We start from the raw sequence: 113,654 nt of genomic DNA, 5'->3' as shown, positions 1-113,654 counted from the left end.
CATATTTCATAACATTCTCTACACTCATGAACCTCAAAGCCATTAAGCAGTTGTTTGTAGCCACCAGCCTCTCATAATTGTGTGTATGGATTAAGCATAATTATATTTGTTCCTGTGAGTGGTAGCACTGGTATGACAGATGCAGAGGCAGGAAAAAAGATTCCTAACTTTAAAGGAGCAGGAGATCAGTCATTTGCAGTCTTCTGTGTATCCCATAAAATAAATAAAGGGAAACAACTTCACTTGCCTGGAAGTCTGAACCTAGTGGACTTTCCACTCCTGAAATAGCTCTTTCAAAGAAGGATTTCACTTGCCCTTTGGCAACTATCAAAATGAAATTTAAAACCAAAGGAATTCAAGTTGAAGGTACTGACTGTGGGATCCACTCAATGTTTATGCAGTTTAATCCAATAATACCGCAAACCTGTTTTTCTCTGTGTTTTGTCTCTAAAATCCCTTGTGAAGTGGCACATGTGACTGAAGAGCAAGCATGAATAAACTTGATACTAAATGTTGCTGTTCTTATAGAATCACTACAATAACTTCCTGGAAATTCCAGTGGCAGTAGGTCCTCTCCCTGTGCAAACATGATGTGTGTGATCTCAAATGTGGTATTCAGGAAGAAGCTGGGTGTTACTCTGGTCTCTGAGGAGCATATTAGGGAACTGTATTAGAAACACTACTGGATGACTGAACATCACCTGTATACTCTGAAACTTAAGAGCTTCCTACCTTATAATACCATGTATATGAAAACTTTGCAAGGAAATATTAGATAAATATGTGCTGTACTGTGGTGGGTTAGGAACTTCCCCCCCCCCCAGCTATTAAAAATTGCCAGACTAGCTCAGACAGCTTGAAAGTAAGAAAGCTGTATTTACAGCAAAGCAAAATTTACAAGCTTATCTGTGAAATACATTTACAAGTATTTACAATTATATGCAAACAACAAATAATACATAAATCCAAACTCTCTCCCAGACAAAGAAACTGCCCAGAAGGGGCTCAAAGCCTCTCTTCCTCTCTCTCTTCCTTCCCAAACAGAAACCAAAACAACCAGCAAAGCTTACTTGTTGCTTGGTTAGCCAATGTTAATGGAAGATATTAGAGTGGAGTGAAGGAGAAGCAAAGAGAAGCAGCATCCCAGAACAAAGTGGGCAAAATTATTTACATTTTGTCTTTTTATCTCTTTCACCAAATCAATGACTTATGTAGACTTCATCATGATTTTCTTCTCACGACCAGTGATGTAATTTATCTCATTAAAATGTTCCAATTAGCCTCAAAGCAGCACATATATAAAGCAACCGAGGATTGCCAAATGCTTAAAACTGGTTCCCTGTCTCAGGAAGTCTCCAAGATGCAAGTATTTACAAAGTGGGAAATACTACTCTATGCTTAATCTATACTTAAACATCCCATTTTGGCTTGAAGCAATATATCAACATTTAAAGTGCGAATAACTTGCAAAGAACACTGAATAAGAACTTTAAGGGTCTTCAGCATCTGAACATCTATAAGCAATTCTGGCTCCAGAACTACAGAACATTTTTGCCAAAATGAAGCACATACTTCTTTATGAAGGCATCTTAATAGGCAAGCATGTCTTATTAAATGCATAACTGGAAAAGTCTATTTCCCCTTAGAAGTCATGCAACAAACCTTGAGTTATCATGCTATGCACAAAGATGTAGGATCTGGCTGAGGGAAACATTTCTGCATTTTTCTTTATTCTTCATGAACATTAAATTCAGAGTGGGCATGTTGTACAAAATGCAGGAGGACAAAAAAAAAAAAAGATAACATGGCACAGGAAGCAGTTTTGTTTTAAGAGGGAAAATGTGAGCTAAAGGTAGCTAAAGATGTACTGGACTTAAATGTATTTTCCCTGTGTGCAGCTGAGAAGGATGAGGTTTAAGAGAATCCATGCCACTAGAAGCTATCCAATACAAAGCAGCAGGCACTTTAGCCCTGTGATTTACTCTTCTAGGGTGCATGAACTCAGGAGGATCTAAAATACTGCAGCAAGACGGAGGAAAGAAGCCATCAGGGCTTTATAGGGATCACAAGCAAAACCATTGCCTCACTCAAACTTTGATTAACATGTGGTACTGGACCATTTGCATGGCAGCCAGACAGTTTAACCAGTTGCACAAAGTCTCAGAAAAGGTTCTGAAAATCTTAAAATAGAGCCACAAGAGGGAGGAATGCCTTGTGGTTGAAGTCTGTACAGTGGAATCTGGTTTTCATTCCCACAGTTTCTGGGTGACTTGACCAAGTTGTTTGATCGATTGTCAAATGCAGCTAATACTTTCAAAGGCCATGATTTTTGTGTGGTTGCAAACATTAATACTTATATTAGTGCCCAGATACTACAATAGAGAAACTAGATCAAGCTGTAATCATGTCTTGATATTGCAGTGTTCAAGTAGTGTAGTTGTAATTTGTTTTGAAGCAATGAAGCAAAGAAAAGAGGATGCATTGCTCGAGCTAAATGAGCCTGCTTGGGCAGATTAATACTGCTGTTATTGCACTCTGCATGGACATGCCTGAGCAAAGGATTATGATCTCTGCCACAACACAGACAGAAGAAATCCTGCCACTTAATAGGTAGTATCCAAAACAGGCTTGGTAAGATCTACTTCCTGACACTACCCAACACCCTTCACCTTCATGAGGCAAACTCTTCCTCAGGAGGAGTATAAATCAAGCCCTATTGCTCACAAGGCTTAAACAAACAGTCTTTTTCCTGACCACAAATAATCTTTCATGTCATGGCTTAGAATTCAGCCTCAAGTCTCCTCTAGTGATCACAGCAGTACATGCAACTCCATAATGAATTACTATTTCAGTTGCATGCTCAGTTAGTGAGGTAGTTACCTCCCAGAAGCCCTACAGATTTTAAAGCATTGCAGCTACAAATGGCAGAGAATTGCTGGAATGCTCGAACAGAGAAAAAAGCATAGATGTTGCAGTGGGTGCACGTGTTGATTCTGACATCACGCTCTGTTTTCTTTTTCACTTGCAAGTGAAATTTTACTATGAGCATATAAAGGGGGGGGTTGGGGGGGGCGAGGAAGAAAAATGCTAACCTGCACAAAGCACCCAGCATCTGTTTGTGCTCATAGCTATTGGGTAGTGGTAACTAGAGAGGCTTTAGTGTCTTCACTTTCTCCTTGTGCCCTCAAGACTAGACTTCTAAAAGAAAGAAGGAAAAACCTTTTGGGATATTGCCCTTTTTGTTGTGCTTGGCACACACAAGATCCCTCAAAAGAATGCAAAGCCAAGTGTGGAAGCATTAGCATTCTGCCTACCATCCCACTGCCTCCTACCTTAAGCTTTCCCGTTGGCAACTGGAATGGATGTCCTAGGAGACATGAGTTTCAATTAGGAAAGCCACAGTGCAATTGTCTGTGCTTGGTGTGTGCATCAGCAAGATGAAACAGCTCTGCCAGTTTTATCATTCCCCTTAACATGAAATCTGCCAGCAAGAACATGCAGGCAAAAGTGCAGCCTGCAGAAAGTGCGCTTTCTGTGGCATTGAGGTTACTCATGAAAGTTTATTGGAAACTAATTAAAATTAATTATATAAAGCTTGTCTGACTGACTGCATTTTAGAGTGCCATGTAAACTTGTGAAATCTGGCACTTTCATTTTACGGCAAGGCAAATGAATTTAGTACATTTGCTGCACATCACAGAGCAATTTTGTGGTAGAGTCACGAAAAGACTGTTGTTACACTGAATCCTAGTTTTCTGCTCCCCTGTAACTCCCCAAATAACTGTTTCACTCTCTCTTAGAGGTGGGGTGTCCTCCCTGTGAACTCGTTGACAGCATAGGTTTCCCTACAAGACAAAAACTTTTTCCATGTTCGGTCAAAAAAACATGACTTGTTAGAGAGGATTTTGTTTGGGTTGCCAGCATAAGCATGGTACTTTGCCTTAGATTTGGACTCATGGGGAAAAAAGTCTACTTTTACCAAAGCCTGACACTGGGACAGGATGACCAACGATCTGAACCAAAAACTATTCATCAACTAAATGGAAAAAAAAAAAAAAAAAAGGCAGCAAAATAGATCTTAAGAAAATTGAGAACAAGTTAACTAATCTTCTCATTGTTTTATTAGAATAAAGATAGAAATATGCAAATAAATTAGAATTTATGCTGAAACTTCCTTCACACAAATGTCCTCATACACAGCCAGGGAATGGGGACTTGCTATGCTGGTCACACTCAGATACCTTCTGGTCTTCATCTAACATTCAGATGGCTCTGCTGATGCTCTCATTATGCCACAGCTTCAAATACAATAAACCTGTGCTAGTTAATGTTCTTCAGACAAAAATTCAAGAGGACCTCTTAATAATATTTTCTGCCTTCATTAATATAATTTTAGTAAGAACCAGTCTAATGAGTATGATCCACAGAACAACTTATTGAAAGAGTGTATCAGGATGGAAAAGAGGCTGAATGCCCTGAGCATAAAGTAACAAAAATAAAGTACAGTATGAAGAAATTACCTGATATGGGATATGAAGCTCTTCCTTCACCTTCCAGTTGTATATAAGTTCTTGAGGTGTGTCACAAACCGCCAGGTCATCTTACTCATTTTCCTGTGTATGCATAGCTTATCTGAACAATCAGCCAGTCTCCTCAGGAAGTGTAAGCTGTTGGATTTTATACAAATCCCTTCCTCCCCTCCCCAAAAGTCATTTGACTCCACCTACACTCAGAAAACAAAATTCTGTTCTAACTAGGGGTCAGAGAAAGTAAAATCACAGATGGGTGGAGGGAAAGACAGAAGGAAGGCAAATCTAGTAATATACTTACAGTGTACTTGTACTAAGTGACTTGGACTGCTGTCCAGAGTTTCTATTGACAGCAGCTACTGGGGTAACAAGAAGGTTCGGATATGTCAGCTATCCTCAAACTCCCCAGTGTTCTGGAACAGTTACTGCCAATGTTTATTCAAATATGAAACTAATATGTGGCTTCTCTACAGCTGAGCACCACATAGCCTGAAGCTACTATAGAAATAATGAGAAGCTTGAGTATACTCTCCAAGCCTTGAGCCTGCACATGGACAGAGTCAGAACCTTTGACCATACAAAAGCAGCCTCTTTGTTGTGTCATTTGTATTTTTTAAGGGGCCTTGACTCCTTATATACAGGTGGATCTTGTAAAGCTCTTCTCTTCCAGGTTTCACTGCTAGTTTACAGTAACCGATTCTTTGTTTCCTAACAGTGTCTCTTCTGCTAAGCTGGTGGTGGCTCTAACTTGCTATTGTGACAGTTGGGAGGAGAAGAGTTTTGTTGGTGTTTTTTTTTTCAGTAGCCTGTGGCTCTTTGTCCTCTCATATTTATGTATTTGCGTGCTTACTTTACAGTTTGATCCGTAACCTGTAGGGTTTGTGTGTGGTAAGAGGAAGTATGAATGTATGAACTGATCAGCTCACTTGCAGAACTAAGAAACAGGTGTATTTCACTTTTGTTGGAATTTTTGAAGTAGGAAGTCAGCAAGTTTGTGTGGTGACATTTCAATTTTATTTCACTTGGAAGATTCTCTAAGACTGTTTTGCAGGACTGGAGAAGTCAAAAGCACAGAAAAAAAAATATGGGATAGGTTTTGAAATTTAAATTGCATTGCTGACAGAAAGGTTGCTGCCATTCCTTCTCCACTTTCATCTACCATGTGGATTTTCATGCTGCAAACCAGACTGATGCACTGACCCAGATGGACCAACATTGTGCCAGGGCAATTAATCGCTTTGGAGAAGTTTATTTAATGCCTTCACAATGCAGAAAATGCTCAGAAGAACAAAACCTGGCAGATGGTGCTGCTTAATCCAGAGGGAAAATTCACCTGGCAGTTGTAGTACAGTTAGTATATTCACATACTCCATGAAGATGTAAGCCTAGAAACTCTGCTTTTCAAACGAGGAAAGATAGGTAGCTCCAGTGATTCTGCTGACAATAGCTGAATCATAGACTTAGTTTAACACAAAAATTTGTACTAACTTGTCAGCAGTGACACTGTTCACATCTCCCTTCTTCCCTCTTCTCCATGCTGGAGGGAGTTATGGAATAGGTAGTTGCACAGCTTCTGCCTAAGAACCCAGGAGGTCATGAACAGGAAGATACCACCTTGAGTACTGTGTCCAGTTCTGGGCCCCTCAATTAAAGAAAGATGTTGAGGTGCTGGTACATGTCCAGAGAAGGGCAACGAAGCTGGTGAGGGGCCTGGAGCACAAATCCTATGAGGAGAGGTTGAGGGAGCTGGGGTTGTTTAGCCTGGAGAAGAGGAGGCTCAGGGGTGATCTTATTACTGTCTACAACTACCTGAAGGGGCACTGTAGCCAGGTGGGGGGTGGCCTCTTCTCCCAGGTAACCAGCAATAGAACAAGGGGACACAGTCTCAAGTTGTGCCAGGGTAGGTCTAGGCTGGATGTTAGGAAGAAGTTCTTCCCAGAGAGAGTGATTTCCCATTGGAATGGGCTGCCCAGGGAGGTGGTGGAGGCACCGTCCCTGGGGGTCTTCAAGAGAAGACTGGATGAGGCACTTAGTGCCATGGTCTAGTTGATTGGTTAGGGCTGGGTGCTAGATTGGACTGGATGATCTTGGAGGTCTCTTCCAACCTGGTTGATTCTATGATTCAGCTAGAACTTAGGCTGGTATCATTCATTGGTTTGCCAAGAGGGATAAAAAGCAAAAATATTAACAATCTTGCTCAGTCTGGCCTGTGTTGCTGGATCTAATCACTTCTCTTAACTCCACTTTAATATCTTTCCATTAATCTTGGCTATCAGAAAACAGCATAAGCTTTGCTGCTTGATTTGTCTGTCTGTCTGGGAGACTGAGGGAGAAAGAGGCTTTGAGCCCTTCTGGGCAGTTTCTTTGGTAAGGAGTTTGGATTTCTCTATGATATCTCATTTGTATATAACTGTAAATACTTGTAAATATATTGTGTATATATGCTTGTAAATTGTGCTGTGCTGTAAATAGAGCTTCATCTTACTTCCAAGGCATCTGAGCTAGTCTGGTAAATTTCAATAATGTCTGTGGAGAAAGTTCCTAATTCACCACAGAAGAAGAAAAGATTAACAACCTCAAACATTTTTCTTCTATCTGGTAAAATACAGAATTGTAGATTGATAGAATCATTAAGGTTGGAAAAGACCAAGGTCATTGCATCCAGCCACTAACCTGACACTGCCAAGTCTAAGATTAGAGCAGGAGTCTTTGTAGTAAAATGTTCTGGAAATATTTCTGTATTGAGTTTGTGATTCATAATAAAATTTCCATTATTTTGATACTGAGTTATTTTTTAGTAATGGAGATTTAAATCTATGGACAAAATTATCATCTCTGAAGTAGGTAATCAGGAAATACTTTAACATTGTATTGACTGTAATTATTTGAGATTGTGTGCAAAGAAATATTGTCATGGCCTGTCATGACTACATATAGGTGAAATGACTACCAAAGCAGATGATGCAGGATGCTAAACCAAACTGCAAAAAAAATTATGTGATTGTGGAGAGACCTCAGGTCTTGAAGGATAAAAAGAGATCACTATTGATGTGCTTAAGGAGAACCAGGAAGGTGATTTAGTTGCATAATTTTGTTATGCTGAAGGAGGTGATTTCTCTGCTTTCATTTTGTGGAGATAGGAAAGCTGGCAATGCTAGCTAGCAGGTATTGGAGGGGCTAAAGAACAGAAGGAGATAGCAGTAGAGTGATTGAGAGATTAAGGTTTGGCAGAAGTTGTCAGGCTATCTAAGGTGAGATATTTAATAGATAAAGGAATGGCTTATATTTGGACAGGGTTCAAGATACCCTATTATCAGCTTAACAAGTTATTAATAAGATTGACGGAACCTTTCCAGGCTGGGAGCCAAGTAAGAAAAAGCCTTGTCCTGAAATCACAGCAAGGGGTGCTGACCACCTCTTCCCCCAGCTCTACAGTAAAGTCCTGGCCTCTCCTTAATAACACAGGCAAAGATGAGCTTGTATGGAAAAGGGGGGGAAGTATCCACAGGGAAGAGGGTGACACAGAGCCTGAAATAGCTGTGAAGAGACAGTGTGTCTATCTGTCAAAAGATTGTTTGTTTTGGTTTTCAACAAGCAATAATAATTTCATTTTCTTTATGTAATTATCAGTTGTGATTACAGGTCCCGCTAAAAATAACAGGTTAAGAAAGAGAGGGAGCACAGAAAATTAAGAAGGATAAGCACTGCTTAAGCTTATCAAAATAATATAATTAAGTACAGTGCTGATGCAAACAACAGCCCTATCTGTGCCTCTTTCGGGTTTTCTTGACGTTGAGTTTTGAAATGAGTGACTAAGTATTTAATTACAGGATGATAGCGTAAATGCTCCATTCTTGGGTATGTCTGGAGGATTGATGAGGCATCTTCTGTCCTTGTATTCTGGGAGAGAGATGGTTCTGTTTGATTAAATGAGCCCCAAGTGGACTTCTGATTGGTATCTAGGACAGAGTTGTGCAAGTACTCAGCTGAGATTTGAGGGATATAAGCTCCCTGTGGATATATGAGGGATGAGACTCCCTGTGCCATTTTCTAAAACTAAACTACTGTATGCAATGCCCTATGTGGCTAGATGCTGTATTGTGGAGTTATGTGATAAAGTGAGGCAATAAAGACCAAGAAGAAATGCAAACTTCCTTGACAGCATAAAGTGTGCCTGCATAGAAGAGTTATCAATTTGAATATCCACTTGTATCTGAATACATGCTGCACAAGGGTGGATTCTTGCACTGAGCCCTTTGCAAAATTCTCCCTGAATTTGTGTTTAGAACACTAGGATATCTACAGATAATGAATGCCTGTTGATTCAGAGCAATACTTACTGCTTACCAAGTTTTCAAGGCAAACAATTTTAAGTCTGCAGTACATAGACCCAGAAGCAGGCCATAGTTAAAAAGAGACAGGGACTGAACTGTGGGTACTAACAATGACAAAAACACTCTGAGCACAGGACAGAAAACTGATTCAATATGAGCGTCCATTTACAACACTGTTGCTATGGGAGTGAGGTGACTGATAGATAAGATCAAAGAAAGGATAGAGTGCTTCATTGCAGCAGCAGGACTCAGATGCAAAGTGGCCCAACACTGGCTTCAATGCAGAGAAGTGAGACTTTTTGCAAAGCCAGAGATGTCTCTAGGAAAGGCTGAAAAAACAGGAGCTGGAAACTCAAGTTGTAAAATCTGGTTTATCTTCCTCATAAGTGCTCCTTTCAGTTTCCTGAAAGTGTCACTGCCTATGGTAGGACAATTGGAAGTGGATGGTCTTTAAGGTCCCTTCCAACCCAGACCATTCTATGGAACTAGTATCACAAGTAAGTCACATCTGAATGAGAGACATGCCTATTATTTAATGCATGTTTCATTGTTCTCTTACCCCAAATAGTCGACGGAGACCTTAACTTAGAAAACATTCATATTTGTATTCATTTGTTAAGAAATAATGTTGTCCTGCTATCACTTAACTTAGTTTTGCAACTAAGTTAGAAAAGGTTGGCCAATACTCCTTGTGATTGGATTTTCATTTTTTTTCTGCTTAAAACATAGTTTACAGGTATATCCTGCTCAATGAATGTGGGATTTTCCCGTTGTGAGCTGAAGCAGCATGCATTGCAAGATACCTAATTAAGTATTGGCCTTCTTGACATAAACTCAAAATGAATATATGCTGAATCATTTGCTTGGAAATTAGAACAAATTATGTTAAATCAGCCATTACAGACTAACAGAGCAATAAAAGGAATGACGTTCCAGTCATGTCAAAACGTGTATGCACTGTACTTCCAGCTTAATTCACATTGCTGTCCCAAGTGCTGTGCTAAGAATGGATGATAAAAGGGCTGTCAGTATTCCAAAGATAAGAAGTCTTTCTGATCTGAGGCACATATTTACTTCTGAATTTTGACTGGCAGAGTATTAAAAATTGTTTTGACTAGTCAAGTATGACTGACACCAAAAATCAGTATAGTCAGGCCTTTTCCTTAACTTAGGGGTTTTGAAGTGTTGCTCCAAGAATAAAAGGAAAGAGACCATTAAAAAGAGGATGAAAACTCTTGCACAGTTCTAACCCTCAAGTAAGCACAGAGCTAACACAAATGATGTGAAGCTCCTGTTCTCTCAAACTGCCTTACCCCCCTATCAATAATGTAGGGCCCGTTCTGTCACAGTCAAATTAACATGCCGCAGAATGTGTTGTGGGAGAGGAACTTCGCCTGCATAAAGCTGCTTGTTTAGCCTGGAGAAGAGGAGGCTCAGGGGTGATCTTATTGCTGTCTACAACTACCTGAGGGGTGGTTGTGGCCAGGAGGAGGTTGCTCTCTTCTCTCAGGTGGCCAGTGCCAGAACGAGAGGACACAGCCTCAGCCTGCACCAGGGGAGATTTAGGCTGGAGGTGAGGAGAAAGTTCTTCACTGAGAGAGTCATTGGACACTGGAATGGGCTGCCTGGGGAGGTGGTGGAGTCGCCGTCCCTGGGGCTGCTCAAGGCAAGGTTGGACGTGGCACTTGGTGCCATGGTCTAGCCTTGAGCTCTGTGGTAAAGGGTTGGACTTGATGATCTGTGAGGTCTCTTCCAACCCTGATGATACTGTGATACTGTGATTATCAGGAGGGGTGGTCCTCAGCACTTCAGCACTGATAGTATACACGAAATCAAAATAAAAGTCTGTATGTGACTTCTTTCTGCAACTTTAAGAATTACTTAGGAACTTCAAAAGAGAAATGCAGATCTGCATTGAATATCTGGCTGCATCTTTCTTTAAAACCATGTTATAAAATGTTTATTACTAATACTACCTTATCACCACACAGGTTATTAACCCAACATTTTCAAAGAGCATCTTCAGTTCTATTACATGTTCAGGTATTTGGCTGTTTGTGTTGCAAGCATTTCACCACACTATTTATGCATCTGTATTTTTAAGAAAATATTTACATTGGAATTTTTCATAGTAGAACTGCCTCTAATGTAAAAATCTCTGGTTTAGAACTTAATATCAGGGTATGTTGTGCATTTGTAAAGAGGGAGGTAACACAGGTTAAGTGAAGCAAAAATAGGAAGAAAAATTGAACGTAACCAAATAAGGCAAGCATCTCAGCCTGTAACTATGTTATTGAGCCTTAAATGTAGCTGCATAATATGGAATTATAATTCATACATTGTAAGCAGTAATCTTGTCGGTGCAGACAGTGCAGTCAAGCAAATAATTACAGTCTAAGGCACGTGGAGAGCAGGCCGAAGCCTCTGCTCTGGAGAGAACCAAGCGCAGCACGGCAGGGATGGTGGTTCCTGACACAGATTAGGCCCCACGATCCTCGCTGGTGCTCTTCCTGGCACGACTTCATTGGAAGGAGCTACTCACTAGCACCTCCAAGAGTTACTGCACTTCACCAGGGCTAGGCTCCAGTGAGGCCAATGCTAGCTGGGAAATGCCGAAAATGTAACACAGCCAGGGAAAAGAGACTGCAGCGTCGCTAGTCCGTGAAGCTTCACCACCTGTTCCCGGTGTGACCTTCGTGGCACCCTTCACTGCTCCCCTGCTGACACCAGTATTACTTCTGTACACATTCACTGTAGCGTAACAACAACGAAAGCAAAAATGCCGTGACCCGTGCGCTGTTGTGACTGAGGCGAGGCTGCCCACACATAACGGTGCGATTCTCGGCCACATGCTGGCTCAAGCCATTGCTCTCCCAGGCGCTGTGTCGGGACAACGGGCGCCACCACTAGCAGGCCAGCAGCCGCCACTTACAACTGCCGCCGGGGTCTCGTATCTGGACGCAGGCCTGGCTCGGCAGAGCCACAAACGCCCACCAGGCGCAGACCCCGGAGCCCCGCCGCCGGGCGCAGACCCGCTGCGGAGTCTCGCCGCCGGGCGCAGACCGGATCCGGAGCCCCGCCGCCGGGCGCAGACCCGCCCCGGAGCCCCGCCGCCGGGCGCAGACCGGATCCGGAGCCTCGCCGCCCGGCGCAAACCCGCCCCGGAGCCCCGCCGCCCGGCGCAGACCGGATCCTGAGCTCCGCCGCCGGGCGCAGACCCACCCCGGAGCCCCGCCGCCGGGCGCAGACCCGCTGCGGAGTCTCGCCGCCGGGCGCAGACCGGATCCGGAGCCTCGCCGCCGGGCGCAGACCCGCCCCGGAGCCTCGCCGCCCGGCGCAGACCGGATCCGGAGCCTCGCCGCCGGGCGCAGACCCGCCCCGGAGCCTCGCCGCCCGGCGCAGACCGGATCTGGAGCCTCGCCGCCGGGCGCAGACCCGCCCCGGAGCCCCGCCGCCGCGCGGGGCGGGCGCCCGCGCCATTCGGCCGCTCCCACGTGACTCGCCGTAGCCCCGCCCCCGTCCTGTGGCCTCGCCGCGCCTAACAGTGCCGGGGGCCGAGACGCTTTTTGACCTTCCTCCGTTACCGTAGTGCTGTGCCGGTGGCTGGCTCTGAGCGCGCGGGCCATGGAGCGGAGCGCGGCGACAGCGGTGTGGCGGCTCCGCGCTGCCGGCGGCCACCGGGACCGCGACCGCCGCCACCTGTCGCCACGGGAGGACGGCAACTGCGACGTGGGCGAGAAAAAGCAGGGCGGGCCGCGGCGGCAGCTTCTGCCGCTGCCCGAGGAGTGGGGGGCGCCGCTGCTGTTGCTGTACCTGCTGGGGCTGCGGGCGCTGGTGCACGTCTCACACCGGCAGCTGCTGAGGCAGCCGTCCGTAGCCGGGCCCTACGACTTTAGCGCCCTTCGCGCCAGGTACAGCAGGCAGGGCAGGGCGGATCGGGGCCGGCTCTGCCCGTTCTGCCCGGAGGCGCGCCCGCCAGTCGTTGCGGGTGTGCCGAGGAGCCATGAGACCTTCCCGTCTCACTCCAGTCTCGGGGCGTAATCCACTCAAGGTTGCCCCGAGGGCGACAGCAGCTGCACTTGCTGTTTGCTTTACGCCTGGGTCTCCGGCGGGAGGCCGGCTCTAGCAGCCCAGTTGTTCCTCCCAGCGGACGCTCGGACTGGGCCGACTCGTCAGCGCCCAGCTGGTGGTGCGGCGAGTGTGCGGTGGGGAGTCTTGCTGGCCCACTGAGCCAGCGAAGGACTTCTGCCATCAGCTGCGCTTTTAGGGTCCTCGCGAAGTGCTTACGTCTTTCGCAGCCTTACCTAACAGGAGCTCAGATTTCGCATGGACTCGTAGAAAATAAGTTAAAGCATCGTTAGGGTTTCAGCCATCGTATTGGCTGCCTCGTAAATATGCTGTTTTGAGCTGATCAAACGATGTACCCTCCATACATACCTCCTTGTGGTATTATAAACTACTTAATGTCTGGAAAAGTTTCTTTCCAGACTTTTAGTTGGTGTAAATCTGGTCAAGAGTTTGCTTATTCTGATGTTCAGAAAGGAGCATGTATGCATATATGGAACCTTGCTAAAGATAAAATCATTTGCTTCTCTGTACCCCCTTTTGTTTCTTTTTGAATTGACATGTTCAAACCAAAAACCTAGTGGTTTAATTTAACTTTGTAACAGGTAGGACGAGGAGATCTTAAGTAAAATTCAATGCTATCTGTCCATTGTCATAATGGTCTTTGAAAGTTTTACTAAAATTACTGCTGAATTGGCTTTAATCTTTTACGCTTGCTGTGAATCTTTAATGTTGTTGTAGATAACTTGCATACTAAATGTTGAACATGTTCATGCTGAATTTGTAATTTGTCTCTTGCAGGGGATATCTTGACAACATAACAGCAATTTGGCCCAGAACAGTTGGAAGTCCAGAAAATGAAGTTCTTGCAGTTAACTACCTCTTAGAGCAAATTGAGGCAATAGAAAGAGAAACCTCACATGCTCACAAGATATCTGTAGATATACAGAGGCCCACAGGCTCCTTCAGCATTGACTTTTTAGGAGGCTTTACTAGTTACTATGCAAACATAACCAATGTTGTAGTGAAGCTGGAACCTCGAAATGGAGCTCAGCATGCAGTATTATCCAACTGTCACTTTGATTCCGTACCAAATACCCCGGGTAGGTCCACATCTTAATTCTGATTTTCTCTGTATTATGTGAGCCACAGAGCTTGGCTTGCTGTCTTCTCCCATCAGGTAGCCTTAAAAGCCGTGTGCCAGAATGATACATGTGTCGACTAGTCTGCCTGATTTCAATGAGATTCAGTATTTAGAGAGACTAGATGATCCTGTCAGGAGTCAAGATCTTGCTTTCAATTTCTGCAATGCAGAAAATTACAAATACTACGTTTAGGTTTCTAGAAAGATTGCTTAGAGCTGCTATTTTTTGTAATTTGCTGGTTACGTGTATAGTTCATGTGCTACTTCCACCAGCCATTCAGGTCTTTGCATTCTTGTAATGTAAGCTTGGCTTTCCTTTCTCATTATGCTTCATACCAGAAACTGTTCCTACCCACCCTTTGCTGGTGTTGCATTTTGTCTCAAATTTTTCATGTAATATCCTTAAACTATGACAGATTTCATTTTCTTTATACATTTAGAACATCCCTTAGAAAACTTGGGGTCAAAGATTAAGGTGGTCTTGCCTTCATAGTGCATACATTTCTCTTGCTGCTACTTTCACTGCTGTGTACTCTTTGTTCTTGTTCCACTGCACTTTTATAATTTTAATCATGTTAAATAATTGCAGCAAGAATATAATCTGTTTTGTCAATAGGTGGTTTTAGCATATTTAACAGTGCCAGGAAGGGAGTGGACTGAAAATCATGTGAATATGTCTGTTGTAACAGACGCAGGTCTGTGCCTGTTACTGCAGTTGAAAAGTACCTATAGATTTCAAGTCTCCAACAGCACAGCTTTTGCTGAAGTCTGTTTATTCACACCTTACACAGTACCCATTTTTTTTTGGGAGGGGAGCAGCTGAACCTTCTGTTTTTCAGCACATGCAATCAGTCTTTCATTATCAAGAAATCAATTGAGTGTTAAATAAAGAAACAAAGTGCTTGCCATACTCTTTTTTTTTTTAATGTCAACAAATAGCATATAGAAGTTCTCTTTCTCATCAATAGTATCTAGACAAGATTATTTTCCAGTTTAATTTTGATAACTGTATGATGGATATATGTACTCTGTGATTTAGGAATTGCAGAGATGCCAGTTACTGTGTTTATATTTTAAACGTGGCTGCCTAATCTTACAAGGAACACTTTACAAGTATAATACAGTGATTTTTGGGAAGTTTTTAAATTGGTGCCATGTGTGTCCACTTTCATGGTTTGTAACATAGGGTTGTATTACTCTGAAGTCTTTATAGTCACTCAAACGAATAGATGTTTTACCAGCCTTGCACATAAATGGCAAAAAATAGTAGATTTTTGGAGAAGCTAGAAATGAGTCTGCGTGCTTGCCTGTGATCACAAAGCAGTCTAGCTCTCTGTGCCAGGAGTGAAGAACTGCTCTGTCTTCCGTTGTCTTAGTGTGAAACTTGCTCATAACTTAAGCAAGAATCTTTTGGTTTATATTCTCCTGTATTTCTGCAAGTTACATGCTTGCAGATAATTTTTTTTTAATTTTTAAAAATGGATTGAACAGAATCAGCATTCATGAATAAGTTCTAACGGTGTTGATTTTCAGTTTATCTGGCATATTTGATTAATTTCTAATTAACTTTAGAGCAGAAGCATTCATGAAATTACTGTTGCAGGTGTAGCTGATGACGTGGTTTTCTCAAGTTACTGATGCATTCCATAAATCTGTTTTAACCCCCTATCAGTTTTGCTCTGTGTGAAGTACCTGAGGATGGTGCTGAATCTGTAAGCTTGTGCTGTAGTCTGTGGCTGTGCCTGTTTTAATCAGATGTGAATCTGTATGTATGTTGAAATTGGTAATTGACTTTCTTTTAAGCTTCCCAGCAAGGCAGATAAATGATGAATCTTGATGAAAACTGTAATTGCTTCTGTGCTGTGGTTTTTCAACACAACATGAATTGGATAAAAGAACTCTAGTGTGGCTAAGAGTAGACTACTCTTTAAAGCAGGAAACTATGTAACCAGGGCTTTAAATGCTATTTTGAGTGGCTTTTTGGAAAGGTTTTGGCCGAACAACACATTAGTTTCCAAGAAACAGATGAAGAGCAGTATATCAGAAAGAGTTTGGCTTTATTTGTTTATTCTGAAATACTTCCATACAATAATTAGGGCTACAATTTAGGCTGAGGTTTGTGTTTATATCAGGAATATGCAGATATATCTGAATTTTGCCATGTTAGGAGCTTTGGAAGTGCTGTTTTTTTAATGTGTATGAGTAACAGTTAACAACTAATGATGTCTGCCCTAAATAGCGTTCCAGGGCCTAACCATGCTCGTTGTCATCTCAGCGCACATTGACATCGTGTATGCAAACCTGGTCTAGAGGAATTAAGTTAAATTTCTCTGTTTCTTCCCAAATCTCACTGATTAGAATGGGGTAGAGAGATGCTACTTTGCAACAAAGTGAGGGAAACGGTGTGCCAGGAGACCTTGGGTAAAAGATGTATGTTTAATCAAGATTTTTAAAGTGGCAGTGCATAGAAGCATGTGTGAGCAGGTGAGGGTGAGTGTAGAGTAGTGTTGTATGAGGAACTCAAAGAGAGCAGACTACTGAGCTCAGCGAGAAAGGGGTTTTATGCAAAGAAAGAAAGGTGTGGAAAGCATCTGATCATAGCAGAGTATTTTAAAGATGTGGGGGTTTGTGTTTTATTTGTTTTATTTTGCAATTTTATGTTATCTGAGGTTCTGTCCACTTGCTTGAGCGAACTCTTATCAGTGTAGAATGCTTTAGGGTGACTTGAATGGAAATAAATTGAAATTTATGTATGCTGTAAGTAAAAATTATGTCCTTGTCTATTAATGCTGTTCTTAAAATAGCTAATGATTACTTTGCTTGCCTGGAAACCCAGTTAGTTTACTGTTCTTTAACAGCAGTACTTCACTTTGTACTTTGCTTTTTATTTCACTTGCTCAGCTTCTGAATATTATTTCTGCTGTTGCTTTTAACTGGCATAAACAAAGAGTGCAAAGCAGTAGCAGAAGATACACCAAAGCTTGGTATAACTGTACCTCAGTTAGATTGAATGACTGAGACAGCATAAAACTTTTTTATCCTTTGCTTATTTCTTGCAATGTTGTGTGTTTGTTGTAAATGATATTATTCTGATGATTATTTTAAGGTGCTAGTGATGATGCTGTTAGCTGCGCAGTGATGCTTGAAATACTTAATACACTTTCCAAATCGCCAGAGCCCTTGCAGCATGCTGTCATATTCTTATTTAATGGTGCAGAAGAAAATATATTACAGGTGAGAATATACCAGAATATATAAAATGTACATCAAAGCTCTGTGTTAAGATTCTGGCAGAGGAAGAAGTAACTGCAGATATGGATTGTATTCAGTCTGTTGAAATATTAGTTAAATGCTAGTCTTAATATTTTGAGGAAAACATATTTGATTTTGAAGGGAAAAATAGGTTAAGAATATTGTCCATATTAATTAGAAGCCTGGGATTTTCTGCATTTGTGTTGTTTGTGTTAAGTGATCTGTCTGCCATGTCCAGTCTTGAATTATGATAATATGTGGTGGAAAAGAACATTTAGACTGGTCTGGAGGATATTTATTTGACCTATGTTTGTTGTTGTTTTCCCATCAAGGCTAGTCATGGCTTCATTACACAACATGAGTGGGCAAAGTCAATTAGAGCTTTTATTAACCTGGAGGCAGCAGGTGTAGGAGGAAAAGAACTTGTTTTCCAAACAGGTATGAGCTTGCATTGTGTCCATTTTCTACTCTAGGATAATCTGATAATAAACAATGTAGACTTGAAGGAGTATCGAAAGTGACTTGTAAGCAAAAGACAGGAGAAACTCGATGCCTCTTTCCCAACCCTGTACAGCAAGTTGCTCTCTCCATTTTAGTTTTGTGTAGGCTGAAACACTGTTACAGAGGTTGCCTTCTAGATGGGAAGCCTGCGGCAGAACTGCCGAAGTTTCCCTTTTACATCCATACAATAAGGAGAAATACAGATTTGGATATCTCTGTATGTCTTGCATACTCATACTTTCCCATGCTTTTTAGACTTTCACAGCAGTTCTTAGGAAACCTTTGCAGGGAGATACTGGCATCTCAGGAAACAGGCTGTAGTTGAACTTCTGCTCACTTCTAGCTAGACTGCAGGCTTCCTTCTACTGCTGGAACTGCCTAATTGTTTGGTTGCAGTAGGTGCTTTAGTGGAGAGACTTTGCTCTAAAAAAAAACCAGTTTTGATACATAGTGATGAATTGGAAACTGCTGAAGTTATGACTTATTAGTGCTGTTTTTTTGGGAGAGTCCTTATCCACTCTGCCACTGAATACTCAAGACATTGTTTTTTTTTTCTATGAACGTTAACTACTTCTCTCAAGTGTGCGTTGTGCCAGCACAAATGCACTAAGTATATATCCTCTGCGACAACAGTATTAAAATTAGGGAATTCTTTTGCTTTGTATATTGGTGGCTGTGAAGGTGGTCAAAAGGTGTTTTTTACGAACTTTCTGCACATATTTTGTTAGGACCTGAGAATCCTTGGTTGGTGCAAGCATATGTAGTTGCAGCCAAACATCCCTTTGCCTCTGTGGTGGCGCAAGAAATATTCCAGAGTGGCATCATCCCAGCAGATACAGACTTTCGGATCTACAGGGATTTTGGCAATGTTCCAGGTGTGTTATCAGAAGATATGGAGTTAAGTCGTCCACAAGGTTTTCAAATTTGTTCTGTCTTCCAGTTTGGCAGCAAATGTTACTGTTTTTTTACCAGAGCAAGAGCTTTTGGATTTGGGTTATCCTGTAGGTTGTTAAGAGTGGATTTTTTTGGAGACTGCTACATTCCAGAACAAAACTATGAGGTATAAAGGTTTTCTGAAAAATCAGAAAGCCCCTCCAGGAATTAATAGTACATTCACTGGTAGGATAGAGGTTTGTTTATGTATTAAACCTCTGCAAAATTGTGAGGGTTGTTACTGGACAGCAGCAGTTTACTCCTGCAGCCGAGGGAGGGGTAGGAGTGTGATACACTGAACTCATTTTGCAGAAACCCTTTTTATATTTGGTAAATATTTTTTGTTTATTTAAACAAATGATTTGGACTCTAGCAGTTTTCAGACTGGCTATTTGGAAAGCTGTTTACAAATCAGAAGTAAAAACAAGGTACCTGTTACTTTGAGAAGAAGTTTCTGTAGTTCCAAAATACAACCTTTTATTACTTCTTGGCATGGGTCTCTGTGGATGATTTACTAGTGAAAGTTTGGAAAGCATCTTAAGCATCTTTTCTGAAGCTTACATGATTAAGAACTCTCATGTTCTTTAATTTTTAAGAGTGTCCTTTTTTAAATGCACATGCAATCCCAGTTAGCAGGCTGTTTATCTTCAGGGATGTGAGTTGGCTACAAAGTACATCAGAAAATGCGTTGTACGAAAAATACCTGAGGCAATCATGTGTTTATTTTGAGACGTTAGATTTACACAATCTTAAACATACTTTTTCTCTCTCTGTAGGAATAGATTTGGCTTTTATTGAAAATGGTTACATTTATCATACAAAATATGACACATCAGACAGAATTTTAACAGATTCCATCCAGAGAGCAGGTAAGTATTTTAAGAATTGGGTAATTTTTTCTCGAGTAGTGCTTTTTGCTTTGCTGTAAGGACTACCATTGCAAGAAAGTAATAGTTTTACTATTTTGAACATGCTAAACACGTTCTAAAGAACATAGAATGAACTGTGTGCGTGTCTTTAAAGTACAAATGAAATATATTTGGTCAACTTGGGAAGATAAACTTTATCAACATCTAGTGATGTTGGTTTGAAATGAACTGTGGAGTCTAATTAATGTTGTAACCTAGCCATTTGTACGTGACTGTTCAGCATTCTGTGTGCCTTTTCAGTAAATTCCCTTCGTTATGAGAAGCTTATGGTGGGGTTGATGGAGTAAAGACTGATTTACCAAGAGAGGTCTTTCTCATAGAATGGATCTCGTCAGGCATGTGCTGCAGTATGCAGGCTGTGTGAACGGGTTTTGTTTTCTACTACCAGGATGTGCTGAAAGCAGGCTATTTGACAGACTGTAGTAGAGGAAATGCTAGTGAAACCTTTGGTTTCCCAGGAAAAGCTATCATAATCCTAAATGCCTCCAGGATTTTGACTGTTTTTAATTTCATACAAAAACCAGTGTGGATGACCAGTGCATATAAGAGTTCTGAATGCTTTCTTGCTCCAACACAGCTGCAGGACAGGAATTAACACTTCTGAATTCCTGTTGGGAAGGTGGTTTTACTGGTCATGGTAGGTTATGCAGAACATCTGGGGGTTTTATCACATTTTGAAGAAAAACCAACAAACCTTTCAACCAATAAACGTGTATAGATCAAGTGAAAGCAAAGGGAAGTTGAGAACAATTGTTCTCACTTGATTAGATCTATTTTGCCTTTGCTATGGGAAGAGAAAAGGTGGTTGGGACTTGAAGACTACAAAGGAGTATAGCCTTGTCTCCTACTTTACAGTCACCTAGGGCAAGAAAGACAGATTATTTGTAGTCAGTGAAACATGGAGGAGTTACTAGTGGCAGACTCCTCTGTGGGCTGGCCTTCAAGTCAAATGCTTTAATATCAGACTTATAGAAGTGCTCATACTTACTTCATTAACGGCTGTATAGGTAAACTCACGAAAATAACCGATGTGGACCATAAAACACCAGTTGCATATTCACATTTTTGAGGATATTTCAAAACAGTCTTATTTTAAAGAATGCTTGTATTTAAAAGAATGATGTGTACTGTTTCATCAACCTCTTGTGTATCTGCTTTATTAATAGGTGATAATATTCTAGCGGTCCTAAAATACCTAGCAACATCAGATCAACTGGCTAAGTCTTTTGAGTATCGACATGGAAATGTTGTGTTCTTTGATGTATTTGGTTTATTTGTCCTGGCTTATCCTGCTCGTGTGGGCACTATCATGAACTACATTACTGCAGCAATTGCTTTTCTTTATTTAAGCAAGAAAGTATTACAGACCAAAACCAGAGGTAAGTGTAGCTCTTCAAAAATCCATGTAATCAATCGCATTACAGTTTAATAACAAGATGAAGAAGTGTTCAGGTGATTACAACACCTTTTTTTAAATAAACTTTGAAGATAAATTTGAGGTGTGTAGCTTACCACAGGAGTTTTTGTGTGTTAAATCCTAGCTGTGAATAACTATGATAAAAAAGACTACATAATGCCTAGAGATACAGTATTTGTGATTCGTTATTGTGTCCCTTATCCTTTAGTGAAGCTTAAAATGTTAAAATTTTGCTTAGTATCTATATAAGCTGTTTGATCTGTTAGCACAGGTAGGATCCTATTTTTCAGCACCTACCCCATAGGCAGAAGCAAATAAGAAAACAACAAATGGGGGAAAAGATAACAAAGCTTAATAAAGAGTGTAAAGCAAATTGTATCTTATAGCTTGACCTTTTCAGGTAGATGTAGATGCTTGTTTGGAAAAAAAAACCCACCTCAAACCCAAACCACACCATTATAAGGAGAAGCTGAAGGAGCTGGGGTTGTTTAGCCTGGAGAAGAGGAGGCTCAGGAGTGACCTCATTGCTGTCCACAACTACCTGAAGGGACTTTGTAGCCAGGTGGGGGGTGGCCTCTTCTAGGCAACCAACAATAGAACAAGGGGACACAGTCTCAAGTTGTGCTGGGGGAGGTATAGGCTGGATGTTAGGAGGAAGTTCTTGCCAGTGAGAGTAATTGGCATTGGAATGGGCTGCCCAGGGAGGTGGTGGAGTCACCGTCCCTGGAGGTGTTCAAGAAAAGCCTGGATGAGGCACTTAGTGCCATGGTCTAGTTGACTGGATAGGGCTGGGGGATAGGTTGGACTGGTTGATTCTGTGATTATCCCATGCCCCTCAAAATCCAGTAAACATCTTTGGAGTAAGAAAAAGTTACAAGGAAAACAACCCTTACTGTCGAGAATGTGGTAATCTGCAAAATAGGCTAATACTCTAGGAATAAATCTTGTATTAGGAAAGACTACACAAAGATTTGTAAAGAAATAGGCTAAGTGACTTAAATCTTCAGAGTGTACTTCTCATGCAGTTTAATTTTTGGTCATTAAAACAATGTGATTGTAATTACAATCTTGATGATAGTCGGTATCAGGGTGCATGACTGCTGAATAAATTTCTTTCTTCTTTATAGCTGTTGACAACTTGAAGAAATTCTTTACTGCATTTGGCTTAACTCTCCTAAGTTGGCTGTGCACACTAGTGGCAGTCCTTGCAGTGGCAGCGTTCATCTCTGTCATTGGGCGGTCTCTTTCTTGGTACACACATTTCTATGTTTCTGTGTTTCTGTATGGCACAGCAGCTTCAGCTAAGCTCATTCTTTTGCATACTCTAATCAAGAAATTCTTCTACAAGGTAAGCTTGACTTCATTGCTAATGTGAAAGTATAATGTTGTGTTTAATTCGTGGAAGACTTAATTTTTGAGTTGATGAAAAAGACAAAAAGATTTTCTGTATTGAGCAAAACTGCTTAAAATGTGGTAGAGAGACTGCTTCATCTAAGCATAGGTATTGCTCTATTCTATCATAGTTAAGAGCTTCATGACTTACACCTCTCTCCTTGCTAACCTCTTTTAAGAACAGCTTTAGAAAAAAAGGCAAAAGCTTAGTAGAATAGACCATAAGGTGCTGTTTCTTTTCATGTGAGAACCTTTCCTTCCTGCTATCACTTCAGTGGTTAAAGTAGAGCAACTGCTGGAGAACTTAGGTTTTTTGATAGTTTTCAATATCTGTGATGATGTCGTTGTGTAACAGATGGGCCATTAGTAAAACAGATGTGATGTTACTATTTCCTAGTCTTTCAAAAGAGCTGATAGGAAAGCATACTTTGGCTAACTGTTCAGCCATTGCATGCTCTGGGTCTGCTTTTTGCCTGATGGTTGTTTAATCAGCAGATAACCAACTCGGCATCCTGAATCTCTCTTTTTTTGTGTGTGCTGTACACAGCTTGCAGTGCACTGTGTGATTGGTGCTGCATCTGTGATTTTCGTTGTGCTTAGAGTTACATAGAGATTTTGGCAGCCAGCTTCTTACTCAGCTGTCACAGCCAATACCTGTGTGTCTTTTGTGACTGGCTTAAGTTAGTAGGGGTTTTGGTTTGAAATGGGTTTAGCAACTCATGTTTCTTCCTTTGCCACTCTTCCTCCTCCCTATCCCTTTTTTCCCCTCTTTTTCTCCTCCTCAGCATGAAAAGAACTGGCTGCTTTCTGATAGCTGTTTTTCACACAAGCGGTCCTTGAAGCAGGCAGGATTCTTGCACTACAGACAATGTGGCACTGCCCATATAGCTGTAAAAGAACACAAAACTAAACGATGTGGCTTATGGTTACACATCCTTCTTATCCCAAAACATACCTGGTATTATCTGACCCATGCATGTCTTTTCTTCAAAACAAATAATATATTTAGGAAAGCAGACTTGTGAAGTGACGGCTGTGGCATGACATATAAAGGCACCAGTGTAATGTTTGTGCACTAATTACAGTACTTGTATAAGAAGTATGTTAATAGCTGCTGTTCAAAACCAGGTTTAGAATCTTGGGACATATAATTTTCACACATAAATACTACATAACTTTTTAATATCATTCACAAACACCAATGATTTTTATACAAAGGCCTTATTTGTCTGTGTACCTGAACCATTGGACTTCTGTTTTCTTATCTTGTCATTATGCAGTCCTCTCTGCTCTCTGCACCATGTAATTAACCTCCCTTTCAAGCTATCAGAGCAGGTTTTAAAAATTAAAAGAAGTATACTGTCATGGATAATTCTAAATGGAAAGAGAAAAGGAGATGGTGATTGTCAAAACTGTTTTGTCAAGGAGGACAATTTTATATAAGACATAAGGATTTTTCTGTATATGCTCTTGAGATGTGATACATGGAATATGTCCAGTAATGAGTGCATTTGCTTTGTATTTTACAGAATATGAATAACCAGTACCTGGGAGAGATATTTTTTGATGCCTCATTGATGATTTGGTCGGTAGCATTGGCTGTCTTGACTCGGATGGGCATTTGTTCAGCGTTTATTTGTACATTATGGGTGGCATTTCCTTTACTGGCTAAGCTGATGATCCATAGAGAATTCAGCCAAAAAGGTGTGAGTTTTGAGGGGCTTGAGGCTGCATTTCGTAACTTATCCCTTTGTTATTGTATGTTGAGTGTTTTCTCCTAAACTCTTACTAAGCAAAAGAAACTCCGGAGTTTGAATACTCAGAGTAACCATGTAACGTTTTGGTGACAAGAAGGTGTTGCTGAACTAAGACAGTTTCAAGGAATGGAGAAGCTCTGGAAAAAAAATACACTGAAGAACAAGCATCCTGTGTGTCAGGCTGAAAAGAATAATACTACGTGGAATTATTAATAAGTATCTGTGCTTTGATGGACAGTAAAAAACTGTTAACAGCCATTATAAGCAGTGTTTTGTACATTTTAGTTGTTTGGATTTGGTTGTTGGGTTTTGTTTTGTTTTTTTTAATACAAGAAGAGATTTTTGGTGGGTTTGTAGGACTTATGTTGGTACTGGCTATGCTAAATCAGATCCCCTTTCCATATATATGTCAGGGATGAGGGCCAGTATTGTTTATTGGGCCATGCAGCAGTATGCAGATAAATTAATGACATTTTGTGTATATCTTGCTTTAAACTTTTACTTTTTTTGATCTTTTGATGTTTTTCTGTCCCCTATAGGTGCCACAGTAAAGTTTGTCATGATGTATATGCTGGGAATGTTTGTTCCCTATCTATATATGATGTATCTTAGTTGGACTGTATTTGAAATGTTTACGCCTATCATGGGTCGAAGTGGCTCAGAAATGCTACCAGATGTGGTGTTGGCAGGATTTATCGTGGTCTTCACTGTGATTCTGTCATCCTATTTTGTAAGTAGAATTTGTAAATGTTGTTTAAAGTAGAAACAGTGTTTTTCTAGATTAGTACTCAAAAGTTAACAATGGTTTCACAACATCATAAATGACACAGGAAAGTCTTAGGAAATGTGTCAAAGATTTAATGTTAGTCAAAGAAAAGTCACTAAAGCAGGAGTTGAAAAAAAATATATCTGCTCTGTGATGATGTGGTGAAGATTGGTGTAAAATAGACAATGCTGGAGATTGAGCAGGCATTTGTTTTATGTAAAATGCAATATGTGGCTGAACAATACATGTGCTACACTTAAAAAAAAATCAGGTTTTTTTTCTTGCTACCCTCACTACGAAGGTTATAGACTTTGTTTGTCAGGTGTTTTACAGAACAGGAAGCTTTTTAAAAGCTCCAGCAAATTCTTCTTGGTTTTAAATGTTGAGATTACAAAGAAGTGCCTTCTGTCAAGTGGTACTTGCAGTGGTATCTTTCTAATGTAATTTCACCTTCATAACTGGATTGGTTTAGAGTTACATGAATAGTGTCTTACTTAAGTCTTGCAGTTTTATAACTGGGCTGTCTTTTTATTCTCTAGATTAACTTCATTTACCTTGTCAAAAGTACAAAAACGACGCTAGTAACTTTAAGTGCTGTGTTTGTAGTCACTCTGGTTCTCGTTTGTAGTGGAATCTTCTTTCCTTACAGTTCTGATGCTGCTAATCCAAAGCCTATGCGAGTCTTTGTCCAGGTAAGCAAAACCTTGCAGTATTGCCTCTCTTGATTGCAAGACAGATTGTTTTATTTTTTCTTCCAGACTGAAAATGTCCCCTTCCCCCAAAAGAGTAACCTTTCCCCTTTCTTGCTTATTTTAAAAGCTCTTTATTCCTAGATTTGAAACAATTGTTAGTATTTCCTTTGTTCAATGTCTGTGTTCAGTTCAGCTGTGTCAGAAGAGCAGGGCTCTTTTCTGCAGGGTTTTAAGTGGGAAAGTTGAGGAAGCAGTAGTATTTTTTTTTTAAAAGTGAACATTGTGTGAGATAAGCAAATATTTCTGGGCACAGTCAACCTCTGGATGTAGGTGTTTGTGTTATAAATTTATTTGATCTAATTTTATAGATAGATACTCAGATATGTCTTCAGTGCGTACTGAAAAAGCAGTAGTCCTCAAGGACTGAGGTGGAGGATATTTCAGAATCACTTCTACATTTGTGAGCTGCACAGGCTTGACCATCTTTCTGTGTATCTTTTTTTTCTTCTTCTAGCACACGAGCAGAAGATTTCATGATCTAGATGGAAATCTGGTTAAAAGTGACTCTGGTATATGGATAAATGGTTTTGATTATAATGGAATATCTCATATAACTCCCCATGTACCTGAAGTCAATGACACCATTAGAACTCCGTGTGAGGAGCAGGCTCCTTTCTGTGGTCTTCCTTGGATTCTGCCAGTGCATTTCATGTTCCGGTTGGTGTGAACACTGCTTCACTTGGGTGCTTACTGCCAAAGCACATAGGTCGTTTATGCAATCTCACGTATATAAGGGATGAAAACCTAAGGCTGTTATTGGTCTAAAGGGACGTAAACATTCTACTTCAGAAGACAAACTCCTGTGCAGCTGCAGTGTCTTCTGCCATAATCTCTACAAGAGATGGCTGGGCCTGCTGCAGGGGTTGTAGAAGTTGATGTGTGGAAAATTGGTGTCAGTACCAGTGCAGAAGGAGGCCTTCTAAAAGGCAGTAGGAGTATGTGTATCTCTTCCGTTCTTTCCCCCTCCCCCCAGCTGACAGCAAAGGAAATCTAGAGTGTCTGGTCTGCACAGAAGAAAACTAGTGGCCCTGACTGTCATACCCCAAGAGTCATACAAGCAAAGGAAGAGCAGTTTGAAGATGCAGATACTCTTCCTTACTCTAGCTTCATCTGCCTTGATCTACAACACAGTAATGAATGAGCACACTGGTGACTGTTTTTCTGTTAATGTGCCCTAATTTGTTTGGCCACAAGCTGCAGACTTACCTGCCTTTTGCTGGAATCAGTATCTTCTCAGTATTTCATTTAGTGGCAGCACACTTCTTGTGTCTCATGTTTAGTACCTCTGAGTGTTGCACTGAGAATAAGTTAAAACCTTGTTTGCTATTACAGGAAAAACTGGTATCTTCCTGCTCCAGAAGTTATTCCAAGAAGACCTATTCACTTTAAAGTTCTGGCGAAGGATCTGATGTCCTCAAACTCCATGAGGTTAAGCTTTGAAGTAACTGGTGAGTGACTTAATCTTCTGGTTTGTAATTTGTATTTCTGCCCATAATACATCAGCTTTTGACTCCAGTATTGCAGGTTCTGGTGCTGTTACCAAGACAATGTAAGCTTTGTGAGATTAGAATGAGTGAATCCAGTTTCATGAAACACGAGAAGCTGTGGGTATTGTGTTGTAGTTGTTATTTGGAGGACTAATAACCTTGTCCATTTTCAGTAAGCCTTGATCTTTTTAGAGCAAGTCTTGAAGTTCATTTTATAGCTCTGTCTCCTACATTATCACCTCACCTACATCACTGCCTAGAAATAATTGAAGCTTCTTCTGTAGACCTGTTGTTTGTGAGCAGGTAATGCAGTGGCTGGATGCTGTCTTGGTCGTAGTGATCACAAAACTGACTTCACCAAGCTTTCAGCTCCTGGAGAAGTGAGGAAGCTGGTCATCAGAGTTGCTACCTTGGGCTCCCAGAGGGTTTGGCCTATTTAGGAGACCGGTTGAGAGAGTCCTTTGAGGTGTCATCCTGCAGGGCAAAGGAGTCCATAAGGAAAGCTGTCTATCCACATGTACCACTCGACCAGTTAGTGGGGAAAGAGGCTGGCCTGGTCAAACAAAGTTTTAGCTGGAGCTCATGATAAAAAAAGGCCTTGGGAAGACGAAAGAGGCCTTGTGGACCACAGGATGTTGGGAATATATGCAGGGAGAGAATTAGAAGGACTAAAGCCCAACTAGAACTTAATATGGCTGCTGTTGTAAAAGACAGATTGAAAATGTTTCTATAAACACATTATTGGAGAAAGGACTGAGGAGAATCTCCTTAGTCCTCTATTGCATGTGTGGGGAAACAAAGTAATTAAGGATGAGGAAAAGGTTCAGGTACTGAATGCCTTCTTTGCCTTAGCCTTTTATAGTAAGACCAGTTGTTCTGTGGGTAGCCAGCCCCCTGGGCTGTGTGACAGGGACAGGGAGCAGAATGAAGCTGCAGTAATCCATGGGAAATGGTCTACTACACAACTATGGGGCTGGGTGGGATCCAGCCAAAAGAACTGGGTGAGCTGGTGAAAGTGCTCACCAGGCCACTTTTCATCCTTTACCAGCAGTCTTGCCTAGCTGGGCAGGTCCCAGTTGACTGGAAGTTAGCAAATGTGACAGCCAACTACACAAAGGGCTGGAAGGAGGAACTACAGGCCTGTCAGTCTGACATCAGTGCCTGGAAGAGTTATGGAGCAGATTGCCTTGAATGCCATCATACAGCATGTACAGGACAAACAGTCAGCATAGGTTCATGAAAGGCATGTCCTAGTTGACTAATGTGGTCTTCTTCTGTGGCAGGGTGATGTGAATGAGGAAAGGTGTGTGCATGTTGTCTGCCTGGACTTCAGCAAAGCCTTTAGCAGTTTCCCACAGCATCCTCTTGGAGAAACTGGCTGCTTGTGACCTGGATAGATGTATACATTCAGTAAAAAAAGACTGGTTTGTGAGGCCCAAAGAGACTTAGTGAATGGACTAAAATCCAACTGGTGGCCAGTCACAAGTGGTGTTCCCCAAGGCTCAGGTTTGAGTACTGGTATCAGTGATCTGGATGAAGGGGTTGAGTGCCCTCCTGGTGAATTTGCAGGTAACACCAAGATGAGCAGGACTGTTGATCTTAAGAAAGTTGCTACAGTGGGACCTGGGCAGGCTAGATTGATGGGCCATGGCCAGTTGTTTGAGGTTCAACAAGACCAAGTGCCAGGTCCTGCACTTGGGTCACAGCAACCTCAAGTAATGTTACAGGCTTGGGAGAGAGTGTCTGGGAAGCTGCCTAGCAGAGAAGGATGTGAAAAGTACTGGTCAGTCAACAGAATGTGAGCTGGCAGTGTGCCCGGGTGGCCAAGAAGGCCTACAGTGCATAAGGTGCATCTTATGTCAGCAGGAGTAGGGAAGTGATTGTCCCCCTGTATTCAGCACTGTTGAGGCTGCACCTTAAATGCTGTATTCAGTTTTGGGCCCCTCTCTACAACACAAATGTTAGGGTGCTGGGGTGTGTACAAAGGGCAGCATAGCTGGTGGAAGGTCTAGAGCACAAGTCTTGTGAGGAGCATCTGAAGGAAGTGGGATTGTTTAGCCTGGGGAAAAGGTGGCTGAGGGGAGACCTTACTGCTTTCTACAACTACCTGAAACAAGGTTGTGAAGGGGTTGGGTGTTGGTCTCTCCTCCCACGTAACAAGCAGTAGGACAAGAGGAAATGGCCTCAAATTGTGCCAGGGGAGATGTATATTGGATATTAGGGAAAACTTGAAGGGCTATTAAGCATTGAACAGGTCACCCAGGGAAGTGGGGGAGTCACCATGCCTGAAGATACATAGAAGACTTGTGCCGGGTTGAGGGTAATTGGAATGTTTTAATGAGAGAAATTAGATCCTTGGCTGTGAGAAGAAAATAATACTGATGCCTCTATCACTCATTTGTTCTGCTAAGAGACATAAGAGGTCAGAATATAAGAAAAAGCACTCGCTTCTCACTGCACACTTCTTCTCTGTCGATCTTGTCTGCCTGCGTCTTGCTTTAACTCCTCTGCATGGAACCTGTGTAACCTGATCTAACCATTTCCTCTAACCTCCTTGTCAGCTTTCAACATCCCACCCAAGATCTCTGCAGATTTATCACATCAGCTATATAGGGATTTATCTGGTTATTTCTGAGGTTGGGAGTGAGGTGGGTGAAAGAGGGGTGGTTGGTTGGGAGCCCTCTTGGGCAGTCTGGCTGTTTGGGAGGGATTTTGAATTTCTGTATTACTTTTAACTTGTGTATAATTGTAAATATCTGTGTATATATGCTTGTATATTTCTGCATGTTGTAAATACAGCTTCATTCCTAAACTTCCAGCTGGCTGTGTTAGTCTGGTTAATCTAGTGGCTGGGGAAACTCCCAAACCACGACACCTGTAGATGTGGTACTTAGGCATGTGGTTTAGTAATGGACTTGTCAGTGTTAGGTTGATGGTTGGACAGGATGATACTGAGACTTTTGTCCAACCTAAACCATTTTGCAGTTCTATGAAGACAGTTTGTCCTGGGTTCAGCTACGATAGGATTTATTTTCACAGGAAGCAGTAAGGCATCACAGCCAAGATAATCAGCCAAGCCAGTCAGTGAGATATTCCATACCCTGCTCTTACGTTGTGGTCAGTACATAAGAGGGGAGTTGGCTGGGACAAACAAAGGGCAGGTATGGGCAGCTGGAGGTGGCAGGTTCCAGGTGGTGAGTGGTTGCATTGTGCATCACTGGTTTTATGTATTACTTTATTAATACTATTGCTGTTTTTTTTTTCTTTTTTTATATTGTTCTATTAAACTCTACTTATCTCAGCCCACAGGGTTTTAACATTTTTCCCACCCTGCTAGGTGTGTGAGGGGTGCAAGCAAGTGGCAGCATGGCAGCAGCTGAGAAGACACAGATAATAATACAGAGATAACATGTTAGTCTGTAGGAAAACAGGTTGTTCTACCTCCACCCACTGATACACGTGGAAACATCCTTATCTCTGCAGGTCCGAGTCACATGTCTCTGTATGTGCGGCCACGTGAAGGGTCAGTTCTGTCCACCTGGTCTCTTGGGGATGGCACTCCGGTTGCTAGCGTAGGAGGAGACTACTTTGTGTTTTACTCTCATGGGCTGCAGGCTACACCATGGCGCTTCTGGGTAGAGCTGAGGGTGAGTATGCTGCTGCTGGAAACCCAGTTATCCCTTAGCCTGCCCTGGTGCCATCACTTGTGCATTGCTGCGTGGAAAATGCCATAACAACTTTGTTAAGCATTGCTTTATTTGACAGATCCTAATTCTAGGTTCCCTTCTTTAATTTGTCTGTCACTGCTCTGTATCGGCTCACAGGTGTTTTTGATGCTTGCTCTAGTAAGTTGCCAAAAAGCCAGAGGGAGAGTCTTCTCCTTGTCTCCACAGTCTGAGATCAGAAGTTTGAATTTCTCTGATCTGTACCTCGTGGTTCTTGAAGTTTCATCTTTATTATTCTTATTTCAGAGTTCTTATTGCAAGTAGTTTCTCACCAGGGACTCCCTGTAACAGCAAAAAAACCCAAGCAAACAGAATGCATAAAAAGGAAATTTACTAATCTTTTTAAAGGGATTTGTAGAAGCTTTCTTTTCTATCTTTTATGTTATTTTCAGTTGGAAGCAAGGCTTCAAGCATTACTGTTCCTATGGGATTTATCCACTTACTCCCTGCTCCTTAACTTGCCAGTGAAGGACTTTTTGCAGAGATGTGTATTTTTATTGCTGATTTAAGTCTCTTAATCTTTGAGTAAATATTACAGGAACCTTTGAAAGTTCAGAAAGTCCCAGGCACTCTATATGCTTAATCAAGTAATCCTTCGAGAGTACTTGCTGGAGGCAGATGGAAATCTGCAGTGTGACAAGCTTTGCAAGATGGATAGTAGCAAAGCTAGGCAGAGGAGACTTCATTCTAAAGAGTCAGAGCAGTAGAATCAGAGTAAATGCTGTGTTGGAGGCCACGTTTTGATTTGTCACCAAAACCAGTGCAGATAGAAATGTTGAAGTCAGAGGATGTGTGACATCAGAGGCATGGTGATCTCAGTACCTACTTGCAGGTTCAATTCATACTGAACTCATCTGTAATCAATCAGACTGACGAGTCTGAAGGTAGGAAGTGTTTTAAGACAGAGGACAAAGACCTTCAGGGTGAAGGTTGTTGCATAGATAGTAAGGAGATCTATTGGGTTAACCTTGTGTTTAAAAGCAGTGAACAATTGTAAGGACTGTGGTGCCCTTTTCTCATTTTCAGGTCCCAGAGAAGCATCCCAATGGAGTAGTCTCCCTTGCCGTAGCAGCACATTACTTTTTTGGGGAAGATCATAAGTCGCCTCAACTCAGTGCCTTAGTGGAGAGGTTTCCTAACTGGACGTTTTCTTCTGGTTGGTCCTCCACTTACGACCTTTTTGTCTTTTAGTATTGACAGAAACGCAGCTTTGAGAGGGTCGTCTCTCTGATGCAGCGTGCTTGTTGTGGCAAGACTTTCTAACAAGATGCCAGAGACTTCATAGAATTTTGAAGTCCTTTTTTACAAACATTGTTTCTTTGGCAGTTTTGACTGTTGCTGTCTTGGGGATATAGTGATACTTCATGTCAACGTGAATACAGCTTGTGGTTCTCCCACTGAAATAGTAGCTTGAGTAATGGATTTCTTGTAATGAGAACTGTATTTGAGGAGGTAACATTAGCGTAATATTGATGGCAAGCGTCCTGAACTTACTTTGATGTTACACAAAGTGTAACTGTACTTCACATACATCTGAGGGACTACTGCCTACCAGGCCTAACCGTCCTATGGAAGATGCTTGTTTACATGGTGGGGGGGCAGAGGTGGCAAAACTGTAAGCATTACTTTTATCACTGGATGAAGTCACTGAAAGCTATATGGGAAATACACAACGCAGGGAAAAAAAGTATATTATAATGCAATGTGGTAATTATTTATCTGGGTTATCTTTTCCAAATAATATGTTTAATTTGAAAACTTAGTACCTAACCTTTTGCCTGTCTATTCGCTGTTGGAACTTGAGAAAGTTTGATTTATGGTGTGATTTTGTTCCCACTGGGATCTTTCAGTATCAGAATCTAAGTGTGTGACTTGCTCTCTTGTATGTAAGAGTGTGGAAGTCTCTACTCCTTTAAGTGGATGTTTTATAGTTAATTGACTCTAAATTTCAGGTTATCTTCTAATTTATTAGAATTGGCTCATTTTTGGTATCTCCTCTGGAGAGACTTTTGGTAACATGACAGTATTGCACTTCGCTGATAGATTTAACTGTTTCTTGAAGTACAATTTGCTTTCCATAAGGAAAACTACTAGTAACAGTCATCTTTAAAGAAGATGTCTAATATCTCTGGATTACTGTTACTTTGTTTCCACAGAATGGATTTTATAAATGACTGTGAGTGATTTAGAATGTCTTCCAGTTTTGAACAAGAAGAAGCCACCTCCTTTGGTTTCTTCTTAATACTTCCATTTTTTTCTTCAGTGCAGTGTAGCAGTTAGTATTGTTTTTTTTCTTTAAGTCAAAGAACTCTCTGTACCTGAAGAAACTTCATACTTTTTCCCATGCTACATAGAAACCATTCTATGACATCAATGCAAGTTGTACAGATTGATATTACGTTCATCTCATGAATATTGCCAAATCACTTGGAAAGCAGATTTTGTGCACTCATCATCATTTCATGTAAAAACATGCTAGTACTGGGAAGCTTCCAGGGCGTGTGAAAGAAGATTTTTGTTGCGCTACAGCTTCTGTGGACAACAGCTCCCTGATCAAGTATTTTTTCCTTCACATTGTCCTGTAGTTGTGTGAGATATTGGAAAGAACCAGTTTCATTTATTGCGAGGTACATTCACAAAGATTATCAACTGACTCATGAACTAGGGGTAAAAGATGAAATTACTGTTTAGCATAATGAAGTGGCCATTAGTATCTGAAGACCAGGTGAAGCTTTCTACATTAGTATGTATGTAAATCATCACTCACTTGATTGCATCTGATTTTAAACTACAATCGCTATATTATGCTTTTCTTTTTTCTAAGTGCTATTAATTATTGGGAAAATGGTGACTTAGTTCATAACTCTTGTGTTTTGAATCTCAGCAAATGTTTTTGTACTGTACTCTAGCTGAGGCACAGCTAGTTAAATAAAGCTGCACTGATATTTACTGTCTTCTTCAGTTTTGATTTTTATTTTGTGGTTTGACTTTGATTTGTACTGGGAGCCAAAAAGAAAAGAATGGCTGTTAGCAATTCATGGAACTCCAGTGAAGCAGTAACTTTGGCTAATTTGGAATTTAACAGTTACTAAAAGTGTAATTGTGAAGGATGTGATGGCCTGTATCAGGAACAGTGTGGTCAGTAGGACAAGGGAGGTTATTCTTCCCCTGTACTCAACACTGGTCAGGCCACACCTTGAGTACTGTGTCCAGTTTTGGGCCCCTCAGTTCAAGAGAGATGTTGAGGTGCTGGAAGGTGTACAGAGAAGGGCAACAAGGCTGGTGAGAGGCCTGGAACACAAACCCTATGAGGAGAGGCTGAGGGAGCTGGGAGTGTTTAGCCTGGAGAAGAGGAGGCTCAGGGGTGACCTCATTGCTGTCTACAACTACCTGAAGGGACATTGTAGCCAGGTGGGGGGTGGCCTCTTCTCCCAGGCAACCAGCAACTCAACAAGGGGACACAGCGTCAAGTAGTACCGGGGTAGGTCTAGGCTGGATGTTAGGAGGAAGTTCTTGCCAGAGAGAGTGATTGGCATTGGAATGGGCTGCCCAGGGAGATGGTGGAGGCACCATCCCTGGAGGTGTTCAAGAGAAGCCTGGATGAGGCACTTAGTGCCATGGTCTAGTTGACTGGCTAGGGCTGGGTGCTAGGTTGGACTGGATGATCTTGGAGATCTCTTCCAACCTGGTTGATTCTATGTCTAGGGTTGAGTTTGTTTGTTTTTTTTTTTTATTTCTGTCTTTGTAAACAAAAATTAAAATCTAAACCATATAAAAATCATTATTAGAGGCATATTTGATCTGTTTTTATTCATTGCACTAATGTTTTATTTAAACCTGGGGTAGAAATATTGCTAAGTGATGCTGGAGTTAGACAGCTGAGGTCAGAGCTCTGTGGAGGATACATATGGCCAAAGAAGGTGAAAACTATCTGAGCTGAGAAATGTTACGATGAAGGCCCTGGCTGGTTGCCTGGAGGGAAGGGTTCCTCATGAAACAAGGTGTGGTGTGAAAGTGTCACTGTGTAGTTACAAAGCTAGGTATTCTGTACGAAACTGATAGTTGGGAGCAAATGTATTGTTGATCACAGCTGAGAAATAGGATAGGGAATGTTGATAACTGCTGCAATGTCCATCTGCTTCTCCCTTTAGTACAAGCTGTTAGTGGGTTTTGGCTACTGTGATTTATTATTCTCATAAAAAGCATTGTGTATATTATTCTGTGAAAGAGACGAAAGGTAAGCAGCATTTAAAGGGTTCTAAAGGACAGGATATGGGAGTAGAAGTCTTTAAGCAGCCAGTTGCTTGGAATCCCATGTGTTAATCAGGAATAATGTCTATGCACAGCCTTTTCTAAATTGCTTTACTTTGCCTTAATGCTAGATTTCTTCTCTGATTTTTGATGGCTTTGAGAAGCTCTGCCATTTTCTACTAACATACATAGTGTACTGGTAACTCTCTGTAGGAAGAAGACATTCAGAAACACATTTCATCAGTTCAAGAATGTGGTTGCAAAGGCATTGGGAGAAGGTGTTGGGATAGGAGTAGTGATCAGAATTTCAGCTAGTGTATGTACAGCGGCAGACTGAGCTGAGTGGAGCTATGAGCAAGACCTGTCTTTAATGACTGTTCAGTCGAGATTGTGGTGCAAGTGTGAAGAAACACTGAGCAAAGAGACAAGATCTAACACGTGTTTACAGAGCTAATTGTACCATATAGGACATAGCTAATGAAGAGTGTGCCTGCACTTCAGTGCTGTTCAGAACTTTTTTACCTTGAGGGCTACACTTCATCTGGTTCTTGATAACAATCTGGAAGGAACTTGCAGGACAACCTGGTATAGAACTAGTTATATATTCTTAATGAGGAATGGTTAAAAAGCCTTGCCAAGTCAGCAACTTTAAGTCCTGTCACAAAACTAGTTACACAATGTGGTTTACATGTGGTTTCTGTTTTGAAGACAGACCATGGATTCTCATTCTTGGAGAAGAAACTAGTCAGGGTATACTAGTCCTTGCAGAAGAGGTTCTGTTCAGCTCTGACACTTTATCACAGAATTACACAGAGTCACAGAATGTTAGGGGTTGGAAGGGACCTCTGGAGCTCACCTAGTCCAGTCTCCCTGCTAGAGGGCAGGCTAAACAGGAACACATCCAGGCAGGTCTTGAAAGGCTTCAGAGAAGCCTCCACAGCCTCTCTGGGCAGCCTGTTCAGTGTAGGAAGTGTCTTCTCATGTTGAGGTGAAACCTCCTGTGTTGTAGTTTGTACCTGTTGTCCCTTGGTCTGTCAGTAGGCACAACTAAAAGCAGACCATCACCTTCATCTTGGCACCCATGCCTCAGATGTTTGTAGACTTTGGTAAGATCTCCTCTCTGCCTTCTCAAAACTGAAACAGCCTCAGGTTTCTCAGTCTTTCCTCATAGAAGAGATGTTCAAGCCCCTGAGTCATTCTTGCAGCTCACCCTTAGACTCCTTCCCATTGATCCTTGCCTCTCTTGAACCAGAGAGCCCCAAACTGGATACAGTATTCCAGTATTTATGGTTGTGTCAAAGCTGCACATGGAGCTTGAGAATATGCCAAGGATAAAGCCAAGACGTCATCAGGAAGTGTAAGCCAGTTTAGGGAGATGAATTTCAGGCAGAGTGCCAAGCACTTCTGACCATTATTAACGAAACAGGGTTTTGAAAAAAATCCCTTTTCTGAAAGCTTTAAGATTGGTCTTGAACTTTACCAGTGCTCTGTCTAGAAAGGAACAATTTTGTCTGAGGCTGAAACAAGTACAAGCTCCAGAGTCATTACGTAGCAGTGACTTATGCCCATGCACGGTCCTGGGATGTTGCTTTTTCTCTATTTCTTTAACAGGGTCAGTGAGCTGAAAAAAGTTGTTCCTTACATCTGAACGTGTTCAGGTGGCTTCAGCCTTCAGCTATGGGCTTGTGTAGTCCCTTCTCAGCGCTCCCTGGAAGGAAACTCCTTGGGTTTGCTTATTTCAGGAGATCCCCAACAAATAGTAAGATAAAAGTTTCCCTGAACTTTATTTTTAGAGTGCTACGAGAAAGCTCCTCCCTCTGCTGTGTTTAAGCACAGGGTTACTTTTTCTGCTTACCACAAACTGGCATTCATCATCTCACTGTCCACTAGAACAGCTCAGACTTTAGCTCTATGGAAGGAAACAACGATGAGACAGTAAGGTGAGGCTGTAGCTTTTTTGTTGTTGTTCCTCTTGGGGGCTCTCTTTCTTTCAGCTGAAGCCACCTTACCACCCTCAACAAGTCACCCATCATCTTTTAGAATCTCTTTACAGCTGCAGACCTCACTTTGTTATAAAAATAAGAGACCTTTCTCTGTACTGGTTCTGGCTGGATTATGCGTTTTCTTGGTTGTAGATCTCAGTCTGTAACTTACACTTAACTTGTGAAACTGTAAAGTGATTGCTTTGGATTAAAACACACTAGTGAAAAAGTAGCTTGCTTTGTTTTGGCTGATGGAAGTGATGGTACAACTTACTCTCAGAAATGTAACCTGAGTGAAGTGGCTTTTGCACTTACCTGTGATAGGATTTTTCATATGGGCAGCAAGGGATCCAGCACTGTTACTGTTTTTGGAGGCAGTTTTGTACAAGGTGAGAAACAGAACAAGAAAAATTGGTGATATGCAAATGCTAGCGAAGGAGGAAACAGGACATCCTTCTGTGCTGTATAGATGCTAAGTGCTAAACTAGATCAGGCTGGCAAGAACCAGAGGAGCCAGTTCTACATGAGCTGGATAAGCAGAGGGAGAGGAGACAAATTTTTCCTGTGTTTAGGTTGAGGTTATAGTGCACAGCTGTAGACAATATTTTTGTGGTGAGTTACTCTTGGCTGGCTGCTAGGTACCCACAAAACTACTCTCTCATGTCCTCCCAAGCAGGCCAGGAGAAAATAAGATGAAAAAAGTCATGGGTTGAGACAGGGACACTACTCACAGGTTGCCATAACAGGGATCACAAACTGGCCTTGGGGGAAATGAAGTAGCATAGCAACAACCAGAGAGAAAAATAAAACCATCTTCCCCCCCACAACCTCCCTTTTCCTCCTAGTCTGAATTTTATTCTTCTACCTCTTCTTTCACATTCTTGTAAGCAGGATCAGGGATGCAGTAAACAGGTCCACTCTCTTGCACTTTCTGCCTCACACTGTTGCACTGCTCCACCAGGGGGCTCCTCCCCGGGCATAGTCTTTCCATGAACTGCTCCAACGTGTATCCTTCTCTTAAGACATTACTCCAGAAACTGCTCCGTCCCATGGGATGCAGTTTCTATGACAAAACCTGCTCCTGCCTGGGCTTTTGTGGGCTGTAGCTTCCTCCAGGGCTCCTCCACCTGCGCTGGTATGGGGTGCTTTGTAGGCTGCTAGGTGGGTAATAGCACCAGTGTGTTCCACAATGGGTTGCAGGCACACAGCCTCCTTCACCACAGCCTAGAAAGATTCAACTGCTAAACAACACAGTAGTAAGATACTAAAGCTATTAACCTTAAGAATCTTAATCCATCAGTTAATGCATACAGACAAGCTGGAGAGGACCCCTGCTGCAGTGCCTGGAGAACTTCCTCCTTTTTGGCCCTGACTATGGGAGTGTTCCTCACTTTTTTTTTGTTTCCTCACTTCATCTCTCCCAGAGCTGCTGCACTCCATTAGGTTATCCCTCACTAAATTCATTACAGAGGGTCAGCAACAGCTTGGCTCGTGGGGCTGGTTGACACAGGGGCAGCTCCTGGGCTCCAGTCATGGAAGTAACATCCTCACCATCTAAACCCAATACACATCTTTTCAAAGCAAGAGCTAGATGTAACTTAAAAGACACATTAATAACTTTTAAACTTAGGAGCTTGACACCCTCACCCTGTAAAACAGACCAGAGAGGTCTAAGGTGATAAGCTGTAACAATGTTAAGTCCCCTGCTGAACTGCTGGAGAACAGCTCTGAGGAAAAAGACCTGGGAGTCCATCCAGTCACCAGTGTGCCTTTGAGGTCAAGAAGGCCAGTGGCATCCTGGGGTACATTAAAAGGAGTATTTCCAACAGGTCAGGGGAGGTTCCCCTCACTTTTTCACTCTGCCCAGGTGAGGCCTCATCTGGAGTACTGTGTCAGGTTCTGAGCTTCCCAGTTCAAGGATGGGGATATACTGCAGAGAGTGCAGTAGAGAGCTGCTAAGATGGTTAAGACACTGGAATATCAACCTTATACAAGGCTAAGAGAGATGGGGCTCTTGATCCTGGAGGAGACTGAGGTAGGATCCAAACAGTGAGCATCACACTTGTATCAACGGTGTCCAGTGACCCAATAAGGAGTAATGGACACAAACTCACAAGGTTCCATTTAAGCATAAGGAAAAAATACCTTCACCTCAAAGGTGACAGAGCACTGGAGCAGGCCACCCAGACAGTCTGTGGAGCTTCCATCTCTGAAGGCATTAAAAACCTGCCTGGAAGTGTTCAAAGGTCCCTTCCAACCCCTAACGTTCTGTGATTCTGTGATTTATCAGGTAGTTTATTTCAAAGTTTTGTTTCTTTGCAACAACCTACTTGAATTCTGGCAATTCACTGTCCATGGCTTGAAGTCAGAAACAGTTATTTTCCAGAGGAGTAACTTCAAGTAAAGTTGAATACATTTGTCTTTTAATTACAGGTATAACAGCAGTGAAATTGAAATACAAAATTAGCACATAAGATTTGCATAGAGATAATTACTACTAAAGTACAAACTTCTATAATGTTACAACTAAAAAGATTTGCCTGCTAAACAACAGTAGCACAGTAGTTAGATACTAATATTAAGAATGTCAGTATAGCATTTAATGTATGTTTTCACTTGTTCAGATCCAAAACCTGAACAGCAGAAAGCTATCAGGTTGTGCTTGGCTTACATCATTACCACAGAACCACAGAAAAATATTAACTCGAAGCACAGTTTTTTATTTAACACAGATTAAGCATGTTTTTTTTTTTAATCATAAAAAAGCTTTTAAGTATCCCCTTTATAACAACAATGGATTTTGATGTGAGATCACAACAGGCTTGTAGGTATGACAGACGTTATCTGTAACCAGTAGCTACAATACAGACTAAGCATAATGCTGGAACTCTTCAATGAGATTTCTTTCCTGTAACTTCAGTATTAGTTTCAGCTCTTCAGCTGCACTCAATAAAATCTCCAGCCTTCCAAGTAACACTCACAATTATTGCACTTGCACTGGTTGAACTGGCTTAGTAAAGCCATTCTAAAGCAAAGTTTTAATATTTATACATTTTAAAGCACTTCATCTTATCTACAAAGGAAATAAAAATGATAGAACCACAACTCCTTTCAACTTAACTGTGAATAGGCTTATTTTCAGAGTTAAAATGGATGTGCATTTAGTAACTACATGAGAAAAGCAACAGATGCTGTAACTACCCTACGACAACTACTTTGGTCCATGTCAGTAATCAAATGATGTTATAAAAAATAAACTAGTTTATTTTGTATAAAATGAGTAATGTTGCATTTTCGTTCAGATTGCACAGTACAAACAAGCTAATATCTAAATTAATACTGTTACAGGTAGTTATTACATAGGGACAGCAGCTAGAAAAAATAGTACCTCAAAGCAACAGACTTCTGCAGCCAGCTTTCCATAACGTTGTATGAAAGTTAAATATGTCTTAGTTACAAGTACACATATTATAAAATGTCTGAAAAATGCTTAAGTATGAGCTGTTAAACTAATTTTCCGTAGCAAGAGTATATGATGATTATATACATTTTAAAAATATTTTTTTTTCAGAAAAGAATTTACAATGAAATAAATAACCTTCAGCAATCCCTTAAACCCAACTACAAGATCTGCAAGTGGCAGTAAAAAAACCCAGGTAAGCCACCTTGTGTCAGTGTTAGGTCACTAAAGTATGCCTCATCCAGAAAGAAGTGCAACTCTGCTTTGACTTTACTAATCATCTAGGAACATGCACAATACATACAGGTACCTTCAAATAAGGTACAATCTCGAGTATTTGTACAAGAGTATCCACAAAAACATACAATATATTTTAAAGTCCTTTAATACAAAATACCAATATCAAACCAATCTGAACTGCATTGATCGGACATTTCTTAGGCAGGCAAGATGCAAAGCATAAATTTAATCCCCCTGTCGCCTTTTAAACTCAAGCAAAAGGTAAGTAGTTTCTTCAGAACATCTGTTGGTGATGCAAAGCTACTGATGCACATTAGCTGAACCTGTCCTCATACATATTCAATGTCTCTCAACATTATTATCGAAACCTAAAGCTGCAGTCTGAAGATTGCATCAAAAAACAAACAAACAAACAAAAATCTTGCCTCCTTTTGAAAGTAAATGAAACTGCTGCTTAGTTATCCCCACTAAAGTGTTCAAAGATTGAAATATTAAAAATAACAAACAAATTAAAACAAAACAAAAAACCAACCAACCAAATAAGAGAGTTCAAATCCAAAACGTGGAAGCATGTCTGAGAGCTGGTTTGCTTCCTTTCACACCTGATGCTTGGGAAGTTTTCCATCTTCCCTTTAAGACACAACACAGTCATAACTGCCTTCTTGGAATGAATCCTCATCCTCTGTCTTAGACTTGTCCTCTTCGTGCCTGCTTGCACTGCTGCTACCAGCATCACTATGAGGATTAGTGCCATGACTAGATGAAGTCCTACTTTCTTCAGCTCTAGGGTTCACTTGTTCAATAACCTTAGAAGGATTCACAGGTTGAAAAGCTTCTGGCTGTACTTGCTCTTCTACTATTTCACTTAGTTTCTGGATCTGTGGTTTGATGATATTTAGAAATGGCTTGTACCCAGGGCTAGGAAAATAACAGTAAGGAACACCATAAGTAAATTAAAAGCTAGTACTTCTGTCATCTGCCTGAAAAGGAGCTTTTCTTGAGAGATGTTTAATATAAATAAGTATCTTCTATAATCCCTCCTGTACAGAAATGTGTGTGGGGTTTGGTGGTGTGATTGGGTTTTTGTTATGAAGATTTTTTAATAGAAAGAAGGAGGAAAGCATAATCAAACAATAAAAGCCGAGAGGTTGGTTGATTTGGGTTGAGTTGGTTTTGTTTTTCTCAGTCTGAATACAGCTAAGTGACTGTCTTGAACTCCTCTGCAACTGTGTTTTTAAATAATTGTTTCAGGTATGGCTGAAATAATTCTAAGTTATTGTTTGGGTAACTAGTATCTGTGGCTGGAAGGAATGCAAAGGTGAAAAATAACTTACCAGTCTGTAGAAGCCCATTTGTCAACAGCATATAGGCCAGTCTTGATATTCTGACAGATCTCTCCATCAGTATCAGAAGACTGCATTATGCTGAAAACCTGGTTGATTACTGAAGATTCTCTGAGAATAAGGCCTATGACAATACACCAATCCAGGCATCCTGCTTCCATGAAGATATGCAGCAAGTACCTATATGGAAAAACAGTCTCTTTATTTTTCCACTCTGAAGACGGAACTCCTGTGTTACTTTGTAGAGAGCATTTCTTTCTCTCAAGGCTGCATACAAGCCATTTTGAGTTTCAAATCCAAAGCTCACATTACTTACCGCAGCTGGACCTGTGACTTGTGCGGTCCTTTACTAGCCAGTTCCAGAGAGAGATGTTCAAGCTCTGACTGAGTTAAACTTAAACCGGAGAAGTTTTCATCCACCACGGTCCAGTCACCATCTACCATGGAACTTGTTTCAGTCAGGTCTGTTGCTGAACCAATACTGCATTCATCACCTATCAAAAACAAACACAAGGGAAAAATGAAGTGCTCACTTCAGTAAGGACTTCTGAACTGCTCTCTGTATGAACTGACAGATGATACATCAGTGCTCTGGTGTGTGTTGCAGTGCCAAGAAGTTACTTCAGGCACACAGCCCACTTCAGCATTCTCCTGGTTGCATTATAGAATGGTTATTACAGGAACATGGTATTTTTTTCTGTCAAATAAAAACAATTCTGCAGAATAATATCAGTAAGAGAACCTAAAGGTGTGGTGGTTGGAGGCTGCCTGGGGTCCAGTGACCATGAAATTATAGAGTTTTCAATACATGGAGAAACCAGGAGGGGCATCAACAGAACCTCAACACTGGACTTCCAAAGGGCAGACTTCAGCCTATTTAAGGAACTAATTCAGAAAGTTCCTTGGGAAATAGCCCTTAGAAACAAAGGGGTCCAGGAAGGTTGGACCTGCTTCAAGAAAGAACTCCTGAAGGCACAGGAGCAGGCAGTGCCACTGAGCCGGAAGATGAGCCGATGAGGGAGGCAGCCAGGCTGGATGGGCAGGGAGCTGCTGAAGGAATTAAAGATTAAAAAGAGAGTGTATCACCTTTGGAAAAGAGGGGAGGTGTCCCAGGAGAAGTTCAAGGAGGTTGCTAGGTCTTGTAGAGGAAAAATTAGAGAGGCAAAAGCCCACTTGGAGCTCAGGCTGGCCACGGCTGCCAAGGAAAATAAAAAGTGTTTCTTTAAATATATGAATGGCAAGAGAAGGGCCAAGGACAACCTCCAGTCCTTGTTAGATAGAGAGGGGAACATAGTGACAAAGGATGAGGAAAAGGCAGAGGTGCTTAACACCTTTGCCTCAATCTTCACTAGTGGGACAGGTTGTCTCCAGGACAGCTGGACTCCTGAAGTGGTGGATGGAGTCAGGGACCAGTACAGTCCCCCCTCTAATCCATGAGGAAGCAGTAAGGGATCTGCTAAGTCACTTGGATCCTCACAAGTCCATGGGACCGGATGGGATCCACCCTAGGGTGCTGAGAGAGCTGGCAGCTGAGCTGGCCAAGCCACTCTCCATCATTTATCAGCAGTCCTGGCTCACTGGAGAGGTCCCCAGAGACTGGAAGCTGGCCAATGTGATTCCCATACACAAGAAGGGTCGTAAGGAGGAGCCAGAAAACTACAGACCTGTGAGCCTGACCTCAGTGCCAGGCAAGGTCATGGAACAGGTCATCTTGGGTGCCATCACAAAGCACCTACAGGATAGCCAAGGGATCAGGCCCAGCCAGCATGGGTTTAGGAAGGGCAGGTCCTGCCTCACCAACCTGATCTCCTTTTATGATCAGGTTACCTGCCTGGTGAATGTGGGGAAGGCTGTGGATGTAGTCTACTTGGACTTCAGCAAAGCCTTTGACACTGTCTGCCACAAGAAGCTCCTGGCAAACCTGGCAGCTCATGGTTTGGACAGATTCACTCTGTGCTGGATCAAGAACTGGCTGGATGGCAGAGCTCAGAGAGTGGTGGTGAATGGTGCCACATCCAGTTGGCAGCTGTCACTAGTGGTGTTCCCCAAGGATCAGTGCTGGGCCCAGTCCTGTTCAATATCTTTATTGATGATCTGGACGAGGGCATTGAGTCCAGCATCAGTAAGTTTGCAGATGACACCAAGCTAGGAGCAGGTGTTGATCTGTTGGAAGGTAGGAGAGCCCTGCAGAGGGACCTGGACAGGCTGGATGGGTGGGCAGAGGCCAATGGGATGAGATTTAACAAGGCCAAGTGCAGGGTTCTGCACTTCGGCCACAATAACCCCAAGCAGTGCTACAGGCTGGGGACTGAGTGGCTGGAGAGCAGCCAGGAGGAAAGGGACCTGGGGGTACTGATAGATAGTAGGCTGAAGATGAGCCAGCAGTGTGCCCAGGTGGCCAAGAGAGCCAATGGCATCCTGGCCTGCATCAGGAATAGTGTGGCCAGTAGGACAAGGGAGGTTATTCTTCCCCTGTACTCAGCACTGGTCAGGCCACACCTTGAGTACTGTGTCCAGTTCTGGGCCCCTCAATTCAAGAAAGATGTTGAGGTGCTGGAGCATGTCCAGAGAAGGGCAACGAAGCTGGTGAGGGGCCTGGAGCACAAATCCTATGAGGAGAGGTTGAGGGAACTGGGCCTGTTTAGCCTGGAGAAGAGGAGGCTCAGGAGTGACCTCATTGCTGTCTACAACTACCTGAAGGGACATTGTAGCCAGGTGGGGGGTGGCCTCTTCTCCCAGGTAACCAGCAATAAAACAAGGGGACACAGTCTCAAGTTGTGCCAGGGTAGGTATAGGCTGGATATTAGGAAGAAGTTCTTCCCAGAGAGAGTGATTTCCCATTGGAATGGGCTGCCCAGGGAGGTGGTGGAGGCACCATCCCTGGGGGTCTTCAAGAAAAGACTGGATGAGGCACTTAGTGCCATGGTCTAGTTGACTGGCTAGGGCTGGGTGACAGGTTGGACTCGATGATCTTGGAGGTCTCTTCCAACCTGGTTGATTCTATGATTCTATGATTCTATGCAATTACTGCAAAAACACAGTGACAGCCCCTTACACACGAGTCCTGGAAGTAAGTCTGCAGGAAGGGTTGCGGACTCTAAAGATACTAGTTTCTTAACCTTTACCTTTGTTGAAAAATAAGATGCTAAGTTCTTTTCTGCATACAAAACCATTAAGATTCTGAATGCTTGGTAATGTAAATATTCACCTGCACTAATTATGAGAAGAAATGTCTTTCTACAGCTACATGCAGAGTAGATGTAGCCCCAGAATTTTCACAGAACAGTGACAGCAAAGCTAAAACTACTGCAGTAGTGTGTCACAAAGGCACCACCTGCCAGAAGGGTTTACTTATTAAAGTAGATGCCTATTTTCTATGGAAAATATTTAGGAAGTCATGAAGTTGACCATAATACTACCTCTGTATTACTTATGAAATGGTTATTATTAGAATTCAGCTCACACCGTTTTAAAGATTACAAATTTAGTTTCACTTTAGGAAAAAAAAATGCTTCAAAATGTATAGCAAAGCCCAATAAACTCAAAGGTCTTCATCTCAGAAAAACAATAGATGAGGTGCTCGTTTACAGAAACAGTGGTAGTGGCAGATAGCAGCACAAGACAGTGCAAGAGAGTACTACAGTGAACTTATTTAAACCTAATACATTCTTGCAGTCTCCAGAAGTAATAAACAAGATGAACAGAAGTGAAAACAGAATGAGACAATACCCAGAGAGAGAACCTCACTCTGTCTTCATTTTTTAAGGCCTGTCAATTTGCCAAAGAGCCACTTCAAGTGCTATGACTCTCATGGGAGGCCCTAGTATCTCAGGGAGATGGTAATACACACTTAGGTACTTAGGTCTTTTGCCTAATAAAGTCGAAATCACTTGACATAGACACTGATGAAAATGTTACTCTATACTTCAGAGGGGAAGAAAAACAGATGAATGGTCAAACATTTCTGGTCTCTGGCTGTGGTTAGGAAATAGGCATCAAGTTCCCCTTTGTATTTTCATGAGTTGATCAATATATTTGAGCTTTTAGAAGAGCAATTTAAAGCCAGAGTTAAAAATGAAACCTTACTGGGTTATGATTTCCTCAACTTCCTCAATAAAGAATGTATCTAATATCTTTCTAAAGAAATCCAAAACAACAGTGCCAACTTGTGAAAGAGGCAAACCTTTGCAAGAGACAAAATGTTTAGAACACTCTTCCCAGCCAGACTGCAAAAATACTACATTTCAAGTTACTACCTGTTACAGGTTTAGGACTAATGTATTATTGCAAATAAAAGTTTTCCAGAGTATTCCAGAATACTGAGGGGCTGAACAGTCCCCAGAGAGTTGGACAGGACATAACAGAGGCCAATGCCATTCTGAGGTGTATTAGAAGTGGTGTGGTTAGTAGGTTGAGGGAGGTTCTCCTTCCCCTCTACTCTGCCCTGGTGAAGCCTCATCTGGAGTACTGTGTCTGGTTCTGCGCCTCCCAGCTCAAGAAGCACTGGGAACTGCTTGAGAGAGTCCAGCGCAGAGCCGCACAAATGATTAAGGAAGTTGAACATCTTCCTTACAAGGAGAGACTGAGTGAGTTAGGGCTTTTTAGATTGGAGAGGGGACAACTAAGGGGTAATCTCAATAATCTTTATAAATACGTAAGGGGTGAGTGCCAGGAGGATGGAGCCAGGCTCTCCTCAGTGATGCCCAGTGACAGGACAGGGGGCAATGGGTGGAAGCTGAGGCATAGGAGGTTCCACGTGAACCTGAGAAGTATTTTTTTTCACTGTGAGGGTGATGGAGCACTGGAACAGGCTGCCCAGGGAGCTTGTGGAGTCTCTCTCTCTCTCAAGGTATTCAAGAACTATCTGGATGTGTACCAATGTGATCTACTCTAGGTGCTCCTGCTCTGGCACGGGGGCTGGACCAGATGATCTTTTGAGGTCCCTTCCAGCTCCTGACATTCTATGATTACCATTTTTTTAATCCCATCCCATTCCCCTGCAAATCTCTATATACTCAGTAATCAAAGATTGCTCTTTCTTTGTTCTCTGCTCTCTTGTGCTTTGTTCATTCTCCTCTCACTCCTTTCTTGCTTATCTTTGTCTGGATTTGGGAGGTAAGGCCTGATGCAGCAGGGACACAGAGGAATTACTTCAACTGTGCAACACAGCCTCTGGGCCTTGTTCAGGGGAGTCTGGGCTATCGCTGGGTTACACAGGTATATATTTACATGTATGTATTTATTGCCTTTCATATTCAGTCTACTTTTGTAAATAATAATTTCATTTAACTTCCAAATGCTGTGCAAGTGTAGTTATTTACTCCTTTTACAGTAAATTCTGTCTGGTGCAAAACCACCACACCATCATAGACAGTTTCATGTTGTGCTTGAAGTAGTTAAAAATGTATGACACAGGCATCATCCTTCTGTTGTAAAAAAATCAGTTCAATTTTCAACAAGTCCTCTCTTTCTCTCTCCTTCCTTCCTTCCTTCCTTCCTTCCTTCCTTCCTTCCTTCCTTCCTTCCTTCCTTCCTTCCTTCCTTCCTTCCTTCCTTCCTTCCTTCCTTCCTTCCTTCCTTCCTTCCTTCCTTCCTTCCTTCCTTCCTTCCTTCCTTCCTTCCTTCCTTCCTTCTCCCTCTCTGAATTATGGTTATCAGCAGTTGAGAAGCAACAACACAGCAGTGACATGTAAATATCAGAACAGAAATGTGTACTTCTAGTGCATTTTTCCAATGAGCAGATGAAAAGCAACCAACCTTTACTTAGCAGAGGAGAAAGGAATGCATCTTGCATGTGCGGTCCATGGGATGAAACAGTGTCAACCTCTCTCTGAGGGGAGCTGATAGTACCAAGCCAGCTGCGACTCCGAGGTGTGTTTGAAGCCTCTGCATCCATTTCTATATTTACAAAGGTATCTGCAGACTGAGATTTTAGCAGCTGCTCCCCTATAGCTTAAAAAATCAATAAAAAACACACACAAAAAGCAGTCATGTAACCATCACAAAGTAAATTCTGGTATTCAAGTATTTGTTTGCTGTGGGATCACCAAAAGTGAGGAAATGCAGCAAGTTTAGGTATTTCAAGAATTTCTGATCGGCTTATGTCAGAACTGGCATAAAAGAAATGTCAGCTGACAAGTGTTAGCATCAATAGAACAAAATAATGGTGATGCTTCTGTCAAAAAGATGAAGACTTGGCAGCTAGTATCAACCTTGCTCTAAGAAGATGAACTAGCAAACTGACAGATTAATAATACAAAGGGGGTTTACAGCAAGTCCTCAAAATTCTTAACTTTTACCATAAAGCAAATTTCAAATATTAGGAACATTACTTTTTTAATGTAAGAAATTAATGAATCAAGACCCCATATACAGTCTATATATAAATGTTGGTCCTAGTAATGCTCTGTAGCAGAATTTACATCCAGAAGCAATATGCACGTTAAACTCAACATCTACACAAGTGATACCATGTTCAGTGCACCTCAGAAAGCAAGGATGTCAACAGAAATCAGACTACACAAGAGATGCTGTTTCTGCCACATCAAATCCCTTCAAAGCACCACACTCTGTGTGAAAAAGCTGTGCAGGTGACCAGCTTCAGTCTGTTCTTTGCTGGCTGAACTGAGGAAGGACAGACTCAGACTGATAGGTTTAGAACTGCCGGAAGAAAATCTAGAACAAATCAATGCAGATGTTACAGCACCTGTCTTGCACTTTCCATTCTTGAAAGGTGAATTAATGGATGGAGCAGGTATGACTGGAAATGGCCAGAGGAAATCCTCGTGTAACTTTTTCAGAGCGAACACAAAATCCTCCACGCGGGCAGCTCTGGCTCGCTCCTTACACAGCCAGCCAATCAGCTCAAAGCCCAGCTGTGCGGCAAAACAGCCCAGGTCTTTCAGCTTGATTTCTTCCAGCAGGCGCCGAGCATGCCGCCAGAGCATCATGTCAATGTACATATTCTCAGCGCAGTCACTGTCCTTGCTCCACCTATAGACAGACCAGAGGACAGCGACATTCAGGCTTATAGTAAAGCTCAGTGGGAAAGCTTTCTGGCTGCAACTACAGTATATCAAGTGACCAGAGTAGTAGTGGGAGATCAGCATACAGCAACAAAAGCAGTTTCCACCATTCCTTGCTATTTATGTTCACTGCCACGGCAGGTAAGTGAAATAAGAGAAGGAAGTTAAAACAGCAGCAGTGCCTGTAGAGTACTACTCTATTAGCAATGCAGGAAAAAACAAAGGAGGGAGAAAAGGCATATGCCACTACAAGCAACTTCTCAGAAAACAAGTGTAGAGAACAAGTTAAAGTCTTAAGTCTAGGATTCTTCCTAATCAAAACTCTTAAGATAGTACTCTCTACAGAAAATTGCTATATAAAAACATTTGTATTTGTACTATGATTGTTTTGAAGGTTTTATGAGAGGGAAAAAAAACCTAAACCCAAGATAATACTGAATTTCAACTCAGTGCTGCCTCTGCACAGTAAAGCTGATCACTATGAATTCTGTATATACAGCAGTTTAAAAGGGATTCAACGCAAGGTGTAAAAGGCTCTATTCATAATTTGGCAACACACTCCTAGAACAAGATGCACACAGTATCGCAGTGCAATGTATACTATGATGCTTCGGTACTATGAGCTATTCACAAGGTATCTTTCCCCAAAACAGAACCTTCAAATAGAAAGCATACAACCTCACTACCTATTTAAATTACTACACAGGCATCTAGTGGATTCAGAGGCTTTTGGTCAGCACTATCCTTGTAAGTGTACCTGCATGTACGTACAAACACGCACACACGTACACTGTATATACACAACACATACACTGACATGTCTGAGAATATATTCTCTCAAGGATTTTAGAGGCACTAACATTCCAAAAGCTGGGAAAAGGCAAATGCAGAAAGATGTGGAGGAAGACTATGACAAATCTGTTATGTAATGTACTTTTGTAACTTACACTGATTAAAGAAGTAGTATAGTACCTAACAAAGTGTGGAAAGGAGGACATTCCTAGCAATTACCTTTTTCCAGATGGGCCAGAGGGCATACTCAGTGTTTTTGTCAAGTTAAATTTGCTGTGGAGGTTCTCTGCTGACTGGGATAAACTAATGCTGCGATGTCTGAAGAATTCAAAGCCACTACTTGAACTAGGTTCCTAAAAAACAAGAAAATCCAAACATACAGTCACAAGAGTGAGCATGCTTTGTAATAGCAAAGTTAATCACACAGGGTTTGACGCACAGTATTTATTGGTTTCATCACAAACCTGAGTTGTTGGTGTAGCTGGGGGTGTCTCTGTTTCTCCAGAGCCAATGGCTTTAAGAAATCTGATCATATGACGACAAAGATCCCACTTTCCCTTCTCTAAGGCAGTATTAAATAGGAGAGTAGCATGTTGCCTGCTAACTGCTGGAACTTCCATATTCTGCAAGCAACAAAGCACAATAGCTCTGTCATTGGGCAACAAAAGTCCTATTGTAACAAGCCACATCATGTCGCATTCAAGTATATCAGAGATGAGAAGCAGCAAATTTCATGCTATTATTTTCCCTTCTGTAACAGTAAACTAGCCACTTACATTTCATTACATTCCCCTCCTTTGTAACTGGACATAATTTCAACAGAATACTGTAAAATTAGATCTAATTTCATTTAGATGTTACATATGTAACTTTGGCATGACAGCATTACCATTAGCCTGTAACACCTCTTTTGCAATACATGAGGTACCATTACCTGTAGGATAATAAGATAAGAGGCAGCTGTGTCCAAGTCCTGGGCCATTAAGCACTCCTCAAATAAATCCTTTGGATTTCCAACAGCAGCAAAAAGGTAATTCCACAGGGCATATTCTGTTTTCCTAGCACAATGAACAACTGTCTTCAGGAAGAGGGGGAACTCTGTAATGAACTTTGCCACAGTGGGAAGCAGAGGGTCGGGAATGGGTTCCCGCGAGGTAGCTTCTTCTTCCAGCACTTCATGAAGCATCAGTTCTAGTACATGAGGAAAGTATGGTAATGTGGCACAGGAGTGGGCCAAAAGCAAGGCTTGTTCACCGAGGTTCCTCACCAACAGCTGGCGTAAAATGTGATGGAGGTAGATCTGAGAGGTTCTCTCAACAATGCAGAAAGGAAAGAGAACCTCTAAGTGTTCTCTAGCACTGGTTTGAGTGTATAAACAGTCATAGAGCACAGTGTCATTAACAGCACCAAGAACCAAGGCATCTTCAAACAAAACAGCCAATGGGTATATGTTGATGTGGAAAGGCAGCATGATCCGTCTTGACAAAAAGGAATGTGGTTTTCGATGATCTCTGGGAAACAGAGGAAGCCAGACTTTCATACCTGCCCCGCCGCAGCTGAGCCACAGAGCCTCCAGTAAGTGGCGTTTCTGTTTGTTGACCCTGCAAGTTGTCCATACGTTTTCAACAGACTGGGCTAGGACAACTGGAGCACAAAAAGGCAGCTAGTTTGAACAAAACAAGAAAGAAAAGAAAAGAAAGAAAGAGTTAATTATTCTGTTTTCTTTCTTTTTTTAAACTCTTCACCCTCGTCAGAAGGACTCTGTTTTTCAGCTAAGAACTACTCTATTCAAATGTGCTACTCTTCTAACTAGAAAGAAATTGTTTACCTCTTCATTTCACTCTAGCACTTGGAAAACCAGCACTTACTATTTACAAAAATCAAAAGACATTTCCTTGACTTTTTAACCTCCATATACTTAGCTAGAAAGCCAAAGGGATGAAAATAAGGAAGAAAAATAAAACCTCACTCTCTGGTTATTCAGTTAGCCCAAACATCCAACTGGGAAGTGACAAAATTACTATAGCCACCAAATTTGCTCAAATTTGATTGAACTGCAAGCTACTCTTCATCTGAACTTTTCAGATTCTACTCTCTCAAAGCACTTCTTTCATGCACAAATGTTTCCCTTAGTACAGAAAAATTCAGAAGTCAGACACTGATTTCTATTATTGCTGGTTTTAGGAATTTTGTAAGCATGCTCTGCAAAAAGCAGTGATGTTCCATAAACATAGAACAGTTTTAGATACAGATTTCATGTCATTAGTGCATACTAAATTTTGCACAGGACCTTTGCACTTAAAACTCGTCTCTTTCACTGCAATACGAGTATGAAGTTCTTCAGTTTGCCATTTACACAATGAAGTAGTAATATAGAATCATAGAATCAGCCAGGTTGGAAGAGACCTCCAAGATCATCCAGTCCAACCTAGCACCCAGCCCTAACCAATCAACTAGACCATGGCACTAAGTGCCTCATCCAGGCTTTTCATGAAGACCCCCAGGGACGGTGCCTCCACCACCTCCCTGGGCAGCCCATTCCAATGGCAAATCACTCTCTCTGGGAAGAACTTCTTCCTAACATCCAGCCTATACCTACCCTGGCACAACTTGAGACTGTGTCCCCTTGTTCTATTGCTGGTTGCCTGGGAGAAGAGGCCACCCCCCACCTGGCTACAATGCCCCTTCAGGTAGTTGTAGACAGTAATAAGATCACCCCCGAGCCTCCTCTTCTCCAGGCTAAACAGGCCCAGCTCCCGCAACCTCTCCTCATAGGATTTGTGCTCCAGGCCCCTCACCAGCTTTGTTGCCCTTCTCTGGACATGTTCCAGCACCTCAACATCTTTCTTGAATTGAGGGGCCCAGAACTGGACACAGTACTCAAGGTGTGGCCTGACCAGTGCTGAGTACAGGGGAAGAATAACCTCCCTTGTCCTACTGGCCACACTGTTCCTGATGCAGGCCAGGATGCCATTGGCTCTCTTGGCCACCTATTTCACAGATTCTTAGAGAAGAAACAAAAAAATCAAAAGAGTAGTGATTTACTTTCAGCTAATAATTCAGCCTGCAAGTGTAGGCATAGCCTTGAATTACAGAGCTCTTATTTATGTCTGTACCATTTCCTTCCAGAACTTCAAACAATGACAACACATTTTAAGTCATATACAATATTGACCACGTATTTACTCACATGTTTCCTTTGATTAGGATTATTGTCCTTATCTCGTATCTGGGGTCCAGATCGATCTCTTTGCAACATGATAAGCTGTCCTGCTAAGTTTAGCATAATACTTTCAGCCTCACAAGCCTAAGTATAAAAGAGTATTATGCAAATTATTTAAGCTTTTTGAATGCATTTTTTTACCTATAACTGCAGCACAAGAAGATGAAAATAACTGCACTGCCATACAGAGATGGGCAACAACCAAAATCAATGCAGAAAAATCAAGCAAAACCAACTACAGATAAATTCATTTATCTATTTCTTGTGCAAAGGACTAAATCCTGGAGGCTTTCTTGATCACTGGATTCATTTTGTGTGTTTATTTGATATGGGCTTTTCCCCATTATGCTTCTTGGCATCAGCAAACCATCAGTATTTAAGAAATAATAAAGCTCTACATTCTTACCAGTATCACCACTATATGGCTGCCAGTGTCTAACTGCAAAGACCAACACTTCTACACAAGCCAACAAGAGTTGACCCAAATTGTTTGGCCACATTTGCATAGCACTCTTAACTTTTACAAGATGCAGTAAGAGAAAAATGTTTCTAATCGTGTGTATTATGTTATTTCAGAACTATTTCATGTTAATTTTAAACCAAACCACGAGCTAATACCATGCTGTAAATAAAGCTTAGTTCTTAAAATACACGGCTAGAAGTTTTGTATGGACAATCTGCGACATCAGGGTTTAAGGTCACTAACAGTTACAGCACTGAAAAAGCTGACACACTTCTCTATGTCAGACACATTGCTTTGTCTACAGCACAGTGTCACATTCAGTGCTAGAAGTAATATTTTTGACAAGGAGGACTGACTAAAATTTGAAGATATGGACTATTAGAAAATAATTTAAAAAAAGGAATAGCATTTCTTCATCCCAAAGCTAAGTTTAAAATATTACTAGTGCTCTAAAAAGTTACAGGAGGTTTTTCTCAAAACTAGGAAGCACCACCAGTCAGGAAGTTCAGCAATAAGGACACTGTCTCACAGCAAGATTACAGATTCATAACCACGTGGCTTTTTTTGCTCTTGTTTAAGATCATATCTAAGTCTCGAGACACATGCCCAGCATTGTGAGAAACAGAATGCAATCAACCTTCAGATTTTCACATCTCTGCCACTGCCTTCGCATCCACTTTGGTATGTGAAGAAAAATACACACCCTTGCATGCCTACACAAACAGTTAAGTGTAATTTTTTTACACAACAGACAACAAAAATCCAAGTTATTTATCCACTGTGCTGTCAATGCCCTGAATAATTTTCTGGAGTTAGGACAGGGCTTCAACTCCACACTTTAGTCACTGTTCAGCTGCTGGCTTATTCCTAAGCAAACTAGTGGAAAGCCTTCATTTTAGTGTAGTAAAAAAAAATCACTAGAAGTGACCTTACAGGATGATATGCCATCTTTTTCCCTTTTCTATTTATTATGAATAATGGACCTGTTGCTACAAGAAATGCATTTCCTAGTGCCATGGCTGTTCTGGTGTTCAGCTTTTAATTCACAACACAGAAACATACCCTCAAAACAGTTATATTTAATTAGTCCTCCAAAATATGGCTCCAAACTTTAAAAGATGACAAGATACAAGAGTCTGGAATTTATTACCAGTCCCTGACCCAAAATTAACACAAGACTTTGAATTTTGAGCACTTATACACCTGTTACCTGCTGAGGCATCTTCAATGTGATGCCAGTCTCTGTCCTCACTGATGTCAATGTAACAGACACTACAAGAAAGGGATGAGGAATATACCGAGACATGGACACTTCTTGAAGAACTTGGATACTGGCAGTAGAGTTAAGTCTGAAAAGAAAAATAACTACTTTTAGAAATTTTGAAATAACGTTTAACATAAAATCAGCATCTTGAAATAAACCTAATGAAAAAGAAGCAGATTGGCCTCAGCAAACAGTTCACTCTACAGACCAATGTGTCTTCCCTTTAACCAGGAACCTTACAGGCCCACACAGCTACTTCATAACGTTACCACATAAATCTGGGCTGGGCTATATGAACTTAGTAATTTCAAGTAATGCGGCTATAAGTGGATAGAAGACAACATCAGATACATAAGACTCCATTCACAGTTCTGCTGCCTTCTTCACTAAATCCTACTCACAGTATTAAAAACACTTTTTATTTAAAACACTCAAATATGTGCATGCCTTTTAGTGCCTTTTTCCTCTATTTGCATTCAGTTTTCAAGTTCCTATCAACTAGAACATGCCTATGCAGCAGCTGGAAATGTCCATATCTCAGCTTCTAGCTCAAGATCTCATGTGTTTATCTGCATGCATACAAGGGACAACACCTATGAACTTGTGCATACAGATAACAATTGTTGCCCGTCTGTATGTAAAAAAAATCCGACTCAGGAAGTTACCAAACAACTTTATATTATCTTAAAAATTTTCTCAGACAAGTACATTACTGCAAAAGAATTAAATACTGATCCTCACCCTTCAGGCTTTCTCTCAATACTGTAAAGGCAAATGGAACAATCTGCTCTGAACAATATCACGAAGTCCCGGAAGACACTCAGTAGCAAGGTGTCTGCTTGCACTTTGGTGATATGTGCAAATGCATTGTCAAGATTCGATGTTCGCAGGTAGATTCTCAGCTACAAAAGAGAAGTCATTTGAACACAGGTGCTCTTCACCAACAAACTAACAATAATTTCACATTCAATTATTTTCTTTTTTGTGAAGCAACTGCCAAAGGTTTCTAGCACAACAGATTACTGGCTTTTTATTTCAAACATTTTATCCATTACATTATATTACTGCATCCCAAGTAGTTAAAGAACAGTACAGCTGTGCTAGTTAGAAGCAAGCTAGAATGTTTTGGTAAAAGAACTAGATAACAGCCAGTGAAATGAAAACAATTGATGTCAACTTCTCTCACAGTTACGCTGAGAACTCTGGGAAGAAGAAGTAAACTTTCTCCATTTTGTCTTTCACTCTTGCTTTTGCCTTAGACCGAGACACATCTTTCTAACATCACTGCTTTCTAACCCTGCTCCCTAACCTCTTGGCTGCACACCTCTCTTCTTCCTGAGAACTGGGGTAAGGTTGAGAGGGCCGGGGGAGGTGTTGGGGTGGTTTGAGAGCCCCTCCTGGGGACTCAGGTTTCTGGGAGGGGAGTTGTGCTTTTGTATTGTTTATCCTTTGTATATTTCTGTATATAACTGTATATAACTGTATATATTGTAAATAGTTGCTTGTAAATTCTGCTAGCTGTAAATAAATTGCTTCATCTATATTCCCAGGGTCCGTCTGAGTTAGCTGGGGCAAATACAAAGTGTGGGGGGGCGGGTAAGAGCCCAAACCATCACAACAGCCAAATCTGAACTACTGCAAAACAAATGCAAGGAAGTTTTACTCGCTAGTTCAGAAATAAAGCTCTTTGCCCCCTAATTTAAAGCTTCCCAAAAGTAATCCAAAACACAGTAACTACATATCTCAAACTAGACTTCCTGATAACACACATAAAGATTTCAGAGCAACCAGTAGATTCATGGTAGCCAGCGGAAAATAGTTTTTAACGGTAGGAATAGTTTTCTGCAAAATAATTATTTCTGTATTAATAAAGAATGTATAAACAGGGCCAAAAGGCACCTACGTATCAAGCTTTTCATACTTTTAACACTATTTAAAACAGATAAGATATTCTAAGCATGTACTATATACTTTGAAGAAAAATTACCTCACCTCTTCTTGATGATCATTTAAATTATAACATGCAAGAACAATGAAGTCATTCCACCATGCTAAGCCACCTGTTACCATCATATTCTGCTCCTGAAAAGAAAAAAAACATTCAAATGAGAGATGTGTAGTTGGTATACATGCACACATACATTCCATAGATAATTTCTGAAAGCCATAAACTACAGTAAGCCATAAACTTTACTCATGGTGGCAAGAAAATCTGTATGTATACGAAGGGTTTTGCTGCTTAACAAAACCTAAATAACAGTATGTGTCAGACAACAGCCATTTTACAGCTCCACTGCTTCTTAAGCAACTGTAATCCCTGAACTCTTTCAATTTAGAATCACAGAATCAACCAGGTTGGAAGAGACCTCCAAGAGCATCCAGGCCAACCTATCCCCCAACCCTAGCCATTCAACTAAACCATGGCACTAAGTGCCTCATGCACTCTTTTCTTGAACACCTCCAGGGACGGTGACTCCACCACCTCCCTGGGCAGCCCATTCCAATGCCAATCACTCTCTCTGGCAAGAACTTCCTCCTAACATCCAGCCTAGACCTACCCCGGCACAACTTGAGACTGTGTCCCCTTGTTCTATTGCTGGTTGCCTGGCAGAAGAGGCCACCCCCCACCTGGCTACAATGTCCCTTCAGGTAGTTGTAGACAGCAATGAGGTCACTCCTGAGCCTCCTCTTCTCCAGGCTAAACAACCCCAGCTCCCTCAGCCTCTCCTCATAGGGTTTGTGCTCCAGGCCTTTCACCAGCCTTGTTGCCCTTCTCTGGATCTGCCAGAATTTCCCGATTTGGCATCCAAAGCCACATCTCATAGAAACGTTCACTTGTAACACACAAGACTGTCTGAAGATACACACATAGATTTGAAAATCTTTCAATAATCAGACACAAATGATTGTGTCAAAACCACAAGATGAATGTTTCTGCCATTTCATGATAAACACAGGCAAAATCCACTTCCCTAATCCTAAGTACGTATAACAGATCATTTATTTGAATAAGGCATTTTATCACATTCTCCAGGAGTCACACTCAAACAAATACAACCTCTCCAGCATACCCAAACAAAATTCCCTAACTTCATACCTGGGTAATGTTTCCAAACAGCTTCCATTTTTTGGTGAGTAAAGAATAATGTGCAAAACCAAACTTTCCAACAACAGCTACGTTCTGTCCAAGCTTGTCAATAGCTGAAAACTGTTTAAAGAGAGAAACTGCAGAATCTTAAGAAGAAACTTAATTACATTATACATCCTACCTAAGTATATCACTACAAGGTGTTACGTCAGAATCAAAACTTTTAAAATATCTTCATGTTTTTCTACTTTACTGCCCACAGTTACTATTTTTTCTTTAATTTAGAACAATTACTTCATCTTACAGAGCTCATCCAACCTTAAAGGACAGTTATAAACTCCTGGCAATTTTAATGAAGAAAGAACATACTCTGAAAATAACTTACCCTTATTGGCCAGTTGCTCTCTAGATATGTACTATGAATCTAAAACACCAGAGAAACAAAATCACTTAACTATACTAAGCACCATTAAATCAATGATTAATCACAACACTCTAAAGGAATTTGTAGAATGTCTGTGTTTTTTGAACATAGTGACTTAAAGGTTTTTGAAGTTGGGATCTCTTTTTTTAAAAATACAATTACTTCCCATCAATACAGGAAAGTTACTCAACCTTAAATATTAGTCTGTTTAAACTGTTTGAAAACACAGGCAAAATCCAAAGGATTTTGAATCAGTTGAATAGTCTCAAACCAATCTGCATAAGTAACAGAACAAATCCCTATTTCTTGCATGTTGCATGTGTTCTCCACTTCAAAGCATAAAACAAGTTATTTACTCTTCCCTGTTCTGAAAGACATTCAGGTTTTTTATTAGTTGGGACACAAACTCATAGCCACAAAGCTCTGACAGCTAGCAATTCTTTACCATCTGGCAATAAGAAAAAGCTGTAGTGGAGAACCCCAAGAAGAAATAAGAGGAAATGATCTCTTACTAAATTAAAAGGGTATGAGTGATGAGATCAACTGCAAATTCCAGTTCTGTAAATTCTGGAAATCACAGAGGACATATGGGCAACCCACACCAATTACCTGTACAACATGCCAATGCCTGTGTCCTAGTAAAGTGCTTAAACCCTGAGAATCTAAACTGCCATCTGAAAATGGGCCTCTTTCCCTTGTAGGTTTATGCTCAGAGTGTGGTGAAGTGGTTCGGGGACTTTGAGCCTGTGTTGCATCTCCACAATTCAAATACAAGCGATCTTCTCCCTGAAGGAGGACTTGTTCCTGGTTACTCTACATTAAAAACAGAACAACAGAATAAGATAAGCAATCCTGAACCCCATGTACAGAAAATGAAGGCAAACACGTAAAAAGTAATAGTTTCTATGTAAAATATGTAAAAAATAAATATCAAGGCAGTTCTCAGGTTTATTACCAGTATTTTCTAGTAGGCTTTATGTTACAGTGTTGCATAGCAATATTTCCCAAGTACCATTTTAAAGACTCCATGACAAAAAATGAAGGCAACTCTAATGGCTGCAAAACTGATTTAAAACTTAACTCAGAGGTCACCTGAGCAGCAGAAATACCCTCTAAAGTAAGAATACACTTATCAACAAGAACTTACCATACAAGGATTAGCAGTGAGTGCACTCTTGATGAAATGAAACTGTAGAATACCGAACTGGCGAGCATCATTCTTCACATCTTTTTCAGGTTTCATGTTTGAAGAATTCCCATCAATAACCCACAGATGATACCCTTCTGATCCCCAGGTCTGAAATTAAAAGAATAACAATAATAAAAATCCCAAACCAATACTATTTATCAAAACCCAAAACATACAGAAATTTACTGTAACCGATCTTACAAAGGACAAGAGTCTGGGAAAAAAAAAAAAACAACAAAAAAAACCAAGCAAAACCAGTTTAGTATTCTAAAATGTATCATAGGAATCATAAGTAATCATAGCAGTAAAATCCACAGGAAACAGTAAGAATCTACCTCAAATTCTTTCCTTTTTTTATGTAAAAACGTCAAATTCAAAGTACCCATGCAAGACATCCACTTTTACTTTGCAACATAAAGCAATTAACTGAAACTCCACAAACAGAACCAGGTAGGAAAAAATACTGATCCTCAAAATGGCATTAGTGGTTGTTTACTAAATTCGGTGGTATCAGAATTTCAATCCTGTTGTTTGGGTTTTATTTGTTTGGTTGTTTTTGGCTTTTTTTTAACATACATTATGTTGTCCTTGCAAATAGATACATCCACTTAGGAAGCAAGCTTAAAATTGTCAATCTTCATAGCAACTAGGCTGTACTAGAATAAAATTGTTTTACAAATATTGAACAAAATTCATCATGGTTTGTAAGAGAGGCCTTAAAGGCTATATTTGATATTTATCAACATCTACTGATTTATTAGCAACATTTCATGCTACACTTCAGTTTTTCTTGAGTTCAGATTCTGAGTTAAGATACTTCAACAGCCAAATTTAAGACAATAATTTTAGGAATGTAAGTAAATTTAGAATTGCTGCTGTGCTGTGACTCATTGTAATCTAAAATACAACACAAGACTGGAAAAGAAGTAAAAAAAAAAATAGCAAAAGTGTTATTTCTTAATATTAAATCAAAGCTGGGAAATGGCCTATCTTGCACACTTCATGATCAGGCATGCACATTTACACTAAAAAAAAAAATCACCTGTCCTGTTTTCCCTATTCCCTCAATATAACACTGGTGTTGGGATGTGTAGTAAAGCTATCTTATCCTTTAATGACAGAACAGATTTTCAGAAAAATCAAACTAATAATTAAAAAAATTAACAGCCATCCCATTACAGTATTTTTACAATCATATTTACCATAGAACTGATCTTCAGAGGATCTTTTTTGGCACCATCAGACTGATACCTTAAAAAGAGAACACAAACCAAGACTGAGTTTGGAAATAACTTCCAAATAAGAAATTATCTTCTTATCTTTCTACTGCCATATGGTTTCATACTGAGTCTCACCTCAAATTATATAGTCTGTTTCATCCCTGTCACCCCTCAAAAGGCAATGCATTTGTCAGATGTCTAGCATTAACCAGCTGAATTGTGGCTCATGGATGTTACCACGTTTTCCGCAAATATATTTTGGTACTGAGAGAATTAATATTTGCCTACTAAAGTCTGCCTTTAGAGTAATTTGTATTTTTGGCCCAAAAGACTACTACAAAAAGAAAATAATATATTTTAATTTCTATTCAAAAATATCTCCTCCTAAATTTTATGAAATCATTCCAATATCCAAAGGCTACTACAGAAAAATATTTTAAATGCTCATTTTATTAGTTTCTATTAAATGCTTTCAATTATCAAAATAAAGAACATTTTGTAATAAAACATTTTACAATTTCATTGAAGATACTCACGCAAAATCACCTCCTAAAGTACAAATAAGCTGAGCACCAAAAACACTCCATAAGGACAAGCCTCCACAATCCCAGGTCACCATCACAACACAGCTATCAGGTGACCATCTGATTAGTTTAACAGGTCCTGTTTTATTCCAAATATCTGTTTAAAAACAGACAGTAAAATATCATGTTAAAACCATCAAGTGTTCAACTTCTTTCACCAAAATAAACAAAATTACATAGAAAGAAAGAATTGATTTTTCAATCAACTTCTTTGTTGCATTCATCAAACTGACTCTCTCAAAATGAATAATCAGCAAAAGATGAATTCACATTTTCTTCCCAGTACTGTTTGGTTTCATAGGAAAGTAAAACCAGAAGAAAACAGGCCAAAAATAAACTGTGGTATGGCTCAACTACAGAACTGTGATTCTAGTAAAGTGATTTTTAGGACGAAAGATGATTTCATATTCACCCTTGAAACCTCTTCTTTTGGAAGTTAGCACAACTGGAAAACTGTTACTCTGAGATTTGATTTTTCTTTCAGTGCAACCTGCCAAGCATACATATTTTCAGTTGAGGATACAATTTAACCACTTTTTGTGTTCTTCACTCAGAAGCCTGCAATACTCATCACTACTACATGAAAAATTCCACTAAGTTTTTGTTCACTGGAGTTCAGATGGGGTGCTGGATTATTCAAGTTTGTTTTTTCCCCGTAACCTCCATGTCAGTTGTTTCAAGGTGACACCTCTATTATACTCAGTGTAGTTTTGACAATATTTCATTCTCAAGTGACTAATAATCCCAAGACTACACGTGGATAAAACTATTCTTTAGTAATTTAAAAACAGATGGAAATATCCAACAATAAAAAGTAGCTCACCAGGATATTGTTTTGGTGTCAGCTCCAATTTATGAGAAAACTGCATGGCGCCAGTGGTGGTATCTATTGTATAAACCTGCACAGAGCCGCTGGAAGAGATTGCACACGCTTTAGACTACAGACCATCTGGATTTCTCATCAGTTTCTAGAAACTGCAAAAGTTCCTTGAAACTGCAAAAAGGAGCATTCTTCTCAGCAATACCAGATTTATCCAGAGCAGAAAACACTGTGTCAAGTAACACTCAAAGAACTTCATGGAACAAATCTGTAAGATACTTGCCGGATGGCAGTGAAGGACTCAAAACATCAGCCCTATAACCACAAATGAACTAAAATGATTTCCATCTCTGAAAGCAGACATGCACACAAAATTGACATGGATTTACGGCTTCCAACTACAAGACAATCTATGAGGGAAAATCAGTATGCACTCAGTGCTAAAACTTCATGAATGCACTGATGCTTACCAAGACCAATGACTTATAATAACTATTCCGGTTCAGAGGCAAGCACAAACAATACACTGTTACTACATCCAAGAAAACTATTTCTTAAGAAGACAGTTGGAAAGTAAACTACCCAGATCTTTTGAAATGCTCTAAAAAACAAATACAATAGAATTTAAAAAAAAAAAAAAAAAAAGAAAAAGAAAAAAGTCTCACTTCAGAGCACCTAAGGCACTATTACACAGGAGGAACTGTCTTGAAAGAACAATAAGCAAACCACCACAATTAAAACCACTTTTGCAACATTTAATTTATAAATATTTACAGTTAGTCCAACAAGCAACACTCTTCCTAACCAAATCAACACTACACAGAGCATTTTCTCAGTTGGGTCTCAGATGCTGATTCTTGTCCAGTATTATTATCATAGAATCAACCAGGTTGGAAGAGAGCTCCAAGAGCACCCAGTCCAACCTATCACCCAGCCCTTGCCAGTCAACTAGACCATGGCACTAAGTGCCTCATCCAGGCTTTTCTTGAACACCTCCAAGGATGGTGACTCCACCACCTCCCTGGGCAGCCCATTCCAATGGCAAATCACTCTCTCTGGCAACAACTTCCTCCTAATATCCAGCCTATACCTCCCCTGGCACAACTTGAGACTGTGTCCCCTTGTTCTGTTGCTGGTTGTCTGGGAGAAGAGGCCAACCCCCACCTGACTACAACCTCCCTTCAGGTAGTTGTAGACAGCAATGAGGTCACCGCTGAGCCTCCTCTTCTCCAGGCTAAACAACCCTGGGACAACAGCATTTTCCAATCCTTGCTACTCGTTCAGCCAGCTTTTTTTTTGCCCCAGAGCTGAAAAGCAGGTGACAAACGCAGCTCATTCCTCCCCTCTTCCTTAACAAAGCAGATTATGCAGCCTACGGAGACTGACCATATGCACCTTTGCAGTTTTTGCAACAGAACTTGGTAAGAAGGAACTAATTACTTAAGCTTTGTATTGAAATAACCTCCCTCTGCCCCATTGAACCAGCCTTACAAAACTTACTTGGCACATCCAAACGCCATTAGCCTGTATTTGTTATTTACTGCCACACAAGTTCCATCAATCACATCTTGTGCCCAAATGCCATGGAGCTGCTGGAAAGAAAAGAATTCACAAATTTTTTGGTTAAATGGAGCTTTTTTTCATTGCAGTCACCTTCTATCCATGTGTTACCCATATACACCATATCACAGATCTGTCAGCTGACCTTCATCGTCTCGGGAAATTTGCCATTGCAAATGTCAAGATTAATTGACATGGCTCAGATAAATAAAATCCAGTATATGTAAAACTGGTTTCATCATTCTTGATAAAAATTGTGGAGAGATGCCATTATGTAAGGAAACCATAAGACTTCTGAAAAATCAAAGGAAGTTGATAGCTGTAACGCAGGAATATCTCTGATACTACATTAGTTTTTTTTTAATCAGTAGATAGTACTAAGCATGAAGACAAAACATAAAACAGGAAAATAAATTCCCACTGCAGTAGCTGAAATTGTAGATTTTTCAAGTGTGTGAAGGACTTTGGGACAGACTAAACAAATCCTTCCAGTTCTTCTGTCATTGCTATAACGACATCTAATGACAAAATGTATTACAGTTCTGTAAGCTGAGTAAGGTAAGAAAATGCCTAACTCAGACAAGATTTCTTTGAAATGTGCTTGTCGCTGAGAAGAGTTAGACTTGACTACAGATAAACACTAGCAGTAGCACCCATGACACTTTGGCACAGGAGAAACTGCTGCTTATCACTGCACTTGCAACTAGCAACAGGAAGTTTGTCACAGAGACAGCATTAAGACCTCAGAACTATAATGACATTTTGAAGCAATAAGCAAAACCTAAGTCTATTCTTAATTATGCTCTCCCGCAGACAGGTACTAGCCCTAGACTTACATTAACTCTTAAGCAGTGATAAATTTTAATTTCTTTGTGGCTGAACAGAATTTAGAAGTGGAAAGATAACTGAAATGCAGATATCAAAGAAAACAGATATTGTAGAGTGCATGCTAGAAATACTAAATGAAGTATACCTCAGCAGTGAATCTACTTGACATTGGTGTAATGAAACCAACTCTGCCATCATTAAAAACAACAGCAAAACCATCAAGCGTGGCACAATATTCCATATCTTTGATGTAAACATCTTCAAAGCCTAAAAATGAGCCTGCTGAGAAAATATCAGTAATTTAAACATATGTGAACAATGGTATTGCAAGATAACAGACATTTCATTTTTTCCCCTTCTTATTCCACAGAAAAAACACTAATTTAAAAAGACTTCCCATTTACAAGAGGCACTTGTCTCTGCTTGGGAATAGAGATAATATTTTATATTAGATGTTACTTTGGCAATAACTATTATAAGCTACAGAAAACCCAAAAACCTACCACGAGAAGACTGTAAATCCACAGAGAATGGAACTGTACATAGGTTGATGGCCTTCCTTCCATTGGTCATACCATCCCAGTGAACAAGATGGAGAAACCCATCAGCAGTAGCAACAAGTAGATCCTCTAACATGGACTGCAAACTAACAAATGTATTTGTCACTCTCTAAAATAGTGCAAATCTCTTAAATCAATGTCACAGAAAAATCAATTAATGTAACAATGACTGTATTACTTCTCTTGTATCAGTAAAGGTTCCAAGATGACAAAATATGGTAGATGTGTCTAATTCTCTCCAGGAATCTGAGTTCATGAATGGTTCTGTATTATTAGAGTAATTGCCGTACTGCCACATGAGAGATCATTTTAATACTTTTGACTAAATATAAGATGCTGCTGCCAACAATCAATTATTCTCCTATCCTAGAAAACTACCAATATTGCCTAGGCTGTAAATAACGCACAACACTTTCTAACCTGGCATCTTAGGTAATTCACAAAACACAAATTATGACTGCTTCTGAATTCTCTTCTCTAAGACGTCCAAAATTCTACAAGCTAATTTTAGTATATTCCATAAAACCTGCAGCTTGCCAGGAAAGCTTTTTTCCAGTATATACTGAATTTCTTTCAAGAACCACCTTCTCTCATGGAGCCATTTCTCTACCTGTACTCTGTTACTTTTTCACCCCATCCCAAAGCCACATGGTTTCAACAACTTTTCACACACATTTACACAGTATGTTAAAAACTTATTTTACAGAGGAGACAATTGCCACCAAAAAATGGAAGAAGCAAAAAAAAAGAATGTCTTCCAGGACAGAGAGAGACCCTCTGCAGGCAGCTGGAGAAACGCTGAAATGCTATGCACACTTTTGCTTTTATGTGCCTACCTCCATGAAACCTTTAATCCATACTTCAAGCCCAAGGACAGACACATTTATGGCACTATATGGTAATACTGAACATACATTGTGCTAAGTACTTCTATATACCAAAAATATCAGTATAGCCAACCACGAAAGAAAGATGTTTTAAACAGCATTCTAATTTTTCATCTCCTTAGACCTACTAGTAGTAACAGATTATTGATCCTTAGTAAGTTTAAAAACTTAATAGAAGTTTCCCCTGCATTTTTCAAGTAACTGTTACATGCAGAAAAATTCTTACATGATTAGTGAGCATACCTTGTGATAGAGGCTTGCAAGTCCAGCACTTTTTTCATTGCTAGATTTAATGAAGGAGCACACTGTTCTTCCTTGTAATGTGGGCTTCCCTTCATATGTGGGCTTCCTCTAAGAGAGAAATAACACAATTGAAACAAAATGCCCCTCTATACATAGAAGACTTACTGAGTTACATTGTTTGAGAAGCTCAAGGAGAACGAGCAACGAACATTTTCAACCCAGCCAGCCATATCCTGGGCTGCATCAAAAGAAACACGGCCACCAGGCTGAAGAAGCTTAATTCTTTCCCTGTGGGAGACCAAGTGGAAAGCTAAATCAAACCCAAACAAGGGTCCTGGTATCTCTTACTGACCCATAAATCCCTCTGAACAGAGGGCTGTTTGTCCAGCAGGAGACACAGAACAGCAAAGATGGAACTTGGTAGTGAGGGAGGAGTGTGGATGCCCTTTAGCTTCTCCAAGGAACATCTCAAACCCTCACAAGTGATGCAAAATCTCACCATCAGAATCTTCTGATTTCTGCTAAGAAATGAAACTTGCCAGGAGAATGGTCCTTATTGAGGGATGAGTATAAAACTGAATAGCAAACAGCACTGGTGGGACTTCAAGACATACACTCCTATACACCAAAAAGCTGCTTTGGCAGGATCAATGCTGGAACCCAGAGCAGTGATACCTATTTGGATGCAGTAAACTGGACACAGAGAAGCTTTTGTGGAAAAAGAAAACAAGTGTAGCATATACTACAGGACCTTCAGTGCTTTGTGCATGTTATTCAACCTGAGGGAATCAGCAAATCTGAGTCATTTGCTTCTGCCTCTCAGGTTGAGAGGGATATGACATTTAATTGTCAACACAGAGAGAGTTCCCTTGTGAGTGGAAGGTACCTCAGGATACCAGCACTTCACCTCAACAACATAGGAATGAGGCACCAGGAGGAGGCTTTTTACCAGCAAGCTACTAGAGGTCCAAGCAGCAGAAAGCCAGGGCAGCCCTGGCAACACCAACACTTGGCTGCTAAGACTCAGCAGAAACCAAAGCAGCTGCAGTTTTACATAAATTTGCTTCAACAAAGATACCACAATCTCTTTCCCACCTTGGTTACCTCAGATGGTATCAAGTGCCCTAATTTCATTATTATTTTACAGAAAACCAAAAAATCCTATCTGTTGTTCTTTGATGGACACTATGCTTTGATAGATATGCTAGCAAAGGTAAGGCCGAGGCAGCCTTTCACATACTGGAATTAGTGGACTGAAGTACTAACATCTTTCCAGGAGGGAACTACAATGAGCGTGACAGATTACAGCAAAAACTGAGAAAAAAATGTAAGGTTAGTTAATCTGACATCCACAGATGATAACTTCTATAAGCATAATATCACAGTATTATCAGGGTTAGAAGAGACCTCACAGATCACCAAGTCCAACCCTTTACCACAGAGCTCAAGGCTAGACCATGGCACCAAGTGCCACGTCCAACCTTGCCTTGAACAGCCCCAGGGACGGCGACTCCACCACCTCCCCGGGCAGCCCATTCCAGTGTCCAATGACTCTCTCAGTGAAGAACTTTCTCCTCACCCCGAGCCTAAATCTCCCCTGGCACAGCCTGAGGCTGTGTCCTCTTGTTCTGGTGCTGGCCACCTGAGAGAAGAGAGCAACCTCCTCCTGGCCACAACCACCCCTCAGGTAGTTGTAGACAGCAATGAGGTCTCCCCTGAGCCTCCTCTTCTCCAGGCTAAACAATCCCAGCTCCCTCAGCCTCTCCTCGTAGGGCTGTGCTCAAGGCCTCTCACCAGCCTCGTCGCCCTTCTCTGGACACGCTCAAGCATCTCAATGTCCCTCCTAAACTGGGGGGCCCAGAACTGAACACAGGACTCAAGGTGTGGTCTAACCAGTGCAGAGTCCAGGGGCAGAATGACCTCCCTGCTCCTGCTGACCACACCATTCCTGATGCAGGCCAGGATGACACTGGCTCTCTTGGCCACCTGGGCACACTGCTGGCTCATGTTCAGGCAGGTATCAATCAGCACCCCCAGATCCCTCTCTGTCTGGCTGCTCTCCAGCCACTCCGACCCCAGCCTGTATCTCTGCATGGGGTTGTTGTGGCCAAAGTGCAGCACCCTGCACTTGGAGCTATTGAATGCCATCCCATTGGACTCTGCCCATCTGTCCAGGCGGTCAAGGTCCCGCTGCAGAGCCCTTCTGCCCTCCAACCCAGCCACATCTGCCCCCAGCTTAGTGTCATCTGCAAACTTGCTGGTGACTGACTCCATGCCCTCATCCAGATCATCTATGAAGATGTTAAAGAGGATGGGGCCCAGCACTGATCCCTGAGGGACACCACTAGTGACTGGCCGCCAGCTGGATGTGGCACCATTCACCACCACTCTCTGGGTCCGGCCCTCCAGCCAGTTCCTAACCCAGCACAGAGTGTTGCCATCCAAGCCATGGGCTGACAGCTTAGCCAGCAGTTTGCTGTGGGGGACAGGGTCAAAGGCCTTGCTGAAGTCCAGATAATGTTATTAATATAAAAGAAAACTAACTGCAAAATACAGCTGTCTCAGGAAATAATAGCACATTATGTAAGCTAGCTATTGTAGACTGACTTTTCAAACCATAAATGAGACTACATTTCTTCCAATTCCAGGAAGCCAGTGATTTGGCTTCCATTCAGAAGTCATGGATTTCACAGATTAAAATACACATCATGTAGGATCAAGTCCTCCAAATCTATGTGTCACTACTTGCAATGCAGCACCTTTTGGGCTGAAGAAATGCTTATAAAATCCCAGGTGTTTTAATCCATGTGGACATATGGCTGGACATCTGGGCTACGAAGAATCAATGTTACCACTGAATCTTGTAAGTAAACAACCAAAACTGAGATAAAAGGGTTCTGTAAGGCATGAATATTATATATGTATAACACGCCATTTAACACACCTGTTCTGACTGAGGCACATGTGTCTGGGGTTAGGCTAGAACACAGCTGAGCTTCTGGTTTGATTTTTTAATTGTTGTTTGGGGTTTTGGTTTGTGTTGTTTTGTTTCCCTTCACAAGAAAGGGCATAGCCAAGGCAGCCACCTGAAGTAGCCAATGGGTATTCACACCATGCTGACAGTCATACCCACTATGCAGAAGAAGGGCAAAGAGAGGGATTAGAGCTTTTGAGCTAAGTGGCAATTTCTCATCTTCTACAGCAGAAGTCAGGGCTGGGCAGGTCTTGGTATCCCTTTGTGTTGTTTTATTAAATTCTTTATCTCAACCCATCGGGCTTTCCTTTATTTTCCTTCCACTTCTCCTTCCTATTTCACCAGGCAGTGGGGTGGAACTGTGCGAGTGGCAGTTGTTTGGGCGGCTGAGTGGGGCTTGTCGGCCAGCTAGGCCTGAACTAAACCATAAAGACGGAATGGAAATAACATGGTTTAAAAGACCTCATATGCAGGAAGAGAAATGTTGAGTCTCCACGTGGGCAAGCTTCCTTTTCTTTAAATACCTTTGATAAAAGTAGTTTGCAAGTATATTTGAACATTATCAGTTTCATAACCAAGTTCCAGTGAATATGTTACTAATTATGAAGTACACATTTTTCCACTAAGGTACTACTATTACAGCTGAAACTCCAAAAGGTCAGTATTTTAATTAATATTATGTGATTACATCAAATTAATTGATTAAAAAAGGAATCCTTACTAGGAGTGCCAAAGGGTTTCAATCAAAAGTACACTGTGCTCATATAGTCCACATCTGCATGAGTCAGCCTTACTAGTTAAGTTACTTTGACCTTTAAACAAAGAATCTGCACTGTTGATGGAAGCAGGAAAAAATGTTTCCTCTGTGTTGCCACATCAGCTTCTTCTACCCTTGTAGCCAAGCTTCAAGTAACTCTTGTGTAAGAATTGTGACAAAAAAACATATTCCAATGACCAATCAGTTTTATTACTTCACTCCCAACAGCACAGCATCTGTTAATATAACTAAACCTGTAAATAAAAGCTCTCACCACTGAATTTGAGAAAACCTCAAACATGGCAAGATTAGGAATGGCATTTTTTTTCTTTTTTCTTCCCTTTTTTTTTTTTTTTAACAAAACAAAACAGGTATAATACAAGGTACCTGGGAAGCTGCAGCTCTTGAACTTAAAGTGTATTTTTTTAAATCATCAGGTTCATCAGGGAACTGGAGTTGTTTAGCCTGGAGAAGAGGAGACTCAAGGGGCACCTTATCACACTCTACAACTACCTGAATGGAAGTTGTAGCAAGATGGTGGTCAGGCTCTTCTCCCAGCAACTTGAGACAAGACGAGAGGGCATAGCCTGAAGCTGTGCCAGGGGAGGTTTAGACTGGGTGTTAGGAAACACTTCCTCACAGAAGGGGTAATTAGACATTGGAATTCACTGCCCAGAGAGGTGGTGGAGTTGAGGTCTCTGGAGCTGTTTAAGGAAAGATATAGATGTGGCACTTGGTGACACATCAATGTGGTGGTGCTAGGTCATAGGCTGGACTTGATGATATCAGAGGTCTATTCCACCCTCCATAATTCTGTGATCTCCTGTTTCATATTTAATGTCTTTCAGGTGATAAACAGCTTCATAACTGTATTTTATAAAACACCTTTTAAATAAGGCCACAGAGGAATATAGTAAATAAGCCTATCTTAAGGGCTTGCCCTCTTTCTCCCAACTCAAATTCTCTCAGCTTTCCCAACATTATGCTTCTCCTGCTGATCAGTTCTAACCTGACTTCCCCAAAATGAAAGAGGAACCTGTAAGCAAACTGCTAAAGTTTTTAGCATGAAGTCATAATTCTCTGTATATATTTGAGTTTCTTGTATGGAAAGAACTGTCTCTGAAAGTAACACTGTGTTTGAAGAAAAAAATTCAGGCTCCAAATGTGGTACAAGATGAAACAATAAGAAAAACAGAAGTATTTAACCACTCCTATTTCCTGCCTTTCCCACCAGTCAAGTCACAGCTACTTTGAAAGCAAGACACCCATTCTGCTGAAAAAAATCTTAAAATACCATAGACTTTTTCCATTAATCAAATATCTTTAGAACAAATAACTGATACAAACAAGGTAAAATACTTGTACACAGCCTTGGGGCTATGACATTTTTAATAGTTGCTGCTAAAATGGTTTCTGCAGTAGTACTTTTTGGAAAACAAGAAAAGAGCAAAATCTTCAACACCTTCATGTATCAGCTATTGAGAGCATTATGCATGTGCAAAAACCAAGGAAAACTATGTTTCTAAATTAAATTACAAAAAACTTGAAGTTGCTCTAATTCAAGACACATAAAGAGAAATCTTGACAACAGTTACTACCATTGCTTCAGTAAATACGGTCATTAAGTGTTTTAAAATGGTTACTGTAAAGACTTCAGTTAGTGAATTGTCTGTACAGCTGAAGACTTAGGTGTTTTTACACCTGATTCAATGATCCTGAATCATCACGATTCCTGACTAACAGTCCACTGCCCACCATGCTTTTAAGAACGGTTCTAAAGCAAGTTACTCTATGGAACTTTGACTTCTACACAACCAGCATATGCTCACTCCTAAAGGTGCATCTCTCCCCCCCACAGACCGCAGGCAGCCACCTACTGAAGGCTAAGTATGTCTGGCTGGACCTGGAGCTATATGCACACAGACTGGCAAGAGCCAGACAAACAGGAATTCACAGAGAGTCTCTGGAAACAACATTGATGAATGAATAGCAGTTAAGAAAAGTAATTCTCAGCACAGCCTTTTCTACTCAGCTGGGTAATAACAGGTTTGAGAAGGCAAATAGCTAGCTAGCGTATTAACCAATTATTCATGTAAAAAAGCTAGATGGCATACCACATGATTATTCCAGTTAAAGAGATTTCTTGATGACATTTAAAACTTCCTGAATTAAGCACTAACAAGTACCAGGATGGTTAATAAAAATCTACAACTTTTTTTTTTTTAAATACACTGTCTAACCAATACCAAAACCAATTTATGGGTAAAATCAGACTTAGCAGAAACTTAATTTTGAACACAAAATATTCATAGAATCAACCAGGTTGGAAGAGACCTCCAAGATCATCCAGTTCAATTTATCACCCAGCCCTATTCAATCAACTACACCATAGCACTAAGTGCTCCATCCAGTCTTTTCTCGAACATCTACAGGGATGGTGACTTCACTACCTCCCTGGGCAGCCCATTCCCATGGCAAATCACTCTCTCTGGCAACAACTTCCTCCTAATATCCAGGCTACCCCAGCACAACTTGAAATTGTGTCCCGTTGTTCTGTTGCTGGTTGCCTGAGAGAAAAGACCAACCCCCACCTGGCTACAACCTCCCTTCAGGGAGTTGTAGACAGCAATGAGGTCACCCCTGAGCCTCCTCTTCTCCAGGCTAAACAACCCCAGCAACCTCAGCCTCTCCTCATGGGGTTTGTGTTCCAGGCATCTCACCAGCTTTGTTGCCCTTCTCTGGACACCTTCCATCACCTCAACATCTCTGTTGAACTCAGGAGCCCAGAACTGGACACAGTACTCAAGGTGTGGCCTGACCAGTGCTGAGTACAGGGGAAGAATAACCTCCCTTATCCTACTGGCCACACTGTTCCTGATACAGGCCAGGATGCCACTGGCTCTCTTGGCCACCTGGACACACTGCTGGCTCATCTTCAGCCACCAGTTCCCCCAGGTCCCTTTCTGCCTGACTGCTCTCCAGCCACTCTGTCCCCAGCCTGTAGTGCTGCTTGGGGTTGTTGTGGCCAAAGTCCAGAACCCTGCACTTGGCCCTGTTCAATCTCATCCCATTGGCCTCTGCCCACCTATCCTGTCTGTCAAGGTCCCTCTGCAGGGTTCTCCTACCCTCCAACAGATCGATATCTGCTCCTAGCTTGGTGTCATCTGCAAACTCATTGATGCTGGACTCCATCCTCTGGTCCAGATCATAGAATCATAGAATCAACCAGGTTGGAAGAGACCTCCAAGATCATCCAGTCCAACCTATCACCCAGCCCTATCCAGTCAACTAGACCATAAGGATATTGAACAGGACTGGGTCCAGCACTGATCCTTGGGGAACACCACTAGTGACTGGGGAACGCCACTAGTGACTGTAATTTAGTAAGTTAATTAACAGTCCACCTCATCAATTACCTTTGCAGAGTCTAAAGTTCAAAACCTTTGCATACACTAATCTTGAGTCCATTGAATAAGGAAAAAAAATCATCAGTGATGAGAGAATTTATGGCACCTATAAACCGCCTTGCTACTGGAAAGTAAAAAACTCTGAAAAGTGACAGAAAGAGTGGAACATACACACACTCACCAGATGTATAAGCAAACACACTGCATTGTTAACCAGGAAATAAATACCATCTTGATCAAATCCCAACACTGGTTAGAAGACATCTTCAAGTTTTAAAGCATTTTCAGACACTTAATCTATGGCAGTGAGGTTTCATTCTAAATTTACACAACATCTGTATCACCCGAAACCAACGAATGCAGCCTCTACTTCAGGATGAAGGTGGTGAAGAAATATGAGGAAAAAGAATCTCTAATTACAATGTTTATTAGCCAAGAAAAGCTTTTTTTTAAGGTTGTGCCTTTTTTAAAGGCAAAACTACTCTCAGCATTGCACACTGTCACTTCAAGTGACAAACCTTAAGCCACTCTTCTTACCAAAATTCTACACAGAAAAAGAAAAAATACTGGTTCAGTACAGGGACATCTCTGCTGTGGTGGCATCAAACATCTCCTCACTGTGAAACAAAGATATATGCAAACAAACTTATTTGGAAACTCCTCTGAAAAATATCACTTTGCCTTGCCACAATTTACAAAGATGCAAATTTTCCTGAGTGCACTGATACTTTTCTTAAGTGCATTCCATGTGACAATTACTCTCTTACCTTACCCTGCACACATGTTTTTATCCTGCAGTGACTTTAGTAACATGGTCATAAAAATCAGACTGAACTAATTGAAGCAGGACTTTGTACTTGTGCACACTGCAGGGAAGTATCTCAGAATGTGGGCTAATGGTCAATACTCATTCTCTTCCAAGTCTGCCCTGAACTGGAGCAAAGTTTCTAAAAGCTGGAATGAAGCTGCAGACTATTCTGGCTTGATTTATAAAGCAGAAGAACCACACAAATTACTGCCTTCGTTTTTATCTCCTGGTTTTAGTCTAACATTTGTTAGCAGGATACTTCAGGTTTTCATTGAGCCTGGAATATCTGTTCACTCCATGAATAAACCAGCAATTCCTAGCCAAGTACAAGAGAGACACAAATATTTCCATCAATAGACAAATAGTTAATTCGTAACATTCCCAAAATACGAGAAATTGACAGAAATACTATCACTTTGCTCCAGGAAAACAAAATAGAAGGCTTCCCTTTTTATATAAATACTCAAGAATTCAAGACAGAATGCTGTGGTTATGATATGCACACTTTTAAAATAACATTAGTAACAGACTTTATATACAACATGCATGATGCTGTACAAGTAAATGCCTTAACCCTTACCATACCTACATATTTTAAACTGATGGAACCTCTAAAGGTATAAATTAGGAGCATTAAAAAAAAACACAACCCACTCAGTCATCCTAACATATCTCATACACTCTCAATTTTGTAATAACTATACCCTCAGTTATTTATAGAACAAAGCTTAAAGGTTTTGTGGGATCCAGACACAAACACTGATAACCTTGAATCCCACGCACTTCCATTAAAGCACTTAATTTCAGAATATGAAGCTGATGTAAACTGATGTAAAAGGAGGAAGTAATGCCAAATGAGCACTTTAAAACAGAAAACCCATATTCCTAGACTCTGATTCTGTCTGTTTTTAAACAAACAACAGCAGAGAGAGGGGAGTTCACTCAAACTTAATTCCCAAAATCTGATTATTTCATACTACTAAAGGATAAAAGGAAACAGAATCTTGCATTCAAACATGAGAGATTATTCTCAACTTACACCTTAGCTCTTCTACCAAATTTGTGTTGATTAGTCTGCAAGGGAAGATACTTGGCCCTTGAGAAAAGATTCAAAAAAATTGTGTTGTGATTAGACACACTGCAGTGCATAATGTTACGAACAGCAGAAGTGTTTCTGTCACTTCCCATGCAGGTGTTTTGCTGTTGTTGTTTCTTAAACCTTTAAGTATGTTAGTTAAGCAGTATCAGCAAAGTTTACAGTTTACACAGTAAGTATTTGCTAGAAAAGCACTGTTAACAGATCAAATAAAGGCAGCTCTTCTAAATCATCTTGCTGAACAGTCCTATTTATTAACAACTTCATGAAAAAACAACTATGACCCACCAATGCCACACAGAGTTCTTTACTGTAGTTATGAGTGTCCCAGTCTGGAAGGCTGCAAAGTGGTGATCTGTCATGCAGCTTACTACCACTTCCCTGATGTTCTTTTCTAATAATGATACAATAAACACATTTCATTTAAATGACATCGAAGCCAACAGAAGAATTAAAACACAATCTTTCTCAATGTTTTCACTTGTATGGGATCAAACCTAACCGCAAGTGCAACTTTGAGACTAAACTACAAAACCTTGCAACATGACTTGAGGCAGATGAGGACATTAATGGTGTGTACTTCTCATGCACAACCATCTCATTATGTTTACCTCTACTTTTGTTAAGAATTCTGTTTAAGCTGAAGCTGTATTAAAAGTTGTCCCTTCTTTCTGCAGTTGCTGCACTGAAATGTTATGTTTCTGTCAGAACTGGCCATTGTTATTTAAAGAAAGGCCACTAGAAACAGGCTTCATTCTCCTCAAAAACAAGTTAGTAGATATGGACAGTTCATCAAGAATTATTCCAAATTTTTAGAAGTATAGTAAGTATAATAAGACTAAACTTTTAGAAGCACTGACAGAAGTACACTCACTTGGTTAAAAAAAAAAAAAAATTAATATATATAGACATAATTAAAGAAAATCCTCACAGCTGGCAGTATCCTACAACACTTTCTGAAAAAAACTTCTACCTCAAATATGCAAAATGTGGAGACCTACGATGTAATTGTTTTTCATCCATTTTACTGTTTATACTGATTTGTTTCCCGTAGCAGCCCCATCACATCACTAATGGAAGGAAAGCCTTTTATCTTTATACTCTGCAAAAATTACCACTCTCCCACTCACTTTGCCTAACACAAGTAGATAATCACATAAGATACAGCTGGACAAGCTGTAATTAACATTTGCATGAGAGTTAAATTGTTGTAAGAGATTGCTTTACCACCAGCTACCTTACAAGAATGATCATACAAGAATCACCAAGTAGTCACTCTGGTTTTGAACTTTCCAGTGCTGATATTCAATGCTACTTCAAGGTCATCGTTTTTCTAACACCATCCTTTTATTATATTCAACTTGCAAGCTGAGCTACTGGAATCTGGGGGAGGGGACAGGGAGAGGTAAAGAACTGAGCAAGGAAGGCTTAGTTTTCCCATAAGGTCAGCAACCCTACTTTACTTAAGGCACAGATGCATAAGCAGTGCTGTGAATATATAGGAAGGAAACAAGAATACACTGCTACAGTGTGAGAAAACACTAAGATGTCCTCTTTCAAGCACAAGGCAAGTCACATATGAGGCCTTTCAATGATTTTTTTTAGTGGCTTCAGGGTTAAGAAAATTAATACTATTTAGCCCAGCAGAAATTAAACCTTTCACTGAAATAATATCTTTGGAATAAGAACAAGTCAAAGAAAAATAAGTTAAAAGTTTCAAGTCTGGGCTTTTGGTTTACTTGATCTGTTCATCTTGGGTTGGAGTTTGTGCTTGGTTTTGGATCCATTTTGTGTTTTTTTTTTTTAGTATTTGACCTACTGAAAACAAAAAAAGGTGAAGTTGCCTAGAGGCATTACACTAACCGCACCAAATAAAGTTCACTCCACTGTTAATAGCTTATAGAATACTTTGATGTCAATCACAGCAGGCATAATTCACATGGAAATACTTCTTTCTTTTGAAGCAAAACAATCAGAACGGTAGCAATTTTACACGTTTTCAAAACTAAGGGCTAAATAAAGACAGCTGAGTAATCCCAGTAAATTTAGTCAGATCACTCATCTTCTTAAAGTTAAGAACATGCATTAGTCTTAGGAGATTGTGAGCAACCCATCGCAAATACTCCAGGGACAAACACCTTATCTGACTCATCCACAGAATAAACATCACGCTCCTTCGGACTAGGCAAATATATCTTACAATCCTGATTGTTTAACACACAGCTAACAGAAATAATTTTTTTCATAAAAATGCTTTTAGGTTAACAATGTAAGTCAATCACCATGTTTCACACAGAATTGGTTAGCCATTGACTGCTTAATTGATATTTTAAAACCCTCCTACACATGGGATGCCTTAAAACAAACTTTCCAAAGCTATTTCTTTTAAACTTTTGTTATATGCTTTATACATTTGTCTGTTTTCAGATTTTGCCAATAAAATCCCCCAAATGCCCAAATACAACAAGAACACCGCCATGTAAGCTGTTGTTCGATCTTTTGCATTATTTAATGCTAAAGATACACTACCCCTTCATTTATCTAAATAGGTTGCACCAACCTGCTTTTTTTCCCTGATGACAGTATTTAAGATATGAAGAATCAGTTTGAAAAATGCTTCTTAGTACTCAGACAAAAAGAACAACACAAAACCACAAACAAACAAAAAAATAACCACAAAGTAATGCAACTTGTCCACATTAGACTCAAGTTTTTTGAAAATAGACAAGTGAGCTGCAACACTAAATTGCATTTAATTAGAGGCAAAAAGATGCATTATAGTGGTAACACACCAAAATTTTCCCTGCGTTGAAGGCAGAATTCACACTGAAACCATTTGCTACCTGCCAAGTCAATTCTTCACTTACAGATTTGTAAAAGAATATGTACTTAAAATCCAAATGCTCATGAAAACCTGATTTAATAGTCATGGTTTAAAAGTTACATTTAGAAAAAAAAAATTAAAAGTTGAAAGCATCAAAATGTATTCCTCTTATATGACATCACAGATTATCCAATATTATTCACAGATACCTGCTTGGAGACACCCACCAGTCAACTTTAACTTCTTCTATGAATATGAAAAAAAAATAAAATCAAGTTGATCATCATTATTACAATTATGAATGTAAATACATAGATGTACCAAACAGAAAAAAAGAAGGTGGCAGTGTCTAGGCAATGACAAAGAGTGTTTTATTATTCCTGTGAACAAATTTGATCCAAGCAATGACTACAGGTTCTGCATACCTAAACACACACAGACACACACCCCTCGAGACTTTAATTTCCCCCAAAATATCTCCCAATTTTGCCAAATCAAAAGTCAACGACAAACACATTCAACATGAAGTCACATTTTAACACGTGTTCTATCATTCACAACAAGGAAAATAAGATGACAATGTAACACTGTAGCTATAACACTTGTCCATTATCCTTACTAAAACCTATCCATATTCTTTCCTGAATATTGAGAATTCATTCTACATTTGATTCAAAAAAGTTATTGCAAACCTGAGGGAAGTGTTGAAGCTACTAAAAAAAGGCATCCTAATAATTCCTAAGAAACATGACTTATTTAACTAAGTTACTCAAAAGAAATTATTAAAGTAAAGCTTCTTACAGATCATAAATTCTATAGATTACCTGAAATTAGAAAATTAGACAATTTTTACCCTGCTATTTAGTATTTTGTGACTTAATCTTACTGGTGCACAGAAAGCTAATTAGATCAAATTTCCTGAACTGATTGTAACTCTTAGGAACGGTGTTTTGCGTACTTACCAAGTTTTAAAATACACTTTGAAATGAAATTATTTTTGCATCATTAAATTGGCTTTTATTTGCACTGTTGGGATGCAAAGATTCTAAAATACTTACTTGGGATACACTGGCTCATAAAGATACTTGTCTCTTGCTGTTGGAATTTCAAAAAATAAGATGTATCCATTTGCAGTCTGAAAGAGAAACACTGATAAGATACATGTCTAGTTTATCTGCGTAAGTAAAGTCTACACAGACTTGTAATTTCTACATGTGTCTCCTATTGAACACAAACACACACTTATATCAAGTATCAGGTAGATTAAAAACTGTGCATTGAAATTCACTCTAGGTAAAATCTATTGCAGCCCTTAAGTGCCACTAAATGTGTAGGAAAGTGGGAAATCATCATTGTTGACAAAGGCATCTAACAAAAATTTCCCTCTAATTCATGTAAATACAAAAAACAGATAGCTACACCAGATATTTAGAACAAGAGCACCAAATTCGCATCAATGACAAAAGTTAATGCACAAAGCATGTAGTAGAAGGTAGCAAGCCTTCAGAGTAACATCTTCAGGTGTCAGAACACATATGGACACTACAGAATGCAAAGCAGCAAGGCACTATCTAGATAGTCATCAAGATAGTTCTTTTAAGAAACACTCATTTCATGCAATATCTTTGGATGCTACAGTATCTGAAAAAACCAAAACAGAACAAAACCAAAACCCCCAACCAACAACAACAACCAAAAAAATCATTATAATACATTCCCAAGTCCTGTTTTTTCATTCTGGAAAACCAATTTCAAACTAAATACTATTCAGAGAACATGTCCAGAGAAGGGCAACGAAGCTGGTGAGGGGCCTGGAGCACAAATCCTATGAGGAGAGGTTGAGGGAGCTGGGCCTGTTTAGCCTGGAGAAGAGGAGGTTCAGGGGTGATCTTATTACTGTCTACAACTACCTGAAAGGGCACTGTAGCCAGGTGGGGGGTGGCCTCTTCTCCCAGGTAACCAGCAATAGAACAAGGGGACACAGTCTCAAGTTGTGCCAGGGTAGGTATAGGTTGGATATTAGGAAGAAGTTCTTCACAGAGAGAGTGATTTCCCATTGGAATGGGCTGCCCAGGGAGGTGGTGAAGGCACCGTCCCTGGGGGTCTTCAAGAAAAGACTGGATGAGGCACTTAGTGCCATGGTCTAGTTGATTGGATAGGGCTGGGTGCTAGGTTGGACTGGATGATCTTGGAGGTCTCTTCTAACCTGGTTGATTCTATGATTCTATTTAGTTATCAGGTGCTCCATCATGACTAAAAGTTGATTCAGTTTTTGTATAAGCACAGGAGAGGTAGGTGACCAATTATACTAGCTGTTCAAAGAAGTACAACTTATAAGAACATGAACTTATCCTTAGAGTAAATCAGCAACTGTATTTTGTTTAAACAGTATTTCCATCCAATTATTGTAATATGGGATGGGCACATATCCAAAATACTGCTCCTGGAGACAAACAGCACTGAAATAAATGGTTTCAAGCTGTTTTGCAAAGTTGGTTTGATTTTTTTTTAATAAAAGGAAAACTAACTTTTTTTTTTAGCTTAGTTTATCAGTTTAGAGATGCCATGTTTTCCCTTGGACTAATATTTTGCTATGCTGTGAAAAAAAAATTTACATTTCAGCTTCAAAGTCCAAGATACACAGTTATTCTCAATTATTCTTTCCCATGCAAGAATGGTGAACTTGAGAAAGGATGAAAATAAATGGAAGCTCTTAGATGTGCATTAATATCATGTTCAGGTATTGCATGGTAAAGAAACGTGCTCATTTCTAAATTCTCTACAGGTTCTTTCCATTACATCATTAAATATTTAACCTGTAAGTTATCTCATCCTGGAAGGAAAAGTAAAACAATACTGTGAAGTATCTTTATACTGTTATTAAGGAACAAAGGGCCTTACTGAGCACCATTCAAAGCACAAAGCTGCTAGTGTTACAGGTTCATTTCTAAATAGAACCTCAAGTTCCATGAAGAGCTGGATGAAATGCAGATGCATTCAACCACGCATAACCTGCAAATTGATTATATTTATTCACACAGGTTTCTATGCTACTATGGAAGTGCCCGTGTTGCAGTGAAACTTACAGAAATAACCATCACTGTCATCTATTGCCCAATCATTCTCACCTCTGAGTCAAAAGCATAAACATACAGTAGTTTGATTTCATTACATGCTTTATCTTATGCTATGATTTTTAATGAGGCTCTGCCTCAGCTCTGGGAATGGACACTGAAGAACACTTTATACCAGAGACTCCCTGTAGCAGAGGAAGGAGCAAAATTCCTTGTGCATTTCTCTATACCAAAGTATCTTGAGCAGATTCACAAGACTGTTTTAGATTTAGCTATGTTTACATACTGATTTAGGTAGGAAACAAAATATTTCCCAGTAACATTGGAAAAACTACAGATGCAGCAATCGAAGTAGAGAAGAAACTACAAAACAGAAAAGAGTAAGCAAAACCAAAGAAACCCAACAACCTACAAAAGGGGAAAAAACAGCTTAGAAAGTGTGCCAGCAGTTTAGCAATACAATATACTAGTAGAAAAAGCTAGAATTCTAGGGGATGATACAAATGTATGAACTGCTTAAACCTGTTCAGCTGCATACCATAAAAGCTACTTAAGATGTTTTACAAAGTCTGCCTTCTGTACAAATAATAATTACCTCAAAGCATATGCTACAGTGATTTGAATTCATGGAGGTGCTCTTGAAGACTGGCAGTCAGAAAAATACTTATAATTCTGGTCTAGAAGGCATGAGGTCCAGACTACATGCTTTATCATTATGTCATTTAAAAAAACACCCATGGAAAAAGTCATCAGCAAGTTTGCAGATGACACCAAGCTGGGGGCAGATATGGCTGGGTTGGAGGGCAGAAGGGCTCTGCAGCGGGACCTTGACCGCCTGGACAGATGGGCAGAGTCCAATGGGATGGCATTCAATAGCTCCAAGTGCAGGGTGTTGCACTTTGGCCACAACAACCCCATGCAGAGATACAGGCTGGGGTCGGAGTGGCTGGAGAGCAGCCAAACAGAAAGGGATCTGGGGGTGCTGATTGATACCCACCTGAACATGAGCCAGCAGTGTGCCCAGGTGGCCAAGAGAGCCAATGGCATCCTGGCCTGCATCAGGAATGGTGTGGTCAGCAGGAGCAGGGAGGTCATTCTGCCCCTGGACTCTGCACTGGTTAGACCACACCTTGAGTACTGTGTTCAGTTCTAGGCCCCCCAGTTTAGGAAGGACATTGAGATGCTTGAGTGTGTCCAGAGAAGGGCAACGAGGCTGGTGAGAGGCCCTGAGCACAGGCCCTACGAGGAGAGGCTGAGGGAGCTGGGATTGTTTAGCCTGGAGAAGAGGAGGCTCAGGGGTGACCTTATTGCTGTCTACAACTACCTGAGGGGTGGTTGTGGCCAGGAGGAGGTTGCTCTCTTCTCTCAGGTGGCCAGCACCAGAACAAGAGGACACAGCCTCAGGCTGCGCCAGGGGAAATTTAGGCTGGAGGTGAGGAGAAAGTTCTTCACTGAGAGAGTCATTGGACACTGGAATGGGCTGCCCGGGGAGGTGGTGGAGTCGCCGTCCCTGGAGCTGTTCAAGGCAGGACTGGACGTGGCACTTGGTGCCATGGTCTAGCCTTGAGCTCTGTGGTAAAGGGTTGGACTTGATGATCTGTGAGGTCTCTTCCAACCTTCATGATACTGTGATACCTGTCTAATAAATACACACAAAGCCTTCTGTTCACCTTCTTTAAAACAAAGTACAATGTAATTTTGTTATTGCATAAGATTACTATCAAGAAACTCAAGAGCATGTGTAAAAACAGGTGAGAAATTCAATCACTTAACTCAGCCTTCAAACTAGCATTTTTACCTATTGCACAGGACTTCAGTAATTAACTGAACTCAGATTAGAACTAGTAGTATGCGCTACTCCTTTTTTTGACTAATAAATTGCTTTGCTACTTTTCCTTCATCTACGGTCATTAGTTTTCTTACGCCACAAGAAGAGAAAAAAATGTTTATTCTCTTGGAAAGAAGTTCACCACTTTACTTGAGGATAGAAGCTATCATGAATCACCAGCAAGGGCTATCTCCTTTCATTAAGCTGCACAATCCACTTTTATGCCCTGCCTCTCTGAATCAAAAATACCAATATTTGTGAATGTGGTCTGTGAAAAAGCCATTAACTATTTCAAATTAAATGTAATATCTATTTCAAAAGCATATTAAAAAAGCTTGCAAACCAGAACTGGTATTAAAACTACTGTAATGAATCTGCTTGACAATATTATTTGTACATGTACACCCAGGAAAAGTAATACAAGAAACAGATGGAGTACTAGAAATCTCATTATATCGTTTTAGAAATGGTGTGACTACTTTGGATTTTAATTTCTAAAACTAAATTTTATTAACTTTATGGGCAGTTAGACTCTGACATCACCTGCAGAAAAACTCAAAAGTACAGTAACTGAATCGGCAGAAATTAAAGCTAGTCTGACTGGCAGCTGAACCATATGGGCTCTTCAAAAAATGGATCCCAGCACCACAGGAAAAATATAACATTCAAAGTAATTCAATATAACAATTCAAATCTCTTTTAAACTACTGCATAAAGGCATAATTGTGCTTGGACAGTTTACTTGTGATTATATGTAGTAATATAAAATTTAAGAATTATTTTTTTATTCATAGCAAACATTATAGAAGTCTCCTTTCTGCTGAAGATATAATCAGACATTAACAAAAATTACTCCAAAAAAATCTACCCTGGCTCTGCACACAAGAAAAGTTGAACACAGAAAAATTAGTTGATTTAGTCATGATGATACTGGTAGAGACAGGAACTATTCCATAAACCATCTAGTAATTTCCACTAAGATAACAATATCTGATTGATTAAGAAACTACAAAGCATTTCAAGCAAGAAATATGGTTTATATTAGGAGACTAAGTCAGTGTGACAACAAACATAAACAGTTGCTACCCACTTCATAAATCCACATAACCACCTTCTGATGGGTAATTTTAATTATTTCATTCTTATTTTTTGCACCTTCTCACAAGAAAATGTTAAATAAAATATCCTTGATTTTATAAGCCAGAAAAAGAAACATGACAATTTAAGACACGGTCATAACATATAACCTATGTTATGACCAAAAGTCACTAATAGCATTATCCCATGTCCTAATTCCTATAAACTCTCCTCCCACCTTTGTTACATCTTCCTTGCTCCTCAATTTTTTTAATGCTGGTGCCAAAATAGTCCACTCTGCTGTGTGCACAGCACTACCTACAAACCAAGTTTTTTTTTTGTTGTGAGAGAAGATGCCATATTAATCTTAACATATTGTCATACTCTCTTAACATAAGAATCTATGTATCACCTATTGCTGCCCATGTTTGTGGTCCCTTTATTTTTTTAATCACTGAAAGATACACCTTAATAAAGCCACAATTTTATCCTCTTGAAGACTCACATTTCTGAAACATCTGTAAACCATTATTTATCAAGCTACATATGCTTATATCCTGTAACTCCTTGCTGTGGGGCACTCCAAATCCTTTTTTCCCTACTGCGCCATTGCCAGAGGCTTAAACTGGGGAAGAAGGTGCAAAACTGTTTTCCCCCACCTTGTAGGACTGAAGCGGGGAACAGCAAAAGGCGCCCTTGTACTGACTGTGGGAAAGCCTGCGCTGGAATCAGCTGGTGATGGGCTGGATTTTTCACGCCCAATATATACACGGCAACAGGCACAATGTGTAGGAAGCTTTTAAATAGAGTGAGGAAAAAAGCACGCGTTTCCTGCTTTTGTACCATTCTGTGCAGTTCTGCTCTAGTCCTGCTCTCGCACAGCTTGTGCACTTCTCCACAAATATGCAAGTTTGGCAAGTCCTTAGGTCCCTTTGAGAGAGAGCTGCCAGTAGCACGTGAACCTGGCTTCTGTCAGAGCACCGTATCCTGGCTTCCTGCTCGCTACCCTGAGCTGAAGAACATGGCAGCAGTTTGGCTTTTGTTTCCCTGCACTGCTGCTAAGACAATGCCACTCCATGATCTTTGCCTCATGGAAGCTGTGTTCACAGGCACTTTGGATTTGGCGGGTTATATTCGCATTGGACTTAGAATCATAGAATCAACCAGGTTGGAAGAGACCTCCAAGATCATCCAGGCCAACCTAGCACCCAGCCCTAGCCAGTCAACTAGACCATGGCACCAAGTGCCTCAACCAGTCTTTTCTTGAACACCTCCAGGGACTGTGACTCCACCACCCCCCTGGGCAGCCCATTCCAATGCCAATCACTCTCTCTGGCAAGAACTTCCTCCTAACATCCAGCCTATACTTTCCCCGGCACAACTTGAAACTGTGTCCCCTTGCTCTGTTGCTGGTTGCCTGGCAGAAGAGGCCAACCCCCACCTGGCTACAACCTCCCTTCAGGGAGTTGTAGACAGCAATGAGGTCACCCCTGAGCCTCCTCTTCTCCAGGCTCAACAACCCCAGCTCCCTCAGCCTCTCCTCATAGGGTTTGTGTTCCAGGCCTCTCACCAGTTTTGCCACCCTTCTCTGGACTTCTTCCAGCATCTCAACATCTCTCTTGAATTGAGGGGCCCAGAACTGGACACAGGACTCAAGGTGTGGCCTGACCAGTGCTGAGTACAGGGGAAGAATAACCTCCCTTGTCCTACTGGCCACACTGTTCCTGATGCAGGCCAGGATGCCATTGGCTCTCTTGGCCACCTGGGCACACTGCTGGCTCATCTTCAGCCTACTATCTATCAGTAGCCCCTGGTCCCTTTCCTCCTGGCTGCTTTCCAGCCACTCAGTCCCCAGCCTGTAGCGCTGCTTGGGGTTGTTGTGGCCAAATGCCACATGGGACTTAATGCCACGTGGATCCACAACTGGATATATAGCTTGCAGTTTTAGCGGCTGCTGCAGAGAAATTAATCTCTAAAGTCCTACTTCACCTCTGCAAGTAAAATCTGCTGTTCTCTACATTCTCTGCTCAACCTGATTTATAAGTGGGGTAAAGCTGTCTTGTAGCTTAGTCTTTTCCATTTTCTGAGTTTCCTAAACTATGAAACTTGCCCATAAATATCCCTGTGAAGACTTCCTGACTGAATTAGAACCTGTAAATTAAGCTTAACTAGTTCTGTATATAGTTTCAGAAAAATAAAAAGAATTCTATTTTTCTAATTCCTGCCTCAGCCAATTAATCCCCAACCAAATCACTACTCAGCTACTTCTTTCATTCACATATCTTCAAATCCCCTTATTCTTTGCAACCAGGTTACTGAAGTAATGAGATGCTGGATCAGTCCCTGTCGATATACATGAATATCATTTTAATATACATAACAGCAGTTTGTTCTGCAAGGGAAAAAAGGAAAGCTACTAAAGGAATTTTCTGGTATCCCCCCAAAAAATTGGCATTATTACATATTTTAACAATATAAAAATCCATTAAATATTTGTGCAAGCACAGAAACTGGTAACAGCAAAATATCTCTGCAATAGTTTAACCATAGCATGAAAGAAAAATCTACTTACTGAAACAGCTATCATGGTACTGTCAGGCCGCCATTCCACTTGTTTATACGATCCAAACTGAGAAGCTGCTTTTGGTGGTTCCTTGTAGCTTACAATTAATACACTGGGCTGGAGGAAAAAAAAAAAAAAAAAAGAAGGAAATCATTACACCTTGTATCTAGAAAGAATGCAATGTTTGTTTTATTGTTAGGTAGCCATAAACAACTACACCTTCTTAACAGCAGTAACTTTAAAAATTAGTCCATATTTGACAATGCACTACAAAATGAGTCGTCATGCTGCATTGTCATTCCACCTCTCACTCTCTCACCCAGGACATTAAAATATTTCATTTGCCCTTTCTGAGCATCATCACAAAATATGGAAGTAGTTTCAAGTCAGACAAAGGGTGACCGATGCTTAAGAATCTGAACAGAAGCCATCTCAAACACACTTCTGTAATGAAAAGAACTGTCAAATCAACTAAGATGGAATACTCTATAATTAGTGGTAGTTTGGGAGCTTCCTGGCTCTTCCCCTCCCCCCACTTCCCCACCCCCACATTCACCAAATTAACTCAGCCAGATGGAAGTTAAGGAATGAAGCTATATTTACACTAGGCACCTCCAAAAAGAGACTATCACCTTCAAATTGACATCTACCTCTCAGACATATACAGAGGTTGGTAAGATCCCCTTTCAGCCCTCTTCTCTCAAGACTAAACTGCCACAGTTCTCAGTGTTTCTTCATTGGAGAGATGTTAAAGTGCCACAGTCTTTCTCATAGGATAGGGCTGGAGGATAGGTTGGACTGGATGATCTTGGAGGTCTCTTCCAACCTGGTTGATTCTATGATTCTATGACAGCACTCTGTTGGACTTTCTCCAACAGATCCCTGTCATTCTTGAACTGGGGAGCCCAAAAATTGACACAATACTCCAGGTGTTCTCACCAAGGCAGAGTAGAGGGGGAGAAGAATTCCTTGACCTGCTGGACACATTTTTTCTTAATGCACCCCAGGATGGCATTAGCTCTCTTGGCCACAAGGGCACATTGCTGTTCCATGGAGAACTTGCTGTCCACTAGGACTCCAAGGTCATTCTCCACGGAGTATGAAGCAATCAAATGGTTTGGCCAAACATATAAACAAGGAGATAAACTGATGTCACCCAGGCAGTCTGAGCCTTGATAAATTCACAGTATGATTTTGCACCCTGTAAACAGCATTATTAATTTTTGCATGTATGTAGAAGTGAATTATCAAAAATAACATTACTCATATTGTTAAAGCATAGCAAACCAACAAAGAATTATTTACACCATTTTTTTTTAATTAATGTGGCTTCTTCTGCGGGTATTCACAAATCAAATAATGTAACATTAAGTAGATAGTTAAACATTAACAGTTTTATATTGATTGTTCCCATGAACAACATAGCCCTTCACTGTTTCCCTTAGACCCATCTTAATAACACAAGTAAGTGTCTTGTGATAGTACAATCTTGTAATCTGCATTATGACTGCAGATCTGGAGACTGATCTTAGAGCACTTCTGTACTTTGCACATTTTAGCAGCAGGCAAAAAAAGTTCTAGAAACTCATTAATGCACAACAGGTTTGTTTTTTTTTCCTATGTCACTACTTTTAAAGGACATAATGGCAGTATTTATACTGCAATGTTCTTGTAGTGCTTATTCATTAGAAAGCTGCTATTACAGCTTAGAATCTGGAAGAACACTCTGCATACACAACAGCTACAAAATTTATACAGATTGATTTCTAGACTGATGTATTTTTATGCCTTACAGATAAGGACAAAAGGAGTTACCATTAGGAGCACAAGCAATCATTTTTATATTTTTGCAACTATTAAGTAACTTATCAGAATGCAGAACAAATTCTAATTCAATAGGTCACAAAGGCTACCTACCTAATGGTTATACCACTAATATTTCACTGATATAATTTATTTCCACATACTCCATAATTCTAAATCATTATTTCATATGTGAAAGAAATCCAAACACACAAACTTCAGCATCCTGCTTACAAGCTTCCAACAAAAGTTTCAATGGCTACAAGCTTAAAGCTGTAAGAGCAGCTCCATCTTCTGCTCTGCTCACGTTAAGACAAACAAATGGTCACTTTACATCTGAAATGATCAAAGATATGCAACGGCACAAGAGCATGTTCTATCAACAGGAGCCTATCATCCTGATTTTATTTACTTCCAAACAGACCAAGCCATTAAACACACATTTTATAAAAAACAAACAAACAAACAACAACAACAAAACCCCAACAAAACAAATAACAAACCAAAACAAAAAAAGGGTATAGTTAGTACAATACTTTTCACTGGTTAGTTTTAGGTATTTGACTCATAGCCTATACTTTTCCTTAAAACTTTACATTCCTTTCTGTTGGAAAAAACTCTTTCTGTCAGCTTCATAAAAACTCTGTTATTTTAACCCTTTACACTTCTGCATGCAGCCACTAAAATTATAAAGGAATCTAGTTAAGCACAGCTAATCATGCACATTGTCTCAAGTAAGCCAAGATATCTATCCTCTTTCATAATGCTTAAAATCTAGTTGCGGAACTACTAGTGGTAGAGACACAGCTTCTGAAATAAATGGTGACTCCAGAAACACAGGAAGTGACCTAACAGTTTTGTTTAATTTTTTTTTCAGCGTTCTAACCAATTCTACTGAGAAAAGAGAAACAGAACTACTTGTTTTCATGTAGTTTATCTCATTTCATTCTTACACATCATTTAGCTACCTTGGCTATCTTTCCCAACAGCACTTTCCAAAGAAGCTCTCACTCAAAACCTTTAAGCTTCTCAACCGTGCCTTTCTGCTATAAAACATGCATTGTTTTAACTGATGCGAGTGTATGGCAACATTTGAAACAGACAGCTTAAAGCAAAAGTGTTTCAAATGACCAGTACTGAAATAGAAGAACTGCAGAATTCATAAAACAGTAAGCTAGTAACCTAGCTTCATGAGCAAAAGCACCTAAACTAAACCACTTTAAAGTTCACTTTAGTTTCATTATTAGTTGTTGTCATACTAAGAATTCCTTTGGACTTTCTACTGAGGAAGATGAGCTGTGTATCAACATCAGGACAAAAGACCTATGCAAACAATTGGGAAAAAAATACCACAAAACATAGAAAACCAAAATCAAGGTGAAATAACTTAAAATGTTAGCATCTTTGTTAATTCTATTTGACCAAATAAACCAGCTTTCTCATTTCCTTTTTTTTTTGAGCAACACAAGTGGTCTTAGAACACTGAACCATACAAAGTAGTTTCTTATGTAGTAATCTATCAAGATATACAAACCCTGCAGCAAATTCTCCCAGCAAGCTTAGACATGGGATATTACCACTTCTCTGAACACAAACTCTCTACCACATTTGATGTAAATGCAAATGAAATAGATATTTAAACCTTAAACTAAGGCAAGATTCCTGCTCTGAACAGAATACCTGTAAACAGGCCTGACTTGAACAGCAGCCCTCATAGAACCAAGTCTGTCACAACTGAAACATCTAAAGGACTTTGAAAAAAATGGAATATTAACTAACTGGAGAGAGGTAGAATCATTGTTTGACAGAATACAAAATAAGAAAAAAACTGTTTCACTTGATTTGGATTCTGTGGTCTGATGCCCGTGTAAGCACTGTGCTTACAGCGGTTTTAACAAGTTAATCTAGTTGGTAAACACAACAGAAAACTACTAGACTGAGTCTGAAAAACACATACCTAACAGTACATACACATTCAGACATTCAAACTTCACTTTGCTTCTTTAATTTTAGTTGCTCTCTTAACATTAATTCTCTTGAACCCAGAAGGAAAGAGATGAACAGAGGAACACTGCCACTTACGGGCACCCAAAACTTTACTAAAAACATGAAGTAATACTCTTGGCTCAGGTCTGTGGACATTCCTATAAGACACCATCAATCTTGTAATTATAATGCAAACCAACTATTTTGTATGTATTAAATATCAACATAAAATCATATTCTTGCCTGAATTTCAATGCCACACCATGCAGTTAATATAGCTCTACTCAAATAAGTGTGTACTGCAAAACTTCTATTTATCTTTTGTAAAAGTCTAAAAAAGTTGCACTGGAGCCAATTATTTCTGCCCAAAATAATATCCAAGAACTCTGAGAAGTTTTGAGTGTTTAGCGTAGTCTATCCATGGCAAACATGTTCAGCTCTGAACTTCATTTGTTATTTTGCTGGGTTTATTATATCTAATAAATCCAAGGTAACTTGCATTGCAAACCCAAGTACTTTCTCCTCTCTCTTAAAGGATTTTGATCTTTAATGCCACCAATTCACTATTTCTAATTTACCTTTTCAAATCATTTTTTACATTTCATTACAGGTTTCAAACAATGACTATCTGAAAGACTAGCAGTCTTTCAGCAGTTTGTTGTATTTGTTGAGAACAAGCAACAGCGTTAGCAACTGACAACATACTATTATGTAGGGGCCTGTGTTTTACAATGTAACATCAATATAAGAACTTGCAAGGCTGTAAATAACTTCTAAAGTCCTCCCCTTCTAACAACTTAGTATTGTAGATATTGAAGATAAATATAATTTAGAATCAAGAGGCAACTTCTTGCAAACCCACAAATACTCTGTTTACTTTTATAAAGCAAATGCTTCAATGCTTCCTTGTCTGTAGAAGAAAGAAAAAAAATAAAAAACATGCTGTTCTGATAAGCTTGTAAACAGGCAAGGACAAGGCAGGCAGAAAACATAACAAAAGCATGATGGCACTGTGCACTTTATTTCATAGTTAGATAGCCTGTGTTCCACTTTAAAGGCTGACGCTTTGTAAGTTTATGAACTAATAAACCATAAAGATTAGATGAAGTAAATAAAAGCATGCACACATTAAAAAGAGGAAAATTCCTTAGTAATGACCAAACTAAAAACAAGCAAACCATAAAAAGATATATTGTCAGTAACAGAGACATGAGATGGTGATAGAAGAATTTATAAAGGCAGGATAAAAAATAGAAATGTAACTTCTTTAATTCAGTTTTAAAAGCTGCTAGAACACTTAAGAGTCAGTAAACTATCCATCCAGCATACAGAGCAGATACGTCTCTCAAAATTGTTTCAAGGTGTTGTGAAAGAGTTTAAAAAAATGCAAGTAGACTAAAACTGCCAATCATTACCTCTCCCGAGTTAGTTTTCAGTTAATCTCAGAAACATTGGCCAGTAAGAAAGGTCATATCTTTGCCATACAGCCCCATAAATTGCTAATTTGATTAATTTCAACTAAATGGAATTGTTTGCAATAGGGAACAGACTAAACCTCATCTCTGATCTCATGCTAGCAAACAACTGTAACGTGCCACTAATTGTGCAATTCAAATGTATAACTTAGGATGCCTTTCTCTGCATGTAAGTAATTCTGAGATGTCCTTCAGGGATTATCTATTTTATATTAATACAGGACAAATTTAAAAGCTTGTAAGATCTACGCATATTAAAATTTTACATTTCACATGACAAATCCATTACTTCAACAAACAGGTGTTTCTAATTTAATTACGTAAATACAAACAATCTTTATACAATAGTTACTGTTACTGACTTTTAAAAAAGCCTTCTCAGACAAATGTCTGATGGGTATCAGTAAGAAGTTATCATTTCCAGGGTTATATTACCAAGGAAAAAGTAAAGCACAAGAGACAGTACATCTTAGTTTGCACCGATGCTATCAATGTCATACTGTTCACAATACACAAGCACTTATAAAATTATCAAGATGTCTGTTTTCCATTTTTTGAACAAGTCCCAGACAAAAACACTACAGTGCTTGTATCTAGGGAAAGGCCATATACAATAATCCAGTAAATTATTCTTCTTACAGTTCTGTGATGAAAGCATAATGCTGACAGTATGATGAAAATGTATTTTTTCTTTAAATGGCTACCTCTAGTTAAAAAAAAAAAACCAGCTGTGTATTTTCAAATATATTTACTCATATATCACAAGAGCTATAAGCACAGGTGTTGTAAGTGCTTATATAGCTCCTTTTATAGTGTTCCCAAATTCTGGGCTACAGAGATAATTTTTCTAACAGTAGCAGAGTCCTCTGTTCTATTTGTTTAAATAATGTGTGAACTTAGATTTAAAGCACATAAGAGTGGGTTACGAGAGCTGCCTGAATGCACTTATTCGGCACTTGGAAAGAATATGGATTACTTGACCATCTATGAATCTGACATGCATGCTTTCCCACAAGCATACAGTTCATTTCAGCAATCTGATTTCACATCAGATCATCACATTAAAAAAAAACAGCCAGTACAGTTTAGAAACATGGGTAGATGAAAATCATAAGCTGACAAGCACCTAGGTAATTAAGAAGTGCTTCTCAAAATGATTAAATGGGACAAGCTACTCTTAGCTTCAAAGAGCTTACAAAACTGGTTTTGACTGAGAGTCATATCAGACAGTCCAACTACCAACCTTCAGGAGCTTTCATTAAACATTAAAGGCCAACACTCAGTCCTATCATTGCACAAGTTTGTTAAGATTAAAGAAAGGACATGTTGAGATATATTTATATATACAACTATGCCATCAGATTACTCTCACTGTACACAAATTACTCTAGCACTTACAGGGAAGCTCCACTCATATGCAGCAGAGGAATGAAATGTGATCGACAGCTTTTAATATCTACAGTCCTGTGAACAACTATCAGGAATTCTTCATACTGACTCAAGCTCTTACTTCACAAGGTAACTAGATAACTATAAAATTTAAAGCCACTACTGTTAAAGAAGTAAAACTTTCAACAGATCCACTACAAGGTTCATTTAATGCCTTGATGAATTGGAACAAAAAAAAACAACAAACCAACAAAACAGTTTGGCAAGCTGAACCACCTGGTAAAAGCTATCATTAGTCCACCATAAAAGCCACTAATGCTCAGGTGCAGGCAGAAAAGACTACCACACTTAAGACTGTACAGCTGCCACGTGAATTTTAGTACTCAGGTCAATTTATTAAACATCAGAAAGTTTCTTGTGAAGACTTTCATTTCAAGCATCTAAGTACATTATTAGAATGAAAACACAGACAAGCTTTCCGATCTTGTCCACAGACTGTTTCACTGGCTCTCACCGTTAAGGAATTTTCTGAAGTACCTAGGCCAAAAAAAACCAGACTTCTAAGCAAAATACTTGGAATAGCAGCTTTCAAAGTGGAATGCATTTAATGCAATCCATTTTGGTCCAAGAAGAAAACGTTTTTTTGTACCATTAATAAACAAAACAAGTAAAACGTTAATTTTTTTTTCCCCCCACTTTTACCTCCTTGCATATTTTTCTTCTCTTTTCAAACACTGGAACAGCCTTCCTAGAAAATTCTCCAAGCCTGCCAGTGTTCAAAAGGCATTTGATTTGGACTGTGTCCTAGATAACATGCTTTACCTTTCAGTCAGCCCTGAAGTGGTTAGGCAGCTGGACTAGACAATTGTGGTAGATCCCTTCCAACTGAAATAGTCTAGTCTCTTCTATTCTTTGCTGTGCATGCTTGATAATGTAAATACTAGTATAGGAGCATATGCATATAATTCACAAATAAACGCACAATACCGGTGCATAATCTAAAATTATCACTGCTGAAAGGTAGTCTTTTCTATCCATAACCAAATCTCTCCCTGAAAAACCGCATGTAAATACTCAAGGCCTTTTTTGGTCTAAAAACACTAATGGAATTCCATCTGTTTTTACCTACCTCATTTATCTGCATTTCTAATCTTAATACCTAAATTGTTTCTAAAGGAAAAAATCCACACTTTGGGATAAAGTTTCCCTAATTCCACTAGTTGCTAACATACAACTGGTGGAAAGAGCTTTAAACATTACCACCTTGCTTGAAAAACACACATACTGAAAGTAAATTCACATGCCTGGAACTATTTCAAAGGGTCCTCTGTAACTGAAAACTTTGCTAGCCTCATCACTTCATTTCCACATGAAATCTTTCATACACAGTTGAGATAGTAATAAGTCCCAACAAGAACATTAGCCTGAAGGCTATTCTACTTCAAGATACTGAATTAGCTCAATCCAATAGGAACTAAAGTCTCGTTCCAAAGAAGATACTTCTGACAAATGAAAGAATTTTGTAGGATGCAAGAACTTTGTTTTGCAGAAGTCAAATAAATATTTTTAAGATCCTGCTTCAAAGATAAGAAAGCAAATAAAATCCAAAACCCAGCCACAACAAAGAACCACTCAAGATGCCAGATACATGCATTAAAATAATGCAATAGATTATATTATAAAATACTTTTAACAGAAACCTTTGTCTTACAGGATTTTGCTAATGGCTGGATGTCAACTGAGGTGGTGAGATTTTAGAATATTTTTCAGGCTAAGATCAGTCATTGCTCAAGCCCAGCAAAGTCAGCACCATCCTCAAAAGTGCTAATTGCATGCTGACAAAATGTATTTTAAAAAACATCAATGACCTGAAAGTTTGTTCACGTTTTCTGCACTGAGTAAACTCTGTTAGTGCTCTGTTGGTAGCCAGATGTACAACATCTAACATTTCAAATTAAGTCCAAGCATGTAAGTTAATGAAAGTTGTCTTCAGGAACTACATTCTACACATCAGGGCAAGTTTGGGTTGGAAGGGACTTCAAAGATCATCAAGTTGCAATTCCCCCACCGTGAACAAGGAATCCTTCCCCTAGACCAGGCTGCGGAAGGCTCCATCCAGCCTGGCCTTGAACCTCTCAAGGGATGGGGCATCCATCACCTCCCTGGGCAATCTGTTCCAGTGTTTCACACTCTCACTGTAGAGAATTCCTTCCTAATGCCCAGTCTAAATCACAGTCCTCAATCTCAAAGCCATTCCCTTTCATCCTATCACTACAAATCCTTGTAGAAAATCCTTGCCTAGCTGTTTTGTTGCCATATTAGCACCTCCTTTTAAGAAACAAGCCACTTCCCACCCACCCAGAAAGGAGCAGAAGCCTTAGCTTTCAGGACTAATTAAGTTTAGATATAAGCAACATGAAATTATGCTTCTAAAGAAATAAAAAGGCTACACTTGCATTTCTACAAGCCTGATCTTTTTTGCGTATGCTTCTGCAAAAGATCAACTGTACTCTGTTGATAGACCACAGGTCCAGGTTCTACAGGCAAAATCTGGAAGAGCACACATCTTATCTACACTGTGTGCCATGAACGTAAGAAAACAGAGGCCACATGGTTATGTTCACATAGCATAGTGACTGGGATGATATGCCCTAGTTGAACTCTTGTACAGGTTAAAAAAATATGCACTAGTACACTACCCAGGAACTAATTAATAGCCATAAAGAGTGCAAAACAAGGCAAAGTGATGAAATTTCAGCATAATAAGAAAGAATTTTAAGGTGATAACTGTCACTTGATATCTTTTAGCATCAGCTGTCTAAAATGGTATTGTTTTCTCCTGTAATCTGAGATAAACTCCACATAATTTGCTGGCAATGTTTATAAAAAGATTTAGGGCATAATCTTGGCAGTATTTAATAGGATCCAGCATCCACATTTAAACTCCATAAAGCAGCTGTTTCACTGACTGCATCAAACCAAACTGACAATTTTTGTTACCACACTAATTCAGAGTGGATAGGAAGGCATTTAATGTCAATAATTTGCATAATCTCAAATTACATGTTGCTAAAGCAGCAACTTCGATGCAAAAGCCATGACAATTCTTCTATTTATGGCTGCAAAACTTTCAATAAAAAGAAGTTTGTGAACTTCTGTGTTATATCGCTACAAAGAATGTTAAAGCTTATTCTGCATTTTATAAAAAATGCTTCATACCTCCTACATCTATATGTTCTTCTGTATAAAATGCAGTATATATGAAGGTAGAATGCAAGCAGCATATTTGGAAGAAAGCATTGCTACAAACACTTTGTATTAAGTGCTATGTAAAGTAAAAAAAGGTGTTAACTCCAAGTCAATTTATCTCATGCATTTTCTTAATATCACATTACTGTCAATAAACGTTGTGGCTTAATCACTTTGAGACTATGAGTAACAATTAATGAAATATTCTGTAAGATTTAGTCCCAAGTTTTAGTCCCAAGAACCCTTTCAACAAAAAGAACCCCCACTTTACAACTTTTCAGTTGGAAGAGCATGATGTGGGGGCTAAGAGGAAGCTGGATACTCACTCTGCAGTACCAGATGCTTAGCTGAGACGGAGATAACACTGCGAAGAAAACTCTCTGGGGATCTGTCTGGATATGAAGAGGTTGCTCCATGGGCTCGAGAGGACACAGTAGCCTCTTGGGCCAGCCGCTGAGAAAATACATGGCTGTAGATTTCCCACTTCCCGAGAAGCGGGCTCCCAGCTTACTCTAGCCTAGGCAGGGGGCGACGGGGACATCAGCCGGAGAGATGCGGGAGGGCTCGCTGTTTGCTCGATGGCCTCCGGACGAAGGGCTCTGACCACCGACCTGAGACCGACCATGCATAATCACCAGGAGAGAGAAGACTTCCTCGGCTCACCAGTAACGCCCGCGTCCGGGAGGAGGGTGGCTGAGGCCTCCCCGCCGCCGAGGACTGCAGGCTGTCGCCTCCAGCTGCTGCTGAGGCCGATGCTTTCGAGTGGGCGTGAGGGGCAGGAAGCGCTGCAGCCGCCGAGGGCAGAGACAGAGGCGAGCCCGAGGACTGGCAAGAGCCAAGAGGGCCGAAGCCTGAGGGAGGCGGCGGGGAAGGCAGACAGTCACTGCTCCGAGCAGGCCCGCGGGAACTGCGGCGGCTGCAGAGGCGGCTCCTCCGTCCTGCGGGTGTCTCGCCCGCCCGCTCTCCGTGTCGCTATAGTCGTTGCAGTCACCAAAGCCCCCGCCGCCATCTCCCTCCTCCTCTCCCTCCGCTACGGCGTCTGAACGCCGCGGCCCCGAGCGCGACGGCGGACCCACGGCAGACGGAGGGGAGGGCGGGGGCCGGGCGGGGCTCAGTGTGAAGGTCTCGATTGGCCCTGGCTGAGGGACCCGCGGAAGTGACATCAGTGGGGTCTGACGCTCCCATCCTCAGCCTCCAGGGACTCCGCGCCACAGTTCCGGGTGAAAGGGCGTGCGCCGGCGGCGGGGAGGGTTCCGCGGCGGCGGGGGCGGGGAGGGCGCGCGGCGGCGGGGGCAGGGAGGGTTCAGCAGCGGCGGGGGCGGGGAGGGCGCGCGGCGGCGGGGGCGGGGAGGGCGCCGCGGCGGCGGGGGCGGGGAGGGCGCGCGGCGGCGGGGCGAGTGGGCGGTTCTGCGCAAGCGCGCGGAGGCGACGCCCCCAGCCTCGCACGAGGGGAGCAAGGGGGGGCAGCTGCTCGAGCCAGTACGCGCACGCGCAGGAAGGAGGCTGTAGGGTGGAGAGCTGGAGCGGTCCTGCCGCCTGCGGGCACGCCGCGGGTGGATGGTAGGAGCTGGCGTTCCCGGCTACTAGTCTGCTGTCAGAGGATACGTTCGCAAGGTGGGGCAAACTGCTCCGAACTGGCGAGCCGATAGGTTGTGATGCTCGGTTAAGCTCTCGTCTCTGCAGGTTTGACTACTACTCAGGCCTCACGGCCCTGCGTGGGGCTGTGGTGCCGTCGAGAAGTAGGTCTCTTTCTCACCGAGCCTGCTGTTAGGAGATGAAGAATTTAGTGACAGAGAGGTGGCAAAGAGGCCTGCTGTAAATGATAAAGACAAGTCTGGGTGGGGAAGATCCGCGCATCGCGAGAATGGAGGTTGCCTTTGATGCTGAGTTGGCAAGTGGAGTGCAGAGTTGCTCACGCAGTGCTTGTACAGTATCATGGTTCTGGCATCAGGTGTTTCCCGGGTGCTGGCACAAACATTTCTCCCCACTGGCGAGTTGGATCAAATGATTTAATTAGACAAGAGAAAAGGGGGAACGGGGGGTGTGGGGATGTGAAGGAGAAGCCTTTCTGCCCCCTGGGCTGGTCATACAAAACCTACCCCTTAATCATGTTTCCATGGTAGCCTGAATGCTTTTATTCACATTGAGAACAGAAGTACGTGGTATGAAATAGAAACTATAGCTATAGCTTTAGATGTAGGCAGTGAGGCTTGTTAGGCACTTGTAACTCGAAAATAAAAGCAGATGCAAGAGAACTAAAGGTAGATGACTACACCATAGCGAGGGCAGTGGCAGTGTTGGAAAGAAACAGCAATTAGTAGAAATAACCAGGAGAGTTTACTGAACCAGTCCCCCAGCACCGCTTCTTATGGGAGTTGTTCTAGACGGAGCTGTATGGAAACGAGTTTCACTGTATATAAATAAGCTCGTGTCAAAGAATGTAATCTCTCACCACACCAAATGCCTTATCTCCTAACATCTTTCTGGTCATAATTAGAGCTTTTCCCATGTGCCTACCATATCCCAACTGAAATATTTCTATCTGAACACAAAAGAGAAGGTGTGTTATAAGCAGATACATATTGGAATCCATACAAAGCCATAATATGCCTTCAAAAAGAAAAGGGACAAAAACCCATGGTATTTTGTATCTTAAAGTGGACCTTGCCATCAAATCCCTGCTATGTGATACATGCTTATCAGTGCTTCTGCTACAAATACTCTCCCTGCTACACTATCTTCTTTGAAACTACTTTTCCCCCTAAGTTTTAGTTACTAGCCTTACAAATTAGGAACTGGAAATAGTAGCATCTCATTTATCAACTCTTCTGTTCCTACTATACATCCTGAAGAATAGGTATGACAGAGTCATCACAGCAAAGTAATTACATTTTGCCAAGTTCATCCTGATGAACAGAACTTTCTCAAAATCCAAGAAACAGCTAGTAAGGGGCCTGCATGTATTTTACAGTTTTTGTAGATTCCTTAGATAGTGCCACAGTATCCTAACGTGTGCACATAGGAGCAAGCATGTTTACTGCTCATGCTGCTCCTGCAGAACAATGACATATTGTGTGCTGAGAGCAGCATTAATGAAGGAAACAGCTACTACTGTTGGTGGCAGCTACACTGTAGGGGTTTGTTGCAACTGTGCACTATGCTAAAAATAGAGACTGAAGTCTTTGTGTTTGCATTGCCATTATTGTGGAGAGGTATGAGGCACATAATCAGAATAATGATGGTGCAGTGTTTCATTAAGAAAGTGCAACTACCAAAATCTTTACATCAGTGATATAAATATGGTCTCAGCTATGTCAGTTTTTATATGCTTTTGTGGGATGAGTCAAGAAAATAGATGTAGGATGACAGTTTAGTAGTAATAGACTTTTTAAAATTATAGGGTATTTGTATTTGTGTGCAAAAAGTTTTCTCACTGCTGTGGTATAGGAAAACTGGTAATACCCTGGGATGCTAAAGTTGTACAGAAATTAAATGCATGTAGGAGGACCAAGCTCACAGTTTCTTAAGGAAATCTAGCAGTGCTACTAAGGCACAGTCACAGGATATAGCAGCAAGACTATGATAACAAAAGTTGACAGGATTGTGAGAGGCTTTCATACACAGAAATCCAGTTGTCAGTTGTCATCAAGTCCACCTAGCTGAAGATAAGGCTTGCAGCTGCCTACTCAGTGGCAGTCATGTTGTTTTGGAAACTGTGCTTGAAATAGCTGTGTCCTGAAAAGGAAGAGCTCATGCAGAGCTGTGGGAACATTCAGGGACATTGAAATATCATAGTCCTAGACTACGTGAGTCTTAATATTAACAGCCTAATGAAAGAGAGGAGTGAACACTGTTAGTGGCAGAAGTAGGTCTAGAATGAAAATGTTGCAGGAGGGTAGGTATTCTACACAGTTGTCATTGTTAAGACTCCTGACACAGTTTTGTAGCTCTTGCCTTGAATTTGCGTTTAAATTTGTATCCACAGCTGTTGCATGAACAGTTTTGGAAGGTCAGTCTTTGTAAGTGGAAATCTTTTTTAATATCATCTTTCCTACAATATTACCAATACCAGCAATATAACTCAAAGATAGATTAAAAAAAAAAAAAAAAATTAAAAAAAAAAAAAAAAAAAAAAAAAAGCAGGCAAACAAAGAAAGCCTTACCGGAAGGGCATGGTGAGGCACGGTCATAGTTAACGGCATGGCAGGAAGTTTTTCCCATGCTGCTTACAAAAGTGGGCACTATGCTATAAACCGTGGAAGATGTATGGCAGTGTGTGACCACCTCTGCTATGGCTATCAAAATACTGCTTTTAAATCATCTTCATAATATTGATTATGGAACAAATGCATCTTTTGCCTTGCAGATTCCTGCTGCTGAAATGTGAAGACTTCTGTAAATTAGTCTGTGATTTAAACTGCCTGTTCTGTTAGTCATCCTTTGACCCATCAAAAGAGTCAATTCTTGATTGAGAACAGAACCATATAAACAGAACAAAGTAAGGAAAATATCTCATTTTCCTATAGACTGTACACAAAGATTATTTCAGAGGATTAATTATAGTGGTTGTTACTATCCTTATAAGGGTTAAATCTAAAGAAATATCAAACTATTAATACCAGAAATACAAACAAGCAAACACCACTGTCAAAGGGAAGGTATTTGCTATGACACCACAGGAAAATCCTAGCTATTTTAAAAGTTAAAAGGAAAAAAAAAATGTTAAATGCAAAGGTTAATTGCCTACAAAGCTAGGAGTTTTAACAAAGCACAGAATAAAATAATTCTGATTATTTCAAGCATTTTCTGAATTCAACCTGGAGAGATTGAAGGAGTCTTCCTATGAAGAGACTGTTAGAAAGAAGTGGAAGTGAAGTTTATTCTACTGCTACTTCAAAAGCAAAGTCAGCCATTGGTGTTTATACAAAATACAGGACCTGAGACACTGGGATGGCAGTAATTTGCAGTAGCTAGACTAAATCATTTTACCAGACAGAATATGCCTATTCATTCTGGAACAGACTGAAAGAGTTCTTCTAACTTATTGTATTTATACTTCTCATCAAATTACTTTTCATACCCAGTTGCAGTTATGCAGAATAAAGAGAATACTGGATAAATAAAGTGCAAGTAATAAAATGAATTACATGCATGCATGCCACCAGTTTATCATAGCAGTTATTCACAGACAGTCACTAAATAATTTTGCAACACTATTTACCATTTTATAATTAAGAACCGTACACAATATATTAAACCAAGTATGAAGGGAGACATGGACAGAAACAGTTCTGAATGCAACCCATATCACTCAATGGATTAGTCATTGTCAGGGTCAAGAAATGTATGTGTCAAAACCACAGGCTATTGGATTTGACATATCTGCCACAACATTTGCATAACATTTGGGTTCTTTGCAATAAATTCCATATAGAAACTATCCTGAGGACTTAGGCTTGATTTTCATAGGTGCTATAAATTTATCAGAAAGTTTTTTTAAAAATACACTTGTACATCAGTGAAAATATCTTTAGAAATATGTTGTCTTCTTTCAGACTGCATTATCTGGTATTCAGTGACTGGCAAGTATGCTTAGTTTCTTGAGCAGCCTACCACTGAAATATTTGCTTTGTGCTCATGATTATTGCAAAAGCCATTGTGGTTTCTGAATATGTCTAGAGAATTACATTTGTTGAAGGTATTTTATATTTGATACTAGGAAGCTGAACTGTTCAGAATCTGAGATAATGTGTCAAGTCTTAAAATGCATGTTAAATAACCTCTGTTTTAAGCTATCTGCAGCATCAGCAGTGCCATCTGCATGCTTTTATTTGGTAAGCAAAGACATCTATAGCAACTCCACCTTATTTTAGTTATGTATTTTTACTGGCTGAACTAGTTCTTTTAAAATACTTCACTACCAAAGCAACATCTGAACTTTGGAATTTTATTCCCAAGCTGTAAGTGAACATTCACAAAATGCTACACAAACAAATTACATGCTCATTTCAGAAGCCTGTTTTCATCTCAGTTTGTGTTAGAACTATACGGCATCCTGAGCAACAGGAATTCCAGCTTCCATCTCTTTTCCATGTAGGAGCTTATCTCTGTCTATACTCCCTTGGCTGTGTCTGAAAGAAATGGGTGTCCAATTAAATTTTTAGCTGTGATCAGTCTCTACACTGGGGAAAAAAAAAAAAAAAAAAAAGTCATCTTTCTTATAAGTGCCTTATGCCAGATTCAGCAAAGTTGATACTGAGGTGGAGCTGTCTCAACATTCCAAAATTAGAGCTGCAAGTACAACTGAAACTGACACTGTCAGGGAAGACATCATGCTCTGAGCTGTTTCCTATTTGAGTCAATGTAAAATAAATTATTTTTTGAACTCTGTGTTTTTTTTCTGCTTCTTAATGGTCTATGTGTTGTGAGTTAAAATATTGTCCAGTTGTAGGACAAAACTCAGTAATAATTTGTTGCTTTGAGAATAACATTAAAACTGACTGCTCACTCCAAATCATCATCCCATTCAATGCAAGAATATGAGCAGGATGAAGTAAAGCCTTTTAATTGCTGTATTTATAAGTAAAATGTTCTCTTCATGACTGTTGCCTGCACATCAAAGGAAGTATCTTTTTTAATCAGGAATTTTGGAGAATGAGGACAATTGAATGACTCCTGGTTTGGATGCAGAGCAGAACTGGGAGAAAAAGGCAAAGCCCTGTGCATTGAGATAAAGAGAGTTTATTTGAACAGCACAAATTGATGTTGCAACAGCCTAGCTCACCCTATCCACCTGTCTCTGCCCTGTTGCAACTCTTGCCACGAGCAACATAGTCACAGGCTCAAAGTACCTGTCCGTTGCCATGCCAGCCATTCTCTTACATAATGTACATGACATCAGTATGGTATCCAGTACCCATTGTCTAGTTCAGCTAAATGTCTTCTCTACAGGAAAAGGGGCATGCAGGAAAAGGGGCATGAAGAGATCCATGCATTAATATATGCTTGGGCCCACTCAGCTGGAAAGCAGGTTGGTAGAAAAGGACTTAAAGGGTCCTGGTGAACATTAATTTTATCGTTAGCCATCAATGTGTCCTTGCTGTAAAGAGCTCAATAAGCATGCAAGGTGTTATGGAGAGTATTAATGGATGCAAGAGATGGTATTAAAAAAAAAAAAAAAAAAAAAAAAAGATTATTAGTTTTTTTTATTCAAGTTTCTCACCACCCACCCAGTATTTTTTAATAATAATTGGTTCTGTGCAATGGTCATGGAAACGTTATACATAGGATAAACAGATTCTAGAACACTTAAGAAATAATTAGCAGTAATGCAACAAGCATTAAACTGAATTGAACTGGAAAGAGGTTCTTGCAGTCAATTGTATCACTTGCCCTGGACCCTGGAAGTTCCTTTCTGCTAAGGCAAGAGGCTTGGATTCAATTAGACAATTACAGTTTTGCTGTAAGGAGGCTGCCACAGGTATCAGAAGAGACAGGGCGATGCTTAATGTAAGCAAGTTCAATCCAATCTCTCTATTGCATTCCAAACGTGTTTTTATACCTTTCATCAGAAGGCTACAAATTGTATTAAACTACAATTGGTTATTTGTACTTGCATTAGAAATTACATACTAATTAGCATAGACATTCATCATATTCTCTCAACAACATGTACGTTGTATCTAAGCAATCTAAGTCAGCAGAGATAGGCAAAACCCACAGACTCCAGCCTTACATTTGTTTATATTTGTTGCACCATTCTCTACGGTCATTCCAACCTTCTATTTTATCTCAACTCAGTACTTCTGAGCTCGTGCACTCTCACCTGTCCATGATTTATGTTCCAATGTATAATATTCAGACAATTTCTATAGATTCACTACATTTAATGTTACTATTCCCAACAGGAGGCTTTTGAGTGTTTATTCACAAATATTAATCTCCAGATTCCCAAGACTAATTACAGTTCCCAGACAGTACCCAAACACTTGCAGGGGGCTCTGTTGGTGTCTTGATAGTTGCTGAGGCTTCTGATCTTCCCAGGTTCTTGACAGGGATGGTGGGAGAAAGGCAGATGATCTCTGACGTGATCCTGGTTCCTCTTGGCTCCAGACTAATCACAGAGCTTTGCAGGTGTAGGCAGGATGTCTTGCAGATGTGCAATCTTGGCACAGTGTCACGCTGGCTAAACAAGCCTACCACATGAAAGCATTTGGTGCCTATTCCCTGGTAAACTTGAGCAAGCTCAGTTTCCAGGTAGATAAATCCAAAATATCAGGTCTTGTTATTATGCAGCAAGCAGACTGTTGCAGAGATGTCGGGATACAACAGCAGTGAGGCAGAAGCACTGGCAGAAGCAGTTGTCTTTACCTGCTCACCTCCTTTTTTCAGTATCGCCTGAGTCTGATTGTTCTTTGGACACAGATAAGCCAATCAGAATGGCCCTTTGCCAAGCTTAACCATGTTAGGTAAAGTCAGGGCTTTTACCTTTTTAGGGCAGAACGCAAATGTGTATAAACATAGTACTCTCATGTGTTTATAAGTTTGGAAGGAGAGAATGAGACTCAGAGGAACTGTGGCCTTTATTCTCTTTTTCCACAGTTGCTTCCCCCATCAGCAGGAGGGAGAGCAGTAAACATGTTTGGGCAAGCTAGGACATGTTTAGGCCTAATTTGGCCTGTCACCTTCCACAACACAGAGCTCTATTAAACAAAGGACTACCTCCAGGTGGAACAAAATTATTTCTCTCTATTCAGCACAGATGAAGCCACATTGGGAGTTCTATCTCCAGTTCTAGGCCTTTCATTATGAGAGAGACATTGCTGTGTTGGAGAGAGTCCAATGGAGGGTTACAAAGATGGTGAAGAAACCAAATGATCCCTTAAGAGGAAAGGCTGACATCTGTGACTGTTCAGCCTGGAGAGAAACAGACTCCTGGAGATCATATTTATGTTTCTAAATACCTGAACAGAGGATGCAAAGAAGGCAAACCTAGGCTCTTTCAAGTAATGCCCAGTGACTGCGCCAGAGGCAACAAGCACAAACTGAAACCTGATGAAGTTCTCCCTGAACATCAGGGAATAATCTTCCTGTTGAAGGTGACTAAGCACTGGCACAGGTTACCCAGATAAATGATTAAGTTTTCATCTCTGAAGACTCAGAAGCAGTTTGGACATAGACCTGGGCAACTGACTCTAGGGAACCCCTCGTGAGCAAGTGAATTGGACAAGGTTACAGAGGTTACTTTCAAGTCAGCTGGTCTGTGATTCCGTGATTGCAATTAGAAAGAGTGAGGCACTCATTATTTGAAACTGGAATTTCAATAATATGACAGATTACAATGTAAAAACAATATACCTGCATGTGGTTTTATGCCTTTACAGGGTACAAACTGATTTGAATATTATTCTACATGGAACAAGTAGAGACATGGTGATAATTCAGTACAGGCTGACTGTGGAAGAATTTCTCACCAGTTGAGGACATAAAGTCATAAACATGGGTAACTTGCACTGAGAACGTCCTTGGTTCCCAGCGAGGCTGGGAAATCGAGATGTAAACAACTGAGCACCTCACACACAGCTGCAGTGGGCAGAGACTAGATAACCAAGGGGCTGGAGTGGGTGGTCTGGGAGGCTGACCCTTAGAATGTTGTGATAAGTTAACCTATGTGCACATTACATGTAACCTTTCAATTATCACCTGTAACCAATCTTAAGCTGAGCACACCTCTTGCTAGAATGCATATAAGTCACTGTATTACGGAAATAAAGTGGATTTGACCATCTAACCATATTGGTGAACAAAGAGTCATCTTCCCATAGCGCTCCACCGAACGTGTTCTCCAACAGCTGACAAGCTGGACTAAATAGATTTACTGCTGTAAATGTGGTGTTTCAAGATGGGGGAACAGTGGCTCTTCTAAACGCAAGCATAGGGTAGAAGTGAAGGGCCGTGCCTGAGAGTGAATATGGGCATATGGTGGTCAAGCTGTTCAGGCCTCCTCACACTTTCTAGATATGTTGGTGTACCATGTGGGCTGCTCACTAGACTGTTTGCAGAGTGAAGGTGCTGTCTGAATGGAATGGCCCAGTGCTTTGGGCACCATGGCTACCACACTGCCAGGCTCCAGTGACTCCTTCTTGGGACAAGATGGGTGTATGCTACTGATGACAAAGGTGTTAGTTAAGGAACTTAGGCAAGGGTAGGCTAGAAGAACATTGTTTCCTTCTGCTGAGTTGGGAAACATCTGCATGGTACAGAGAAAGCAGAAACCCTGAGGAAGGCCTCAGCCTGCAAAAGGCATAAGTTGGCAGCTTTGGGAGGACCTCTCAAACAAGGTTGTTCTGCATGAGCAACCAATTCCTTCCAATCTCTTTCTCCATTTTATTTAATTTCTTCTTGTAGAGGGAAGGCATCGTCTGGATCATGGTGTTTCATTCCAATAATATTCCTGTGCACCTGCATTCATGGTTTTCCCTGGTCGCTCCATATGACAAGCTTCACAAAATTGCAAAAGCTCTGGGGATCGCATTCTGCAACAAACCCACAGCAAAAAGCAGTGTTCCTCCTAAAAATGTGACCATGGGCTTTACGAATCTGCCTTGGCTTGGGAACCAGCTCACACACTGGCAGAGGTGGTAGCAGACAGACTGCAGCTTCGTTTCTCTCTCTGAAGGGACATTGTAGCCAGGTGGGGGTTGTCTCTTCTCCCAGGCAACCAGCAATAGAACAAGGGTACACAGTCTCAAGTTGTGCTGGGGTAGGTATAGGCTGGATGTTAGGAGGAAGTTCTTGCCAGAGAGAGTGATTGGCATTGGAATGGGCTGCCCAGGGAGGTGGTGGAGGCACCGTCCCTGGAGGAGTTCAAGAAAAGACTGGATGAGGCACTCAGTGCCATGGTCTAGTTGACTGGATAGGGCTGGGTGATAGATTGGACTGGATGCTCTTGGAGCTCTCTTCCAACCTGGTTGAGTCTGTGATTCTGTGTTTCCTGGCAAGTAGGCTGAGGCTGGGTGAGAGACTGGGAAGGGGCATAGCTGGACGTGGCCAATGAAGATTGATCAAAAGGGTCATCCTTGCCATGGGCAGAAACAGAAGGAGAATATCAGCCCACTGTTAAACAGCTGAACTAGTCACGAGCAACGCTGAAAATGCAGAAGTTCTCAACACCTTCACCTCCACCCTTACCAGCACTGCTGGGCCTCAAATCACAGGAGTAAAAATCCAGACTCATACAGGCACAGACCTGCCATCAGCGAAGTGTTGGTGTGTCAAGAGCTTGTCCCCATACAAATCAATAGGCCCTGATGTTGTAAGAGGGAAGAGTTGCTTTGTGTGTGATCAGAAGTCACAACAAGCTGATAATCACTAGGTTACTAAAGATAAGATCCAGGGGAAGCAGGGCTTGCAGGTGTGCACATGAGCAGTAGGGAAAGATTCCAAAATAAGAGGGGCGTCTGTTTCTCCTTGGTTCTGAATTCTGGGATGCACTTGACAGATGTCACAGAATTCTGAGCACATGTAAACCGAGAGCGTGGGTAGGTGAGTTGGAGCAGCAGCAGTCTTACCACCATGATGGTATGGTTCCTGGTGGGGATGCCTACCTTCTAAGATGGCAGCTGACCAGCTCTGCTATCTATGCATCTTGGGAACTCTGCTGGCCAGTGGGATAGGGTGAGTATAGACTGCCCTTTGATCAATAGAGCTACTTGGATTGTTTGTCATGTCTTATTCATCATTGTAGTTTCTCCCTATGGCTAGAGCAGGTGAGCCATAGGTATTGTGTATATACCTTTCTCGTGATGGTTTTAGTGTTTAAGCTATAACAAAAATATTGAAACTGTACCCAGAGGTGGGGTACCCATGTATGAGGGTGTTCCCTGGTCCTGAAGAACTCACTGGAACAGATGCCATCCACCTAAGGCTGTTAAAAAAAAATGGCCAATGTTGTTGTAAGGCAGCTCTCCGTAATATATGAGTAATCATGGGAGTTAGGAGATGTGACTGAAGACTGGAAGAAGGTTACGGTCACTCCTATCTATAAAACAGGTTCCAAGTAAGGCACAGATTATTATAGACCCATTAGCCTAATGTCAATCCCTGGGAAAGTTATGCGACATATCCTCCTGGGAACTATTACACATAAACTGAAGAAGGTAATAGGGAAAAGTCAGCGTGGATCACCAGGGGTGTTATGCTTGACAAACCTAATTGCCTTCTATGACAAGACAACTTGCTTAGTTGATGCAGGACAACTGGTGGACATTGACTATCTGGATCTCTACAGGCTTTCAACATGGTCTCTCACAGCCTTCTCCTTGAGAAACTGGCATGCTATGACCTAGACAAGTGGTCTGTGTGGCTCTACCCAGAGGGTAGTAATAAATCACTCTTTCTCAGACTGTCACTAGTGGGATCAGTATTAGGCCCAACACTGTTTAATATCATCATTAATTATTTTCATACTGGAATAAAGAGCACCCTGATGAGGTTTGCTGATGACACAAAAATTAGTAGGGAAGTTGACACCCCAGAAGGGAGACCTACCTTCCAGTAAGGTCTTAAGAGGCTGGTCAAGTGCAAGAAACTGTATGAAGTTTAATGAGGCCAAGTATAGGGTCTTGTGCTTGGGAACACATAATCCAGGAATGCAGCTCAGATTGGTAACCACATGGCTTGAGAGCAGCACTGTGCAGATGTATGCTGCAGTGCAAAGCAAGCCCACAGAATGCTGAGTTGCATTAGTAAGGGTATCACAGGTAGAGATAAAAATGTCATTGTCCCACTCTACTCAGTGCTGGTCAGGCTGCACCTTGAGTACTGTGCATGGTTTTGGTCCCTGCTATCTAAGAAGAATGCAGACAGTCTGAAATGGGTCCAGAGAAGTGCTATAGGAATGGTCAGAGGACCTGCCATATGGAGGAAGAGAAGTGGATTCGTTAAGTCTTGAGAAGAGGAGGCTTAGGGGAGACCTCACAACCATGTACAAGTACAGAAAGGGCAGCTATCGTGAGGAGGAGGAGGAGGGGGACTAATTTTTTACCAAGAGCCGCATTGTAAAAACATGGGGTAATGGTTACAAGCTGCTACTGCAGAGATTTGGACTGGATATCAGAAAAAAAAAAACCACTATCCAAACTATTAAACATTAGAATAAACTCCCAAGGGAGGTGGTGGATTCACTTATGTTAAACAGTTTCAAGGCCAAGCTTGACAGGGTGCTAGGGCATCTCATGTAAATTATATTCTTACCCTCAGAGATTGAACTAGATGATCCTTGAGGTGTCTTCCAACCTGATATTCTATGAATCTATGAATTCAGGGACAGTGTCTGCTGAGTCAGTGTAGCCATTTGAGCTTTCCCAGAGCCCACAAGCCAAATGGAACAGAATTTAGGATATGTGCCTTCTCCCCATATGGAAAAAAATAGGCAGAAGAAAAGTAAAAGGGGTAAAACAACTGCAAAACAGCCTTGCACTGATTTCGAGGTTAAAATTTAATTTTAATAGCAAACAAAAGGTATTTAAGGGAAAGGAAGGTTACCGAGATATAAGGGAAGGGAATATATTTTTATATATATATATATATCACAGTATCACAGTATCATCAGGGTTGGAAGAGACCTCACAGATCATCAAGTCCAACCCTTTACCACAGAGCTCAAGGCTAGACCATGGCACCAAGTGCCACGTCCAATCCTGCCTTGAACAGCTCCAGGGACGGCGACTCCACCACCTCCCCGGGCAGCCCATTCCAGTGTCCAATGACTCTCTCAGTGAAGAACTTTCTCCTCACCTCCAGCCTAAATCTCCCCTGGCGCAGCCTGAGGCTGTGTCCTCTTGTTCTGATGCTGGCCACCTGAGAGAAGAGAGCAACCTCCTCCTGGCCACAACCACCCCTCAGGTAGTTGTAGACAGCAATAAGATCACCCCTGAGCCTCCTCTTCTCCAGGCTAAACAATCCCAGCTCCCTCAGCCTCTCCTCATAGGGCTTGTGCTTGAGGCCTCTCACCAGCCTCGTTGCCCTTCTCTGGACATGCTCAAGCATCTCAACGTCCCTTTTAAACTGGGGGCCCCAGAACTGAACACAGGGCTCAAGGTGTGGTCTAACCAGTGCAGAGTACAGGGGCAGAATGACCTCCCTTCTCCTGCTGACCACACCATTCCTGATGCAGGCCAGGATGCCACTGGCTCTCTTGGCCACCTGGGCACACTGCTGGCTCATGTTCAGGTGGGTATCAACCTGCACCCCCAGATCCCTCTCTGTCTGGCTGCTCTCCAGCCACTCCGACCCCAGCCTGTATCTCTGCATGGGGTTGTTGTGGCCAAAGTGCAGCACCCTGCACTTGGAGCTATTGAACCCCATCCCATTGGACTCTGCCCATCTGTCCAGGTGGTCAAGGTCCCGCTGCAGAGCCCTTCTGCCCTCCAACTCAGTCACATCTGCCCCCAGCTTGGTGTCATCTGCAAACTTGCTGATGACTGACTCCATGCCCTCATCCAGATCATCTATGAAGATGTTAAAGAGGATGGGGCCCAGCACTGATCCCTGAGGGACACCACTAGTGACAGCCGCCAGCTGGATGTGGCACCATTCACCACCACTCTCTGGGTCCGGCCCTCCAGCCAGTTCCTAACCCAGCACAGAGTGTTGCCATCCAAGCCATGGGCTGACAGCTTAGCCAGCAGTTTGCTGTGGGGGACAGTGTCAAAGGCCTTGCTGAAGTCCAGATAGACCACATCCACAGGCCTCCCCACATCCACCAAGCGGGTCACCTGATCATAGAAGGAGATCAGGTTGGAGAGGCAGGATCTGCCCTTCCTAAACCCATGCTGGCTGGACCTGAGCCCTTTGCCATCCCTCAGGTGCGCTCTTATCACCCCCAAGATAACCTGCTCCATCAGTTTCCCTGGCACTGAGGTCAGGCTGACAGGTCTGTAGTTCCCAGGTTCCTCCATCCGACCCTTCTTGTGGATGGGGACCACGTTGGCCATTTTCCAGTCTCCTGGGACCTCTCCGGTGAGCCAGGACTGCTGGAAAATGATGGAGAGCAGCTTGGCCAGCTCAGCTGCCAGCTCTCTCAGCACCCTGGGATGGATCCCATCTGGTCCCATGGACTTGTGGGTGTCCAGATGGCTCAGCAGGTCCTGAACTAATTCTTCATGAATTTCCAGGGGAACACACTGCTCCCTGACCCCATCCCCCAGTTCAAGAGGCCACTTGCTCTGAACTCCTCCCTCCTTACTGTTGAAAACTGAGGTGAAGAAGGCATTCAGGACCTCAGCCTTTTCTACATCATCAGTTATAGTGTTCCCCTCCTGGTCCAGTAAGCAGTGGAGGCTCTTCTTGCCCTTCCTTTTAGCATTGATAAATTTATAAAAGTGCTTTTTGTTATCCTTCACAGAGGTGGCAGCCTAAGTTCTAGCTGGGCCTTAGCCTCTCTAATTTTTCTCCTGCATAATCTGGCTACATCCTGAAACACGTCAGGAGAAGCCTTCCCCTCCTTCCAAAGGTGATACACCCTCTTTTTTCCCCCCAATTCCTTCAGGAGCTCTTTGCTCATCCAGGCTGGTCGCCTTCCCCGCCGGCTCATCTTTCGGCACATGGGAACTGCCAGCTCCTGTGCCTTCAAGAGCTCCTGTTTAAAGTAGGTCCAACCATCCTGGACCCCTTTGTTCTCAAGAACTGCTGCCCAGGGGACTTTGGAAATAAGTTCCTTGAGCAAATTGAAGTTTGCCCTCCTAAAGTCCAAGGTGTAGGTTTTGTTGCAGTGCCTCCCTACCTCCCTGCATATTGAAAACTCCACTATCTCGTGATCACTACACCCCAGGCAGCCTCCCATTGCCACATCTCCCACCAGCCCTTCTCTGTATACACACACACACACACACACACACATATATATATATATATACACAAAATCAGGTTGGATGGCAGTGGATTATCTAGATTGAAAGGGATTCTCTTTGGATGCAGGCCCCAACGTGAGGTAGCAGGTCTGGCCACATGGCGCAGGCCCGAGCCAGACGGTTAGCAGAAGCAGCAAGGAGTTGCAGAGATGAAGGCAGAAGAAAGAAGAAAGTTGACTGCCTCTTAAATAGGATTGTGGGTAGGAAGTGGGAGTGGAATGAACTTTGACCCAGGGGTCCCATCCCCTTAGGTGGGGTCAGGTCTTGCTGCCCACCCGGGCTCAGGCTCCAGGCCCACCGCCATCCCAGGCTGGGCTTAACCCAGCACAAGCAGTGTTTTGCTTGCAAGGATTGGAAAAGTTCCTCTGTCTGGTCATCAATTTCCTTCACTTTGTCATGGGCCTCTACGTTAGAGGTAGAAGTGCTGTGGAAGGTAACGCAACATTCTCCACTGGTGAGGTTTAATATCCCACATACCCCTTATTCCTTTAAGGCAGCGTATCTAACGCCAGCCTGTTCTGCAGTGTCATCTTGGAAGCTTGTCAGACTCGTAAATTGCAGTAGTTTTAGAGTTAAAACTCTGGCTTTACTTGGAATTTTAAATAAAGAATTGTGTTTGATACAGAAGAACAACAATAAGTGAGCTTACACCATCCAATTCATTTGCTGCTGCCTCTTGCTCCTTCACCCTGGCTGACTTCTGCACAGACCTTGGCTGAGCAGATAACAGCTGGGGCCTTTCTGGTTTCTTTTCTCTGGGAGAGGGGAGAAGAAAGTAGAGCTTGGCCCCTTCTGGGCTTTTTCCAGAGGGGAATTCTGTTGTATTTCTAAATTGTAAATTTTGTATATATGCATTGTGTTATATACTTTTAGATTTTAGCTTGCTGTGTGTACTTACATCGTTTTATTTGCTTCCAAGTCTTCTGAGCTAGTCTGGTTGAAATTCATGGCAGGTATTCATACAGTGAAATGTAGCAGTTACTTCTCATGTCACCTACTAACCA

General features: G+C 41.0%; 2 protein-coding genes across 3 annotated transcripts; one reads left to right on the top strand and one right to left on the bottom strand.

The window, feature by feature from the left end:
- The first annotated feature begins 12,474 nt into the window (after positions 1–12,474).
- ERMP1 (endoplasmic reticulum metallopeptidase 1) lies at positions 12,475–33,933 on the top strand. The gene is made up of 15 exons (XM_064140407.1): positions 12,475–12,774; positions 13,730–14,031; positions 17,179–17,306; positions 17,657–17,762; positions 18,554–18,700; positions 19,535–19,627; positions 20,854–21,066; positions 22,232–22,452; positions 24,026–24,200; positions 24,793–24,983; positions 25,559–25,711; positions 26,226–26,428; positions 27,104–27,219; positions 30,742–30,905; positions 32,010–33,933. The coding sequence occupies exons 1-15, from the start codon at positions 12,488–12,490 to the stop codon at positions 32,172–32,174; spliced, it is 2,664 nt and encodes an 887-aa protein (XP_063996477.1). The 5' UTR covers positions 12,475–12,487; the 3' UTR covers positions 32,175–33,933.
- Positions 33,934–39,794: 5,861 nt separating this feature from the next.
- RIC1 (RIC1 homolog, RAB6A GEF complex partner 1) lies at positions 39,795–97,813 on the bottom strand. Of its 2 annotated transcripts, XM_064176860.1 has the most exons (26): positions 97,066–97,813; positions 86,847–86,954; positions 79,354–79,430; positions 66,430–66,537; positions 65,243–65,385; positions 64,885–65,021; positions 63,852–63,943; positions 62,355–62,443; positions 61,484–61,628; positions 60,930–60,978; positions 59,686–59,835; positions 59,148–59,351; positions 58,500–58,538; positions 58,124–58,234; positions 57,019–57,108; positions 55,768–55,928; positions 54,973–55,111; positions 53,267–53,383; positions 51,011–51,739; positions 50,541–50,699; positions 50,296–50,429; positions 48,966–49,252; positions 48,017–48,211; positions 42,576–42,753; positions 42,251–42,439; positions 39,795–41,834 (listed from the first exon to the last, which is right to left on the bottom strand). In XM_064176860.1, the coding sequence occupies exons 1-26, from the start codon at positions 97,204–97,206 to the stop codon at positions 41,549–41,551; spliced, it is 4,257 nt and encodes a 1,418-aa protein (XP_064032930.1). In that variant the 5' UTR covers positions 97,207–97,813; the 3' UTR covers positions 39,795–41,548. The 2 variants fall into 2 exon arrangements, with proteins under 2 accessions (XP_064032930.1, XP_064032931.1); XM_064176861.1 differs by lacking the exon at positions 97,066–97,813 and having other exon boundaries at positions 66,430–66,535; positions 86,847–86,934.
- Positions 97,814–113,654: the final 15,841 nt, after the last annotated feature.

Source organism: Pogoniulus pusillus, chromosome Z, assembly GCF_015220805.1.
Source record: "Pogoniulus pusillus isolate bPogPus1 chromosome Z, bPogPus1.pri, whole genome shotgun sequence".
In the NCBI taxonomy this organism is placed as follows: domain Eukaryota; kingdom Metazoa; phylum Chordata; class Aves; order Piciformes; family Lybiidae; genus Pogoniulus; species Pogoniulus pusillus.
Note: the sequence above shows the minus strand (reverse complement) of the source record. Positions and strands in the feature narration are given on the sequence as shown.

What these genes read in the sequence shown, in the direction of transcription:
- ERMP1 (XM_064140407.1), top strand. Translation starts at nt 12,488, where the DNA reads ATGGAGCGGAGCGCGGCGACAGCGGTGTGGCGGCTCCGCGCTGCCGGC. An exon ending in TCAAGAAATTCTTCTACAAG is followed by an intron (nt 22,453 to 24,025) that starts GTAAGCTTGACT and finishes TGTATTTTACAG; the next exon opens with AATATGAATAACCAGTACCT. An exon ending in GTTAAGCTTTGAAGTAACTG is followed by an intron (nt 27,220 to 30,741) that starts GTGAGTGACTTA and finishes TTATCTCTGCAG; the next exon opens with GTCCGAGTCACATGTCTCTG.
- RIC1 (XM_064176860.1), bottom strand. Translation starts at nt 97,206, where the DNA reads ATGTATTTTCTCAGCGGCTGGCCCAAGAGGCTACTGTGTCCTCTCGAG. An exon ending in CTCTGAAGATCAGTTCTATG is followed by an intron (nt 59,836 to 60,929) that starts GTAAATATGATT and finishes TTTTAATTTCAG; the next exon opens with ACCTGGGGATCAGAAGGGTA. An exon ending in CATTGAAGATGCCTCAGCAG is followed by an intron (nt 53,384 to 54,972) that starts GTAACAGGTGTA and finishes TTTTATACTTAG; the next exon opens with GCTTGTGAGGCTGAAAGTAT.